This window comes from Puma concolor, chromosome C1 (genome assembly GCF_028749965.1).
Source record: "Puma concolor isolate L17-30 chromosome C1, mPumCon1.1.hap2, whole genome shotgun sequence".
Lineage (NCBI taxonomy): Eukaryota > Metazoa > Chordata > Mammalia > Carnivora > Felidae > Puma > Puma concolor.
In genome coordinates, this window is record NC_141674.1 from 200,818,046 (window position 1) to 200,962,224 (window position 144,179).

General features: G+C 38.1%; 1 protein-coding gene and 1 pseudogene across 3 annotated transcripts; both read right to left on the bottom strand.

Moving 5' to 3' along the window:
* Positions 1-29,625: 29,625 nt before the first annotated feature.
* On the bottom strand, positions 29,626-119,001 carry BARD1 (BRCA1 associated RING domain 1). Of its 3 annotated transcripts, none has more exons than XM_086719556.1 (11): positions 118,715-119,001; positions 107,468-107,524; positions 102,599-102,747; positions 87,959-88,911; positions 80,227-80,307; positions 78,387-78,559; positions 57,020-57,128; positions 49,846-49,978; positions 49,219-49,311; positions 33,122-33,219; positions 29,626-32,048 (listed from the first exon to the last, which is right to left on the bottom strand). In XM_086719556.1, exons 1-11 carry the CDS (start codon positions 118,855-118,857, stop codon positions 31,716-31,718), a joined length of 2,322 nt encoding a protein of 773 aa, XP_086575682.1. In that variant the 5' UTR covers positions 118,858-119,001; the 3' UTR covers positions 29,626-31,715. The 3 variants fall into 3 exon arrangements, with proteins under 3 accessions (XP_086575682.1, XP_086575683.1, XP_086575684.1); XM_086719557.1 differs by lacking the exon at positions 118,715-119,001 and adding an exon at positions 112,369-114,150; XM_086719558.1 differs by lacking the exons at positions 102,599-102,747; positions 118,715-119,001 and adding an exon at positions 112,369-114,150.
* Positions 119,002-143,931: 24,930 nt separating this feature from the next.
* Positions 143,932-144,179, bottom strand: part of LOC112872227 (large ribosomal subunit protein eL33 pseudogene) — a 413-nt pseudogene continuing 165 nt past the window's right edge.

The window sequence follows — 144,179 nt, forward strand, 5'->3', positions numbered from 1 at the left end:
TAACATGCATGTCCTTAACACTACTGGACTGTTCACTTAAAAATGGTTAAGATGGTATGGGGCGCCTGGGTGGCGCAGTCGGTTAAGCGTCCGACTTCAGCCAGGTCACGATCTCGCGGTCCGTGAGTTCGAGCCCCGCGTCAGGCTCTGGGCTGATGGCTCGGAGCCTGGAGCCTGTTTCCGATTCTGTGTCTCCCTCTCTCTCTGCCCCTCCCCCGTTCATGCTCTGTCTCTCTCTGTCCCAAAAATAAATAAAAAACGTTGAAAAAAAAATGGTTAAGATGGTAAATTTTATGTTATGTGCATTTTACCATAATTAAAATATCAAAAAGAAATCTGCTGAAAGAAAAGAGAAAGGAAAAGGAAAAGACAAAGACTCGTGGTGCAAAAGATAAGAAGAAAAAAGAGGGCAAATCTTTTAATGAAGAATCACTATTTGGAAAATAAATAAACTTATTCTTGTGACTTCAAGACAAAGTCAACACCAACTAGTATTAGCTACTGGCTACACATTTTAGCTCAATATAAATATGAATAATTTAACAGTCAGAATTTAAGACACAAAGATACAATGAATTATTGGTACCTGTGGTCCATGATATTAGTTGCTCTGGAATAATTCATTCCTCAGGAACCAATCAGCTGCAAGAAACCAGTTGGTAGCAGTGATGTAGTAGGAAAGAAAGAGCATTAGGGAAAGAGTCAGAAAATCTACATCTAAGTCCATTTTTGTCACTTATTAGCTATGTTACTACCCTAATATACCTTAAAGTTTTTATTTGAAAATCAAGACTTAGAAAGGATTTCCAAGTTAAACAGTATTTAACTCCATTCCACCAGATTCCTTTCAAATAATTAATTGTGGAAAAAGTTGTGTAGATATGCCAGAAACTAGAAAAAATTTGGCAGATATAGCATACCTGGGTCAGAGCAAAGGAAGATTCCAAGATGCTACCCATAGCTCTTACCAGTGAGAGAGCATCTCAAGAGTAAAATGACCCTTGGAATATCACATTATCAACCTAATTATCAATATAACTTAAAGTCAAACCTGAATTCATGGCTGAGTCTAGGGAAGTAATTGAAAACATCACTTGGAATCACTGCAGCACAACAATAGATTAGATGTCCACGATTGTAGTTTGACGGAGAATATGCATTGTCTCCTCTCTACTAAATCTCATTCAAAAGACAGCAAAGGAGAAAAGACCTCTAAGATTAGATGTAGGTCCTCAGCACATGAGCTATTTCAAAATATTTATAGAAGAGAAAAAAATATGGAAAAATGACAAATGAGACAACACTGTGGAAGCTGTAGCCTAGAGTTTAAGCAAAATGGGATTCAATACCACAGAGCACTAATCGAGTCTCCAGACTTAAGACAAAGAGCAGGTAAAGCAAAGGACTGAAGGGAGGGGGTGGGGCAGGAAATAGGGTACTGTAAGTCTGTGTACACTACAGAAAAGTCTATTCCCTTCCCACTCTACCCTCACATCCCCATACTTGCATGTAGAGTATTGGTAACTGACATGAATTTCCCAGGAACAAAAAAGAAAAAGCAAATAAACCATTTCTAAACAGTTGTTTTTAAGACCTTGGAATAATAACTAGGATAGCTAGTGAATATGTTTTAATGTCCTTGAGTGTATCCATTCTGATTCTGAGACTGTGATTGCTCCTTCAATATAGTATTTTATAATACACACACACACACACACACACACACACACACACATCTAGAAAAACAAATCAAAAGCATATTGTTACTAACCTAGCCCATATACATAGAGCTCTCACCCATCAATTCTTCTTTCTAGAATTTGAATATCCAAGGTCAATATCCAGAAGCTGAGAAAAACCTGTAACATTAAAGATAAAAACCAAGACAAATGACCCCGGATAAAAGGGAAGCTATTTTTGTATCTTCAGAGATATTCAAGGGGATATTGCAGGCAGAGAACATGAACAAAATTGGAATGATGATTTTTAAGAGTCTTAGCATTTTTAGTAATAAAAATGCAAAGAGATTTTCACTACAATTTTAAAGGCAAGAATATTCTCTAGGGTTCCAAATTTACTTATTTTCCTCATAATTATTTTAAATATCCTACAACTTCTAGGAATATTCCTAGATCTAGATAAGTTATTGCCATGTTAATTCCAAAAAAATCTAATGCACCCCTTGGGGAGATATCAAGGGAGGAGAAAGAACATAAATTGGTGATATTTAGAAAACAAGAGCACTCAAAAATTAATATGTTTTTGAAATAAATATTTCAATAGATAATTGGAAATAAGGCAAGGAAATCTCCCAGAAGGCAGACTAAAAGATAAAAGTATGAAAATTCTCAGGAGAGAGAGAGAGAGAGAGAGAAAAGAGAAGAGAAGAGGAGGGAAGGAGGAAGGTAGGAGGGTAGGAAGGACAGACGAACCCAGAAGTACAATTATTTGGACTAATAAGCATATCAAAAAGAGGGGGGGAAATATATACAAAATGTATACATTCTGGCTGTTATTTAAAAAAAATACTTATCTGGGGCGCCTGGGTGGCGCAGTCGGTTAAGCGTCCGACTTCAGCCAGGTCACCATCTCGCGGTCTGTGAGTTCGAGCCCCGCGTCGGGCTCTGGGCTGATGGCTCAGAGCCTGGAGCCTGTTTCCGATTCTGTGTCTCCCTCTCTCTCTGCCCCTCCCCCGTTCATGCTCTGTCTCTCTCTGTCCCAAAAATAAATAAATGTTGAAAAAAAAAATTAAAAAAAAAAATACTTATCTGTAAAACCTTATACTAACAGATTCTGATTCAGGATATCAAGGGTCTTATCCCTGCAACTATAATTTTCAAGTGCCTCAGATGATTTTTATTTTAGTGCAATTGAATTACCTTCATTTGAAAGGTTGGGTAGAAGTAAATGCAGAGAAAAGAAGGAAATTTATAAGCCAGAAGAGCTAATGAGTTCTCTTACCAAAAGCATTTCTCCTATCTTCCATTCTTAAAGGCTATAAAGTTGTATCCATGGGGGAACATACATGCTTATGTTTTACCTCAAGCCTGAACAGAAGGTCCAATGCAGACTCTATGCTTTGACTTTCTGGCAAATGTCTCTTTGTAAAAGAACAAGACTTGAGAAATACGTATTGGAGAAGATGCAGAGTTATAAGAAAAGAGTTCCAAGATAATAATGAGAACATCAAAATACTGTGAAGATACTGGTTCTAGTGGAACGACCAGAGGAAGTGGGCCCTCCCAGAACTATACAAGGATGCATCCCTTCCATTAAAGTTAACCCACACCACTGGACCACTGATTGTCCTGCACTTGAAAGATAAAGAGGAATCAGGCCCTACGAAGTTTACAAAACTCTTTTCAAGACCATAAATTCTAGCTTCTTCCATTATGGTATGCTACCACTTCAAACAAACTCATATATATATGTATTTTTTCAGGAAAAGCTACAAATGTGGGGCACCTGGGTGGCTCAGTCAGTTAAGTATCTGGCCCTTGACTTCCACTCAGGTCATGATTTCATGGTTCGTGGGTTCAAGCCCCACACCAAGCTGTGCACTGGTAGTGTGGAGCCTGCTTGGGATTCTCTCTCCCTCTCTCCCTGCCCCTTCTCTGCTCTGTCTCTCTCTCTCAAAATAAATAAACTTTAAAAAAAAAAGAAAACACAAGCTATAAATTCAATACTGAAAAAGTGAAGAAACTATAGGAAGTTACTGTCTACCCATGTAGAAATTCTTTTATAAAAATATTACAATGCTAGGTCTCAGCTTATATTTTTATTGGAAAAAAATTATATATATATTTGGATCAATATTGGCAAACAAATAATATTAATAACAAAAATAAGAGTTTATGCTTTTGAACACTTTATACTAGGCACTGTCCAGGCACTCTACATGTGTCCACTTATTGAAGCTCACAATAACCTGGTGTGTTAGGTTTTAAGAGGCGAAGGGACTTCCTCCTGTTCTCACAGTTGGGATCAGAGGCAGAGTAAGAAGTTCAAGCTAACAGTTTAGCTTCAAAATCCATCTTCTTAACCACTAAACTTAGAAGTCTTAAGCTGACAAGGGCAATATAGAAGATAACATTGTCATAACATGACAATGAGAGATGATAGGGAGGTCAATGGCTGTGGCAAAAAGAACAAAAAAAAATGAAAAGGATAAGTGATAAGAACAACCATCTTAACTTCAAGCATACTGGAACAAAACATGGGGAAAATGGAGATAGAACTGCACAGCAAAATTAGGCAAATTATTTTAGGTATCAATCAGATCAAATAAAGAGCTATATGTAAAGAAGATATCAAACACTTCAAAAATCAACATATTTGAGAGTGGGATCATTTAAATGAGAACATCCTGGTCAGAATTAAAGGAAAAACAAATGAGAGTTTTGAGAAAGTAGAGAACATGTTGTACAGCCTGGATATGGCTGGTATATTCCTAATGCTCACTGTAAAACTACCAAAATGTAGTCGGCATAAGGCCATTCTCTTTGTCTCTTGGGAGGAAGATGTAGTGGAAAGGATATGGGCTTAGACATGGCACAAAAGTGGGTTCAAATCCCTGATATATCATCTATTACTGTAACTTTATTCAAAATTATTTAATTTTTCCAAGTCTCATAAGTAAAATGGAAACAATTTTCCTTACCACGTAGTACTTCAAAAACTTAAAATAACACATAATGGTACCTGGGTGGCTCAGTCAGTTAAGCATCTGGCTGTTGATTTCAGTTCAAGTCATAATGCTGTGGTTCGTGAGTTCAAGCCCTACATCGCTGTCAGCATAGAGCCTCCTTTGGATTCTCTCTCTCCCAATCTCTCTCTCTCTGGCCCTCCCCCACTCATGCTGTCTGTCTCTCTCAAAAATAAAAAAATTAACATTAAAAAATAAAATAACACATAAGAAACATAACAAACCCATTAAATTTCAGTTCTTTTGTACTGAATCTCTTGTTATGCTGAAAGTAGAAGATAGAATAAACATATGACTTCTTCGCTGTCCTATTGCTCCCTCAAGGTGGAAAAGACAAAAACAGCTGTTTCACTGATTACTGAACAGTTGGGAAAATTGGGATCAAATTAGAAGAAATATAGATTATTGTAGGTGGTGAAAAAATGATAAAACCTTGGGAAGATCTATCCATACCATCTTAGAATACATAATATAAAAGGAACACAGATGTAAGATGAATATGAGCAATGGCATGTTCTATTAATTAATTGCAAGTAATGTGTATTTGGAGTATGATCTGCTCCATACAATAAATTATTCTTTTTTTAATTTTTATTTATTTTTGAGACAGAGAGAGAGCATGAATGAGGGAGGGTCAGAGAGAGGGAGACACAGAATCTGAAGCAGGCTCCGAGCTGTCAGCACAGAGCCCAATGTGGGGCTCGAACTCACAGATGGTGAGATCATGACCTCACAGTCAGATGCCCAACTGACTGAGCCACCGGGCGCCCCTCCATACAATAAATTATTAAAATTTTTATTCAGTATTTATTTTCCTGATCCTTATCTCATAATCTGACATCAAGAGTAGACATACTCCTTAAAGAATCTACTCCTGAAATCATTGTTTCACTATATGCTAACTAATTTGGATGTAAACTTTAAAAAATAAAAAATAAAATTAAGTCAGAGAAAGACAAAAATCATATGACTTCACTCATATGAGGACTTTAAGAGAAAAAAACAGATGAACATAAGGGAAGGGAACAAAAATAATATAAAAACAGGGAGGGGGACAAAACAGAAGAGAATCATAAATATGGAGAAAAAATTGAGGGTTGCTGGAGGGGTTGTGGGGAGGGGATGGGCTAAATGGGTAAGGGGCACTAAGGAATCTAGTCCTGAAATCATTGTTTCACTATATGCTAACTAATTTGGATGTAAATTTTAAAAAATAAAAAATAGGGGCGCCTGGGTGGCGCAGTCGGTTAAGCGTCCGACTTCAGCCAGGTCACGATCTCGCGGTCCGTGAGTTCGAGCCCCGCGTCGGGCTCTGGGCTGATGGCTCAGAGCCTGGAGCCTGTTTCCGATTCTGTGTCTCCCTCTCTCTCTGCCCCTCCCCCGTTCATGCTCTGTCTCTCTCTGTCCCAAAAATAAATAAACGTTGAAAAAAATTAAAAAAAAAAAATAAAAAAAATAAAATAAAATAAAATAAAATAAAGAGTAGACATACTCCTAAATAACTAATGGATCAATAAAGAAATCACAAGGGAAATTAGAAAATACTTTTATATTAATAAAAGTGAAAACACAATGTACCAAAATTTTGAAGGATACAACTAAATCAGAGCTTAGAGGGAAAGTTATAGCTCAAACTTTCTATATTAAAAAAAAAAAGGATTTTGAATCAATAATGTAACCTTATACCATAAGAAACTAGAAAAAGGAAAGCAAACTAAACCAAAAGCAAGCAATAAATACTAGAATAGGGTATAAGTGAGAGAATAGAAAAATAAGATAGTAAATCAATAAAACTAAAGGCTGGTTCTTTGAAAAGATCGACAAAAATTGGCAAAACTTTGCTTAGACTAACCAAAAAAAAAAAAAAAAAAAAAAAAAAAGAGAGAGAGAGAGAGAGAAGACTAAAATTATTAAAATCAGAAATGAAAGCGAGAACATTACTACTGAGTTTATAGAAATAAAAAGGATTGAAAAAGAACACTAGGAACAGTTGTACACCAAAAAAAAAAAAAAAAAATGACAACCTAAATGAAATGGACAAATTCCTAGAAAAACACAAATTTAAACTAACTCATGAAGAAAATTTTTAAAAATCTGAACAGACCCAGAGAAGGAAAAAGATTGAATTAATAATAAAAAAAAAACAAAAATAAAAACAAAAAAACCCAAAACAACAACAACACAGGGACACAGAAAAAGCCCAGGGAGAGATGGCTTTACTGATGAATTCTACCATATATTTAAAGGAGGATTAATACCAATCTTTCATCAACACTTCCAAAAAAATAGAAGAGAGAAATTTTTCCAATTCTTTCTATAAGGCCAGGATTACCCTGATACCAAAATCAAACAAAGACATCACAAGAAAATAAAATTTCAGGCCAATATCCTTTATGAAAATAGTCATAAAATTAATCAACACAATATTAGCAAAAAGTATCTGACAATATATAAAAAGGATTATTTACTATGATTAGTGGGATTTATTCCAGAAATGAATGGGTCTTACAATATACTAAAATTTATCAATGTAATACACAATATTAATAGAATAAGAATAAACACATGATCATCTCAATAGAGGGAAAAAAATTGACAAAATCAAAATCCTTTCATTACAAAAACAGAAAACTAGGAATAGAAGGGACTTTCATCAACTTGATAAAGAACATCTATTACCTACCTGTAACTAACATCACACTTAGAGGTGCAAGACCTCTAAGATCAAGATAAGGATGTCCACTCTAGCCACTTCAATTCAACACTGTAATGGAGGCTGTAGCCAGGGCAATTAGGCAATCAATCAATCAATCAATCAATCATATATTATAAAAATGAAAAGCACCCAGATGGAAAGGAATAAGTGAAACTATCTCTATTCCCATATGGAAAGCATCCAGATGGAAAGGATGCTCCCATATGGCATTATCTTGTGTATAGAAAATCATAACAAATCCAGAGAAAAACTACTAAAGCTAATAACTTTGTTCAGTGAGGTTGTAGGATACAAGAGCAATATACAGACATCAGTTGTATTTCTATACATTAACAATAAAAAATCAGAAAATGAAGTTTAGAAAACAATTCCATTTTCTATGGGGCACCTGAGTGGCTCAGTTGGTTAAGCAACTGACTTCGGTTCAGGTCATGATCTTGCAGTTTGTGAGTTTGAGCCCCACATCAGGCTCTGTGCTGACAGCTCAGAGCCTGGAGCCTGCTTCAGATTCTGTCTTTTTAACTGAAATAAGTTAAAGAAGAACTAAATGAAGACATATCCCATGTATGTTTGTGAATTGGAAGACTTAATATTGTTAAGATGGGAATACTTCTCAAATTTATCTGAAGAATTGAAACAATTCTTACCAAAATTTCAGCTGCCTTTTTTTGCATAAATAGACAAGCTGATCCTAAAATTTATGTAGAAATATATGAGACACAAAATAGCTAAAGCAATCCTGAAAAAGAAAAGCTAAGTTGGAGACCTCACCCTGAGAAATTTCAAAACTTACTAGAATTCCACAGTAATTGAGACTGTAGTAGACAGAGACTAGCAAAGGCTAGTCTTTTAGATTAAGGAATAGAATTAAGAGTCCAAAAATAAACCTTTATGTTTATGATCAGTTGTTTTTTTTTTAATTTTCTTTTTTAACATTTATTCTTGAGAGAGAGAAAGAGACAGAGCATAAGCAGGGGAGGGGTAGAGAGACAGGGAGACAGAATCTGAAGCAGGCTCCAGGCTCTGAGCCATCAGCAGGGCTCCAAACCATGAACCAGGAGATCATGACCTGAGCTGAAGTCAGAGGCTTACCCAACTAAGCCACCCAGGCACCCCTATGATCAGTTGATTTTTGACAAGGGTACCAACAAATTTTTGACAAGGGTTCTGGGACCATTTCACACACAAAAGAATGAAGCAGGGAACTTACCTAATACCATACATAAAAATTAACTCAACGGATCAAAGACCTAAATGTAAGAGCAAAAAGTGTAAAACTCTTAAAAGGTAATGTAGGAATAAATCTTCATAACCTTGGATTAGGCAACAGTTTCTTAGACATGATACTACAAACACAAGTGACAGGAGAAAAAATAAATCAGATATCATCAAAATTTAAGGTTTTTTTTTTTTTTTTTCAAAAGATACCAATGATAAAAAGACAATTTACAGAATGGGAGAAAATATTTGCAAATCATATATTTGATAAGGGACTTGTATCTTTAGGTTGTAAAGAATTCTTACAACTCAATAATAAAAAGACAACCCCATTTAAAAATAGGCAGAGGTAATGAACAGATATTTTTCCAAGGGCAATGTACAAATAGCCAATAAGCACATGAAAAAATGTTCAGTATCTTTAGTAATCAGGGAAATGCAAATCAAAGCCCAAATGAGTTGCTACTTTACAGTTCCTAGGATGTCTAGAATCAAAAAGTCAGATAATAATATGTGTTATGGAGAATGTGGAGACTCAGAACCCTCAGATACTGCTGCTAGCAATGTAAAATGGTACAACCTACTTGAGAAACAGTCTATAAGTTCCAAAAATGATTAAACATGGTTCACCATGTGAACCAGCCATTTCTCTCCTATGTATATACCCAAGAGAAATGAAAACATATATCTACACAAAAACTTGTATACAGATATTTTTCACAGCATTATTCATAATAGCACAAATGTGGAAACAACTCAAATATCCATGTGCTGATGGATTGATAAACAAAACACAGATCTGAATAATGGAAATTATTCAGTCATAAAGAAGTGAAGTATCCATAAATGCTACAGTATGGATAAACCTTGAAAGCATTATGCTAAGTGAAAGAAACAAGTCAAAAAGGCCACGTATTGTATAATTCCACATATATGAAACTATTAGAATAGGTAAATCTATAGATACAAAGAGTAGATTAATGTTCCCCAGGGACAGGATGTAGGGCTAAATAGGGAATGCTTGCTAACAACTGTGAAGTTTCTATCTAGGGTTATGAAACTGTTTTGAAATTAGATGGTGGTGATGGTTCCACAACCATGAATATACTAAAACCCAGTGAATCGTACAGTTTAAAAGGGTGACTTCTATGACATACGAATTAATTATGTCTCAATAAATCTGTTATTTAAAAAAAAAAGTAGGCAAAATGAACATAAAAACACAGTTGAAGAAAATAAATTTTCAGGATTATATTGAAATATTTTTATTTAGGAAGTGCATGTGAGGCACTGCCAGCCTTCCAGGACACCCTCTTCCCAGATTCAGTCACAACATGGCAACTGTGTTTGTAAGCAAAATGATGCTGTCTGCCCTGAACCTTCTGCTCCATCAAAATCATTTCCCAGTGAACCACCCAACACCCCTGCCAACCTTCTCCAACCCGTCCCCCCTACCCTCTGCACACTCTCCACTCTCCTTCTAGGACCCCTTCAGCTGCAGCTCTGTTGGTGCAAAGCCCAACATGGCATGGCCACAGTGGCCTTGCTTCTCCCCATCCACCTCCTGCCCAAACTGCAGCTTACCCTGTGGTTCAAGACCAAGGGTGTCATCAAGGAACCCTGCAGGGACTGTTTACTGGGTGAGGAGGCATGGGCACTGGTTCATCTATTGAAAAACAAACCAAAACACAAGCAGAGACAAATGGAATTCCTTTCACTATAAAGTAATGTGCAAAATTGCATCGCTTCTTTGAGGAAAGGTGCCACCTTATAGAAAGAAAAATAAAATTTAAACATTGCCTGAAAAAATTCTATTTACATAAAAATATTGCATAATTTTCTTTGTATCAAACATTGATTATATATTAATTGTATTTTCCTTTTTATTTGATTTTAATTAAATTTACTCATTTTTTGCTTGTGACTCAGTAGTGCTCTGATAATCAATAAACATAAAAGAATCGACTTTCTTTGGTGTAGTCTTTGGAAAATTATGAGTTGGCAAACAACAATCAGAATATTATCTGAGGTCAGCTTTAAAGTTTTCTTAATGTTCCTTGCCTGTAAATGAGCATGCGTGTACACAATGTTTCTTTCACTGAAGTCACCAAACAAGTTCCAGACCCAAAAGGAAACAAAAAAACAAGAATTGTGTTTAGCATCACCCATAGAGAAGCTATTTATCACCATTGACTACATTTTTGTTAAATTTAAATACGAGATGGCAGATTTGCTTAGCAGATAAATCAAGTGGGATTAAGCTTGGCTCCTTATAACAACAATAACAAAAACTAAACAGAAGTAGCTTATACAAGAAGACACAACTATATCTCTCATAAAAGAGACTATGAGGTTGCCAGTCCTGGGCTGATATAGGTTCTCCACAATGATGAAAAAAGACAAGTGTTCATCCAACACTTCTTGTGACTGACCATTGGCATTTAATCACACAGCTAACTACAATGGATACCTGGAAATGTAGTCTTTTAGTTGGGCTAAAAGATTTTATATCTATACTAAGGAAGGAGGGCAGAATGAGTAGTAAGAGGCAACAGCTAGAAATCTCAGCTATTTGTAACAATGATCAAAATTTCTGTTGGTCCAATCAAGTCTAAACAAATAATGAGCATAAACAATGTAAGGTTTTTTGTCTATTTTTATGGGCTGGTGGTAACTATTCTGCAGCCATTTTACACATATTTTCCCCAAAGATGTGTGCCAGATCAAAAAATCACAATGTCCTATGTATACAAATGAACTTTATTTTGAATTCAGAAGCAATGAAGAAGGATGTTAAGAAAAAGCAACTAATCGTCTAAGTAATGGCAGAATCTGAAACAATTTTTAGGATGCCATGATAGTTTCTCACCAGACATGGAGAACTATCTCCCTGTCGTGGATTAAAGATGGCTGTAAATTCTTCAATCTCTCCTTCCATTGAAATGTGGGCTTTATTACCACTCCCCTGGACTTGGGCTGACCCTATGGTATGCTTCCATTCATAGAATACAGCACAAGTGATAATGTGTAGCTTCTGAGGGTAGGCCTCAAGAGATTTTGTTTCAAGAGCAGTTTCTTCCTTCACTGCTTGAAATACTACTCCCCCCCTTTTTTTTTGAAAGGCAGTTGACATATTCTTAGAGGTCTAATCCAAGTCTAAGTGGAGAGCCGTATGGAGAAGAACCAACACACAAAGGGGTGGTGTAGCCAATACTAACTGCCAGTCACATGAGCAACACATATTAAATGAGTCAAATCTACAGACGTCTGCAATCTCAGCTGATACCATGCTGAGCAGAACCAACCAGGTGAATCTAGTCAAACCAGTTTTGTGAAATATGACCCATTTTTTAAGTCACTAAATTTTGTTATATTAATATGTAAATGACACACATACACCCTTCCATGTTAGATAAGTGATAAAAAACGATTTGTCTGACTTAGATTTACAAGTTTTGTTGCCTTTCAAAATAATCATTTTTAAACTTGTTTAAATCATCAAGAAAATTTATCCTCATGAATCTGAAACTATGTCTTCTGAGGGAAACTGAGTGGTTCAGTTGCTTAAACATCTGCTTTCAGCTCAGGTTATGATCTCACAGTTTGAGAGTTCGAGCCACACATTGGGCTCCGTGCTGGCAGTGCAGAGCCTGCTTGGGATTCTTGCTCTCTCCTCTCTCTCTGCCCCTCCCCTGCTTGTGCTTTCTCTCTCTCTCAAAATAAATAAATAAAACCTTTTTTAGAAAATCATAGCTGTTAAAAAAAAAATGAAACTATGTCTTCTCATCTTTAATTCTATAGTGCCTGTATATGACTAACAGTAGAACTTGTCAACAGGTAAATACTTAAGAAACAATGCTTTTGGGGGCATCTGTGTGGCTCAGTCAGTTGAGCGTCCAACATTGGCTCAGGTCATGATCTCATAGCTCATGAGTTTGAACCCCGTGTCAGGCTCTGTGCTGACAGCTCAGAGCCTGAAGCCTGTTTCAGATTCTGTGTCTCCCTCTTTCTCTGTCCCTTTCCTGCTCACAGTCTCTCTCTCTCTCTCTCTCCCCCTCTCTCCCTCTTTCTCAAAAGTAAACATTAAAAAAATTAAAAAAAAAACAATGCTTTTGGACAGATACGTATTTATAACATGAAAAGTAAATGGGGTGTAAAGAGTAAAGACTTTTTGATAAGCAGTGTAAAATTTTCAATGAAGGACTTACTCTTTTGGAAATTATTTTGAGCATTTTAAGAAGAATGCATTTAGAGGTAGAATGTTTTCCTTCAATAAAAAATACCCCCCCCCCCACACACACAACAGGAAGAAAAGAAACACATTCTTGATAATTTATTTTGTTAGTCATATTGATTTAACCTTGGATTTCTTACTACTTTTCAAAACATATTTCCTGAAATGTTATGTAGAATTTTGCAAGTTTACAAGTTCAGAGCCCAATTTCAATTTCACATATTTTTACTACACTCTTAAGAACAAAACTTCAGACTACGGACATTTTTTTAGATCACTTTCATGTGATTATTTTGTGAATTTAATAGTCCATGCCACTTAAAGTCTCCTTTTCTAATTTTTGAAGGAGATACTGAATCTATGCGTGATTGAGAATCCAGTGTAAAGATTAATCTTGATTAGAATTTATGATTCTCCTATGTCATTGAGAGTATGTAATTATGACTAGCTCAAGAAAATATCCTTTATATTCTGTCTTTAAAAATTGAGGTTTAAGGGGTGCCTGGGTGGCTCAGTTGGTTGAGGGTCCGACTTTGGCTCAGGTCATGATCTCACAGTTCATGGGTTTGAGCCCAGTGTCGGGCTCTGTGCTGACAGCTCAGAGCCTAGAGCCTGCTTTGGATTCTGTGTCTCCCTCTCTACTCCTCGCCTGCTCATGCTCTTTCTCTCTCAAAAATAAACATTAATTTTTTTTTAATTTTGAGGCTTAAAAATAAAAATATCTTCATCTAATAATATCTCCTTATTTAAAAATGTAAATAGCCTCTTTTAAGAAATAACTCACTGCCTTAAAATCATATGAAGGAAGCATAATAAATAATCTATTACCAGAACTACATCATAGTTGTATCTTGGTGTACAACAAAGCATTCCATAATTTTAAGAGTATATGGCATTTATTAAAGATTCATTTGATTTATCTGTGATTACATGGCATCTATAAAATATTTCAAATTTAGATAGGTTGTAAATATTCTGATAATAATATGACAATTATTACAAATCTGTCTTGGAACTGGAAAGCTTCTGGAAATGCCATTCTCCTCTAAAATATCAGACCTATTTGATGTCAAAAACCCTCATTTCTCTTGATGGCCAATAACTTTGTCTGCTTTGGTCCAGTACATCTATCAGATGTTTACTCCCTGTGAGAGAATAAGCAAGCCCTGAATTTACAAAGGCTAGTATGTTGTCGAAAGCCTCCTAAATTATAATTCCTTATATCTGCAGAGGATCTAAAAATTTACACATGCATTATTACTTGATATATGAAGCCACCCTGGGATAGTGAAAGATTATTTTTTGACACAGGTCAAAAAAAAAAACAAAAAACAAAAAACAGACTTTGAAAGGCCTTGTCTTGGTTGACAGTAAATGGCCCAGTGGGAACTCAATCCAGAACTTCCGTCTCCTGGTCTAATGCTCTTGCTACTATATTATGCTGCTTCAAACCACACACAATATACTTTAACTTGAGGGATTGATAGCAGAACCTACAACTGCTGACTTAAAGAGGAAAGTGTAAATTTATTTTATGTGGTGTTAGAAATTATAGAATATTGTAAAGGACAGGAACATAAAGTGTGGTTATTGTCAAGAAGAGCCTTTGCAAAAACAGTGCTCAGAAGAACATATATTTACTTCCCATGTGTCTCCTGATTCACATATGCTTAGTGTACTCAGAAAAAAATAAATTTTTTACTACCACCTCCTGTGCAGAACCAATATTGCTACAGAAGGGCAAAACGTGTGCTATTCTCTCTCATGAATCAAAAATATTATTAAATTCTGAGTTCAGAGTCACCACAGGTTGGCACTGATATATAAGCCAAGAGGAATCCTTCTTTGTTAAGGAAAAAATATAATGTTTTCCATGCCATGTTCTTAATATATAAAATAAACATAAATATTTGGCAAAATGTTATATTTGAACCCTGTATCAGAAATACTTAAGTTTGTTCTGATAGAGACAGAAATGCTTGACATCTTCAGTCGTGGATATGAGTGTGCTCTGATATAAGAGTGGCAGTCACCAATCTTATTATCAGGAGGTGGGTGATTTAATTTAATACATCCTTGCCTTTTATGTGGCAGAAATATGTAGCAAAGCCTTAAGAAATTGAGAAACATTGTACTGGCCCAACCATGCCTGGCAGTGATTTGAAATTAGGTAGAGCAGAATCCTTCAAGCCATAGAGTACATCTACATAAATACCAGGAGCTTCTGTACGATTGCATCAGCTCTTATCTGTATAATAGCAAAAACCCAGCAGCTGAAGCCAGCAAACTCATCAATGCCACAGTGAAACTGGCTGTACTCACAAATGCAGAAAACAAATATGCCTATCTTCCAACAAGGGCAATGACAACTCAAGCCTACAACATTAAAGACTTGGTTTTGGATTTTTGGTAAAATCCAGACAGCTCAGCCCTTAAATATTTCTCCAAAAATTTTAATGTACTTTTTTCACTAGATGGGACAAGTCTGCCTCTTTTATGTGTTCTTTCATTACTAAAATATTTTTTACCTAATAAGCAAGAACCTTCTCTGAAATGACCTATGAGAGGATAAAAAAATCAATTTTATCAGATCTGAGGCAAAAGAAATGTATACAGGCCACTGTCCTCTCTCAAATGCCGGCATATTAAAACCACATTACTTTCATATTTTAAAGCAGATGGGGAGACATCATAGTTATCTTTTTCAGCCAGGCCATTTCCCAGCATTATAGGAAATTTGCCATTAGCAGTGAACCTGGACATTATTCTACATGGGTTATATTTCTATCTGTTTCATCCATCTTGCATTGGAACTCTTGAAGATTCTTTTACTACTTAACCTCTCAGAGCCTCTCTCATTTTTAAAATGGGACAAAAATAGTCCTGAGGCAATGAAGGCTGTTGCAAGAATTATTTAGCACATATAAAGCAATGAAAATGGTGCCCAGTCCTGGTAGAGCATGCAGCAAGAAAGCATCCATGGCTACGGTGACCATGTAGTCCTAGCTTTAAGGAGTCTGTAGAAGTCAGATCACAGTTTCTGTAATAAAAGCCAAAGGATTGTTGACTTTCACCAATAACAAAATTAAAATTTGGTAATTTTTTGATAGCTACATTGAGTGAATGTTGAAGTAAAAGCCATATTCTGAGGTGGAGGGTACAGGAAAAGAAAACCAATAATGGATGGGAGGGGGGTGGAGAGTAGTGTTCCATTGACTCAGGTGGATGAACTTCTGATGGCTTCCTAAAAGTAGATAATTCCAAGAATCCTGAGAAACATATTTTCCTCTTGGATGACAAAGCTAGAAAATAACTGCAGAGTAGTGAAGGTCAGAATTTTTGACACTGAATGCCACTGAACAGACAACAAAAGGATCTCAACATGGAGCAAAGCAGATGGTAGTATCAAAGTCAATGGAAGTCTGGCAGAAGCAAAAAAAGAACAAAAAACAAAAAACAGTAAGCAAAGGACAACACGATCAGTCTTCGGTTCAAGATGTAGGACAGAGATGGAAGCAGATAACTTACTATAAGAAAAAACCTATTAAAAATATCTGGTGACAGAATTAGCAAGAAGAAAACACCCAAATATAAAATGGAGAAGAAAAAGGAAAATCTACTAATCAAAGACTCTGAACTCCGGTTCTATAACGTTTTTGCTCAGATGTGATGCAACATTTTAAACAAGACAACTGAAGCAGTGTGCTATTTTTAGAGGTCCTGAAGATCACCTACAAATGGAAATGATTTATAAAGGAACAAAATTTTGGAAAAGTTTCAAAGCAAAAGAAGTTAATGGCTCAGGATCAAGATTCTAATTCACAATTTCTTGACACTCAGCACATGCTAACAATTTTAGTAGGGATAGTCCCATGAAAGACATATTCAACTCTTAAGATTTTTTTTTCTATAGATTCCTTTCCTTCAAAAATTATTGTATATTATTTAAGATATTCCACAGACGTAACTACCTGAATATGGTATTTCTAAAGATTATTTACTACCCATAGTAGGATCACTGGCTTATTGCCCCTAACTTCCATGATGTAGGGACATTTTGAAATTGAATGAATGTATTCTCTTATAGATGAAAAGCCACAAGATGACAGTGAATAAGCTTATCTTACCTGCCAATTCTATCTTTTTAAAGAGGTATAATTGAGGGGCTCCTGGATGGCTCAGTTGGTTAAGCTTTGAGTCCTGATTTTGGCTGAGATCATGATTTCACAGTCGTTGAGATCAAGCCCCGCATTGGACTGTGTGCTGAGTGGTCTTTAAGATTCTCTGCCTCTGCCCCTCCCCAGCTTGGGCTCAGTGCTCATGCTCTCTCCACACACACACACACACACACACACACACACACACAGTTTTAAAAAAGGAGGTTAATTGACATGAAATGCTGTCTTAGTTTTAGGTATACAACATGATTCGATATACACACTGAGAAATGATTACCACAATAAATGTAATTAACATCCACCTTTATATGGTCATATACTTTTTTCTTGTGATGAGAATTTTTAAGATTTACTCTCTGGGCAACTTACAAATATGCACTATGATGTTATTGACTATAGTCACCATGCTGTACATTACAACCCCATGACTCATTTATTTTATAACTGGAAGTTTATATGTCTTCACCCATTTCATATACCCCCAACCCTCCTCCCCTCTGGCAACCACCATTTTGTTCTGTTTATTTGTTTTTAGATTTCATATGTAAGTGAAATCATACAGTATTTGTCTTTCTGGCTTATTTCACTTAGCATAATACCCTCAAGGTCCATCCATGTTGTAGCAAATTGCAAGATGTCATTCTTTCCATATCTTGGCTATCATAAACAATGCTGCAATGAACTTTGGGGTGCATGTATCTTTTCAAAGTGATGTTTTCATTTTCTTCAGATAAATAGCCAGAAGTGGAATTGCTGTATCATATAGTAGTTCCATTTTTAATTTTGAGGAATCCCCATACTGTTTTCCATAGTGGTATACTAATTTGCATTCCTACCAATGATGCACAAGGGTTCCCTTTTCTCCACAATTGTTATTTCTTCTCTTTTTGATAATAGCCATCCTAACAGATGTGAAGTGATATCTCACTGTGGTTTTGATTTGCATTTCCCTGATAATTAGTAATGTTGGCCATCTGTAGGTCTTCTTTGGAAAAATGTCTACTCAGAGCCTCTGCCTTCTTTAAAATATTATTTATTTATTTATTTTGTTGGGGGGGGCACCTGGGTGGCTCAGTCGGTTAAGCGTCTGACTTCAGTTCAGGTCATGATCTCACGGTTCATGGGTTGGAGCCCCACATCGGGCTCTGTGCTGACAGCTCAGAGCCTGGAGCCTGCTTCAGATTCTGTGTCTCCCTCTCTCTCTGCCACTCCTCCACTCGTGTTCTGTCTCTGTGTCTCAAAAATGAATAAATATTAAAAAAATTTTTTTAAATATTTGTTTTTGGTTTTTGCTATTGAGTTGTATGAGTTCTTTATATATTTTGGAGATTAACCCTTCATCAGATATATGAGTTGCAAATATTTTCTCCCATTCAGTAGGTTTCCTTTGCTGTGCAGAAGGCTTTGATGTTGTCCTGCTTGTTTATTTTTGCTTTTGTTGCCTTTGCCTTTAGAGTAATATCCAAAAAAAATCACTGTCAAGGTCAATGTCAAAGAGGTTTTTTTTTGAGGAGTTTTATATTTACAGGTCTTACATTCAAGTCCCTAACCCATTTTGAGTTGATTTCTGTGTATAAGATAGTAGTCTAGTTTTATTCTTCTTTCTGCATGTGGTTGTCTAGTTTTCCCAACATCATTTATTAAAGAGACTGCCATTTCCCCAGTGTACATTCTTGGCTTCTGTCATAAATTAGTAACCATATATGGATGGGTTCATTTCTGGACTCTATTCTTTTCCACTGATCTATGTGTCTGTTTTTATGCCGATACCATACTGTTAGATTACTACAGCTTTCTAGTATCGTTTGAAATCAGAGAGCATGATGCCTTCAGCTTTTTCATTCTCAAGATTGCTTTTGAGTATTTGAGATGCTTCATGGTTCCACCCAAATTTTAGGATTATTTATTGTTTCTGTGAAAAATGCCTTTGGAATTTCAAATGGGATGGCACTAAATCTGTAGATAGCTTTAATTAATATGGATACTTTAACAGTATCAATTCTTCCAATCCATGAGCACAGAATATCTTTCCATTTCTTCAATTTCTTGTGTCTTCTTGTTTCTTTTGTCACTGCTTTATAGTTTACAGTGTATAGGTCTTTCACCTCCTTAGTTAAATTTATTCCTAGGCATTTTATTTTTTGAAATAATTATAAATGAGGTTGTTTTCTTGATTCTTGCATAATGATTTTGTACCTGGAAACTTTACTGAATTTGTTTATCAGTTCTCACACTTTTGGGGGGAGTCTTTAGGGTTTTCTCTATATAAAATCATGTCACCTGCAAACAGTGACAGTTTTATTTTCCAATTTGGATGTCTTTTCTTTCTTTTTGTTGACTAAGCGCTCTGGTTAGGACTTTCAATACTGTGCTGAATAAAAGTGGTGAGAGTGGGCATTCTTGCCTAGTTGCTGATCTGAGAGGAAATGTCTTCAGTTTTTCACCACTGAGTGTGATGTCAGGTGTCGGTTTGTCACACATGGCCTTTATTATGTTGAGGTACATTCTCTGTATACCCCTTTGTTGAATTTTTATCATAAATAAGTGTTGAATTTTGTCAACTTTTTTTACATCTATATAATATTCATCCTTCAGTGTATTAATGTGGTGCATGATCTTGATTGATTTGTGGATGTTGAATCATCCTTGCATCCTTAGAATAAATCTCACTTGATCATGATGTATGAGCCTTGTAATGTATTGTTGAACTCAGTTTGCTAACATTTTGTTAAGACTCTTTGTGCCTTTGTTCATCAGAGATATTGGCCTGTAATTTTCCTTTTGTTGTGTGCTTGTATGGTTTTGGTATAAGGATAATGCTGGTCTTGTAAAATGAGTTGGGGAGTATTCTCTTCTCTTGAATTTTTTGGAAGAATTTGAGGATAGGGATTTAAATCTTTGAATGTTTGGTAGAATTTAACAGTGAAGCTATCTGTTCCTGGACATCTGTTTGTTGGGAGGTTTTTGATTACTGGTTCAATCTCCTTATGGGTAATTGGTCTATTCAGAGTTTATATTTCTTCATGATTCAGTCTTGGAAGATTATGTTTCTAGGAATTCATTTCTTCTAGGTTGTCCAATTTGTTGGTATATAATTGTTGAAAGTAGTCTTTTGTGATCTTTTGTATTTCTGTGGTATCAGTTGTATCTTTTCCTCATTTATTTATTTGAATCCTCTTTTTTTCTTGATGAGTCTAGCTAAAGGTTTATTAATTTTATCTTTTCAAAGAATCAACTCTTAGCTTCATTGATCTATTGTCTTTTTAGTCTCTATTTCATTTATTTCCACTTTGATCTTTGTTATTTCCTTCCTTCAACTAATTTCAGGCTTCCTTTGTTCTTTTTTTAAGTTCCATTAGGTAGAAAGTTATTTATTTATATATTTATTTATTTTTGAGGTAGACTTGCATCCTGTGAACTTTCCTCTTAGAACTGATTTTGTATAGATTCTCAAAAAAAAAAAAACATGAGTATCTGCATCTCATACATTTTGGTATGTTGTATTTCCATTTTCATTTGTCTTAAGGTATTTTTCTGATTTCTCCTTTGATTTCTTCATTGACCCATTGGTTATTCAGTAGCATGTTGTTTAATTTCCACATATGTGTGATGTTTCCAGTTTTCTTCTTCTAATTGATTTCTAGTTTCATACTACTGTGGTCAGATAAATGCTTGATATGATTTCAGTCTTAAATTTATTGAGGATTGTTTTGTGGCCTAACGTAGGATCTATCCTAGAGAATGTTCCACGTGCACTTGAGAGGAGGGTGTGTCCTGCTGCTTCTAGATGGAATGTTCTCTTTGTATCTATTAGATCCATCTAATGTGTCACTTAAGGCAAATGTTTATTTATTGATTTTCTGCCTGTATGACCTATCCATTGATGTAAGTTGGGCATTCAAGTCCCCTATTATTATTGTACTGCTGTCAATTTCTCCCTGTAAGTCTGTTAATATTTGATTTATTTAGGTATTCTTATGTTTGAATACTTATAGTTACAAATGTAATTTCCTCTTGTTGGATTGACCCCTTTATCATTAAGTAATGCCCTTCTTTGTCTTTTATTACAGTCTTTGTTTTAAAGTCCACTTGTCTGACATACGTATAGCTACCCCAGCTCTCTTTTTGTTTCCATTTGTATGCAATACTTTTTTCTATCCCTTTACTTTGTCTGTGTTTCCTTACATCTGATGTGAGTCTTTTATAGGCACATATACACGAGTCTTGTTTTTGTTTGTTTGTTTTTGTTTTTTAATCCATTCAGATATTGTGTCTTTGGATTGGAGAATTTAGACCATTTACATTAAAAGTAATTATTGATAGGGGCACCTGGGTGGCTCATTTGCTTGAGCTTCTGACTTCAGCTCAGGTCATGATCTCGTGGTTAGTGAGTTAGAGCCCCATGTCTCTCTCAAAAATAAATAATTATTAAACAAAATTTTTTTAAGTAATTATTGACAGGTACATACTTATTGGATTTTGTTCATTTTCTGGCTGTTTTATAGTTCCTCCCTTTTCCTTTCTTCTTCTCTTGTGGTTTGATGACTTTCTTTAGTTCTATGCTTAGGTTCCTTTCTCATTATATTTTGTGTATCTGCGATAGGTTTTTGCTTTGTGGTAATCATGAACCTATCTATACAACCGTCTCTTTTTAAGTCAATTGTAACTTAGTTTTTATGAGGGAGCTGCTCAGCTAGTTTTCAGGTCTTTTTCAGAGGGAACTGTCCCACACATAGCTGTAGATTCAGTGTGTTCTTGGGAGGCAGTGTGTTCAGAATCTTGCTAGTCTGCCATCTTGGACCACCCCCTCCACATTCTGGATACTTGCCATTTTTTTTTTTTTAATGTTTATTTATCTTTGGGAGACAGAGAGACAGAGTGCAAGCAGGGGAGGGGCAGAGAGAGAGGGAGACACAGAATCTGAAGCAGGCTCCAGGCTCTGTGCTGATAGCTCAGAGCCTGACGTGGGCTTGAATGCACGAAGCACAGGATCATGACCTGGGTCGAAGTTGGACACTTAGCTGTCTGAGCCACCCAGCCACCCCTGGATACTTGCCAATTCTTAAGAAATTATTATAGTGTAATATAAAAAGACAAAAAACAATTATTCTAAATATTTTAATTTGTCCTTTCTTCTTCCTCAACCATGGTTATAGGAGATTAATACGGTTTCCACTTGATATTCCACCGGCCAAAATGCCCAATTGGTCATCATCAATTGACCTTATCTTTTTGTGTTATCATTGATAGCTCTTTCTCTTATACTTTTTAAAAACTCCCATCACCTCCCCTACATCTAGATGACTTTCTTTTAGAAGATCTCCTAACTTTTAGATAGATCTTTTAGATCTCCTATCAATACTGCTTTTACTTTTAGGTTAGAAGAGTTATAAATCCCAACAGTTCTACCTAAAGAAAAAAGTACCTGGCCAAGAGACATTAGATTGAAAGGCTAAAAAGATTATCCATGGAGTACTGATATTTTGTATATAGAGTACTATGAATAGAATCAGTCGGCTTATCAGGGCAGGAAACGATTCAACCATTTAAAATCATCATTCAAGGGCCCAAATTGCATCCAGAAAAGAAACTGTTTATAAGTTATGTTAGTAAGTTGTCCTAAGCCCCACATGACTAACCTGCCTTTTTTTTTTCATCAAACATTATCTCAAAGGGTCACATTTTACCATTTAAGACAGGAGTATGTCCAATTATTTCCAAATTGCATAAGTAAACCGAAGCATCATTTTGTTAACTTTATGTAAAAGGTAGAGTTATATATAATTATATATAAAACGTTTTCAGAAGAATGAGTACAAATGTGCTTGCAGCTACCTCTGGCTAAAATCCACTGAGTAATCTGACTGACCCCTGGACACAACATATGGTAGGTGAAAATGGCTTCATAGATAACAAAGGTCAAAACCAAGTGCCTGCAGACAGGCATAGACAAGAGATGCTAATTCACTTCTCAAAACCTCACTCTGAAGGAAAACAATTGCCGCATAAGAATTACTTGCCAAACCAAAGTCAAAATCACGAGGGATAACAGAATGAAAACATTTTCAGTCAAAATATGTGCACATTGTATTCTTTCTCATGAAGCTGCTGGAGGATATGCTTCGTCATGATAAATGTGTAAAGCAGTGAACAGGGGCCACCCCACCCCACCCCCCGCCCAATAGAGAAGAGAAGCAAAGGGGTTTTCCAGGACCTGGGAAAGCAGGTAAGTCTCAAGACAAAAGCTTTGCAGTAGATTTCATTGGCAAGCAGTCCAGTCCACACTGAAGAGAGAAGACAGAAGCCTTCACGAGGAATGCTTCTGGGAAGAACTGAAGCTAGTCTGTTACCCAAACAAGTTTTTGTCTCAGAGAAAAGTTATATTGTGAGACTTTTTTCAAAGATGTCAGAAAGTAATTGAAGATGTGGACATAGGTTCAAACCTTTAGACAGACATTTAAAAACTTATAAAATCTGGGGCACCTGGGTGGCTCAGTTGGTTAAGCATCCAACTTCAGCTCAGGTCACGATGTCACGGCTTGTGAATTTGAGCCCCATGTCCAGCTCTGTGCTGACAGCTCAGAGCCTGGAGCCTGCTTCAGATTCTGTGTCTCCCTCTCTCTCTGCCCTCCCCCACTTGCATTCTCTTTCTCAAAAATAAATAAACCTTAAAAATTAAAAAAAAAAAAACTTACAAAAATTTAAGAGAAACAAAAAATATTTATAAAAGGAAATGCAATCACTATAAAAAAAAAAAAAAAAAAAAAAACCCAAAACTTGGAAGATCAGGGAATATGTCTCATAGCCATCATTGTGAAAGTCCAAGAAGAAATTTAAGTTACCTGTTTGGAAAGATTTGGAAAGGAAAGAAGAATCTTGGAGCACAAAAATAAATGAATGAATGAATGAATGAATGAGTTACCATAATAGATCACAGATGTCTAAAATAGATTAATCACAAGAATGCAGTATATACGTACTTACTCATGTAGAAGGTAAATGCCAATATAAACTTCTAAAAGAGTACAAAGTGATTGTTTCTGAGTAGCAACTCAGAAATATAGGAGACTGACGCATTTTAGTCTAAACCTTTTAGTACTACTTCACTTTTTAAACTATGTACACAAATTAATTCCCTATAAAATGGAAAATTTCAAAATAGCAACAATTCATTTAAAAATGTTTTTTACATTAAAAAAGAGAAAATCTTCCTTCTAATGACTACATCTGAATTCATAGAAAACCAGTATGAATATTAAAATGATGCATCTTTTTCAAAAGGTAGATGAAATAAATCTAGAGAACTTCAACTACTCTTTAAATTATCTTGAGATTAAACTTGCTAACTTAGCAAATTAAACACTGATAGCAAAAAACTCATTTCCTATTCATGGCTTCAGCAAGCTGCATTTCCTATTTCTGACTTGTCTTCCTAATTAAAGGAAAAAATAATTTAAAAAAATCCCTCTAATAAAATATGGATAAAATGTCATTCTCCTCTGCAAAAGACAAGACATATCACTCAAGGGGAATCAAAAAATGCTTAGTGAATATCATGGCAAATATTAAGTCATCTGATCCTAAGAACGAGTCCTCAGTACCCTTTAAAAAAATACTTGATTATGTCCAGAACAAGCACTGGTTGTTTCTTCTGCCAAGTAGGTGAGGTAGACTTTTAGAAGTATGTCCTGGGGCGCCTGGATGACTCAGTCAGTTAAGCTTCCGACTTCTGCCCAGGTCGTGATCTCACGGTTAGTGAGTTTGAGCCCCGCCTCGGGCTCTGTGCTGACAGCTCCGAGCCTGGAGCCTGCTTCAGATTCTGTGTCTCCCTCTCTCTCTCTGCCTCTCCCCTGCTCACGCTCTGTCTCTCTCTCTCAAAAATAAACATTGGGGCGCCTGGGTGGCTCAGTCAGTTGAGCATCAGACTTCAGCTCAGGTCATGATCTTGCAGTTCGTGAGTTCAAGCCTGCCATAGGGCTCTGTGCTGACAGCTCAGAACCTGGAGCCCCTTTGGGATTCTGTGTCTCCCTCTCTCTCTGCCCCTCCCCTGCTCGTGCTCGCTCGTGCTTGCTCTCTCTCTCTCTCTCTCTCTCTCTCTCTCTCTCTCAAAAGTAAAAACCATAAACAAACATTAAAGAAAAAAAAAGTAGAAGTATATCCTGACATAGACATGCCCATTGGTGTGCAGGACTCCACGAAGGCGTTTCTCCTGCATAGGTCTCAGGGTCCTGCTTCCCCAAGAGCAATGCCTGTGCAATCTTTACTTTCTACTTTACTCCTTTACTTGTTTGGCTCTCCTGCTAGAGCATAAGCCCCTTAAGGGTTGTAGCCATGTCTTATTCATCTTAGTTGTTCGAAGTGAACAGAGCCTGATATCCAGTAGCTTCCCAATAAATATCCAATGAATCAATGTACACATTAGTGAGTAGACCAGTATCAGACTCTTTTTCAACCTCTTTTGAAAATTTAAAGCCAGATGTATATTTTTTCAAAAAAAGAGAAAACTCCTGTGCAAAATGCCTGTGAATCTTTGCATAGCCCTTTAAATAAGAGGATACTTACTGAAAGTCAACTGCCTACTCTTCATGCTTCTGTCACATAGCTGCAAAAGAAAGGTTAGTAGAAGAAAACCTTCAGACTTGGTTTACTTTTAAGAATGTATTAATCCCCGGGGCGTCTGGGTGGCGCAGTCGATTAAGCTTCCGACTTCAGCCAGGTCACGATCTCGCGGTCCGTGGGTTCGAGCCCCGCGTCGGGCTCTGGGCTGATGGCTCAGAGCCTGGAGCCTGTTTCCGATTCTGTGTCTCCCTCTCTCTCTGCCCCTCGCCCGTTCATGCTCTCTCTGTCCCAAAAATAAATAAACGTTGAAAAAAAAATTTTTAAGAATGTATTAATTCCCTTTTAAAATAAATTAAATATCACCCTTGCTAACCATTACCTCCACCACCCAGAAAAATAATCCCAACTTACCACCAGCTGTCAGAACATCAGCACTCACAGGAAAAGAAGTCATTATTACGATGGGAACAGTAGCGATGGTGAGGCATATGCATCGCTGTATTCTCCATCAAAGTCCACATACCTCAATTTCAGAAATGCTTGTCTTAGGGAATCAGACACATTACATACAAAATGTATGGTCATGTTTGGACACACACACACACACACACACACACACACACACACACACACACACACGTTTTGCATTGCACTAGGTGCCTGAATCAGAAATACAATTTTGAAAGGAATTTTCCAACAATAAGTGGTGCCAGGCAATGACTTGCAGCTGTGGTAAATGATGGCATTAAAAATCACCTAGAAAGCTTTTTCAAATATATTTCTCCTTCCTACTCTTTCCTTATCTTGGAGTATTTTGTTTTTGTTTTTGTTTTAACCCCTTTAACTCCCAACTAAGAGGACATGCCCTGCCAGTTGAGAACCATTTCTGTACCGAGCCACAATTACTGACTGCAATATGTCCCTATACTTTTGGCATGCTGTGGGGAAAGTAATAAACACATGAAGATCACTTCAATTTTTAAGGCATGGTTCAGTTTAGTGATGGCGAAAACGTCCTCTGATAAACCAACTTCACCAATTGGTTGTGGCTGCCTGAAACACAAGCTAAAAAAGATTTTAAGACTCTTTTTGTTCTCAAAACAGATGTAGTAATTAATAATGTTTGCTGAGGTAAAAGTGGGGGCTGCAGCCCATTTGGGGTAGATGCCATCTCGCTTTCTGGATGTCCAGACCAGCCCAATAAGCTCACTTAAGTACAAGATGACAGGCTCCTATAATAGCAAACACTTCAATTTACTTAAAGCAATGTAGCTTGGGAGGTGGTTTGGCACAATAAAGGGAACACGTACACTTAATCTGGGCCCTGCCAATGAAAGGTTCTTGAGTTCCCCAGGCCTGTTTCCTCATCTTAACACAGGCAAGGTGATCTCTGAGGTCTCTACCGAAAGGCCTAAGATTCCTCTTTTTTTTTTTCCCCTTCCTTTTTCTGTTTTTTTTTTTTTTTGTTTTTTTTTTTTTTTAGGTTTTTAACATTTACTCATTTTTGAGAGAGAGAGAGAGAGAGAGAGAGATAGACACAGAATCTAAAGCAGGCTTCAGGCTCTGAGCTGTCAGCACAGAGCCTGATGTGGCGCTCCAACCCACGAACCGCGAGATCATGACCTGAGCCGGAGTCAGACGCTCAACCAACTGAGCCACCCAGGCACCCCTTCTGGTTAGTTTCTAAACCGTAAGAGTGGGAGTGTTTTGAACCTTATGTGTAAAGTCTCAGCAATTCATGAAAATCATAGCAATCAATTAAGGCTCATTTTCTAATTTTTGTATTTTAAGTGTAACTACAGGTCTTAATTTAATTGTGTAGGGTGCGCACTGCATTTTTTAGAGATAGTAACGACAGGTGGTAACTTAGCTTGACATTGTAAAGAAAACCTCCTCCTTCCCCCAGGACCTATGTTTATCACAACAATGTTTATACAGACTTACCTATAACTGAAATAACCCAAATATACAAGAGCAGGGATTTAAATTATCATCATCCTGTTGATAGGCTACAACTATTGGAAATTACATACAAGAATATTTCATCATGTGGAAAAATATGGGAAGTCAAAGTATATTCAGGGTTTTATTCCTTAGTTATAAAAGCTGTGTGCACTTGAATAGGGGAAAAAAAAAGGTAAGAATGGTAATAGCGATTTTTCTGGGTTGTAGATTAACTTAGTATGTCCAAAACCCAAGTAAATGAATAAAGGGGTGTGCATCTCAAGTGTGGAGACCCAAGCAATCCTGGTACCCAAAATAGATGCATCCATGCGATGAAAGCTAAATCAAGTGTTCGCGGAATGGGCAGGATAGGCCACACAGATGGGGACACTTCAGAGATGGGGAGAGAGGTCAGAGGTGAGAAATTAGACAGGCCAGGTCCTCATTGTTAAGACTAACCCCAGCAACGTGAAGACAGGACAGCAAACAGTAGAGCAGAGGCTGGGGACAAGAGGCAGGACTACTCAGGACTGAGATGAGCCTTGCTACCCAATGCCACCTTTTAATGAGCTGCTTTTAGAGCGGTCTCTGATGTTATTGCTCACCAAGGTTTCAGGAGGTTGATCCTGTGAGTGCCACAAACAAGGTGCTCAATGCTTTTTCCATCTTTACGTCTACGTGAGATGGGGAGCATTTTTCCCACTTCATAAACACAGACACAGGTTAGCTAAACTAGTAAAGGGATGATACACAAATCCAGGTCTAACAGACTTCAAAGCCTGCACAGGAGTCATGCCCTCTCACCCCCCCCCCTCCCCCCCCAGTATCTTTAATCCAATCTCCAAGCCTGACAGTAGGCTTACTGACCTTCTGGAAGTGGCCTGAACAGGCATATGGGAGCACTGAGGGCCAAAGGATTCCTCCTTGGGTCTGGAGAGTTAGTCATCAACCTTCTAAGCCAGGTCACAGAACAGTCTGGTGCCTTCCCCACTTCTCCCACAATGCCATCCTAATTAACAAGTTCCAGTTATCAAAAGGTGCAGTATGTGCCTTAGAAAGGCACACAAATAATCAGCAATCCTTAATTCATAAGACAGTATACAACTAAGTAGCCAAACATAATATGTGTTAGCTGACTGAAAAAAAATTATAATTGCTTAGTTTTTACTTATTGGGTGATTTGATGACAAAATCATACGTCAAGTTCACAATTTGTAGGGCAGTCCATCTTCAAACAAAAAAGTGGCTTACAGTCTTAAATATTATTTCCTGTCATTTTAATGTGTTCTGGTTATAGAAGAGAATATACATCTGTGACTGTGATGAGGTCCACGAACTTTCAAATCACAATGGACACTGTTTTTGCCCCAACCCAAGGAGATAATTACAGGTAATGTGCAACGTGACTGCCCCTCCCTGAATCTTCTTAGTCCCACAGGAACATCAAACCTCCCAAAACATACAGAGGTCACCTAATCACCAAATTCACAAAGCAGTCTCTAAAAAAGTCAAGACAGGTAGAATAAATGGTAAATCTTATCTACAAAATTGAAGTATCTAACTCATGGGTGAATCACCAAAACCCTCACACATTCTTTATCCCCATTTTGCTCATAATTCTAATATACTTCCCACCTGGTTTTCATTCCTTAGCAAGTCAAAAGAAAAAAAAAGTTAGATAGGGTAAAGTATTAACGGGAACAGATAAGTAGTGACAAAGTAGCGGCTGCCAAGGGGGAAAAAAACTACAAAACGCAGGCAGAACTAGAAAGCAGCCATGTGTAATACTGTGGCCAAGCCACCTACCCTCTGGCTTTAACGGAACCATGAAGGAATCATCCTGTAATAACTGATGCCCTTAATGAGGATTCCAACTATCAAGGTTACATTGTATTCAGACAAATTTATGTAGGGTAATAAAGTGCCTAATATACTTTAGAAATATTTCTATCCAAAATTAATTGCAATGCATTAATGTCCCAAAAGATAAGCTTTTGTTAGCACAGGTCTTGCTAACCTGTGCTGTTCTTCAATGGTGCAGAATGAGCTACTTCTATAGAAGATACAGAGACACAGAAACACAAGTAACTTTAATGATTTGTAGTAAATAAAAAAGAAGCTGGAATCTATGATCAAAAAATGCAAACAGTTACAAGTATCTATACGGAAATCACAAGATTTAACAGCTTAACATCAACCAACTGCTGTCAAAATATATTTAAAGAAACCAAAGAAAAACTACAAAACAACTGCTTAATAGTGGTAGACATAGTAGAACGAAGGGAGAGGGAGGATAAACCCAGAAAATGACTGAAGGAGAGTGAGCGGCAACCATCAAAGTTGTTTCACAAACAGGGATTCGAACCAGAGGAACACACACAAACCTGTCTGGGAAATGTGACCAATGAGGCAATAGAAAGTGACTAAAAGTCAGTTATAAGTCAAAAATGACAACCCAGAGAGTCTTAAATTATGTAATCCAGACATTATCTAACCCCTCAGATTTGTTTGGTGCTATGGTGTTCATCATTCTCCATTAGGATGAAATGTGGGACAAACACATTACTGGTTGGAGAGCTTTTTCAGAGCCGATTCATCCTTGAAGGTCAGGGTCCATAGTTTATCACTGCATTTACATAGTGTATTTCTTGATATGGAAAAGTAACATGTCAAAAGAGGAATTACAGTAAAACTTATTTTTAAATAATCCACAGAATCTCAAACTTACAAATAAATGAACTTTAATAGGTTTATTAACTTCACACTCTCAGTATTCTCATCCAGGACTTAAACTGTTCTCTAGTCCACCAGGGACCAAACCTGGCCGGACCCACAGTGTCTCCCTTCCTATGTCTTTAATATTAGCACTAGATTCAATTTCTAGGGAGACTTACTCAAGAATTCTACTTCTTAAAGAATATTTTTAAATGATCTCATTTACCTTGTCGATTCATTCACAAATGAGAACACTTCAATCAGAGCAACCTCCCCCAGGCCTCCCGTTCTCAGGTGGTGTCCTGTCCACTCTTCTCATCAAACCTTATCTGTCTTGGTATTAGAAGTAAGTCCTTCCCACTCCTACCCTTAGACTTACTGTTAGAGCCTTATGTATCACATGGACAAAAATCTGTTCTAAATCAAGTAATCCCCAACTTCTGCCTCCACAGCAATCTAAAGTGGGGAAAAAAAAAAAAAAACTTTACAAAAAAAGAAATTAAGACCTTCAAAAACAATTATTTTAGCATATACAGCAAGGTCTACCAGAGAAAGACTGGTTCCTAATTTGTTAATATTTGATTGACAATTTGCTAGTCTAGTAAGACCTTCTAAGCAATATTGATACTAAAATGTGTTAAAGAAAATGCTCTAAGTGTGTATATGTATTTATAAGTGTATATATACATACATATACTCTAAGTGTATCTATACATACATATACTGTAGAGAAACACAGTTACAAAGTGATAGCTAACAATAAGCAAGTATATACAATAAAAATATGTACCATAAGCCCGATGTTTTCACCACCAAAGAATAATGTTATGGTTTAAGTCACGATTTCTTGATGAATAGATAAAAAGGGATAAAAATGTAGGAACTGACATCCACGTACATTATAAGAAACTAAACACATCGTAAGATGACGACAATTGTAGACAGAAGAATTTAACACCTGTGGTGGTACATTCAGACCAGGTACTCTACTCTCATTACAATAAAGCCAGAATCAATTATTTGACAATATTCCTTGTTCACCAAAGGATGGGAAGTATTTTTGCTGGTGGCAGCAAGTGTGGATTTTTTTTTCATCAAAGAACATTAAAAGGCTGAGATGATAATGATACTACTTGTATATTTAACCCATAGTTCTGAAACTCTCTCCTTAATCTTTAATAGCTGATAATCTGAATAAAAAGACATGATGAATCAAAACATACACCAGTTTTAAAAAGAAACATCCTTCAAAGCAATCTCAGCATCTAAATGGCAAACACAGAATGAATTCCTAATCTGGCATAAGTTTTTTTTCTTTTTTAATTCAAGGAAAAAATGTGCATGAATGAGTCTACCTATTTGTAAACATGTATATGATGAAAACAGTGCAATGGCTGGTTCTCACACTGTGTAAGTTCAATTTGAAACATTAATCCGGTGCGATATTTAGCTGTCAAGAGGGAGCAACTCAAAGGACATCACACAATCTATAAACCAGCTGGAAGGAGCCATCCAGACTTTGCCCTGCCGCACCCTCTCTGGGCGATGGTTAGACAGATCCTCATAGATGATATACTGCGTGCAGAAGCGCTGATCAGAGTCAGCTTTCGCATGGTACGCGACAGTATTGATGGTCTGAGTCACGTCGCTGTCCGGCTTGGGCTTTCTACTGAGAACATGGCCTCCAGCTGCAGTGACAAGCTTAACAAGGTTGTCCTTTGGATGGTGTTTGAAGGCTCCCCCAAAATAGAAGTAGCAGCCATCAAACAGCTTTGGCAACTGAAATAACAAGAAAAAACTTGTTAAAAGCAGATGAAAACATTTAAAAACACTGCATAGGAATGAGGAAAATAAAGATAAATAGTCATGAGCAGTTAAGAAGCTGCTTCAAAGAAGTGCTGGGATAAGCTGCATTTCAAGTACACTATTGGGTCAGGAAAAAGACTTCACTTTATAGATTTCCTATTTATGATTTCTTCCTTGAGTCACCATCTCAGGTAGTTTCCCCCCTTCAGATTTTAGGTGTGCTTCGCATATGCGTGTGGGAATGAGTGTGTGCGGGTATGTATTTTAAAAAGCAAACAAACACTGCTCATCACACTTCTTTTAACAGAATGTTATTCATATTTGGTGGGACTTAAAGCCTCAAGAATTCCTAGGGTATCTGAAATGTGCTTCAGGGATCCTGGGCTACATTTAATAAAATTATAGGAGTAACATCATTTCTCTGGATCTTTATCCAGTTCTGCCCATCCTTACTCAAGTCTCTATATGTTACCAACCTCAGGTCTCCAGGACAGTCCTGGTGGGAGGGTGGCCTCCAGGGTTCCAGATACATATTCCTTGGGGTAGAGTATGTTATGATGCCATGGCTAGGGATCCAATTAGCTATGAAACACATTTCTTTGTGTTCTATTGAATAAAGAAGTTTCACAGTTGCCTTCTGCGAAAATTCTTCTTCGTCATTTCTAATATATATATGTACACAGGATAATGGAATAGCATCCATTAAACCTGCAGCATGTGGCAATAAAGACATATGGGAACTCAATCCAAGCAGCAGCCATAAGTCTCCTTTCAAGTGACTTTCTGCATCTGAGACTTCTCCCCAGATTCTGAAAGGTTTATGGGAATGTTCAAGATGCCAACAATCCATTAACAGTATGAAATTATCACCTTCTGGATTTTACTGCTCATTGTGATCATCTCTCAGAATCAAGTGCTTGAAATAAGCACAATTAAAATTTTAATCAGTCACCTGTACTTGTTGAAAGAGCAAGAGAAGTTTTTCCTGATGGTGATGATATAAAGTTATAATAAGAACAATGAAAGTAGTAACAAAAGAAAAATACCAGCTGTTCTTTGTTGAGCCTGCTTCGCTGTGGTCCTTCAGGAATCTCATACTTTTCCTCCTGTTCACATGCTTTTCTTTGTAGACATGCTTTCACCCCTAACAAAAAAAAAAAAAAAAAAAAAAGGATAAAAGGAAAATAATATCAAGTGAGTATTTGTTTCTTACTGAAACAATTTACCTAGATGACTTTTCTTCTCCATCACTGTTTTAAGTATTGTTCTGAAACAGAAACAGACACCTTATTTATGTTAAAACAAAATATGATTAAAAATGTTTTCCACATAAAGAAAATATAAAAAAATCTTTCCTTCAGAGGACTGAACAATGAAGTAGTACTGAACACTAATTTTAGTTTCTTTTCTGAGAAACCTAAATCAATACGCTGTTCACAGCAATTATACAAATCTAAATTTTTATTTATACCAATTACCAAAATGAAGGTGAATAAAAAGTCCTTCATGTAGTGCAACCCACAATGGTTTGAACCTGAGTGCCTACCAGCAGCACCTCTCATTTCCAGTTCTAGGTCTACCCTCCTGTTAGATTCTTCAGTGGGTCCATACACCTAGTTCAGCTGGCCACCCAGTAGGGACACTATAGTGCTTGTGCCAGAGCCTGGGACAGGTCTGGGATTTGACAGGTACACAATTGAAGTCTCCAGTCCACGGACGACTTGGAGAATATGCCAAATGCTTTAGAGATGTTTCAATAGAGATGATCCAAGATGCTGCTTTAATATATAAAAGTCGGAAGATTTTAACAACCGAATTCTCCATCTCTCCAAAAGCAGAGCTCTGTCAAGAGACTGAACTTTTTTCTTAACCTGGGACTATTAATAACGTATATTCAAATTCAACATTCAACTCTGGGATATCTATAATTCCCTATCATGTGATTATTAATTTGTTAGTTTTGCTTATGCTTTGGTGTGCCTTCTCCCAATGTTTTTAATACAAAATTCATATTTAGCCAAGTTTGTTATGATGAATTTCTGAATCTTACTATTCTCACTAACTTATCATAAATATAATGGTTCTATAAAAACTGTTGGGTTTCTGCATTGCATAAAAATTGCATTTTAAAAATACTGTAATTTTTAATAATTGCCCACTGAGTAAAAAACTATCTTTCTAATGGAGCTAATATTAAAATATGTACTGTCTATTGAAAAGGAGTCTCAAAAATTTTGACTAGGTCAAAGTATCATACCAGAGACACTGCCAGTGTGCTTACATCATATACTGTTTCTATATTAAAAACCAACCTAAAAAACATTAGCAATCTAAATCGTGGACTTACCTTAAACTCATTATTTTACATGTGAATATTTTTTTTTACTTCTTATGTCTTCAGCATGAGCCACCCCCCCGCTTCCTAAACCTCCTTTCCTATAGCTCTGCAGAACATTCCTATCAGTATCTTTAGATAAACATGCCAGCATATAAAGTCAAGGACTGAATACTCCCATGGTAACTACTGTAACAAGTGAATGGCAAATGTCTAACTACAAGGATAAATAAATGGGCTGTGCCTATGCCGGCTGCTTACCCATTTTGCAAATTTATTTGGTTGATTATTTAAACTGTCAAAAAAGCCTTATTTATTACACTGGTATCTTTTGATCCTGGCACCGTGCTGGCATTAGTATCAATCAGCAGACACAAGAATGTCACAAACTGCCCAGGGCAGTCACAAACAGGGCAGCATGGCCGTTTCAGTGCTTCTGTAGTAGGAAGGTGCCCCAAATCATAAAACTTACAGCTTTATAGCAGATGCTCAGTACAGTTCTATAGGGTAAGACAGGAAAATCCATTGCTCTAATTAGTGAGTTGAATTAAGAATACATTCCTCTGATGTTCTCTTATTCTAAGCAACAATCTGCCAACTCTCTGTGCCACTTATATCAAGTTAAAGAAGAAAATAAAGCATTTTCCCCCTGAAAATTAAAGAATAGTGTCCAGGTCTTTAATAACATGTTTGAATGATGACCAAGTATTGTTAATTGCTGTCACAGCACAGAAAACATCAATTTTTGAAAGTCAGGAGTGACATCTAGTCCAAGGGTTGCAACTCGAGTGTCTCCGAGGGCCCTCAGATTAGGTAAATGTGTGAGGAACATCATGTTAAGTGGTAGGAAGCTGGGGAGACTGCAACCACTAGGAAATGTACAGGAAACTTGAAACTTGAATGGCTACATGGGACAGAGCTGGTCCACATAAGTCGTATCTGCTCTGGTCCTCAGGCTGCCAATTTGAAACTCTTGATGCTTTTGTCTAATCGACCTCTTCATTTCAGATAGAGACTGAAGTCTTAAGAGATTTAAGCAGTTTTCTCAGTGACACAATGGAGATGAGAACTCTGATATCTTCCAATTCCTAGAGCAGTTTTTTTAATCTTTTTTCTTCAAGCTTTACTCTTTGTTTAAAAAAAAAAAAAAAAAAAAAATGAAGCATCTAAGGAAATGCCAGGCATTTTCTACACAGATTTAAGGTATTGTACCTCTCTTACAATAAATCATATAACCACTTAATAGATGACTAAGTAGGAGGATCCATTTTTTTAAGAGATTAGCAAAAAGTATAACAAATGGCAAAAAGTGCTGACTATCCTGGGGGAGGGGGTATGGGGCGAACAATGCATTTGGCTTTGTTTTCAGTGAATCAATGATTTTACTTAATCTGATGCCTAAATTGCTACTCTTCTCGACATTTACAAAAATTACAAATTCGTATCAATTTTCTAGTGAACCTCTTTTGAGGTAAACCAAGATTTACTAAAAAAAAAAAAAAAAAAAAAAACTTTCAGCAATTTAAAGTGAGACATTAACATCATCAATGAAATGGAAGAATCTACCAGGCAAAATATGACCTAATTAACAAGTCAAAACAATGGATGGTATTTACAAATTTTTATTTATTCAATAAAAAGTTAAGCAAACTGCAGCAAAAATTCTTAAACCCATCTTCTGTGTTAAACAAAGTATCAGAACTTTCATAACATCCACTGACATAAAATCATCCAAAATACAATATATACTGTAATGCTTATTCTCTCTATATGTATGTCAAAATTTAAAAATAGACCACTTTCTGGGGCACATGGGTGGCTCAGTCGGTTGAGCGTCTGACTCTTGATTTCCGCTCTGGTCATGATCTCGCAGTTTGTGGGTTCTAGCCCTGTGTTGGTCTCTGTGCCGATATCGAGAAGCCTGCTTGGGATTCTCTCTCTCTCACTCTCTCTGCCCCTTCCCTGCTTGCTATCTATCTCAAAAATAATAAACATTTAAAAAATTTTAAAAATAGGCCACTTTCCTCCAATTAAAAGATAGTTCTTAAAATTTAACCAAAAAAATGTTTTATGTTTATACCATGTACTTGGCAAAGTCGTCATTATTCCATCATCCGTCACTAAAATAGTTCAGCAGAAAGAACTTATCCTTTATCCTCTCTTTTGAAGAAATAAGCAGCATATACAAGACCACTTATTAGCTTTCTCAGCTAATAATTTCCAAACTGAAATAACTAGGTGAATAAGCTATGTTATTTATGTAAACACAGATTTCTACATATGCCGGAATGATAGATACTTTATAATGTGTCCAGCCACTATCCTTACAAAAAGTTTAGATCCTTTCTTCCTTTTCACATGTTCATTGTTTTGGGATTTTGACTGAAACTACCATTTTCAGAAATATAGGAATGAAGTACCGGTTTTATTAAAACTCAGAAATTCTTTTAGCCCAGATATATTCCTGATCATGTCTACCATTTCAGGTAAGCTTTCCTTTGGCCCTGATCTTATTACTTTTTTATATATGGGAAAGCAGCCCAATTCCCCAAGTGCTGCTTAACTCAAAGTCATTAACTCAGTCATTAAGGTAGCTCTGGCTACCTTAGTAAAGCCTGGAATCTTTGCATAGTAATGCAGCCTATGGATTCTGGGCTACAATGGCTTTAAGAGAAGCTTGTACTATACAGAAAAATATTCCTTCATTCTAAATCTCTAGTAACCACTCTTAACCTCCTACATCTCGTAACATCACATATATCAATGAATGTGTATTTTCACAAACTGCTGATGATGTTTGTGAATCTATACTAAGCTTAATCAGCTTTATCTTAATCTAGTTTTAGAAGGGGGAAAAAATCTAGTTTTACATCATGGAAATGGGAAGGAGTAGGAAAAAAGGGGTCCTTGAAACCACAGCTATACACAAATGATTACAGAATACAATGAAGACGGAATAAAGCTTTGACATGGAGATCTGTTAAATGTCCAGAGGGGGAAACTACCCCTCCATGAAGGGCTATAGAATCTGCTCTTTTTCTTCAAAACCTAGAGCAGTAAATAAACCCTTATTTTAAAGAACTGCTATTTTTCTGGAGCTATCCATAGCTGAAATAGCACTGAAAATTTCAGAATTAAAGATCACTCTCAGCCAACATGTAATGTCCTAAAAAAATAAACAAATAAAATACAGAATCAAACATCATTCTATGTCAAAATTAAGTCCTAATAAATATGTCATTATATCCAAAGTGGACACTTATAGAACTCAAAATATTAGTAAAATAAATATTGAAGAATTTACCCTCTGACTCTATTAAAAATGAATATCCAAATTGTACAAACAAAATAATTTATTTTTCAAATGCTTTTCAATTGGGCTTTTTAAGCAAAGAGCCTATGATATCACTAAACTTTAGAAAAAAGGAAATCATCACAGGAAACCTTACACAACTGTGACAAAAAAATGGAAAAACAACTTATGCTCTCCCTGCAATTTCTGAAAACCTGGGTGGCCAGTACAAGAAGAAATAAGTCCCATATTACAAAATGCCACAGAAAAGAGTGGAAGGACAATGAAATGAAGGCTGAAAATATAAAATAAAAGCTCAGTGTTCCACTCAGGCCATCATCAACATCTAGACTTGGGATATCACAGGAAACACTACAGCAGATCATTAGGTTTTGTAATTCTATATAAATACGAGTTAACAACTGGCTATTTCTGGCTACTTTTTAGGCCAGTATTCTAACTACAAACATATTTATATATAAAAACAGATTTCTTCATGGGGTAGTATGCTGAATTTATTTATTTTACTTAATGTATATTGAGAAGCAGGTCAAATTCTATCTTAAAAATGTATTATAGGCTGTATCATAAAATCTTCTTAGGCAAAATATGGGTATCAATTCTAAAACCCTGTATTATTCATAATATCAAAATAATTCCCTTTTTAGAGTTGTGGTTAAAGATCAAACTCAGTCTAATATCCAAAATCTCTTCTTAATAAAATAATTTAAAAATTCATACTTGGTATTCTTTTTTAGTCATATATTTAAAGTTTATGTATGTAGGAATTTCCTCTTTGATTGGCAGGACAATCACCATAACAAAATGTCCTTGGTAGTCTAGAGAACAGGTGTAAAAGATCTGGCATGTTAGACTACAGAAATATACACACAGGTTCTAATTTCCCTGATAAACACTGAAGCTCTTACCTATACAATTAATCTTTGGAAAGTTGAAAAAGAAGATATACTTTCTAATTGTTATTCAAATTTGAGAAGCTAAATTTCTTCCAGAGAGCATGGATTTCACCCAACCGACACACATTGTTTTCAAAAGTGTTACAAATAGGACTCTGCCTATTAATCCACCAGTTTTCTTTTGATTGTTCCTTTGCCTGTATGCTTTCACACATTTATCTAGGGTTAAAAGTGAAGATATAATTGTTTTATGCTTTTTTAAAATGTAAACAATCCTTTTTTATAATACTTCAAATGTAACCATTATCATATAATAACATGATTTTTTTTTCAGAAACTATCTTTAAACTTTTCTTAATTCTTTCATATTTATTCCCCCTATGTCCTGCTATTAGAAATAACAATGAAAATGTTATTTTCCATATTTCTTCCGTATTTCTGGCTTAGGACAAATTCTCAGAAGTGGGGCAATTAGATCAAAAGATGTTATTTTTTTTTTTTTTAATGTTTATTTATTTTTGAGAGACAGAGAGACAGAGCATGAATGAGGGAGGGGCAGACAGGGAGAGGAGGACACAAAAACCGAAGCAGGCTCCAGGCTCCGAGCTGTCAGCACAGAGAGCCCGGTGCGGGGCTCGAACTCACGAGCTGTGAGGTCATGACCTGAGCCGAAGTCAAAGGCTTACCTAACTGGACCACACAGGTGCCCCAAAAGATGTTACTTCTTAAAAAAAATAATCCTCAGAGCCTTTTTGGTGAAGGATTTCTGTAAGCATGAAGTTGCCTATCAATCTTAGTTGATAGAATGCTTTGGTATATTTACTTTTTGGTAATTAGCAAAGTTTAAATAGAACTGAACAGATTCCATTTTATTGAAGTGAATAAAATTTGAAGAAACATTGTAATGGAAAAGTGTGAGTCTGTTAACCTGACTACGAGGTTATATGATGGTATAACGATTGTCTTTGAGGCTCCATCGTCCTCAACTAAAACAAAACAAAAGCAAAAACAAAGTACCCTATGTGGTGCCTCCTCACCTCACAGACGCCAGCCCAATGTAAAATGTTGGGCACGTTCCCCGAGCAATGCCCTCTGGTGCTAAGGAATTTCAAACCTTCTCCAGCAGCAACTGTATTTAAACTGAGATGAGAGTGGGCAAGAGAGAGAGATTACTAAAGAAAAGAGGACAGCCATCTGCTCTCCTCTTCACACTGAGATGAGAAATGAAGAGGCAAAAGAATTTTTTTTTTTAAAGGTTAGGCTGGAGGAAATTTTGAAAGCAAGGTACTACAAGGACAGGTCAGTGAAAGATGTTTCCCCCTTTTGAAGGCTAGGTTACATCTTTAGCATGCAGTTCCACCTTACTCACAGTCTAGAAGGACAATAAAAATTACGTATTCATGCATCGTCTGTTTTTTTCATTCTAGACATGTTTTAACAACCTTTGTACAATGATGGTTCTATGTTGCCTGTGAGGAACTGGCACCAGACCAGGGCTTAAGCCCTAAAATTTAATCTTAAGGAACTTTTCCTATCTCTATTTCCCATTTCTATGAAATAAAAACTACAAAACAGATGGCTGGTACAATAGTATCACTATGGCTTAATCTCAGAATCTTTGTTGGTATATGCATTAACTACGACACTGTAATATACTCTCACATATCACATGGAAAAAATAAGAGATGGACCAAGTAAGACAAAACATGGTTAAACAGAAAATATCCAATAATTAAATTTAGCAGTAATTCTTTAGTGTTCGTTTGTTTAAATTTGTTTAATTTGTTAAATGAGTCAGAGAAAAGTTTAGATAAAATTTCCTCTTGACTCTTGGGTAGTTCAGTTGTTAAGCATCTGACTTCGGCTCAGGTCATGATCTCATGGTTCATGAGTTCGAGTCTCACATTGGGAGAGCTCAAGCCCTGTTTTGGATAAGCTTGAGGCCTGCTTTAGGTGTACATGAGCCCTACTTCAGGTGAGCCCTGCTTGCTTTTTTCTTTCTCTTTCTCTTCTCTCCCTCCCGCCCTTGTGTCACTTTCCCTCAAAAAAAAAAAAAAAAAAAAACAAAAAAATCCCACTTGAATCTTCTTGGTTTATGGAAAATGCCATAAAAAGATAATAGTGACATTTCTGCATAGTTAAGCCAATAAAGATTTTGTCTACCAGCAAGCTAATGGGCATCTTCAAACACAAGACCTAGTTTTAATAAGTCATAAATCTTTACAATTAATTTTGAAAGCTTTGGTCCACCTCATCTTTCTTCAATGTGGATGTTTTCAGACAGTTTTGAATAGATTTGAACATTTTTAAAAATCAAACTGACGCGTCTGACACTAAGATCAATGTAGTGAGAAATAAAGACTAGAAGAGAAGGTATTTGCAGTTTCTTGCCTTCTGTTGATACACCCAGTGACTATTTACAGTAACTGTCTTAAAATCTGACCCTATTTCTCTTTGGATTCTGTGTTAGAAAGTACAAGCATATGAACTTCAATAAGAGATCCCATGCATCCCTTATCCTACAGAAGCACTGACACTGGAGTGTTATTCACGACTGAGAATCACCAAATAGCACACTATTGAGTCAGTTTGAGTCCATGGTGATTCTATAAAAATGACATGGCTAAGCCATTAAACTGACAAAACTTCCATTTCTTAAAGGCAGATTTTATGGAAACCAATCACGTAGCCTATATATTTAACCAGATGCAAGTTGAACATAGTCACAAGAACTAGACTTAACCGGCAATGCCTTAACATTCAAAATTTCACACGACTTCTTCATTGTTAAGACCTTATTATTATGAAAACCCACTCCTTCTGATAACCACTGGCAAAATTTCTGCAGCAGGTTCAGTAAAACAGCATCTACCATCATGGAACCATTTTAAATCAATGTTTTAAAATGACTGAAGCCCAATAAAACTTGCCACAGATTTGAAAGGTAAAAAGAGTTTCAAAAATAAGAGTAAAGCAGAAATTTTTTTTCTATGTACGTAATAACCCAGTCCAATTGCTTATTATACTTCTTAAATTGGCCATGACCAGGAGAGACTAAAGGAGAGACTAGTAACAGTTAGGGACAAGAACAGATGAGTGGCAGTGTTAGTCGTAGCCTCATCTGGGTCTGACCCCTGGGTGGACACGGGCATCGCAAGGAAAGTGGCGGCTGCCTTTAAAAAGGACATGAATTAGGGAGAGGGAAGATGGCGGCGTAGGAGGACGCTGGGCTCACCGCGCGTCCTGCTGATCACTTAGATTCCACCTACACCTGCCTAAATAACCCAGAAAACCACCAGAGGATTAGCAGAACGGAGTCGCCGGAGCCAAGCGCAGACGAGAGGCCCACGGAAGAGGGTAGGAAAGGCGGCGAGGCGGTGCGCGCTCCACGGACTGGCGGGAGGGAGCCGGGGCTGAGGGGCGGCTCGCCGGCCAAGCAGAGCCCCCGAGTCTGGCTTGCAAAAAGCGGAGGGGCCTGACGGACTGTGTTCCGACAGCAAACGCGACTTAGCGGCTGGGAGGTCATAAGTTAACAGCTCTGCTCAGAAAGCGGTAAGGCTGGAGGACAAAGGGAAGGAGAGCTGCTGAGCCCCCGGACGACAGAGCTCAGTTTGGTGGGGAACAAAGGCGCTCGCCAGCGCCATCTCCCCCGCCCATCCCCCAGCCAAAATCCCAAAGAGAACCAGTTCCTGCCAGGGAACTTGCTGGCTCCGCGCAAACACCCAACTCTGCGCTTCTGCGGAGCCAAACCTCCGGCAGCGGATCTGACTCCCTCCTGCTGCCACAGGGCCCCTCCTGAAGAGGACCACCTAAGGAGAAGCAAGCTAAGCCTGCCCCTCCTGCCCCTGTGCACCTTGCCTACCCACCCCAGCTAAGACGCCAGATCCCCAGCATCACAAGCCTGGCAGTGTGCAAGTAGCCCAGACAGGCCACCCCACCCCACAGTGAATCCTGCCCCTAGGAGAGGGGAAGAGAAGGCACGCACCAGTCTGACTGTGGCCCCAGCGGTGGGCTGGGGGCAGACATCAGGTCTGACTGCGGCTCCGCCCACCAACTCCAGTTATACACCACAGCACAGGGGAAGTGCCCTGCAGGTCCTCACCATGCCAGGGACTATCCAAAATGACCAAGCGGAAGAATTCCCCTCAGAAGAATCTCCAGGAAATAACAACAGCTAATGAGCTGATCAAAAAGGATTTAAATAATATAACAGAAAGTGAATTTAGAATAATAGTCATAAAATTAATCGCTGGGCTTGAAAACAGTATAGCGGACAGCAGAGAATCTCTTGCTACAGAGATCAAGGGACTAAGGAACAGTCACGAGGAGCTGAAAAACGCTTTAAACGAAATGCATAACAAAATGGAAACCACCACGGCTCAGATTGAAGAGGCAGAGGAGAGAATAGGTGAACTAGAAGATAAAGTTATGGAAAAAGAAGAAGCTGAGAAAAGGAGAGATAAAAAAATCCAGGAGTATGAGGGGAAAATTAGAGAACTAAGTGATACACTAAAAAGAAATAATATACGCATAATTGGTATCCCAGAGGAGGAAGAGAGAGGGAAAGGTGCTGAAGGGGTACTTGAAGAAATAATAGCTGAGAACTTCCCTGAACTGGGGAAGGAAAAAGGCATTGAAATCCAAGAGGCACAGAGAACTCCCTTCAGACGTAACTTGAATCGATCTTCTGCACAACATATCACAGTGAAACTGGCAAAATACAAGGATAAAGAGAAAATTCTGAAAGCAGCAAGGGGTAAACGTGCCCTCACATATAAAGGGAGACCTATAAGACTCGTGACTGATCTCTCTTTTGAAACTTGGCAGGCCAGAAAGAATTGGCACGAGATTTTCAGTGTGCTAGACAGAAAAAATATGCAGCCGAGAATCCTTTATCCAGCAAGTCTGTCATTTAGAATAGAAGGAGAGATAAAGGTCTTCCCAAACAAACAAAAACTGAAGGAATTTGTCACCACTAAACCAGCCCTACAAGAGATCCTAAGGGGGACCCTGTGAGACAAAGTACCAGAGACATCACTACATGCATAAAACATACAGACATCACAATGACTCTAAACCCATACCTTTCTATAATAACACTGAATGTAAATGGATTAAATGCGCCAACCAAAAGACATAGGGTATCAGAATGGATAAAAAAACAAGACCCATCTATTTGCTGTCTACAAGAGACTCATTTTAGACCTGAGGACACCTTTAGATTGAGAGTGAGGGGATGGAGATCTATTTATCATGCTACTGGAAGCCAAAAGAAAGCTGGAGTAGCCATCCTTATATCAGACAAACTAGACTTTCAATTAAAGGCTGTAACAAGAGATGAAGAAGGACATTATATAATAGTGACAGGGTCTATCCATCAGGAAGAGCTAACAATTATAAATGTCTATGCGCCGAATACCGGAGCGCCCAAATATATAAAACAATTACTCATAAACATAAGCAACCTTATTGATAAGAATGTGGTCATTGCAGGGGACTTTAACACCCCACTTACAGAAATGGATAGATCATCTAGACACACGGTCAATAAAGAAACAAGGGCCCTGAATGAGACATTGGATCAGATGGACTTGACAGATATATTTAGAACTCTGCATCCCAAAGCAACAGAATATACTTTCTTCTCGAGTGCACATGGAACATTCTCCAAGATAGATCATATACTGGGTCACAAAACAGCCCTTCATAAGTTTACAAGAATTGAAATCATACCATGCATACTTTCAGACCACAATGCTATGAAGCTTGAAATCAACCACAGAAAAAAGTCTGGAAAACCTCCAAAAGCATGGAGGTTAAAGAACACCCTACTAACGAATGAGTGGGTCAACCAGGCAATTAGAGAAGAAATTAAAAAATATATGGAAACAAACGAAAATGAAAATACAACAATCCAAACGCTTTGGGACACAGCAAAGGCAGTCCTGAGAGGAAAATACATTGCAATCCAGGCCTATCTCAAGAAACAAGAAAAATCCCAAATACAAAATCTAACAGCACACCTAAAGGAAATAGAAGCAGAACAGCAAAGGCAGCCTAAACCCAGCAGAAGAAGAGAAATCATAAAGATCAGAGCAGAAATAAACAATATAGAATCTAAAAAAACTGTAGAGCAGATCAACGAAACCAAGAGTTGGTTTTTTGAAAAAATAAACAAAATTGACAAACCTCTAGCCAGGCTTCTCAAAAAGAAAAGGGAGATGACCCAAATAGATAAAATCATGAATGAAAATGGAATTATTACAACCAATCCCTCAGAGATACAAACAATCATCAGGGAATACTATGAAAAATTATATGCCAACAAATTGGACAACCTGGAAGAAATGGACAAATTCCTGAACACCCACACTCTTCCAAAACTCAATCAGGAGGAAATAGAAAGCTTGAACAGACCCATCACCAGCGAAGAAATTGAATCGGTTATCAAAAATCTCCCAACAAATAAGAGTCCAGGACCAGATGGCTTCCCAGGGGAGTTCTACCAGACGTTTAAAGCAGAGATAATACCTATCCTTCTCAAGCTGTTCCAAGAAATAGAAAGGGAAGGAAAACTTCCAGACTCATTCTATGAAGCCAGTATTACTTTGATTCCTAAACCAGACAGAGACCCAGTAAAAAAAGAGAACTACAGGCCAATATCCCTGATGAATATGGATGCAAAAATTCTCAATAAGATACTAGCAAATCGAATTCAACAGCATATAAAAAGAATTATTCACCATGATCAAGTGGGATTCATTCCTGGGATGCAGGGCTGGTTCAACATTCGCAAATCAATCAACGTGATACATCACATTAACAAAAAAAAAGAGAAAAACCATATGATCCTGTCAATCGATGCAGAAAAGGCCTTTGACAAAATCCAGCACCCTTTCTTAATAAAAACTCTTGAGAAAGTCGGGATAGAAGGAACATACTTAAAGATCATAAAAGCCATTTATGAAAAGCCCACAGCTAACATCATCCTCAACGGGGAAAAACTGAGAGCTTTTTCCCTGAGATCAGGAACACGACAGGGATGCCCACTCTCACCGCTGTTGTTTAACATAGTGCTGGAAGTTCTAGCAACAGCAATCAGACAACAAAAGGAAATCAAAGGCGTCAAAATTGGCAAAGATGAAGTCAAGCTTTCGCTCTTTGCAGATGACATGATATTATACATGGAAAATCCGATCGACTCCACCAAAAGTCTGCTAGAACTGATCCATGAATTCAGCAAAGTTGCAGGATACAAAATCAATGTACAGAAATCAGTTGCATTCTTATACACTAACAATGAAGCAACAGAAAGACAAATAAAGAAACTGATCCCATTCACAATTGCACCAAGAAGCATAAAATACCTAGGAATAAATCTAACCAAAGATGTAAAGGATCTGTATGCTGAAAACTATAGAAAGCTTATGAAGGTAATTGAAGAAGATTTAAAGAAATGGAAAGACATTCCCTGCTCATGGATTGGAAGAATAAATATTATCAAAATGTCAATACTACCCAAAGCTATCTACACATTCAATGCAATCCCAATCAAAATTGCACCAGCATTCTTCTCGAAACTAGAACAAGCAATCCTAAAATTCATATGGAACCACAAAAGGCTCCGAATAGCCAAAGTAATTTTGAAGAAGAAGACCAAAGCAGGAGGCATCACAATCCCAGACTTTAGCCTCTACTACAAAGCTGTCATCATCAAGACAGCATGGTATTGGCAGAAAAACAGACACATAGACCAATGGAATAGAATAGAAACCCCAGAACTAGACCCACAAACATATGGCCAACTCATCTTTGACAAAGCAGGAAAGAACATCCAATGGAAAAAAGACAGTCTCTTTAACAAATGGTGCTGGCAGAACTGGACAGCAACATGCAGAAGGTTGAAACTAGACCACTTTCTCACACCATCCACAAAAATAAACTCAAAATGGATAAAGGACCTGAATGTGAGACAGGAAACCATCAAAACCTTAGAGGAGAAAGCAGGAAAAGACCTCTCTGACCTCAGCCGTAGCAATCTCTTACTTGACACATCCCCAAAGGCAAGGGAATTAAAAGCAAAAGTGAATTACTGGGACCTTATGAAGATAAAAAGCTTCTGCACAGCAAAGGAAACAACCAACAAAACTAAAAGGCAACCAACGGAATGGGAAAAGATATTTGCAAATGACATATCGGACAAAGGGCTAGTATCCAAAATCTATAAAGAGCTCACCAAACTCCACACCCGAAAAGCAAATAATCCAGTGAAGAAATGGGCAGAAAACATGAATAGACACTTCTCTAAAGAAGACATCCGGATGGCCAAAAGGCACATGAAAAGATGTTCAGCGTCGCTCCTTATCAGGGAAATACAAATCAAAACCACACTCAGATATCACCTCACGCCAGTCAGAGTGGCCAAAATGAACAAATCAGGAGACTATAGATGCTGGAGAGGATGTGGAGAAACGGGAACCCTCTTGCACTGTTGGTGGGAATGCAAATTGGTGCAGCCGCTCTGGAAAGCAGTGTGGAGGTTCCTCAGAAAATTAAAAATAGACCTACCCTATGACCCAGCAATAGCACTGCTAGGAATTTATCCAAGGGACACAGGAGTACTGATGCATAGGGGCACTTGTACCCCAATGTTCATAGCAGCACTCTCAACAATAGCCAAATTATGGAAAGAGCCTAAATGTCCATCAACTGATGAATGGATAAAGAAATTGTGGTTTATATACACAATGGAGTACTACGTGGCAATGAGAAAAAATGAAATATGGCCTTTTGTAGCAACGTGGATGGAACTGGAGAGTGTGATGCTAAGTGAAATAAGCCATACAGAGAAAGACAGATACCATATGGTTTCACTCTTATGTGGATCCTGAGAAACTTAAGAGAAACCCATGGGGGAGGGGAACAAAAAAAAAAAAAAAAAAAGAGGTTAGAGTGGGAGAGAGCCAAAGCATAAGAGACTGTTGAGAACTGAGAACAAACTAAGGGTTGATGGGGGGTGGGAGGGAGGAGAGGGTGGGTGATGGGTATTGAGGAGGGCACCTTTTGGGATGAGCACTGGGTGTTGTATGGAAACCAATTTGACAATAAATTTCATATATAAAAAAAAAAAATAAATAAAAAGGACATGAATACCAACTGCTAAAGGGAAACTGTTCTACAAACCAAATTAATTTCAAACTGAGATTAAATTAATAACACAATTAAGATCTTGGTAAATCAAGCATTTCTATCATAAAACCTTCAAAGCACAAAGCCATAACATAAAGTTTCTTAAAGCTAATTCTAATCCATCATTTGCTTCCTACAAAGAAAGTTTCATTTAAAATACTATTCTTTTTTTAACTTTTTAACCTGAAATAATTACAGATTCATAGGAGGATGCAGAGATGTCCGTGCGCCCTTCCTCCAGTGTCCAATGTTAACACCCCACACACTACAGAAGAATCTGACACTGATACAACCTATAGGGCTTATTCTGATTTCATAGTTATACACGCACTCAGCTACATGTGTGCACACGGGTGTGTGCAGATCTATACAATTTAATCACATGTGTAGCCCTGTGTGATGTACCCACCACTGGGGTCCAGACGCTCAGCTGCATCATCACAAGACTCCCTGGGCAACCTCTTTACAGCCATTACTCTTTTCTAAAAAATTAGTTAACAGAAAAGGTATACACATTGTCCTACTTCAGCCATCATATCAAAAGTAGATACTTTAGCTACTGAAGAATAGGAAGTAACTCCATATGAGCTTTCTTTTTGTCTGAAGTCCTAAGTGAATCCAAGGTCAGGAAAAGCAAACAAGTGAGAGCAGGGGAGGTAGAAGGCAGCTCTGCAGGTGGTGGTGCTGGACCAACCAGAAGCAGGTAAGAGTTTGGATAATGGCTGGTGCAATCGCCCCAAATCAGGGAGTACAAGGCAGTCTAACTCCTAACAGCTTCCTAGAATATACTGGATCATTAAGAAAGCATGCACAGTTTTTAGAAATCATAAGGCAAAAGCAACAAATTATTTCATGTCATGGTAGTATATTTAAAATGTGTTTTAAGTTACATATATTGTTGGATTGCTGGAAGCTTAAAACCCATTTACTCTTTATTAAAATAGTTCCTATTGTGAAAAAGAAGACTTTAAAAAAGACTAAAAAATTCTGTGGACACTCACCAAGAACATCTAAACAATACCACCAACATAGGAAGCTTTTTCAAACTGCAGCGACTAACCGGAGGTAAGAAAAATTAGCGTTAAGTTCCTTAAATAAGTATTGGCAATAGTACACCATAAAAAATGAAATTAATTGGGGTGCCCGGGTAGCTCAGTCAGTTGAGCATCCGACTTCAGCTCAGGTCATGATCTCACAGCTCGTGAGTTCGAGCCCCACATCAGGCTCTGTGCTGACAGCTCAGAGCCTGAAGCCTGCTTCTGCTTCTTTGTCTCCCTCTCTCTGCCCCTAACCCACTCACATTCTGTCTCAGTCTCTCTCAAAAATAAATAAACATTAAAAAAAAAAATTTTTTTTAATGAAATTAATCTACTCAATTCATTTTGTAGTTCTCCCAAATCTAATACTTACATTCAAATTTTAAGATCCAACATCCATTGAGAATCCCAAGCATACATTTTAGGGTACTTTGAACTGTATCTCCAGGAACAATGACATGAGTTACTAGAATACAAAAAAAGAAGTAACAGAAACAAATATATACCAAAAAAAATCTTCAATGATTATAACTAGTCTGTGCTTCATAATCTGAATTTTCTTCAAAAGCAACCATTTGTATACTTAGATATAAGACTTTTTAAACTAAGTATCACTCTCCATCCTGGCCAACAGCATGAAAAACCAGATCATAAACCAGGTATCTTAAAGCCACATTAACATATGTTTTTCTTTTATTTTCAAATTGTAACTAAAGAATTAAAGTATTACATTGCACACAATTTATTTGTCATTAGCAAACACATAAGTTTGCCCTTCTGACACACTGTTCTGTCCTAAAATATGTGCAAAGCTTTAAACTTTACATTTCCTGACTAAATTAGGTCTATAAAAACATTTTAGATTATAAGATTCAAAGTATACTGCCATTCCCCAATGATTAAAACATATAATTGATGAGGGGAATTCTACAAATAAAATAGGATTGACTATTTAAAATTTTTTTCAGACAAAAATAAGTAAGTATATAAAAATCCTCACCTGTACTGTCGAATTCAGCACATTTTTTAGCCTTAAGAATCACTGCAAGCTCACTGAGCATTTTTTGCTGTTCTGAAGAAAGCCCACTGCCTATAAGCACGAGAGGTCCATCCCTACGCTGACCAGTGTTTGTCTATTAATGAAAGGGGAGATACCACAGTGTTAAAATCATTTAAAAACTAAAGAAACTTATTAACTTTCACTTGATAGAAGCTTGAATCTCAGTATTTATCTTCCTCTATCTAGTTATTCCCCATAATTTCCATCGAATTGTGGCTCAGAACCTAATGCTCAATGCATTCGAATAGTTAATTCATAGTCCTTCCTCCCTACCTCACCCCAGAATAAAATGCTAAATAGTAATGTAAACGCAGGGCATCTTGTTTCCTTGATTCTAAACTGGATCTCTCTAGAATTTTATAACTTCATTCTGTCACCAGTAAGCCTTTCTTAAAAAAAATTATTTATAATCTCTGCACCCAACGTGAGGCTCGAACTCACGACCCTGAGATCAAGAGTTGCATATTCTACCGACTAAGCCAGTGAGGAGTTCCACCTTCTTAAGTAACCCAAAACACCCACTTAAAATTATTAATTCCCTATCTCCCCTCCACTAACTTATTCTACTGAAGTTAAACTTGGTTTGGTCTTTTTTTTTTTTTTTTTTAATTTTGAGAGAGTGTGTGCAAGCAGGGGAGGGGCAGAGAGAGGGGTACAGAGAATCCAAAGCAGGCTCTGCACTGCAAGCATGAAGCCTGATGCGAGGCACAAACTCACAAACCATGAGATCATGACCTGGGCTGAAACCAAAAGTCAGGGGCTTAACCGACTAAGCCACCCAAGGCACCTCTGTTCTTTTCATTTTAAACTGAGATTATGTAAAAAAATCAAAGAACACTAGAGGCGCCTGGGTGGTTCAGTCAGTTAAGCGCCCGACTTCGGCTCAGGTCATGATCTCGCTGTTTGTGAGTTCGAGTCCCACGTCAGGCTCTGTATTGACAGCTCAGAGCCTGGAGTCTGCTTCAGAGTCTGTGTCTCTCCATCTCTCGGCCCCTCGCCTCCTCATGCTCTGTGTCTCCCTGTCTCTCAATAATAATTAATGTTAAAAAAAATAAAAAAATAAATCAAAGAACACTAAAGCGTCTAACACTGAGCTCAAAAACAGAAAACAAATTCTTTTTTTTTTTTTAATTTTTTTTAATGTTTATTTCTGAGAGAGAGAGAGAGAGACAGAGGATGAGTGGGGGAGGGGCAGACAGAGCGGGGGACACAATCCGAAGCAGGCTCCAGGCTCCAAGCTGTCAGCACAGAGCCCGCCGCGGGGCTCAAACTCACAGACCACGAGATCATGACCTGAGCCGAAGTTGGACGCTCAACCGACTGAGCCACCCAGGTGTCCCAAGAAAACAAATTCTTAACATCAAAACAGTTACCTATCAAAACCAAGACAATTAAAACAGACAAGAAAATACAGAAGTTAGACCAGATCCACCAACAGTAATAACTCAATGCAGCTATGAAAAAGAATTGCTCTAACAAAGACCAATATTTTCAGTTGTACAGAAAGAAGTAGAACTTCCAGGAGACAAAAACAACAAGTATAAAGAGAAAACACCAATGGATAGCATTAAGTGAAAGATTCAAAGAAACAATGAGCTAATGCCTTCAACAGCAGCCAAGAGAATTTAACAAATGGAATTGGAATGAGAGTCAGCCAAAAGCTACCTGATAAAAGACAAGCAATGTCCCGGCAAAGAAGAAAACAAAAAGTAAATCAGCACTATTGTGTTAAAGAATAAAAAGCCAAACACAGTACTGTAATTTTCAAATACGAGACAGAAGGTCCTCCGACGTGTGTGACTTTGTATGCATGGGATTTTGGGGTTCTCAAAAGCTCTGAAGAACAAAGTGAAACAGTAAGGTCTGATCACCAGTGCAGTTCAACAACTAGATTAGAGAAAGTTAGTGTTTAAATATTCACATATCAATGTAGTGATAATTCACAGTCTGATGCCCTACCATATAACACTAAGTTGTTAGCTACATCTATAAACAGATCGCTTCCAATCATTCATTCGCTCAAAATATATTCAATGAAATTCTGCCATGTATTAAGTAAGTACATACACAACATTTTAAAAAAATTTCTATGAAAGGTTTTTCTAATGGCGATATTCAGCACTTGAGTATTGAAACTTGAAAACTATTTGAAAACTGAAAGTTGATGTCCAGTTTCCTGGGGCGCCTGGGTGGCTCAGTCAGCTGGGCATCCAACTTCAGCTCAGTTCATGATCTCATGGTCTGTGGGTTCGAGCCCCGCGTTGGGATCTGTGCTGACAGCTTGGAGCCTAGAGCCTGCTTCGGATTCTGTGTCTCCCTCTCACTCTGCCCCGCCCCCCCCCCGACTCGCACTCTGTCCTCTCTCTCAAAATAAATAAACATTTTTTTTTAAATTAAAGAAAAAAAAAAAAGTTCCGTTTCCTAAGTGCACCTGGGTGGCTCAGTTGGTTAAATGTCTCACTCTTGATTTCTGCTCAGGTCATGATCTCATATTCATGAGACTGAGTCCCACATTGCTGAGCATGTAGGCTGCTTAAGAGTCTCTCTCCCTCTTGCTCTGCTTCTCCCGGACTCGCATACACATGCTCGCTCTCTCTCTTTCTCAAAAAAATGTTGTTTCCTGAATTATTCATCTGAGGTTCAAGTTGCAAAGGTCTGACTGGACATGCTATACACATCACACACATATTGACATCACATTTCTGTATATGTTATCTTTCCTATTCACTAAGTTATAAGGTGCTTTAACCATGTCTAACCTAAACACTGTAAACATTCCCTAAGATGAAAATAGTGCAGTGCACTTGATGGATCATTCAATTACTAAATAATAGTAAAAAATAGTGATTGAATAATTCAGTTATACAAATATGTGCCATAAAAATAGCTCCAAAAGGAACACATTACTTTCCAGTTTATGTAACTCCACTTCAGCTAAGTGAGTTCTCTGTACAAAATACAAGAGTGAAAAGATATCAATTCTATGTATATAGCATATGATACTATCTCCATCAGCCCAAGAAGAGCACCAAAGTGGGTCAAGCATTTTCCTATCATCGTTTGTAAGTCTGAACAAAAAATAGAAACCGACACTAATTTCTCATAGTTAAGGAATACTATTAACAACAACAACAACAACAACAACAACAACATAAAGCAAACAGCCACCAAAGCCACACATCTGTTGGGGGCAGGAGGTGCGGGTGAGGAGGCACGTGGTTTGAATAAGCAGAGGTTATTCACCATGAGGTTCAAAAGATGTTCAGAACACATCCAAGGGTTCAATACCCTGATTTTATAGATATTAGTTGCTATGTACATGGCATTAAACTCTTATGAAAATTTTTCTTAAATTCTTAATTAATGTTTATAAAAAATAGGGTTTGAAATTATGAAAAGAAAAAGGATAAAAATGCTACTCAAAAGGATCATGGGCAGAGAAGTAACAAAATGAATACAGCAACAGCCTTTTAAGTCACTAGAGATAGCTTCTCAGATTTCAAACAATGCCTTCCAACAACCATGTAACAAAAATTCTAGATTGGAAGTAAAGACACTCAAACCCCACAAACTTATCACCCAATTCCTTCCACATGATGCTTTTCCTGAAGCAGCTCTCAGGACTTGGAAATCACGAATCTGAAGGAATTCAGACTCAGCTACTAAGTACTTGTCCTGGTTTTAGGAGCAAGCATGTATCAGGGAGGGCCCTCCAGTACTCTCTCATGCATTTAACATACATTTATTGAGCACCTACTATTTGCCAGACACTGTTCTCAGTACTGGGGTTGCTACATTAACAAAAGAGGCAAGTCCTTGACCTCATGCAGGTTATAGTCTAACTGGAAGGGAGGGTGGAAACCCAATAAAATAAAAATGTATTTTGTCAAATGATCAGTGGTAAGGGAAAATAAAGCAGGGTTGGGAGGATACGAAGCCCTGGGAGGCTGCTACTTGAGAAACAGTAGTACAGAACCCTCTCGGATAGGACGACGCCTGAGTGGGATTTAAAGGGAGTGATGCAGAGTGCCACATCTATGTCCAGTTCCCTACAATTGTCCCTGTCAGAGAAAACAGCTGGTGCTGAGGACTTGAAATGGGAGCATGTTGGTGGATTCTAGAAACAGTGAGGCAGTGCAACGTGGCGGAAAAATGATGAGTGAAAGGGGGTCTGGCAGCAGCTGAGGGAAGACAGATTCCAGAAGGACACAACCCTTTCACCTTAGGACTTACCATATAACCATTATCTTTTCCTTCACCAGAAATCTACCATGAAGATAGTAATAATGATACTGTGAGGCCATGTCCATCAGACATGCAGAAGGTACAGGCTTCTTACACTTTATAAAAACACAGCAGTAACTGGGTAGAACTGAGGGGGGGTAAACAACTTCCTCTTCTCTGAGGACATCGCCATGTTCACACTCCAAGACCACCATAAAGGTATCTTTGTTTTTGACACATTTGATGTAATTCTTCTCCAGCTTTTCATGAAAGGAACATTGGCAAATGACAACTCAGTTATGCTACGTTCTGCCAGTAGAGTTCAAGTCCAAATGAATAAATACATGCCAATTTACACTGTTAAGTATGGTGGAACTGAATGAGTACTGACCTAAGATTTAAGAAATTCAAGTTCTCACTGATCCATTCAAAAAAACCCTACTTTCTTTCTTCTGTTTTTTTTAATGGCTCGGTAACCATGAGCAAATCATACTAGGTTTCAGCTTTCTTCTTTGTAAACTAGTAAATTTCTATTAGTAAAGTAGAAAGATTTCTACTTTCTCCTGCAGTTCATTATGAAAACCACCTTGGTGCACACTTGCAGGGCTGATGTCCAGGAGAAGGCAAGAGATAAACAGTTGTCAGAGCACAAAGGTAACCAGCCTGCGACAGCAGCTATGACCACATCTTTGACCTGAACTCATCCCTTTCTCTCTTCTTCCCCTATCTGAGCAGCTGAGTGCACCCACCACACCCCTCTCTTGAAAAACCCTCTTCTTCTCTCCCTGCCCACATCACACCACCATTTCCCATCAGAGTTCTGTTTATCACACAGCCTCCTAACCAGGTTTTGGTCTTGGCCCACTCTCGGCTGTCCTCTGCGGTCCCAATACACTGAAAATGCACAAGAGTGCCCTGTTGCATAGTAATGTCTAAACTCCTCCTGGGGGGAGCCAAAGCCTTTTACATTCTGATCTCAACTCCACTCTTGACCTCTGGTTCTTCTCTGATAATATACCTTGTGCTCCTCTCACACTAACTAGTTTCTCAGATTTCAAAGATTCTTTATGCTTCCTTGTCTATGAGTCTGTTTCCTCAGATTTGGACTGCCATCCCCACTTTGTATACCTGACTGCAGTGCGGCAATGCTCACTTCCTCCACGCTAACAGAATCCCATTTTTCCAGATATCCACTCTTCAAGAACCTTCCCTGCCTTCAACCATGAAGTATGTCAACACGAACTGCGTGACCAGTTCTGACCAGTAAGACATAAGGGGAAGTCCAGTGGAAGATTCTAGGAAGGGTTTTAGTCCTTCTTTTAATGGTGGACACAGTCACATGTGCAGTTGTGGCTATCACCCTATAATCACTGGAGGGAGACTGGTGAGGACAAAGCCACCAAGCTGAGGATGGCAAAGCAGAAAGACAAAGAATTTGGGTCTCTAGCGCAGCCATTTAATTGCTGAACTCACCAAAGAAAGCTATTCTAAATTGGGATTACCTTTATATAAAAGAATATACTGCTGTTAGGCATTTGAGTAAATGTTTTGTTATCTGCAGCCAACAGCATTCTATTAGATACCTTGCTAAAACTTTTACCTTTAAAAGTTTACAAGCTTTCTTGTTACCTTCTCTGTGAAGCTCTTCTGATCCCTTCTGGAATCAGCTTCTTCCTGCTCTGTGGATCTCCTGTACATTTTTATGGCTTCTATTATAAATTTATTACAGTATGTAATGAACTTTTTTATACCTATATTTACCATTAAACTGTAAATTCCTATGGAATAAGCATTCTTTTCACTTTCTCTAGCTTGTAGCTCTTTCCTGAACTACAGACTCACGTGCCTGTTCAAGATCTCCATTTGCTGCCTTAGAGACATAAAATTGGTCAAGAGAATTATTGATTTCCTTCCCCTGCAGCAGGAAACGGCCCCCACCATCTACTACCCCTTTGCTAGTCATATTAATTCTACTCTTTATCCACACTTCACATATAATCCATCAGAAAGTATGGTACCATTAACTCAAAAATAGACACTCAACTTCATACTTCTCGTAATTTCCACTATTACCTTAATCCAGGAGGTCATGATAGCTCATCCTGTCACAATGAAACAGTCCTCAGTGATCTCCCTGCCTCCACTCTTGCCCCACCTCAGTCTCTTTATTACAAAGCAGCCAGAGTGAACTTCCTAAAACATAAATCAAATCATTTCATTCCCTTGCTTTAAATCCTTTCAGCGGTTTCCAGTACTCTTAGACACTGACTAGTCACCTTCTCTCTAACCTTTAAATATGCCACACTCATCCACTAAGGGACCCTATACACTTGCTTGGAACACCTGTCCTCCAGATGTTCACCTGGATACCTCCTCCTCCTCATTCAAGTTTCAAATCAAACATCAGTTCTCTAAAGGCCCTCCAATGACTCCAGCTAATGCAGTGCCTTTTCTGGAGCCCTCAAGCTCCACTCAATTATACTCTACAAAATCTTCAAACCACACAATTTAAGTTCCTGAAATTATTTCATTTACATTAGTTTACATATTTACAGAGTGTCTCTGTAAGAGACATCTGTCTTACAGACATCTCTGTCTTACAGACATCTCTATTAGAATGTGAGTTCCTTGAGAATAAGAGTTCTATCTGTCACACTGATTGCAGTATGAATGCTCCCTAAAATATATATGGGAGTCAATAAATATTTGTTGATGGATTTATTCTGATTATAATAGTCTTTGAACTCATAGTAGCTAATACAAAGAAAATGTTCAATAATTTTTTTGGTGATTGAAAGCAACTTGCTAACTGGAAATTGATGTATTATGTTCCTTTCATAATCAATTTCAATAAAAGACCTAAATTTCCCAAAGCCTAATCCATACTTACTACTGAGCAATGGCGAGTTGATGATGATTCATTCTCCTCTGGTAGCAGCAATAGTGACTTCATATTTTCACCCTCTGCATAATCCACAGGCCGCAAACCAAATATGTTCCTGGTAAAATAAGTGCAGATGGGTTTAAGTAAATAGAATGTGTGACTTGATATTTAACTAAATGGATGCACCAGGGGATGAATTTTTTCAACTTCCTTAATAATACACAACTTTTATACTAAAATAAATGACTCAGAATTCATACAAAGCATAAGAATCAAGTATCACAAGCTGTTGAATTCAATGGAAAAAAACATGTGAAATTTCAATTTGACATCACACCATTCTAGGGAGTATTTTTAATTGGATATATTGTTACTTACACATGAATTTTTTCACAACTCTGTATTCTTCTGTATTCATATTCACATTTTTAATATAGCTTTATAATCATTAATCACCAAGGGTAGGATGCTTTCAAATGCAAATAAAAATAATTCACCATACTTATTATAGTCTCTGTATTCTATGTCAACAAATACAGAAATTAGATAAATACACAGGACAAGCATTCAGATCCACTAGAAAGAAAACCGTGCCACATGACAAACAAATGAATAAAGTAGTGGACAGGGCACTTTTAAAATTAATTTTAATATGTATGTACATTATATAGTAATCACAGCCATCAAGAGAACCAACTGTGGTTTAGGGAATAAGTTGATGCAGACTTCTCAGCATGTGTTAATTCATAAGTCACTGAATATTACACTGGAAGGGAATTCAGAGACCTGTAGAAATCTGTTATTTCATAGATAAGAAAACAAAAAGGTTCCAATGACTTAACTAAGGTTGTGTTTTTCCTTGTTTATTCCAATAATATTCAATACTGCCCATCATTCATTTTTTAATTATAAGTAAATTGGTAAAACTGTACAACTTTTGTCTACTATTCCACTTCCTTACACATGGTTTCAAAATAATTTTAATATATTGTATTATGGTAAAAAGTTTTCTAAAATGATAGAGTTAAGATGGCGGAGAAGTAGAGGGGACCCTGGGCTTTCCTTGTCCCTCAAACACAGCTGCTTTGAAGTCAGAGTACTTGGAACACCCCGGAAACTGATCTGCAGAGTGGCAGAAGGACCTTCACAGCTGTAGGGAGACAGCTTGGCAAGTACGAGGTACATGGATGTGAATCAGCAGAGAGAAAAACAGCTTAGCTGTGGAAGAAAAGGGAACCTTTCCATGAAGAGACAGAACAGAGAGGTGTTGAGATAGTGCAGCATCGAGACAGCACAAGAAGAAAACCTCCCTGGACCATGGACGGGGGAAGAAGAAGTACCGAGGTCTCAGTTCTTTTTTGCAAACAGCTTATGGAGCTCAAACTCTGAGGTTGTGGAAGTGCACAACTGTCTTTGGAGCAGAACTGTGGAGCATGCTCCTGGAGAGAAGGGACGAGGTACTTGAGTGCATAGTGTCGTGTAGTGATCTTTGGGATACACTGGGAGGGAACAGTCCCCTTCCTGGAGTACTTTTGGAAGGGGGTTTACTGCCTCCCTAAGGACAAAAGACCTTGCAGGTGCCAGCCAAGGGCCTTTCTTCAGCAGAGAGGCTCTGCTCTGGAGGAGGAAGAGAGTGAGTCTGAGTGATGCCAGGTCCTTTAAGACTTTGGGTTTTGAATCCCAGCTGTGCGCCAAAGAAAAAACACAGCAGAGTTATGATGCAGGGCAATCTGACTGCCCTAGCTATTCTGGGAGGAAACAATCAACAAAACTAAAAGGCAACCGACGGAATGGAAGAAGATATTTGCTAATGACATATCAGATAAAGGGTTAGTATCCAAAATCTATAAAGAACTTATCAAATTCAACACTCAAAAAACAAATAATCCAGTGAAGAAATGGGCAGATGACACGAACAGACATTTTTCCAAAGAAGACATTCGATGACTAACAAACACATGTAAAGATGCTCAACATCACTCATCATCAGAGAAATACAAATTAAAACCACAATGAGATACCATCTCACACCTATCAGAATGGCTAAAATAACTCAGGAAACAGATGTTGGCAAGGGTGTGGAGAAAGGGGAACCCTCTTGCACTGCTGGTGGGAAAGCAAACTGGTGCAGCAGCTCTAGAAAACAGTATGGAGGTTCCTCAAAAAATTAAAAATAGAACTATCCTATGGCCCAGCAATTGCACTAGTAGGTATTTATCCAAAGGATACAAAAATGCTGATTTTAACGGGCACATGCACCCCAATGTTTACAGACAGCAGCGCTATCAATAGCCAAATTATGGAAAGAGCCCAAATGTTCACTGACTGATAAATGGATAAAGAAGATGTGGAATATATATACAATGGAATACTACTCAGTGATCAAAAAGAATTAAATCTTGGGGTGCCAGGGTGGCTCAGTCAGTTAAGTGTCTGACTTTGGCTCAGGTCATGATCTCATGGTTCATGAGTTCAAGCCCCACATCAGGCTCTGTCTGGGCTGATGGCTCAGAGCCTGAAATCTGCTTCAGATTCTGTCTGTCCCTCTCTCTCTGCTCCTCCCTCACTAATGTGCTGCCTCTCTCTCTCTCTCAAAAATAAATTAAAAAAAAAAAACAAAAAACATTAAAAAAAAGAATGAAATTTTGCCATTTGCAACAACATGGATCGAACTAGAGTATATTATGCTATGCAAAGTAAGTCAGTCAGAGAAAGGTAAATATACGATTTCATTCATATGTGGAATTTAAGAAACATAACAGATGAACATAGGGGAAGGGAAGGAAAATCAAGATAAAAACGGAAAGGGAGGCAAACCATACAAAACTTAAATACAGAGAACAAATTGAGGGGAGGTGGGTGGGGGGGATGGGCTAAATGGGTGATTGGCATTAAGGAGGGCACTTGTTGGGATGAGCACTGGGTGGTATATGGAAGTGATGAATCACTGGGCTCTATTCCTGAAACCCATAAACACTGCATGTTAACTCACTTGAATTTAAAATAAATAAATTTTTAAAAATAAATTAAAAAAAAAGTAATATGCCAACATAAAGAAAAAAGTTTTCTTTTTTAAAAAAAAATTTAATATTTATTTATTTTTGAGAGACAGAGAGAGACAGAGCACAAGTGGGAGAGGGGCAAAGAGAGAGACACACACAGAATCCGAAGCAGGCTCCAGGCTCTGAGCTGTCAGCACAGAGCCCGACACAGGGCTTGAACCCACGAACTGTGAGATCATGACCTGAGCCGAAGCTGGACACCCAACTGACTGGGCCACCCGGGAGCCCCCCAGAAAAGTGTCCTAAAATGAGCATTTCTTTTATAAGACTTCATAGTTTTTAAGATTATGGTATGTCCATGTAATGGCCGTTAAAGTGAGCCATGAAAATGCAATGTGTTCAACTAGATATAAAATGGCGAACATGGTACAATACCATCTTTTAAAATTGCTCTGAATGTATAGAGAAAGATCTGGAAGGAAACAGAGTGGAAGAAAGAGGGAGGAGGAAGCTGTCAACTCAGATGCTGCATGAAGGGCACATAAATGAGGGACAAAAGTACCAATTTGGAGACAAGGTCATTAATGACCATGGGGAAAGATGTTTTGATGGCATAGCAGGAAAAGAAAGCTAGTGATCAAGAAAAGAAATGAACCACAGCAAACATTTCTCTAATCACTGTTACTTATCACTATCAGGTTCAGTCACTCTTTCTTTTTGGATTAGCACTGGTAAATATCGATAAATTTGTACTCTCAGATTTCCCTTTAGGCCTAGGTTCAATAACTTGTAACCTTCCTCTGACAACAGTCTTTCTCTACAAGAACTGTATTGTGTTTTGGCTCTCTGATTTACAACAAAGTGACAAGTCATTGTGCTACATTTGGGGTCTTTCCAAATTCCCATACACTTAGAGCAAACAATCTCAGTTTATTTCAAAAGGCAACTAACTTCATCCACTATACTTGATACTTCTCAGTTTCATTCTCTTAAAATACTGTGCTCACATACCAAATAAACAATCTCCTCACACATATATTCTGTAAGTATGACAATCAAAAAACAGAAATCTGAGATAATGAATCCATATTCTGGGTCTTAAACCACCAAGTGCAAAAATGAATAAACAACAAAAAACCATGTCACACTATAGGCCATCAAAAAAATCACTGTACACAAAAAGACTTTTTTAACAAAACAACTGAAAATTTCACACTTCACAGACATAAAAGGTAGGAGCCCAATCAAGTGTACTTTAATAAGTAGTAACTATAGCATAGTTGTTTTTACACAGGTATGAATAAAAGTCCATTACGACAACATAGAATAATATTAATGAAAGTACTTCTCAAAGCACCACCATCAGCTTGTGGGCTTCAAACAAAAAGTAACCAGTAAAACAATTGTCTGCACAAGTAAGATGCTTGTACTGAAGTTTTCCTTCATAAAATGACAGGCAGGATTCTAATTTACATTTAGAGTCCTTACTACACAAAGCTTACTATCTCATGTGGTCTTTAAACATGCACTTGGATTATGGACAGCTTCTGCTTATACACAGTTCACTAAACCCTGAGCCCTCCTGTATTGCTAATGAACTGGAGAATGGCACATACAAATGCTACAGATTGAAAGATAATCAGTTAAGCCTCAGTCCTGCATCACAGGAGACAGAGCCTATTAAATCCTGTCATGTGTCTCCTTTGTTGTGGACTACTGAAATCTGAAATTAGAGACAAGTTTTTATACGGCACCTTCAAAAAACCAGAGTAAGAGGAGACAGCATATCACATGGGTGATATGGGTACAAGAAAGTCACACCTTTTTCCCCATAATGATATATTTGAATGGACTAACATTTTCTTTACAGACTTAGTGTAAAAAAAATCAGTTTAAAATGTACATAATTGCGGGGCACCTAGGTGGCTCAGTTGGTTAAGCATCCATCCAACTCTTGGTTTCAGCTCAGGCAGTGATCTCATGGTTTGGGAGATCAAGCCCTAAGTTGGGCTATGTGCTGACAGCGCAGAGCCTGCTTGGGATTCTCTCTCTCCCTGTTTCTCTCTTCCCCTACTGTGCTCCCGCTATCTCAAAAAAGAACAAACATTAAAGAAAATAAATAAATAAATAAATAAATAAATAAATAAATAAATAAATAAAATTTGAAAAAAGGTAATACTTGAAGAAAAGTGACATGTCACATGTACAGGAGACTATCACTGTGACTGATTATTAATTGAAGACAGAATAACTCTCCTCACTAGGATTCTTTTTGATCACTAAGACTGATGAGAAGTAAGTTCTTACTAAAGAGTTGAACTGCTGTGTTTAACTATTCAGCTTCACCCCAAAGGCAACAGTTCAGGTCACAGCATTAACCCTTTCATGTCCTTTCTGTCCAAGAATATGGTGGAAAATGCCCACGACTATTCCCAAGAGAAGTCTCACCACTTTTAAAAGGGGAGAAGGAGAGATGGGCAAATTCTAGACTTCCATTTGCATACACAGATCATTCAGTCCCAGATACTCATGCAAAAAGGCATTTTTACTAATACTAAACCTATCACGCATGACAGGCTACCAAGACAGTCCATGAATGAAATCCTTTATGAATCCTATAAAATTGCAAACACATAGATTTTAATTTTTCAAGTCACTTGGCTTGCTGTGAAGCAGGAAACAGCACAGAAATTCAAAAGAGCAACATTTATTTTTTAAGCTGTAAAACATAAATTATCTGTTATAGGAGATTAATTTTTTAAAAAATTAACTAGGGCAATGGGACAATTAATAGGTCCAATGGTCCATATAATATTTTCTAGTTACAAATTCTACACGCTTGCAAGGGAAACTATGCTAATGGCAGACCATGTGCCAAATCCTAAACTTTATATATCTCTTAAAAAAAAAAAAAAAATGCTATTCTCCATACAGTCAAAATAGTTCTGATGGGATGTAAGAGCTTTGTTTCAGGTTCACATTGGATGCACTGAAGGCAATAGGGAAGATAGATAGCCACTGAAGTTTTGACCAGTCACCAATATAAATATTCACAGACAAAGAAGAGGCATAGAAGATATGAAACTTTTTATCTGAGGTTAAAACAGAAGTAATTTTCCCTCTTGGGTAATGGACTCTTATTTTAGTACATAAGAGGTAATTTCTCATGCAAAACATAAGTAAAATCAGAGTTAAATGAATTAATATTATATTTAAATGTAAAATGTATTTTTAAAAGTGGCAAAGTTCACATAGCAAAAGGCCAAAGCAAATAAGAAAGTATTGTAAGTAAATTGTGATTTAAAAAACAGTAAGGTATTAGAATAACATTAAGTCTAAACGAAAGATAAAGTTTGAAGTAGATATATATGACCTTCTAGTATACACATATTCCCTCCATTATCATAAAGACTTAGGGCTCCAAAACCTTACGGTAGGAAGTTCACAGCTGAGGATCACAGCTTCATGAGAAAATACAGGACTAGAAGACTTCACTGGTGAACTTTTAAAAGTCCCTGGATTTTTTAAATTAAACAATGAAGACTGTAGATAAAGAATATCAATGATAGTACTATACGTAGTTAATTCCTAGTTACCAAGTCTTACCTTATAAGGTTTCAAGATTTCTTCCACCAGTATTCAACAAATTGCTTTTAAATTCATTTAGCTTTGTGATAAACCATATTCCATTCTTTCTTTTCTCATACCTGGCCTTCCATAAATATTCAATTCCTAATTATATTTCTGAGTTGTTGACTCTTTCCACCGCCTGGGCTATAAAAAGACTTATTTTCACACGTTATAAGCAATACTAAAAAAAAATGGTTCTTGAGCCTTCTCTCCAAAATTTTAAGTTACATGGTCTTTTTGGTTAATTTTTTTTTAATGTTTGTTTATTTTTGATAGAGACAGTGTGAGTAGGGGAGGGGCAGAAAGAGAGGGAGACACAGAAGCTGAAGCAGGCTCCAGGCTCTGAGCTATCAGCACAGAGCCCAACACAGGGCTCGAACTCGCAAACTGTGAGATCATGACCTAAGCCGAAGTCAGATGCTTAACTGACTGAGCCACCCAGGCATGCCAAGTCACATGGTCTTAGCACCATTTATGACAACTTAATAGCAGAACATCTCCGAATACAGAACTTTCTAACATGGATCCCTTAGTCCTCATATACAAGCTTTGCTACATTCCAAAGACATCCAAAAATACCCTTAGTCTAAGGCTGGATTTTGTCTCAGGTTTTCTTCTCCCTCCCAAGACTAAATTATAAAAATCTTTACTCTTCTCTACAAGTTTGCTTTACACCCAATTGAAATAATTCAAGTTAAATTCCTACAGTAGCAGAAAAGGTATAAAATCAATCAAAATATATCAAATGTCGAGTAAAAAGAATCTACGTTTGGTGTCAAGGACATAAGTCGTTGCTTTCAATAGGAACTATATTAACCACCAATTCCTTGTGTCTATACTACAGTGCAAATCAGTGGACCCAAGGCTGGCTTACATGCCTCCTTAGCTTAAAGGGCCCTGAAGTACGTGGAAATAAAGATAGTATTTTTTAACATTCAGTACTCAAGAACGATCACGGCATTTGACTAAATCATATAAAGGCAGATCCAAACCTTTATGGGTTTGCGATACTCTGCTATACATATAAGAAATATAATAAATACAGTATTTCCTCACAGACCCTGTCTCACTGGTATGCCCTATGCAAAGCAACAGTAAGATGATCTTCATGGGCATCCTCCTAAAAATCACAGTCTCAGATAAAACTGAAAAATAAGTAAACTTTATTTTTATAGCATACAGGGAATATTTAAAGATAAATTTAAAGGGCATCTGGGTGACTCAGTTGTTAAGCATCTGACTCTTGATTTTGGCTCAGGTCATGATCTTGCCATTTGTGGGTTCAAGCCACATGTCAGGCTCCTTGCTTACAGTGCAGAGCCTGCTTAGGATTCTCTCTCTCTCCCTCTACCTCTGCCCCTCTCCTACTGGCACTCTCTCTCTCTCTCTCTCTCTCAAAATAAATAAACATTAAAAAAATAAAATATACGGGGCGCCTGGGTGGCGCAGTCGGTTAAGCATCCGACTTCAGCCAGGTCACGATCTCGCGGTCCGTGAGTTCGAGCCCCGCGTCAGGCTCTGGGCTGATGGCTCAGAGCCTGGAGCCTGTTTCCCATTCTGTGTCTCCCTCTCTCTCTGCCCCTCCCCCGTTCATGCTCTGTCTCCCTCTATCCCAAAAATAAATAAACGTTGAAAAAAAAAAAATAAAAAATATAAAAATATATGTAAAGATAAAGTAATGAGACAACAAAAAGTCCATCTTCACTCTAGTTCCTGTATTCTACTATCAATACGTTACTATTTCAGAGTGGCAACTACTAGTAACAAAACTGGAGAGATTTTCAAATATTATATACTATACAAATTATCAAAATAGATAATGATGTGCCAAATGGAGGGAGAGCTTATTTCTGTAAGATACTGCACGCGTGTTCCAGAGACCAGAGAAGGCAGAAAGCATCCTTGAGTATCTTTCTAGGAAGTGGAAGAGAAGAGGCTGGTAAAACGGAGGAGTAAGAGGACCCTAAGATCACCCTGCCCCACGGATACAACTAGATAACACTCGTATCAGTGTAAATAACCCAGAAAACAACCCAAAGCTTGGCAGAACCCCACAATGAGAGAGAAGAGTAGAGGTCACACTGAAGAAGGTAGGAAGGGCATACAAGTGGTAGGAAGCTAATTGGACCACAGCCTCCCTGGGAGGGAGGGAGCCACAGGCACAGAGAAGGACTATCATGGGAGCCTACACAGGTAAGACAAATCCCCAAAACATTTGGCTTTGAAAGTGAAAGAAGCTTCACAGTTCTTACAACCAGCAGGACTTAAAGCCTGAAATTTGAATACTCTCCCTCTGGGAGAGCCCAGAGGGCATTAGGAAGTAGAATTCAGGCCTTAAAGAAAGCTCAACATACAGCGTGGGGAGATGCAGCAGCATCTTGCAGCAGCAGTTTGGAAACACCTGGGGGATACGGGAGAGTTATTTACTCATCTCAGAGCAAGGGGTAGGTTTTGCAGGGAGACTACACCGAGAACATTTCCCTCCCCCGTTGCCAGGCATGAACACACAGCCACCTGTGGGCAACAGTGCAGCGCCAACATTTATTAACTTGTCTATAGCAAGCCCCGCTCCCGCCAGTCAAGCCGGCCTCAGTTCCAGCGCTGTGGGTCCCCTCCCCCAGAAGACCCGTGCTAGCCTTGCTAATACCACATCTCCCTACCTGCAGACTTCACAGGGCCTTGGTCGTGGTAGTGGTAGAGGGCCCTCATGGAATATCACGCATCCTGTTGAAACTGTGCCCCCCACCCTTGCCAGGGACCCAACACTGCCCACAACTGGCAAAGAGAACCACTGCAGATGACTAGATTGAAGGAAAAAGCAGTCAGGACACAATAGCCGGGCTCACGCAACACATACAGGAGACACCCATGAAGTGCCATGTTCTGGTGAACAGGGGACACTGCACTGCAAGACACTACAGGACCTCTTCTTCATAAGGCCATCACTTCACAAGGCAGGAGACTTGGCTGACTTTCCTAACACACAGAAACAGACACAGAGAAGGACACCTGGGTGGTTCAGATGGTTAAGCATCCAACTTTGGCTCAGGTCATGATCTCACAGTTCATGGGTTCGAGCCCAATGCTTTGGATTCTGTCTCTCTCTCTCTCTGTCCTTTCCCCACTCACACTCTGTCTCTGTCTCCCTCTCTCAAAAATAAACAAACATTAAAAAAAAAAAAAAAAAGAAAGAAAGAAAGAAACAGACAAAATGATGAAACAGAGGAATATGTCTCAAATGAAAGAACAGGACAAAATCACAGCAAGAGAGCTCAATAAAATGGAGATAAAAAAAAATGCCTAATAAAGAATTTAAAGTAATGATAATAAAGACATTCACTGGACTTGAGGAAAAGGTGGAGGACATCAGTGAGACCCTTAAAAAGAGCCAGAGATGAAGAATAAAATAAATGAAATTAAAATTAAAAATAAAGTACACAGAATAAATAGTAAGCTACAGGAAGCAGAAAAATGAATTAGTGACTGAGAGTACAGAGTAATGGAAAGTAATCAAGTGACCAGGGGCGAGAAAAAAAATTATACAAATTGAAAACAGACTAAAAGAACTCAGGGACTCCATCAAGTGTAATATAATGCAAATACTAGAGAGACCCCAGAAGAAGAAAAAAAGAGAAAAAATGAGGCAGAAAATTTAATTGAAGAAATAACTGCTAAAAACTTTCCTAATCTGGGGAAGTAAAAAAGATATCTAGATCCAGGAGGCACAGAGATTCCTACAACAAAATCAAGCCAGGAAGGTCCACACCAAGGTACGTAGTAACTAAAACAGCAAAAAGTAATGATAAAGACAGAATTTGAAAAGCAGCAAGAGAAAAGAAGATAGTTACACATAAGAAACTCCATACAACTATCAGCGGATTTTTCAGCAGAAACTTTGCAGGTCAGAAGGGAATGGCATGATATATGCACAGTGCTGAAAGGAAAAATCTGCAGCCAAGAATACTTTACACAGCAAGGCTATTATTCAGAATAGGAGGGGGGGAAAAAAGTTTCCTAGACAAATAAAAGCTAAAGGAATACATAACCATTAAGCCAGCCCTGCAAGAAACATTAAATGGAACTAAGTGGGAAGAAAAGACCATAAGTAAGGGTAAGAAAAGTAGGAAGCACAAAAGCAGTAAAAATAAGCAGGTCTATAAAAGTCAAGGGATTCACAAAATAAAAGGATGTAAAGTATGACACCATATACCTAAAACATGGGGCAAGATAAGTAGAGAATAGATTCAGACTTAAACGACTATCAATTTAATATAGACTGCTATATGCAGAAGACATTATATACAAAACTAATGGTAACCACAAATCAAAAACCAGTGACAGGCAAAAAATAAAAACAAAGGTGTCCAAATATATCACTAAAGAAAGACAGAAAACTGTGAGAAGAGAGCAAGAAAAGATCAGAGAATTATAAAAACAACAGCAAAATAAGTAACAAAATGGCAATAATACATACCTAGCTATAATTACTTCGAAAGCAAATGGACTAAACATTCAAATCAAAAGACACAGGATGACAATGATGGCAAGGCTAAAGAAACAAGAGCCATCCATATGCTGACTACAAGAGATTCATTTCAGACCTAAAGACACATGCAGATAGAAAGTGAGAGAATGAAGAAACACTTATCATGCAAATGGATGTCAACAGAAAGCCTAGGTAGCAATACTTACATAAAACAAAACAGACTTTAAAACAAAGACTGTAACACAAGACAAAGAACACTATATAATTAGTAAGAGGACAATCCAACAAGAAGACAGAACAAATATAGGGGCACCTGGGTGGTTCAGTCGGTTGTGCGTCCGACTTTGGCTCAGGTTATGATCTCACAGTTCGTGGGTTCAAGCCCGCATCAGGCTCTGTGCTGACCACCTGCTCAGAGCCTGGAGCCTGCTTCAGATTTTGTGTCTCCCTCTCTCTCTGCCCCTCCCCTGCTCATGCTTTGTCTCACTCTGTATCTCAAAAATAAATAAATGTAAAGAAAAAAAAATTTTTTTTAAAAGATAGAATATAAATATTTACGCATTCAACATGGGAGTACATAAAACAGTTAATAACAAACATAAAGGAAACAATCAATAGTGATACAATAGTAGGGGACTTTAATACCCCATTTACATAAATTGACCCATATCAAAAGAGAAAATCAACAAGAAAACAGGGGCCTTGAATGACATACTGGTCAGATGGATTTAACACATATATTCAAAATATTCCATCCAAAAACAGCAGAATACACATTTCTTGCAAGTGCACACAGAACATTGTCCCAAATAGATCACACAGGTCACAATACAAGTCTCAACAAATTAAAAAAGATCAAAGTCATACCATACATCTTTTCAGACAGTAACACAATGAAACTAAAAATCAACCACAAGAAAAAATCTGGAAAGAGCACAAATATAAGAAGATTAAATAACATGCTACTAAACAATGACTGGGAATCAAAGAAGAAAGCAAAGAAGAAAGCAAAAAATGCATGGAGACAAACGACAATGAAAACACAATGGTCTGAGGACCTGGGTGGCTCAGTCAGTTGAGCATCTGACTTCAACTCAGGTCATAATCTCACAGTTAAATCTGAGTCCCACAATGGGCTCACTGCTGTCAGCACAGAGCCTCCTTCAGATCCTCTGTCCCCCTCTCTCCCTTTCTGTCCCTCCCTCACTTGGGCTCTTCCAAAAATAAGTAAACATTTAAAAAAAAAAACAAAACACAAAGGTCCAAAATCTTTGGAATGCATCAAAAGGGGTTCTAAGAGGGAAGATTATAACAATACATGCCTACCTCAAGAAAAAAGAAAAATCTCAAATAAACAACTTAATCTTATACCTAAGGAGCTAGAAAAAGAAAAACAAATAAAACCCCAAACGAGAAATCATAAAGACGAGAGCAGAAAGAAATGATACAGAAACTAAAAATGAATACGTAAATGAACAAGCAAATCAATGAAACCAAAAGATGGCTCTTTGAAAAGATCAACAAAGTTGGTAAGCCTCTAGCCAGACTCATCAAAAAACAAAAGACAGAACTCAAAGAAAAAAAAAATCACAAATGAAAGAGGATAAATAGCAATCAACACCACAGAAATACAAAGGACTGTAAGAGAATATTATGAAACAAACTGGACAAACTGGAAGTCATGGATAAGTTCCTAGAAACATGTAACATACCAAAACTGAAGCAGGAGGAAATACAAAACCTGAATAGACCAATTACCAACAATGAGGTTGAATGAGTAATCAAAAAAACTCCCACCAAACAAAAGTCCATGACTAGACAGATTCACAGATGAACTCTACCAAACATTTAAAAGAGTTAATACCTATTATTTTCAAAGTTCTCCAAAACATAAAAGAGAAAGAAAAACTTCCATTTTCATTCTATGAGGCCAGCATTACCATGATAGCAAAACCACATAAAGACATCAAGAGAAATACAGGCCAGTATCTCTTAAGAACACTAACAAAGTATCAGCAAACTGAATCCAACAATACATTAAAAAAAAATCAATTCCTACAATCAAGGAGGATTTATTCCTGGGATGCAAGGGTAGTTCAATGTTCACAAGTAAATCAATTTGATACATCATATCAAAACAAAAAAGATAAAAAACATATGATCATTTCAATAGATGCAGAAAAAGCATGTGAAAAAGTACAACATCCATTCATGATAAAAATCCTCAACAAAGTAGGTTTCAAGGAAACATACTTCAACATAATAAAAGCTTTACATGAAAAACACAGCTAACATTATACTTAATGGGGAAGAACAGAGCTTTCCCCTAAAGTCAGGAACAAGTCAAGGATGTCCAATCTCTCCATGTTCAACATAGCACCAGAAGCCCTAGCCACAGCAATCAGACAACAAAAAGAAATAAAAGGCATGCAAATTGGTAACTTTCACTATTTGCAGATGACATGATACCATATAAAGAAAACCCAAAAGACTCAACCAAAAAACTACTAGAATTGAAAAATGAATTCAGTAAGGTCAGAGGATATAAAATCAATGTGCACAAATCTACTGCACATCTATAACACTAATAATTAAACAGCATAAAGTGAAATTAAGACAACAATCCCATTCACAACTGCACCAAAAATAGTAAGATACCTAGGAATAAACCTCACCAAGAGGTGAAAGACACGTACTTTGAAAAGTATAAAATACTGACGAAAGAAATTGAAGACAACACGAATGGAAAATAAGAAGGCATTCCATGCTCACTGATTGGAAGAACAAATAATGTTAAAATGTCTGTACTAGCTACCCCAAGCAATCTACAGATTTTTAAAAAAATTTTTTTTTAATTTATTTATTTTTAAGAGAGAAAGAGCATGAATAGGGGAGGGGCAGAGAGAGAGGGAGACACAGAATTTGAAGCAGGCTCCAGGTTCTGAGCTGTCAGTACAGAGCCTGACGCTGGGCTCAAACCCACAAGTGGTGAGATCATGACCTGAGCCGAAATTGACACTCAACTGACTGAGCCACCCAGGAGGCCCAGCAATCTACAGATTTAATGCAACCCCTATCAAAATACCAACAGCATTTTTCACAAAACTAGAATGAACAATCCTAAAATTTGTATGAAATCATAGAAGACTCAAAGAGCCAAAGCAACTTTGAAAAGGAAAACAAAGCTGGAGGCATCACAATTTCGGACTTCAAGTATATTGCAAAGCTATAGTCATCAAAATATGGTACTGGCAAAAAAAAAGCCACATAAATCACTGGAACAGAATATAAACCTCAGAAATAAACCCACAATTATATGGTCAATTAATCTTTGACAAAGCAGGGAAGAATATCCAGTGAAAAGAGACAATCTTTTCAACAAATGGTGTTGAGAAAACTAGACAGCAACATGCAAAAGAATGAAACTGGACCACTTTCTCACATCACACACAAAAAATAATCTCAAAATAGATAAAGGTCTAAATATGAGACCTGAAACCATAAAAATCCTCTAAGAGAGCACAGGCAGTACTGTGTCAGACATCAGCCATAGCAACATCTTTCTAGATCTCCTGAGGCAAGGGAAACAAAAGAAAAATAAACTATTGTGACTACACCAAAATAAAAAGCTTCTGCATATTGAAAGAAACAACCAACAAAACTAAAAGACAACCTACAGAATGGGAGAAGATATTTGCAAAGGACATAGCAATAAAAGGTTAGTATCCAAAATATATAAAGAACTTCTACAACTCAACACCAAAAACCACCCACAAATAATCCAATTAAAGGGGCGCCTGGGTGGCTCAGTCGGTTAGGCGTCCGACTTCAGCTCAGGTCACGATCTCGCGGTCCGTGAGTTTGAGCCCCGCGTCAGGCTCTGGGCTGATGGCTCAGAGCCTGGAGCCTGCTTCCGATTCTGTGTCTCCCTCTCTCTCTGCCCCTCCCCCATTCATGCTCTGTCTCTCTCTGTCTCAAAAATAAATAAAACATTAAAAAAAAATTTAAAAAAAATAATCCAATTAAAAATGGGCAGAAGACATGCACAGACATTTCTGCAAAGAAGACATCCAGATGGCAAACATACATATGAAAGATGTTCGACATCACTAATCATCAGGGAAATGGAAATCAAAACCACAATGAGCTATCACTCCTGTCAGAATGGCTAAAATCAACAACACAAGACACACACATGTTGAGGAGGATGTGGAGAAAAAGGAACCCTCTTGCATTGATGGTAGAAATGCAAACTGGTGCAGCCCCTGTGGAAAACAGCATGGAGGTTCCTCAAAAAATTAAAAATAGAAGGGCTCCTGAGTGGCTCAGTCAGTTAAGTATCTGACTTCAGCTCAGGTCATGATCTCATGGGCCATGAGTTCAAGCCCCATGTCAGGCTCTGTGCTGACAGCTCAGAGCCTGGCGCCTGCTTCAGATTCTGTGTCTCCCTAGCTCTCTGCCCCTCCCCTGGTCAAGCTCTGGTGTCTCCCTCTCTCTCTCAAAAACAAACATTAAAAAAAATTATTTTAATTAAAAGTAGAATTACCCTATGATCCACTAATTGCACTACTGGGTATTTATCCAAAGAATACAAAAACATCAAGTTGAAGGGATACATACACCCCGATGTTTATTGCAGCATTATTTACAATAGCCAAACTATGGAAAGCAGTCCAAAGGTCCATCATTTGATGAATGAATAATGATGCAGTATATGTATGTGTACACACACACGTACGTACACACACACACACACACACACACACACACACACACACACACACAGTGGAGTATTATTCAGCCATAAAAAAGAATATAATTTTGCCATTTGCAACAACATGGATGGATCTAGAGAGTAAATGCTATGTGAAACAAGCCAAAGAAAGACAAATAACAAATTATTTCACTCACATATAAAATTTAAGAAACAAAACAAATGAACAAAGGAAGAAAAAAAGGGGAAGAGACACAAAACAAAAATCGACTCTCAACTGTAGAGAACAAACAGACGATTACTGGAGGGGATGTGTGGAGATGGGTGAAATAGGTGAAAAGGATTAAGAGTACACTTACCTTGATGAGCACTGAGTAATGTATGGAATTGCTAAATCATTATATTGTACACCTGATACTAATAACAGTATGTTAACCATACTGAATTAAAAATTTTTAAATAAATTTTTAAAAAGAAACTATGAATATAATTTTAATATAAAAATCTGTGGGCAAAAAAAATAAAAATAAAAAAACAGATAATTTCAACTTATAACTAGAAATGCAAAAATACTAAATAAAATCCTAGCAAACTGATGTAAAGTATTTGCTTAAAGAATAGCACAGTATATTTAAGTTTATCACAGAAATACAACATGGTTTAATATTTTAAAATGTAGGGGTGCCTAGGTGGCTCAGTCAGTTAAGAATCTGACTTCGGCTCAGGTCATGATCTCATGGTTCCTGAGTTCAAGTCCCGCATCAGGCTCTGCGCTGACAGTGAGGAGCCCGCTTGGGATTCTTTCTCCTCTCTCTGCATCTCCCCAACTCATGCTGGCATTCTCCCTCTCTCTCTCTCTCTCTCTCTCTCAATAAAATAAAACTTAAAAAGATATTTTAAAATGTATTAATGATACCAACAGGCAAAAGGTCTAAGATCACCTCCTTATAAGCTAAAAATCATTTAATAAGGTATAGTCTTCTTAAAAAATAGCAAAATAAATAGAATCTTTATTTTTTAATATTGATTTTAATACTAACTGTAAACCTAGAGTCAATATTTTTGAAAAATGAGAATAAAACAAGTATGCCAACTATCACCATTATTTTATAATATTGTTCCAGAAACACTGGCAAATGCAATAAGAAGTTAGAATTGATAAATGATAATCAGATCCTTAGAATTAGGTGTTGGCTAGATATAAGAGAAATGTACTAAAATCAACAGCTTCCCTATACATCAGGAATGACAAGTTGTATTTATTAACAGAGCATCCAGTTAACCAGAGCAACAAAAGAATCAAATGCCTAGAAAAATCTAATAGTTAAGTGCATGCATAAATGCAGATACATATAAAATAGATGAAAAACTTTACTAAGATGTGTAACAGAAGGCTCAAATAAATGGAAACACTGTTTCTCAATGAAAAATCAAATTCCACTATAATCCACACCTTTACCCAATTTTAATCACAACCCTAGTAAGATATTTCTTAACTTATCAGACTTCACTTGAAGGAAGACGCTGATGAAAAGAGTGAATTCTCTCCCTCCCCCCCCCCACCCCCAACATTGCTCACTGTCACTACCTCAGCTCAGACTCACCTCTCCAGGTTATTGGACACACACCTCTTCACTGAGGTCCTGGCCCATGTGCAGGAAGAACTTTCCAAAGTAACATTTGAACTCTGTGGCACACTATGCCTCTGTCTGCCTCTGCCACCTTCTCCAGCCTCTTATCATTGTCCCTTTAATACCAGTCTTACTGTCACTAATCGAAGCTCCTAGAACTGAATAGACAAGCAGTCTTGGCTGTACACCCACCATCTCTTTCTGAAAAGCCCATCCCCCTATTCTTCAAAATTCAGTAGAAGTGCTCCTTCCCCTAAAAAGTCTTTCATGATTTCCTCTAGTCTCACTTACAGTCCCTACTCTAGATTTTCACACAATCTTGTGCACTGGCCTATGAAGGCATGTGTCACATGGTTCTGTAATCAGTTTACTCCACTAGAACAGAAGGAGCAAATAACCAACTGGGGGATGAGGAAGTAAAGGAGCAGGGCAAGAGTAGGAGAAAACCTAACAGGATGTCACTGAAGAACCAGGAAATGAAGGCATCTAAGTAAAACAGACTACTTGAACCTTGAGGGAATGAAGAAGACTGCCAAAATGTTACGGAGCTGACGACTGCCATTTAGAAACACAGATGAAGCAGAAAGACCCTACCCACCTACAACTTCGAGCAAAGAACTAAGCCATAAAAAGCAAAGGACAAACAACAGCCTTTGCCCTTTCCAGTTCCAAACCTTCTTCCTAGTCCTGGTTATTGAGAGAAAAGTTCCATTCCGTGCAAAAGAGATACAAGCAAACTGATGGTTGGGGAGTGGGACACACAGGCTGCCAGTTATGGAACGAGCAAGTCACGGGAACATGGGAAACAGCACAGGGAATACAGTCAGTGGCACTGCAGTAGCACTATATGGTGACAGATGGCAGCTAGACTTGTGGCGAGCGTAGTTTAATATGCAAACTAGTTGAATCCGTATGTTGTACACCCGAAACTAAAGTAACGTGGTATGTCAACTATTCCTCAAAAAAAAAAAAAAAAAAAAAAAAAGAGTAAAAGAGATATAATAAGCAGAGAAAATAAAAGCAATATACTTGTGAGTGATGAATCACTGAATTGCACTCCTGAAACCAATATTGCACAGTATGTTAATTAACTAAAATTTAAATTAAAAAAAACAACAGAAAGTATTATGCTTGCCAACTCAGATTCCAGAGTCTGAGATATTAACGGCTTATAAGGTGGCATTAAGGAGCCATCTTACCAGACAAGAACTTCAGCAGAAAGGGGGAAAAAAAAAAAAAGAGTAGTACTAAGAAGCCCATACAGTTCCCATGCCCCTCCCCATGCTCCTCTTAAATGGAGGAAGTCAAGGAATGAATTTCATCTATAGTCACTTGTCAGTACTTAATTCAAAAAGACAATATATAGAACTCTGGCAGAAAAACAGATCTTAAAAACACCAAGGCTACAGGAATTACCTTGGAAAGCCATGAACCCACAAAAGGTAACATGCTATGGATTATGGATGCCCAGTGGACAAGAGACTAACAATTCTACCCAGGGAGCACGTAGGAAACCAGTTCTACCACCCTAGCAAAGGTGCAGCTTATGGAAACATGGCTTTAGACTTTCACTCCACACTTATAGTGAATTAGGGAGCAGAGGGAAGCAATTCCTGCTGTCATCTCATAGGACCCTTTTTCAAAAGAGAGGAAAAAATATACCATCTTTTCATGCATTCAAATACTTACTAACTTGCACCACAAATGAATGTCTGGAAGTTTTGAAAAACAGTAAGAGGTGCCAATGAAGGGTTTTAAGCTAGTAAGTGATTTGGCCAGACTTGTGTTATTTATTTATTTATTTATTTATTTTTTTGAAGTTCTTGGGTTGCAGTAATGGGGAATGAACAAAAGAAAAGCCATCTGAAAAGAAGGAGACCAGTTAGGAAACGGGTGAAGTCAATTAGGTGAACAACCACTACTAGGAAATAAAACAGCGAAAAACACAGCAAATACTTAAGGATGATGACCACCAACCAGTCTGGAAAAAAAGGAATAACAATATTTAGAAACAGCTATCACACTCTTAAACCCTAGATTCAATCTACTGCTGCATTCTCTCCATGGTTCCCTAACCGTCCTCTACCTAATGTTATTCCCAGCCTTTCCCCAAATAAATCCTTCTTCCCCACTATCCTAACTATATCAACCAGCTGTCCAATTCAGTGGCCACTTGGCACATGTGGCTATTCAATTAAAATAAAATACATTTCCAAATTTAGTTCCTCAGTAGCAACAGCCACATTTTAAGTCTTCAACAGCAGCAGATGGCTAGTGGCTACTGAGTGCTCAGCACAGATATACAGCATTTCCATCAATACAGAAAGATCTACTGGATGGTGCTGGGCTACAGATATACCTAAATCTGCCACTTCGCTAGGTAAGCCTATTTAAAAACAACGTATTTATCTGAGGGGCACCTGTGAAGGCAGACTAGGCTCACTGTCTCATGCCCACACCTTGTATATTAATAAGCTTCACAGTATAGTGAAGAATCATGGTGTACAAACCACAAGACAGGCCCTGTGTTTTGGCTCATTAATCCTCACTATACTCTGAAAAAAACAGAAAAGCAGCAGGCATCACCCATGTTTTATAGGTGAGGACACCAAGGCACAGAAATTAACCTGCCTGAGGCTATAAAGTCAATAATGGAGTCACAAATAAAAGCTGAATTCCCTAACGCCCTGACCAGTGCTCCATTCATTAAAGTAGTCATGGCTGATTTAAGAACCCACGGATGGAAACTATTCAGTTTCACCTGACCCAAGTAACCATTTGCTTTATCAAATGGCTGGCTATCCCCCCAGGAGGGTCATATCTGTTAGGTCCATGTGTGTATATACATATATATATATATATACATACATATATATGTAATGTGTGTGTGTGTGCGCGCGCGCACGCGCGCACGCACGCGCACACACACTCACAAACCGGAAAAGTAAAAATACATAAAAATATGTATCCCTTGAGTTGCCCCAACTATCTCATCACATGTGATAGACACAAAGGATATTAGACACACTTACCAAAACTAACAGCACCAAGATATGGTACATTCCTGCATTATTTATTAATTTGTTTTTCAATTATGCTATAAAAAAATTACAACCTAGAAGTTCTGCATTTTGTAATTCTTATTTGCCTCTGTAACCACAGTAAGCCTGATTTTCAGGTGCTCTTTCTAAACCTATTGAAGCAACGGGGACATGAAGAGGCAATTCTTCTATTTCCATTTCAACTACCTCATTAACTGAAAAGAATAAAATAATATATAGGGAGACATGAACCAAGTTATAGATTAAAGATATAAAATCCACATATGGCAATTGCTTGTGACACTGTTGACGATAGCGATTTTAAAATGCAGCCGCCAGCATTCACTAATGAATGCATCTCTGTGCCCTGACATTGCAAAACAATTTACCCACAGCTTCATTTGAATGATGTGAAAAATCTAAGAAATAACTCAATAGCACTTTCCCAACATCAAAATTCTTACATATTTTAACTAAATATGCAGGAAAATCATAAAAAAATAGAATATTTAAAACAAATTCTGAAATACTGGGAAGCATACAAAACAGTTATTTCTGTGCTTCTAATTCTTTTGTTATTAATAAGTATGACTCAATCTACAGACTCTAAGTAAGTGAATTTGTCCAAAATTAACTTGGCAATTGTTTCTGAATTAAAGGAGCAAATCTCCCTCAAATATGTCAGTATCACAAAGGAAAAGAGCATGAGTGCTGATTTTAAATACAGAATATAATGGTCATGTCTAACCTCAGTTGTGAAAGACAAGAAAGACAGCCACCAACTTCGGTATTCAAGTCCTTGCTTCCTCACAGCCTTCACTCAAGAACACAAGTCAACTAAAAACCAGGTTTTAAGTTGAACAACTTACACGGCATTCCTGGAGGCTCCATAAGAAAGTAAGAGCTTGACTATATCCATGTGCCCATTCTTGGCAGCGTCATGAAGTGGTGAATCATTCTGATACCCAGCGGAGTTCACCAACGCCTTGTGCTGTAGCAACAATTCCACCACCTTCAGGTGCCCATGGTTGCAGGCTTCGTGCTAATTAAATAAGAAGTGAAAAAAGTGATGAGGAAGAATAATGCATCATATCATAATAAAATTGCACTTTAGAAAAATAAATGTGAACTTCAGTCAGTAAATTGGTCTAACCTAAATATTCATACAGACCATAAGTGTCGGCCCGGAGTAAAAGCCCTATTACCAATCTTAGTGATGACATACATGATGATCAAGATGTATGCAATTCATGGAAAAAGATGGTATTTATTTGAGCCTTCAGTCAACTGCTCATTTTTTAAGAAGAAAATGTAGCTATAAACCAACTCTAGCTCCTCAACTGTTCCACAGTAAAAAATTAAAAACAAGAAACTTAGAAAGTATTTAACTAGATCATGCATAAAAGGTGAAATTCTCCAAGGCTGAATAGAATCTACTAAATCAGGTACCTAGCCATACCCTAAGTGGTGCACCCGCATGTATACATAACCACCCCACAAAGTGAGTATCCTAGAGACAGTATATACAAGACAAGACTATTTGCTGAAGCTACAGATTACTGTATGGCTGGTGTCGATGATAACACAAATAACATAGAGTAAAAAGAGCTTACTGATGTTAACAGGGCATTCATTCAAGGCATTCAAAGATGCCTCGTGTGCAAATCTTTCCTTATGTCTAATGAACTGTTAAAAATGCCACTATACTATATTCTAATAAACCACTGACATACTGTGCTTTTTAAGAACATCTATTCAATTCATAATGGGCAATACCCCACCAAATATCTGTAGGTCTATTTCCAGGAGAAAATAACACAAATTAGACATCAGGTGCTCGAATAAATCACTCACCAATCTTTTTTACAACTTGCCTTACTGGCTTTAAAAAAAAAAAAAAAAAAAAAAAATTGACCTTTCTTTGAAAAGGTTAACTAGCCTGCAGAGTCAAAAACAACAAAGTGACTCTGATCCAGACTAAACCCTCCCAGCTTAAAAATTTGGCAAGGAGAAGTCATTCTCTACAACTTTAAACCTTTTTTACACCTGGCTTAATAAGACTCTCTCAATTTTATGATAAATTTCCAGCTTACAGGGTAAGGGCTTCTACCTCCTCTGTTGACACTTCTATAGCTGTCTTCAAATTGCATGCAATTAGCTCACACAGCACTTGTTCCTATGTATTTGTGCTATTCGTTTTCCAGACTATACTCCACATTGCAGTTTTAGTAATAATAAGCAGATTTTTAAAAATGTTCACTGTAAGCAAAGATTTCTACTGCCTCTATATATTTGCGATTCGGTAGGGTATAAATGAGGCTACAATAGATCTTCAGTAAGAATCACTGCCTTATGATATAATCCTATACCCAGTCCCTCTGACCTCTCTTTGTTCCAAGAAATCTGGTTCCAATAATTTGGAATGTGGCAGAATGAGGCCTGATGTCGGCTCCAATAGTTACGTCCATGTTATTAGCTACATTCAGCAATGTGGTGTAACTGGATTCCTAAATCTAAAGGTAGTCAGTGAAAAGGCAGCCAATTTCTTCCCTGTCACAATTGAAAAGCTAGATGAAAAGTAATCATTTTCTCTTGCTTAGTGAAATGTATGTTCTTCAGATTAAAAAGAGAGTGAGTGTATAGACAACTGCATACAGTATAATAACTATAAGACATAAAACGAGAATGAAAAAACAAATAGAAAACTACCAATGGTGTCCATCCAGCATGGTCTTTAACATTTGGGTCACTTCCATTTTGTAAGAGGTATTCCACAGAAGGTAGGTCGCCCTAATAGAATGAAAAAATAAAAAGAAATTAAAAATCATCAATAAAAAAAGAAGATATTGAGATTTGAGTTCTGTTTTATTTTTAAAATTTTGTCTTCTTAAAGATAGAATCAAATTTAAATCTCTTCTCTAATGCCTACTGCTCATGAGTAATAAATAATAAGTCATGTATAGATGAACTGTTCTAAGGTACCAAGAAGTCATGAAGTCATATGGTCCATCCTTGAATATCAAGTTCAAAATCTCTAAGATTAGCAACCCTTATCAAAAGTCATTTCAAAATACCAAATAAAGGGCACTAACCAAAAATCAACGGATGATAATGAAGTATTTAAACTCATCACTTCATTTGTGAAAAACATCCTTTTTGAGCATGCATTAAAATGATTTCCAAGTACTGTTTAAAACAAAATCAAGGTCAAGAAGGCCACTCAGTTGAAACTTCCAAATTGTTTTTTTATCGACAGTTACTCCATTTATCCTTAATACATTAATTTAGTTTATATTCGCCTTATTTGCTATAAGATATTTTTCTAGGTAAAAGCAAGGCTATTTTCTCCAAATATTACTGACAGAGTTTACTCTGAAAAAGGCTGAATAAATAAATTACATATGGCAAATGGGGCACCTGGGTGGCTCAGTCGGTTAAGTGTCCAAGTCTTGGTTTCCGCTCAGGTCATGATCTCGCAAGCCCCGCATCAGGCTCTGCGCTGACAGGGAGGAGCCTGCTCAGGATTCTCTCTCTCCCCCCCTCTCTCTGCCCCTCTCCTTTTTGTGCTCTCTCTCGAAATAAACTTAAAAAATTTTTTTTTTTTAAATTACATATAGCAAAAGTTACCTATGACACATAGGTGTTCAACTGGTTTTGTGAAGAGCTTCTTTAGGGAGAAGGAAATCTCTCCTCTCTCACCCCCATCCTCAATATTCTAAAATGAGTTTTTCCCCTATTGGTTTGATTATATGTAGAAGTCACTAAGTCTCCTAAAAACAGTAACATTTGCTTTCATTTGATTGTTTTGGGCTGCTGCCTCTCAAGCACAACAAATCTTAAGATGGTAGCTTACTTAGTTTTCTAAAAAATAAAAATAAAAATAAATAATCCATTTGCTTGGGCACCTTGGTGGCTCAGTTAAGCATTATGACTTGATCCAGCCAGGCTCAGGTCATGATCCCAGGGTTGTGGGATAGAGTCCCATGTTGAGTTCTGCACCGACAGCACAGAGCCTGCCTGGGATTTTTTCTCACCTTCTCTCTCTCTGCTCCTCCCACCACACATGCTCTCTCTCTCTCTCTCTCAAAATAAACTAAGAAAAAATCCATTTGCAACATATTTTTTAAGTTCCTAAATTACCAAAATGACCCTAAATATTTAATGGATCTAAAAAATAAACATTATATATGTTTCAAATCAATTGTCCCAGTTCCAGTAAAAACATATTTTCCCACAGTTTCTTAGGGGTGCAAATTCTATATTAGTAGTACAAATTACCATTTATTTAGCAACCTTTGCTCTATATTTAAGTCCATTCCCAATGAAACTAGGAATGTCTGTCAAGATACTTGAATTTTTTTAAACAATCCCATGATTATTGGGGCAGATGAACTGCCAGAACCACACATACTTCCAACCTTCAACATGAAAGTATCCACACACAAAACTACACAAAAAGCCTTCTGAAAGATTTCCCCATTCTAATTCTACATAGTAATCACAAAAACATATTAACCTAACAAAGCTCATAAATATAAATACAACTGTGGAATGAAAAGTCACATGAGAACACTCACATAGAAACAGAGACATTTAGAAACTAAAAGCAGATTCTCTTGGAAAGATGCTACCCAGTGGTATTTTTCTTTCTTTTAACCTTGTCAAACTATCAAAGGGTCTTCTATTACAAAGCACCCCTAGACTTCCCCGGAACATATAGCCCATTTGCAAACTGCTTGTTTTTCATACTCAATATGCTTTCTCTTCCCTAGTACTTAAAAGTTTGTCACATTTTCATTGTTCTACTTTATGTAAATTTAATGTCATGCACATAAATAAAATTATGAAAATTAGAGTTCACAGTAACGGAGTAAGCTTGAACCAATATGGAGTTTCTGGGAAATAAATGAACTTTTGCTTCTAATTTCTTTAAATTACTTTCTTCACTAAAAAAATATTCTGAGTAATAAGCACTCACTTTCAGACTCTCCACAACTTAAAAGAGTAACTGAGAGTTTCTTAAACCACAGCAAGAAAAAAAAAAAAAATCATCCAAGGAAAGTATTTACCAAGGCTTACAAGAAATTTTAAATGGATTTGGTATTTTCAAGTAATACCTTAAAGGCTGAAAACAAACGGAACGTGTGTGCCACAATGAATTTTCTAATTGCTAACCTTTCATTCAAAAACAGATTCTTCACACATCCATTCATATTACAGCAATATAAATTAACTTTCCAACACACACACATTTTTTTTCCTTATTAAAAAGGTTAGCTCTTCTAAAATACAATTAAGAATAAATATCTTGATAAAAAAGGTACAGGGCATTACAATGACGATGACTTATCCCAAATGGTTAAGCTTTTCCACATATATGAACTAATCAGTTACCTAGAACTTTTCCTTTGGCAAGTAGATATTGTTTAAATTTTTTTTTTTTTTTGTCATCCAGAATGAAGCTCTAAAATATATTAAACATTTCCCTAGCTTTTCAAGAGTTTACTGAATAAAATAACTTCACAGAAGCTTCTGACAACCTAGTCTGTGTAATGTTAAGCTACTGGTATTAAGGAGATTCAGTATTATAAAGGTGGTGGTTGACAGAGGGAAAAATGGATACTGCCTCCAAGAGATGTTCTAGAAATTACAATCTTGAAAATATCATAGATGCCAGTTTGCTCGGGAGTCCTCTGCAACTTTCTCAGGAAGCTGGTATGAAGGACGAGCAGTAAACGGGGTTCACACAATGTGACTGCCTTAAAATACGATGAATGACAAAGTCAGACCCTGAAGGAGACTCTTCACAAGGGATGTTCTTTCCACCCAGGAGATCCTCATCACCTTTGCTATGTTAAGTGTATCATGCCTTATAAGTTGCCTGAAAATATGATTCGTTCTGTCTGCATCAAAAATATATCATGACATGCCAACGTGAAGCCTTCTATATCATGATACATTCAATGCTGTGGCATGAATTATGAGCAATCATTACCATTTGAAGAATCTGTGCTAGAAATCTGAGGCTAATTCCAGCAACCACAAATCCTACATGATAAAATAACAAATCAAAATTTTCTTTATGTCTAGAGAAATATCAAATACTAAGTTTTCAAAAATTAAATCAGAAGAATAAATGAGTGTTTATCTTAGTTTCTACCTAGGCACAGTAACACTTTCTCATAAAATCTCATATTTATAACAAAATGTTCTCAGTAGCATTTTAACCATAGGTGACATCCACATTCAAATAGAAACACGGGCAATAAAAAGAGCCAACTGAATCTCAAATTTGTTCTGGTTCATGAGAATACACACAATATCCCAGACATCATATTAATGAATATTCTGCTTGAAATTCTGCAGTATAATAAAATGAAAGTATAAATAAGGAATTCAAGAAGAATCCTGTAGGGTCTGTAGGGTTTGTATTCATACAGGGCTGAATGTCCAAAAAGTAGAATGGGTCACCTGTAAATCCAGGATCCTGAAGGAAAAAAGGATTTGAGAACTGACAGTACAAACAGTATCTGCCGGTGACATAGTAGTGGTCTAACATCCAGCAGCCTGAATTTAGGCAGTCTGGATATTTACCAAGACCCTTCTATTGCCAGGTATGGAGGTTATCAGGGTAAATAAGGTAAGGGATGCTCTACATTAACCCAGAAGTCGACTTCTAGGAATTTATCCGAAAAATACACCTGGTCACATATGAAACAAAGATTCCTTGCCACAGCACTGTTTATAAAAGCAAAAGAATGGAAACAAACAGACATCCATTAGTAAGGACTAGTCAAATAATAAAAATGTACAGAAGGCAATGCTACTATAAAAACATACAGAAAGCTGTGTACCAATATGGAATAGACTTGCTTATATTTACATAAAGAAATTCACAAAGGGCACACTAGCAAGGTGGTTAAGCAAAAAGGGCTTGTCAGTAATAGTGCAGCTAGGGGCAGAAACAGGAGTGAGGTTTTCTACTATAAATACTTTTATTCGTATTTTTGAAACCTGCAGTTATTACTCATTTTGAAATTAAATTTTAAATGAAGAATATATTCTGGATAACCACAGAAAGCTAAATGAATATAAATGCAAACAAAATAATGTCACCATAGAGGAGAAACTAACTCTAGGAATCCTGAGGAAGACTTATTAAGAAGGTAGGATGTAAACTGGATTTTTAGGGTTACATACAAAGAGCCAGGAAGGAAAAGGGAAGCATGTAGAGGAAAGAATATAAATCAGAGAAAAGAACACGTGCAAAGTATTGGTAGCATTAATGAACATACTGAATAGTTCATAAGGCTAAATAAAGTTCAGTGTGACAGGAGAATGGGGTTCAGATCATGACTGAGTGGAAAATTTGCTCATTTATTCATCAAATTCATCTGCTATGTTCTAGGCAATGTTCTAGATCCTGGAGATCTAACAGTGAAGAAACAGAATTCTTGCTCTCATTCTAAAGAGAGAAGCAAGAAACTAAGAGATCTATAATAATAATGTCAGGAAATAGAGGGACCCAGGTGGTTCAGTCAGTTAAGTGTCCAATTCTTGATTTTGGCTCAAGTCATGATCCCAGGTCAAGGGACTGAGCCCCACACAGAGTGGAGCCTATCTGGGATTCTGTCTCTCTCCCCCTGCCCCTCTCCCTTACTTGCACTCAAAAAATATAATAAATCTTAAAAAAATAAAACATATGGGGTGCCTGGGTGGCTTGGTCGGTTGAGTGTCCGACTTCGGCTCAGGTCATGATCTCGCGTCAGGCTCTGTGCTGACAGCTCAGAGCCTGGAGCCTGTTTCAGATTCTGTGTCTCCCTCTCTCTGTGACCCTCCCCCGTTCATGCTCTGTCTCTCTCTGTCTCAAAAATAAATAAAAACGTTAAAAATAAATAAATAAATAAATAAATAAATAAATAAATAAATAAATAAACAAATAAAACATGTCAGGAAATAACTGAAAGAAAACAAAACAAGCAGGACTGCTTGGTTAGGTAAGCGAGAAAGTCTCTCTGAAGACGTGGCATTTGAGCAGACGCCTGAAGGAGGATCATACAGGGTTGTGTAGACCATAGGAAGGACTGTGGATTTTATTTTCAGTGGGCTAGGCTTGGCTGCCTGAAAGGTCATCAAATCTACATTCTGTTCAGCAGCAGTAACTTTTATTTCCCTGTTTCTTGTTCCATTTTTAGTATTTTAACTTCAGAGCCACCTCAAATCTTTTTCTAAAGTAGGTGGACACAAAAAATAAAATAGCAGATCACAATATTTGGTTTTCTACTACACATTTGCAGCCGCAAATGAGAAAATTAGAGCAGAAAATGAAATGAATACTACTTATAAAAAGACAAATATACTGACAAATCAACTGTTTTTTCGCACGTATTTGTTCTATGAAAATCAACCTGGGTGGGGGTTTACATTCAACTCATAACATATTTTTAAAAGAGAGCACTCTTATTAAACAGTGATTTAAAAAAAAAACAATAGAAATCAATTACCTTGTCTTAAATGTACTGTATCAGAATCTGCCAACTAATGACAATAACAGTATTTGATAAGTGCAAAAGAATCAAATGGGTAACTTTAATGCTGGCAAGAAGACTCTTCCTAGGTAAACTAGTTATACGACAAAACTTGTATGAAGCAATCTTCACTGGAGAAAATTCACAAGACGCATCTTATTTTTCCTGTCTTAAGATTCTTTGTCTTTTTTCCACTGCTGAGGCCAAGGGTAGGCAAACTATGGCCTGTAGACCAGATGCATGATTTTGTATGTCAACTTTTATTGGTTTATATATTGTCTATGGCTGCTTCTGAACTATGGGCAGACATAAATAGTTGTAGAGACTACATGGCCTGGGAAGCTAAAAATATTTGCCCCTTTAAGAAACAGTTTGTCAAACCATGGCCTAGGTCTTAGAGATCTTCATTAGTAAAGATATGGTTAAAAGAAAAATTCTCTACCCATGTAAATGGAATCCTGCCTGGTAGTCTGAAAATAATTCCCAGAAAGGAAAATGTAGAAACTAAAGCAGCCTACATTCTTATATATTAGTCAGAAATGAAAACATCATTATTATGCTAGCTACTTGTGTCTATGAAGCATTTATAGCAATATAAAGTTAAGATTATAATAGCTTATTCGCATATCTATTATTTACATAACAAATAGGACAAAAATATAGTCTGGTTTTTCAAATCAATGCTTTGCAAAAAAAAATAAATAAATATAACAGGGACCAACTGAAAATTCAAGTTGTTCAAAGGATATGTGTGCAGAAACCGGCATGTAGTCATGTTGCAGTTTCCCTCCTCACTGGTATCAGATATAGAGTACTCTATATTCATCATTTATTGGAAGATAAAGCAAGGAAAAAAATAAAATTAAAGCCCTAACAGTTGGGGAAGCTCGTTTTTGTGCTTTTCCCTTTCTCCATACAAAAATACAGGAATGTCTGGACTCAATGTCTATTCCATATTCTTCCCAGATGTTGCCTGATGCTCATCAGCCTTATATGCGGGGGCCTCCAATGGGTTCCTTCCAGATCTTCCAAAGATCTCTATCTGTGCAAAACACCCAAGGATCTCCTGGTGAACTTATTAAAAGATCATAAAAGCTATCTTAATTTAGTACTAAGCTCACCTGTATTTGATTCGTATAACACTTGCATGAAATCACAAAGTCTGTAAAGCTGTGGTGCTAACTGCTCCCCTCTACGTGCAGTTCTTGAGTCAGTTCCAAAGGTTAACCCTTGCACGTATACCTCATGCCTGACAAATGGGCTAGTTTCCAAAAAAACTAACACTGCCATAGCCCTAGGGTTGAGGCAGTAAATAAAGAGAGGTAACTTTAATGAACACACTATTAAAAGAAATGTCTGGCTGTGGGATACAGACACGTTCCTTCAGGGTCAACCACGGGAGCCATTTTTGATAATCAAATTTCCAGGTCATTGGAAAAATGTACAGACCACATCTTTCAACCTTGCAAATTCTGGAAGTGCCCACTACAAGTGTCAAACATACAGAAGTCTGTCATCTCCCACACTGTCCCTAGCTCTTTGGCTGGGTAACAATGTGTTGCCAGCAGTAACTTGGCCCCTGTCTATATTCCTAAAGCATATAGGAATATAGAAACTGGTGAGAACTGAACAAAATCATTATGGAATAGAGAAATGAAAGCCCTTGGCAAAGGAGAAGCTGAAATACTGAAATACTGGTTTTCTCTTATAAGATTATGTTCCTCAGGCCCAGGGGCCACTGCTCTGAGGTAGGGACACAGTCCCTACGAATTCTGCTTCTCTGGTTCAAAGGAGGTATCACATGAGCAGGTTAATTATCCTAGTAATCTCATGTCACTGTTCACAGGCTCCACAGAAATTGTTTCTTATAGTCGGTCTCATTCTAAAATTGTATTTCACAGCAAGCATCCTACCTTAATTGAAGCAATATGAAGCAAAGTCTCTCCTCTATGATTTCTTTTCACAGCTGTAAGGCTACCGGGAGACAGCTTCATTGCTGAAGGGCTGAACATCATCCGTCTGTAACTTGGACTATTCAGTGTAGAAGGTGGTGTACCTGGTGAAAGGCTCATGGATTCGTCTGATATATTACTGTTTTTCCTCCTTAATGTGTCACCAACTTTACGTTTGCTTGGAGGTGGTGAAGAGCAGCCAGGCAGTGGTTTGTTTTCTGAAAGCAGCATTTGCTGCCCACTCGTGCCAGGAATGCTGCTTCTGCATCTCTTAGAAATGGGACTGGACCGTCTGCTGCGACGTCCAGGTCGCCCATTATGACCTGATGGCAAGGGCTGCTTAGATGTAAGATGATTCACACAAGCATTCTTCTCGGGAGTCGCGTCTTCATTCCTGCTCTCTGTTTCTGGAGACTCTATTTGCTCAGCCAATGGTAAGGAGACTTCAGTTAAGCTTCTAGAACACTCCGATTCGGTTACAGAGTCACTTGCTAGTAAGTCTATGTCACCATTTGTCTGAGGACTAGCGATAACAGATGGCTGGCTACAGAAAGACACCAGCTTTTCCTTAAATTCCTCTTTGGAGTCAGGTTCACCATCTTCTTTTTCTGCCTCGAAATTCCATTCTTGGTTGATTTCAGCTAAAGTTTTCTTTTTCTGTTTTTTGCTGGACCTCGTGGAAGCCTTTTTAGCCCTCTCAGGAACACTTGTTGGAGGACTTGTAGAGACAAATTTGTACACTGAGGCCTGCTGAGCGTTCCCATCATCTATCACTTGAGGCTGGGTTTGCACTGAAACTTTAGTCACAACATATCTGACCTTCTTACTTCGAGGACTAAACCACATTTTTATTGAATTCTTCTTATTTTCTGCATCATTGAATACATTTTGCCTAGATGTGTCTTCTTTCAAATCTGATAGAAAAAAGGAAAAGAAATCTGTTACACAAACTTAATCTCCCCCATCTTGAGCTCCCAAAGGATTTTGTTCATAGTTCTCCTAAGGTGTATCACACTTCATTTGTGTACCTTTCCCTTGTCCTAGGCTATGAACTCCTTGAGAGGAGATATTCACTCATTCAACAAATATTTACAGAATCCTACTTTAATTCCAGACAACATTCTAGGGACTGGAGATACAGCAGAGAACAAAATATGGAACTTCTATTCCACTGAGGATGGGCAGAACATACAAGTAAATTAGTAGAACATACAGCATGCTCGTGACAATAAGAGCCAATGAGAAAAGATATGCCAGATAGATAGACAGACAGGCAGGCAGGCAGATATGGGATTTAATAAGCAGTAGTAAAAAAAATTAACACTTGTTCATTGAGACTTCTGAAAACCAATCAATAACCAACAATTCATTACAACAATAATTCACTACATCAACAAACTAAAGGAAAACCATGTGATTTTGTGAACAGATACAGAAAAAAATGACAAAATCTAACATTCATTTATGACTTTATAAAAAGACCAACTAACAAGGGATAAAAAGGAACTTCTTCAACCTGATGAAGGGCAAAAATACACACAGCTAATATCATGCTAAATGGTAAAATACTGCAACTACCATTTTGTTCCCATTGTCAAGAACAAGGCAAAGATGTCTGTTCTCACCACTCCTAGTCAAATATACTGAAATTCCTAGATAGCACCCCAAGGAACAGATATAAAAGGCACACCAATATAAAACCATCTATTTATAATTAACCTGAATCACTACATAGAATATCTCAAGGAAAAATTTTTTAAAAAAATTAATGAAACTAACAGGTAACTTTAACTTAACAAAGCCTCAGAATACAAGGTCAATATACCAAGTTCAACTTCAACTATGTTTCTATATGATATATAACAAAAAAATGCAGAATAAATTAAAAAACATTAGTACCATTTATAAAAGTACCAAAAAAAGCCCATAAAATACTTAACATAAATCTCACAAAATACATACAAGTTCTGAAAATTATAAAATATTTATGAAAGAAATCCATACAAATGGAAAGACATTCCATGCTCATGAATAATAAGACTCAATCTTGAGACATTGATTCTCCCCAATAGAACTACAGACTGTAATATAATCCAATAAAAATCTTAGTTGTTTTTTTTTTTGTAAAAATAGACAAGCTGATTCTAAAATTTAAATAAGAAAGCAAAGGAGCTATAATATGGAAAGGCACAAGACCTAGAATAGCCAAATCAATAATGAAGAAAAACAAAATTGGAGGACTCACACAACATGACTTCAACTTATTTCAAACAAAATGAATCTAGGGGATTGAAGATAGTCACAACTCTTTAGGTGTCATCTCATATAATCTCGAGCTATGTAAACAAGAAACTAATGCGAATGAATGAACTACGTACTGAAATATACGCTTGAGCAAAAGAAGCCAGATACAAAACAATACATAAAACCAGCTGAAACTAATATGATGTGTTAAGTCAAAATACTGACTATCCCATAACTATGGGGAAAGGAGTTAGTGACTAAAAAGGGGCAACAAGAGGCTTCTAGAATAGTGTTTATTCTTCTAGGATACTTGTATTGTTTATTGGGTGAGTTCAGTTTGTGAAAATTCATTAAGCTATACAGTTACAATATAGGTACTATAAGAATTTCTTCAACTTTTTACTAATAATCAGAAATTAGGGGCATCTGGGTGGCTCAGTCGGTTGAACACCCAAACCCTTTATTTCAGCTCAGGTCATGACTTCACGGTAAATGAGTTTGAGCCCTGCATGAGTTGAGCCCTGCAAGCCCTGCTTGGGATTCTCTCTCTCCTCTCTCTGCCCTTCCTCAGCTTGCACTCTCTTTCTCTCTTTCAAAATAAATAAACTTAAAAATAAATAAAAATAATTTTAAAAAGAAAAAATAAATAATCAGAAATTAAAACACAAAGAATCAGTAGACTTTAAAAAAGAAAAGAATCACTGTCCCCAAGTAGATAAGGTGCCACAATTTGTGGGTGAGTACCCGTACAAACACTTTGCTGCGTTAGCTAAGGTCACCAAGGAAGGCCTCTCTGTAAAACTCACTTTTGAGTTGAGACCTCATGACAAATTACAAAAGGGAAGCAGTCACATAAATATCTAGGAAAGTGGTTCCCAAGTAGAAGGTAGAACAAGTGCCAAGGTCTTAAGGTAGAAATGAGTTTAGCATATTCAATGGATAAAAAGCAACGTGGCTAGAGCTTAGCATATAAAGAGCTCAGCATACAAAGCATATAAAGAGCTCAGCCACAAGTATTACTTCTGGTATTCCTCATTCCATCAATCTCTGAAGTGGGAGGGCTTGAGACTTCTTCACCTGCAATCACCTCCTTGGTAATCTTATATATATACATACACACACACACACACACACACACACACACACACACACACACACACATATATGTGAAAGATATATATATGTGAACAGATATATCTGTTTATATATATATGCATGTGAACAGATATACATATATATGTTTATATACATATATATATCTGTGAACATATATATATGTGATTATATATATATATATATATATATACACACACACACACATATCTGCTTATATACAGGGACAACTTCAAATGTGTATGTGCCCCCCAGATCTCTCCCCTCAACTTCAGACTAATATTCAACTGCCTACCCAACAACTCTTAACATGCACGTCTACTCCTAATAAGTATCTCACACAGAACATGACCAAAACTGAGTTCCTGATCCACATCTTCCCAAACCTGCTCCTCTTATAGCTGTCCCCATTTCAGTAAATGGTGTATCATCAATCCAGTAGCCTAGGGCAAAAACCTTAGAATCAAACTTGCCTCTCCTATCTCTTTCATGCCCTATATGCAAAATGCAAGTTCTATAGCTCCAACTGCAAAATACATCGAAAATCTGACTACTTCTTACTGCCTCCATTCCTGCCAGCATGGTATAGGACACCATCATCATGCACTAGATTAGTAATAATAACCTCCTAAATCATCTCCCTGATTCTGTACTTGCTTCCTCCCCCATACGTCTATTCTCAACAGAGCAGTCAGCGATCCCTTTATAACTCGTCAAATTATGTCACTAAAACCCTCCAGACTTCCGCTCTGGCTCTGAAAAAAAGCCAAAATCTTAGTAGCCACCTAACAGGCCAGAAACAACCTGATCTTCCACTACCTTCCTGATCTCCTGTTCTCTCCTTACTTGCCATTCCAGCCACTGGACCTCCTCGCTGCTCTTCAAACCAATAAAATGTTTTATGTAAGTCAGATGGCATGAGTGCATCTGTGTTTTACAAAATCAGTCTTGAGTGGAGCGAGAGAAAAGAGATTGGAAGAAGGCAATCGTTAAGAGGCCAGAATAGGAGTGTAAGTAGAAGGTAACAAGACTGGAGAGGTGGTAGGAGGGAAAAAAAGAAATCTTTGAAAAGTATTTAGGAGATAAAATTTATAAAATTTGGTGATGAAGTGAATACAAGAAGGTGGCAGTGACAAGGATGAGTCACGTGCTTCTGGCTTACACCACTGAAGGCAACTAGAGAAGAAACGCTGATGGGGGGAAGGGGGGAACACGAGCTGCCAGGGGTTCTGAGTGTCCTGCATGCGTCTGCAGGGTGTGCCAAGAAGGCAAGGCCCTGGCTGCTCTGTACCCAGACACTTCTCAGGACTGTGTTTGCAGCGCGCATATCTGAGGGACTGGGCAGTGTCTCCCAGCAGGAAAAAAAAAGCAAGCCCATTTGGGCTTACCACAAAAAGTCAATTCCCTAAGCTTAGAGTTCATGTCCTGTATCGCAACCCACTCTGTATATGCAGGAATCCACAATGGACCTTTTGCCAATTACAATCAAAGTTGCAAAACTGCCAAATAAAACATCAGCAAATCAAATCCAGGAATTTCAAAGGCAATATGGTAAAATACTTGCAAATTTTAAATGTATACACCCTTTCACAAAGCAATTTGGCCTCTAGTCATCTATCTTACCAAATATAGAAAATATCCATGCAGGTACCTGCAAACATAAATGTGTAAGAATGTTAACTGCAGAAATATTCCTAATAGCCTAAATCAGGGGGGGAAATCAGTGTTCATCAATCGGCAATGAATTAACTATGGATCATTTACACTACAAGATCTTATGTGGCCACTTCAAGACACTTGTTAAGTGTAGCACAATCTCATTTATGTTCTAAAAATTCTATTGCATTTATGTCCAAATATCTTCACAAATTCGTGGAACTAGAAAACTAAACAATGAAAACAGCACCTCTGTAAAAGAAAGCAATTTCTACTTTTCAGTTGAGGTAAAATGGTGGAGGAGGACTTTCACACTTTACACTTTTATATAGCTTAATCTGTTGTAAAAAGAATGCTCTCTTATAATTTCTTATATAAATTGAACAGAAAACAAAACTTGTTTAAGGTCATACACCTAGTTGCTGAAAGGGCTGGCATTTGAACATTAAAACTTTTCACCAAGTATCACTACATGCGATATTGTAATTTAAAGTAATAAAATATATTCGGTCTTCATCTACAGTTCTTGGTACAAAGGTCCAAAAACCTTTGTAATTTCCCAAGAGAACCTATAGGGGCATCTTTTGTTATAAATATTCAGTTACGTTTCCAGTTTCTAAAATAGTATGAGTGATAAAGAGAAAATGGGTGTCTTTTCTTCGTAACTGCTTCTTTCAACCACACCTAAGCTTACATTAATGAGGTGACTTCTTGGAGTCCCTCTAAGGATACAGGCTGGTTGCCAGGGGAACCAATCAAGATGAGAAAGTTAAAGCTTTCAGTCCCACCCCCAACCTTCAAGAGGAGAGAGGAGCTGCAAGTTGAACTAATCACTAGAAGCCAATGATTTAATCAATTATGCCCAAAAGGAAGGGTTTAGGAAGCTTCCAAGTTGATGAACATATGGAGGTCTTGGGAGAGCAGCACACCCAGAGAGGGCAATAAAGCTTCACACCCCTTCCCACACTCCTTGCCCTATGAATCTCCTCTATTTGGCTGTTCCTGAGTTAGTTACATCCACTTATAGGGAACAGTAATCTAGTTAAGTAAAACATTTTCCTGAGTTCTGTGAGTCACTCTAGCAAATTAATCAAACTCAAGGAGGTCCTGGGAACCTCCAAGATACAGCCAGGTAGCATCTGAAGGGCGGTGGGGGGCAGACTTGTGGGACTGAGCTCTTAACCTGTGTTGGCTCTTAATGCTATCTCCGGACAGGCAGTGTCAGAACAGAGTGAAACTGTAGGACACCCAGCCAGTGTCACAGAACAACTTAATGTATGGAAAACCCACACATCTAGTGAAGTAGAGGAGGCACACAGGAAAAGTGAGCTTTTCTTTCCTCTCTATATATTATCATCTCTATATGTATTGTATTTTTTTAGACCTACCAATCTTGCCCATTAACAGATGAGTAAGAAATAGTCAGTGAATGAGTTGTATAGTGATCTACTTTCGGATTCTGTCAGTGATCCTCCTTCAAGTTGTCTTATTTAGTTTTTGCCTTTCAGCCCATTTGTTTTTCTTTAAAAAAATATTCCCAGGGCACCCGGGTGGCTCAGTTGGTTAAGCCTCCAACTCTTGGTTTCAGCTCAGGTCATGATCTCACAGGTTTGCAAGATCAAGCCCCACATTGGGCTCTAAGCTGACAGCAAGAAGCCTGCTTGGGATTCTCTCTCCCTCTCTCTCTGCCCCTCCCCAATTTGTGTTCCCCTTTTCTCTCAAAAATAAAAAAATGTTTAAAAATATATATATATGCCCTCAAAATTCTTTCCTCCCACCCCACACAGGGGTGGTAAAACCAACCCAGGTCAGCCCAGCACAGTGGTGAGCACAATCAGTGGTGCTCGAAAAATACTGGCGAATAAATTATTTGATATCTGCTCTTAAATCGTGAGAAGCATTTATATAAGAGAGGTTACGTTTTAAAGGCTAGAAGAAAACTTGAGAGTCACTCAATTCTCTCACTTAAAGAATTAAAGCTAAAAAGAGAGGAGAGGCAGGGAGGTCACCCAATCCAGCTTTCCTCTCCACAGGAACTGGATTACCAAGATGCTGTTTCAGGTACAGGAAAGAACCCAGGAAAGGCAGGGAAACTGGAAAAACTACCACCACCACCTGACAAGGTTAACAATGCCTAACAAATAATTTCCTACTGCCTGAACTCATTCTCCAAATTGACAGAATTAGTAATCTCCTTTGACCAACAAAGGTACTTGGAGTATGTTTTATTTGTCCTAAGAAAGAAAGAAAAGAAAGAAAAGCAAGAAAAGAAAGAAAGAGCAAGCTATCATATTAATGTTTTTTTTTCCTGAGAAGTCACTCCTCATTCAAGATGAAGAGAACTGTTTATTTATAAGACTTTTCTTCCATTACAGACTCTAAAGCAAAATTTTAACAAACTTCATTCTAACACTATGCTACTTTAAAAAGAAACCCAGTGGTATCTTTTTCCTAAGAACTGGTAACATCTGCTATGTAGGAAATAAATGTGTCTGATGCTACTAAGGTGTTATATAAAATTGCCAAGTGTGCTTATTCCTGAAAAGTTTGAATACTTAAGAGATACAACATAATTTTAGTTTCATTTTTCTTATTTGTTTCTGGGAATAGATTTCTTCTCAACATTCTCATGCCTTAAAATATTAACAAGAGAAGGGGCGCCTGGGTGGCGCAGTCGGTTAGGCGTCCGACTTCAGCCAGGTCACGATCTCGCGGTCCGGGAGTTCGAGCCGCGCATTGGGCTCTGGGCTGGTGGCTCAGAGCCTGGAGCCTGTTTCCGGTTCTGTGTCTCCCTCTCTCTCTCTGCCCCTCCCCCGTTCATGCTCTGTCTCTCTCTGTCCCAAAAATAAATAAACGTTGAAAAAAAAAAATTAAAAAAAAAAATATTAACAAGAGGAAAGGAAATTATGAAAAGTTATTTTTAAATTCCTTTTAGGTATTTTTTATTCACACAGAACATTTTTTTATTTTATCATTTAAAATTATTAATACACCAGAGGATGAGTAAACTAAAATCTCCAATCTCTTTAGTTCAAAACTGATTTTTCTATTCGTCTTTCACCTCCTATTTCGTGAGCATAAAGCTCCTATGTTTATAAATAGATCCGTAAAAACAGCACTTTAAACAGGTAAGAAAAATGAAAAATAGATTTTAAAAAACAATTCGTATTTAGCTCTGTAGAAATTTCATAGACACGATCTCTAGCGAAGGAATTCAGTCAAACTCCATTCTATTCCAAAGAAGCCATCCCTTCCTCCTGGTGCAAATGGTAGCATTATACTGGCCAGAGAGTAAGCCAACAAACCCAGCTGAAGCCAGGAGTGTGTAGCTGAGTAACATCAGACTCTCTGGCATCCTTCTTACATCCTAGCTGAACATCACTTGGTCCACAAAGTGTTATTATATTAGGATCTTGGAAATAAAAACAATCAAGATGAGGTATCTTGGAAATAAAAACAATCAGAGTGAGGTATCCATTCACACAGAAGACTTAATGTCTAATTTCTAACAAGGTCTTTCCTCTGCAGTGATTGGTAGATTTCAAAAACAAGTCATTTCTGATATAATTTCACATCTAGAGGAAAGGTCAACACGAAATGTTACCAGTGTTACTTTTTAAGAATCTAGATTACAAAGACTTAACGGTTAATCCTCTGGTAGTCTGTAAAAACTTGTATTTGATTTTCCAAAATTTCTTTTAAAGATAGATGATGACATTTTCAATTAAAAACAAGTCAAATGCTAGGACCCTCGGGTGGCTCAGTCGGTTAAGTGTCCAACTCTTGGTTTCAGCTCAGGTCATGATCTCAAGGTTCATGAGTTCAAGCCCTGCATGGGCTCTGTGCTGACAGTACGGAGTTTGCTTGGGTTTCTGTCTCCCTCCCTCTCTCTGCCCCTCCCCCACAGGCACACTGTCTCTCTGGGTGTCAAAATAAATACATTAAAATTTTTTTAAAATCCTTAATGCTTACAAAATTTACAAAATGTAGAATTTCAGGGTGCCTGGTTGGCTTGGTCAGTGGAGTGTGCGACTATTGATCTTGAGATTGTCGGTCAGAGCCCCATGTTGGGTATAGAGATTACTTAAAAATAAAATCTTTACAAAACAAACAAAACACAATTTCATACTCAGATCTATATATCCCTTAAATTACAAAGAAGTGAATGAAAAGAGCATATATTCATGTAATTTATACATACACAATAATCTCACTAATCATCCAGTAGCAATAAATACTCTCAGGAAGATTTCATTTTGACCTTTTTTCTAGACTTGCAATTGTATCAGAAATGACTTGTTTTTGAAATTATGCATCTTGTCCTAACTAAGCAAGGACCACAGCAGCAAACATGATTGTAAATTCTGCATTTTACACAGCATTTCTAAGTTTAACCTGTAAAAAGCAAAACCCCCACCTTGCTGGAACATAAATCACAATATTAACAGCTACAACAATTTTTATGAGTGAATGCTTCTAAGCATTATAAACTGTCATATTCATTTCATGAAGAAAAATATTGGTCCTTCCTCCACATAGTAAATTTCTTAATGATGACATTTTTAAAAATTCTATCCCCGAATATAAATATTTCTGAGGACACCACAAGATATCGAGGAACAGAGATGCACATGTTGCTAAGAAGCAGCTTTGCCAAGTTTTTTCTTAAAATTTAATAATAAACTATAGAAAAAAGAGGCAATTAGAAAATGTGATTTAGCTATCATTAATCTACATCAAAGGATTATAATGATGTACATTGTGTGCCTTTAAAATTATTCTCTATTATAGGTTTCACAACAGAAGTTGAGAAATCTCTTTGACAAACTAGTCCCTTATTAAAAATCAAAGGAAAGTACTTTGCTACCATCTGTGCAACATTAACGCCTTCAACCGCAAGAATGATTATTTTGTAAGTTAAGAAGTATTCAGTTCTATTTTAAAAAACAACAGCAACACAACTATTCAAATGTTCATCTTCATCTATTATAAGAAAGTCATAACATATATGAAATACTATGTAATTCACTATAGAAAGACAAGCATCTCTTTGGAAGCCAGAAAACAGAAAAGGAAATTGTGATCCCATGAAAGCATAATCAAAACTTTTTTTTTTTTTTTCAGACGTCACCACCAACACCAACAAATGCTTCACAGAGCCTGACCAGCACCTGCAAGGTCTGATTTAATATGATGGGAAGCAATATAAAATACAAACTTTTAAATTTAACTCCATTAGTAGAAAACAGATTATATTATAAAGAATAAGGTAAAATTATCCATAAATGGTTTTCAGAAAAATTTGTGACAATCTTTTCTCTTGAAAGTACACTGAACTGAGGAAAACCTGTTCAAGTATTTAGAAGCTCATTTTAAAAAGCATTACTATAAATCAGGCTTCTTTATCTCTAGTATATCATATACCATGTCCATGATTTGACAAGTTCGTCCTAATTACCCACCTTAATTACAGTAATTATATATTTCATAGTAAATGCAACTAACAAGGTTCTTTTGAAAGATAAATTGTGAACTACAGGGCTTAAAAAAAATAGAGATGTAGATATCTGACCATCCCACTTAATTCATCATCGTCAACACCCATTTAACAGAACTAGATGATTTTCAAGCTACACCTTGGGATCACTTAATCTAACACCCTTATTTTATGAGATCTGTTTCCAATTTCCTCGTTATAAAGAGGATAAACCAGGATGCCTGGATGGCTCGGCGGGTTAAGCATCCAATTCTTGGTTTTGGCTCGGGTCATGATCTCATGGTTTGGGGCATCAAGCCCTGTGTTGGGCTCTGCACTGACAGCATGGGCCTACTTGGGATTCTCTCTCTCTCTCCCTCTCTCTCTCTCTCTCTCTCTCTCTGCCCCTCCCCGCCCCACACACCTGTGTTCTCTCTCCCCAAATAAATAAACACACATTAAAAAAAAAAGAGGATATGGGGCGCCTGGGTGGCGCAGTCGGTTAAGCGTCCGACTTCAGCCAGGTCACGATCTCGCGGTCTGTGAGTTCGAGCCCCGCGTCAGGCTCTGGGCGGATGGCTCAGAGCCTGGAGCCTGTTTTCGATTCTGTGTCTCCCTCTCTCTCTGCCCCTCCCCCGTTCATGCTCTGTCTCTCTCTGTCCCAAAAATAAATAAACGTTGAAAAAAAAAAAAAAATTAAAAAAAAAAAAAAAAAGAGGATAAAACATAATTTGTCCCCAACTGTTAGTTCCGTCTACCTAGTAACCTAGTACACCTTCTACCACTTTAATTTTAGAGGTACTTGGCTACGTAAACTAACATAAGGTACTACATAAAATATCGAATACACTATAAAGAAACAGAGAAATACCCTCAAAAAAACTCCAATGCCCTTTGAGGCTAGTTTGTTTTGGCAGAACCTCAGGAGGAAAAGTTAATGCGATGCCACTAATCAGCAGAATAAGCTTGGCACCATGTAAATTATAGCTCTGGACAGAGATTCATATTTCAATATGTTTACACTCTAGATTTACCATCTTCTGTAAAAGGAGAAAAGGAAGATGTTACCATTATAAAATGAATTGTTGAAATCAAAACCTGAGAATTTGTTTTAAAATTGTTTTGGGGATGCCTGGGTGGCTGAGTCAGTTAAGCGTCCAAATTCGGCTCGGGTCATGATCTCATGGTTCATGAGTTCAAGCCCTACGCAGGGCTCTCTGATGTCAGCCCAGAGCCCACATCGGATCCTGTTCTCCTCCCTCTCTCTCTCTCTCTCTCCCTCTCTCTCTGCCCCTCCCCCGCTCATGTGCACTCATGCACACGCTCTCTCTCTCAAAAATAAATACACATTAAAAAAATTTTTTTAAATAAAATAGCTTTAATTAAGTTTAGTCTCTGGGGTATGAATTAACCCTTACCACTGCCAATTTGTCTCCAATTCAACAAGTATAATGAACACCTATACACCTAACCAAAGCATTGTGCTAAATGTACAGTGTAAGTAAGTAAACAAACTCACACTGTGACCTTCCTGCATAACCTAAGTCCTCAATTTCCTCACCTACAGAATAAGTGATTTAGGATGACCTTCCTGCTCCTAAAATTTTGATTGTATGTTATCCAAATTGTGAAATTTCAATTCATGCTAAAATAAGTAATGATAAAGCCAGCACTGCTGAAGTCTGTTACTTCAAGTAGTTACTACTCACTATAATAAGGAAAATGAACACAAAACGCCTTTCGAAAAATGAATCACCATAATCCTCTCCTCAAACTCCCAATCTATTTTTACATGACAAAGACAACATTCTAAAAGGCCTCTGGCCCCATGCAAAAACTTATTCTAAACCTGATAATTTTTATAAGTATCCTTAGCAGTGATTAAATATGGAGACATTTCATACATGGTCCACAAAATATGAAAACCATACTAAAGACTCAACCATCATTAATGACAGTAGATTTTCTGGAGAAGTCCCCTACCTTATTCTTCTTTGCACCCCAAGGCACTATACCCGTACCCCACTATGCTATAATTCACTACCCATCAAGAGTTACTCTGCTCCCTTTTTATTAGCATTAAAAAGGTCACATTACACATTACATTGTTATGGGTTAAACTGTGTTCCTCATAAAATTCATCTATCCAAGTCCTACTCCCAGTACCTCAGGATGTGGCCTCAGGAAACAGGGTCATTACAGATATAATTAGTAAAAACTAGTAGAGTGGGACTCTATAGTGCAAAAAGACTGGTGTCTTTATAAATATGGGGAAATTTAACATAAACACGCATGCAGGGAGAACACCATGTAACATGAAGACTGATATCTACAAACCAAGCAGAGAGGTCCTCCTCTCACAGACCTCCCTCACAGATATCCTTCCCTCACAGACATCCTTCCCTCACAGACTATGACGGCACTAACTATACCAACACCTCAATCTAGAACTCCTAGACTCCAGAACTGTGAGATCATAAATTTGTATTATTTAAGCCATACAGTTTGTGGTGTTTTGTTACAGCAGCCTGAGCAAGCTAATATATTACTACACAGAAACTGGAGAAGAATCACATCAAACCATCACGACAGACAGAATTCTCAGAATAGCACCTCAGATGTCAATGCATGGCCAATGTTCCTAAGAGACCACACATCTTGAAGATCTGACAAAAGCCACTTTCAGGCAGACATGAACATTTTTCATATTGTACACTTAAATCAAGAGTTTAAGGGCACCTGGAAGACTCAGTCTGTAGAGAATACAACTCTTGATCTCAGGGTTGTAAGTTTGAGCCCCACAGTGGGTGTAGAGATTACTTAAAAATTAGAAAATCTTAAAAAAAAAAAGATTTTAATCCTCCCCCTCAACTCCCTCCAGATGCATGAACTCTCTTTAATCAATGGTATCTGGGGGGGGGGGGGGGGGGAGGGAGGGGGATACCATACACTAATCATTTTAATTAGAAAATTAAACACTATCAGCCCTACCTCTGAGTAAGAAGGAAAAAAATACAGATGATAATAATGAAGTTTCTTCATTATGCTCTTAAAGAGATTTATAATGCAGTATTATTTTTTCAAAAAGGTAAATACTTTTTGAAATGTATATGAGTATATAATTACATCTGAAAACATGTAAAACTTTATCACATAGCATATTATATCCTAAAAGAATAGAGTCTAATACAATGATGAGATGAAGAAAACTTTTCATAGGTAGACTATGATTTAAATTCTTCTTAAAAATATGGACCTAGTCAATAAGACAAAGTATTTGCCTTGTTTCTTTAATTTGTCTAATCAACTTCACCTTTAGTAGCTGACAATAACACAGCTTGTCAGAAATCTAAGATCAGAAGATTTAGAAATGGAAATTCAACCATTTTATGCGAGCATTATCAATCATTCACAGCATCCTGCCAATCAAGAAAAGGTTATCCTATAAACATAAGCTAAAATGACATGATCTGATCAATAAAAAGACAATTCCAGTATCTAATTATGAAGATTCAAAACCTTTTACTTTCTTTCCACAGCTAATTAGTTCTCAGCAGAAAGCACAATGGGAAGATATATAGTTAATACACAGAGTCTAAGAACAATTTGAAAAACATTAACCCCCATTTAAATAGAAAAGAAAATGAATATTAGATTTTTGCTCTTTCAAAATGTGCTCATCTAATTAATTCAGTCTAGAAAAGCGATGCACAGAAGGTTGTATTCTATCTTGTAAAAGTGTATTTAAGTGAATTTAAGGACAAAATCACTTTTCCATGTATATTATTCAGAAATTATTATAACTGTAAAAAGCAGGCAATGTAGGTGGTGCAAAGTGTCTGGGCTGACAATCAGAAGAAATGGGCTCTATTTCTCATTTCCAGTACTAACTACACATGTGATGTTAGGTGAGATCATTTAACCTCTTTGGACCCTGCTTTCTCTAAGTGATCTCTAAGTTATCTGTCACTTCTCAAAATAATTGCAAACGCTGTCAATCTTCAAATCTGAAATATGCCATCAGAATTCCTGACAGATCTTTACATACTTTCTGCGATCAATATGAATTCATCATCAGATATTTCATGAAGAGAGAGAGTGATCTTTCTCACCTGATAGCTTATTGTCATGCAGCAAATTCCGGAGCTTACTACAAAGCTGGATCATGCTGTCCAACTGTCTATTTATCTTCACATCTTGTATCCAGGCTGGGGTGTAACACACTGGACATCCGGTTCCAATGCAGTCACTTACACAATTACTTTAAAAATGTTAAAATATATATATATATATACATATCAATGCATTCAGCAGAATTTTAATTCCAAAAGATAAACAGTTTGAACAGAAGTAAATAAACGTTGTCTTAACAAGCAATGGGCAATCATATAATATTTGTTACAATGATGTTTTTGAAAGAGTATGATACACACATACAAATCTGTACCTAAAGTCGCTTAGGCCATTTGATGTGAAGAGATTTTACTTAGACATTACTCTGCAAATCTTTTTCATGCAAATAAATCTATAGCTTCTAAGGGGTAAGAGTACAGAAAGGGACATAAAGAAACATATTTAGTACCAAATGCATAACAGCCATGCATTTCAACCTTTTCTATCCTAAATCTTAACACTATGTTTCATGGAAAATTACTACAAAGAGACTGGAAAAGGTAATTTTTGTTTTGTGTGCAGACAAGTGTCTAAAGGTTTTAAAGTAGTTTCTGAGAAAAGATACTTGATTCTTTCAGACATTTTTATAACCTGTAGACTCAAATCATCTCAGGTTATCTGTCTAGGAGTTAAAGTCTCACAGCTAGGGGGATTTTCTTAACTTTAGGGGTTACAAACCCTTTGCAAATCTCAAGATATACATAAGCTCTTGTAGAAAAAAAGGGGGGGGGGTCACAATCCCCCTCCAAAGCTTATCTGTGGATTCAGAAATAAGAAACCTAACAATCCACTCTTCCCTTAGCCTCACCAAAGGAGCTCCAACAAGACTGGGTAACCTAACTGATAAAAACCACATCTCTCCCAAATACCACATTCCTTTTCATGTGACCCACTCATTTGTAGGCACAGAGGATTCTTATGAGATCCTTCCAGAAAAAGCCTGTGGTTAGTTCTATTATTTGTATCTTCGATTCTGGCATGATTTCTGATGCAAAGTAACTCAATAAATGTTATAAAACAAATCTGTAATCCATACCTGGGCTAAGAAAAAGTTTCCAGATGAATGTCAAATTTCTTTAGCAAAGAAAGGGACTTCTTTGAGTTTCTTTGCTTGTACTTAAGAACCCTTAGCTTAAAACTCCAACAGAGAAAATAGGGAAACTGACTGTACAGGGGACTGAAATCATCAATTGTTATGTAATACTTAAGTATTTGAGGAACACGATTGACAAGAGTCACAATCCACTCATCAGGAAATCATTACCTTATTTTCAGATAAAGAAAATGAGATCCAATTAGGTGAGACACTTACCCAGCACCACACCAGTACTCAGTCTATTTTACACATTCTATAATGTTCATCTTATAAATGTTCTCAAATTATTTTGTAAACATTAATCTCGAATTCTGGGGAAAGATATTATTTCTCAATAGATCTGTATAACTCAGTAAGCCAGTATTTTCCAAATGACCGACAGATGTGGTCAGGAAATCATGCTGGGTGAAAGATCCATTCACAGCACAGGATAAGTCAATGAAATTTATTGGAACAGAATACAAAAAGTTCACTGGTATCCTTTTAAAGTCCACACTGTAACAAATCTAAAGAAACTAGCACTTGCTAAGTAATGGTGTCGTATCAAAGAAGAATATCCATAACTATCTAAAAAGTCTATTTAAAAATCCTTCTTTTTTCCAACTATGCATATGTATAATACAAGATCTTCCTCACTCACATACTGCAATCAAAACATTAGATCACAACAGAATGATTACATAAGTAGATACGAGAATCTACAGTCTTCTATTCATCAAAGCAATGAAGAGATTTGCACAAATATAACACAGTGTCACTCTCACTAGTTTTTCTTTGGTTTATAAAATGGTTATTTTTCCTTAAAACAGTGTGACTTATGTTACTACGTAATGTGTTTATTACTGTTATTTTTAAGTGAATGGTATTTTTTAAATGTCTCAGTTTTACATGGTAAATACACACATACAAACAAAACTGCTTTGGGATCCTCAATTTTTAAAGGTGTAAAATGATCCAAAGCCAAAAAGTCTGCATATGTCTGCCATATGTTTTAAATGATTTCTACCTTAGAGAATACATGGACTACTTTTATCAGGGATTGACACGAAAGTACCTTGGAACTACCATAACACTGTCAATGACATAAAAATCTGTGCCCCTCCAACCAGCACCCCTCCACTTCAATGCTTCAACTAGACTGGTATATATCAAACCATCTTTTAAAACTGCATGGTATTTACGGGGTGCCTGGGTGGCTCAGTCGGTTAAGTGTCTAACTTCGACTCAGGTCACGATCTCACGGTGTGTGAGTTTGAGTCCCATGTTGGGCTCTGTGCTAACATCTCAGAGCCTAGAGCCTGCTTCAGATTCTTTGTTTCCCTCTCTCTCTGGTCCTCCCTCCCTCCCTCCGTCTCTCTCTCTCTCTCAAAAGTAAATAAACATTAAAAAACTGCATGGTATTTACAACATTGCTTAGCAGTTTTACACAGCTGCAAATCTGCAAAGAATATAGTTACCCAATTCTTGGCATCACATAATCAAAATTTGTCACCGATCCATTACATACAGCGAGTACATCAGCTGACACAAAATAAATCTGCTTACTACCAAGTAAGGACAGGAAGTGGGCATATTTCATAAGGGCATCATGGGAGGTCTTTTGGAGGTGGTGACATCTGAGTTGAAATGTAACTGGTGATGGGGCGCCTGGGTGGCGCAGTCGGTTAAGCGTCCGACTTCAGCCAGGTCACGATCTCGTGGTCCGTGAGTTCGAGCCCCGCATCAGGCTCTGGGCTGATGGCTCAGAGCCTGGAGCCTGTTTCCGATTCTGTGTCTCCCTCTCTCTCTGCCCCTCCCCTGTTCATGCTCTGTCTCTCTCTGTCCCAAAAATAAATAAAAACGTTGAAAAAAAAATTAAAAAAAAAAAATGTAACTGATGAAAAGTTAGCCTCACAAAAATTTGGCAGTACATTCCAGAAGGAGGAAATAGCAAGTGCAAAAGTTCTGAGGCGGGAATGACTTTGGTGTGTTTAATGAACTAAAAGGAGAAGGTAGCTAGACAGGGTGAGCTAGAAGGAAGTGTGGCTGGAGAGACAGGCAGGAATTGGGTCCTGTACAGGTCTTCCAGACCTTATAGTGAAGAGTAAGGATTTTATTCTAAGTGTAAAAGAAGCCACTAGAGGACTTTAAGGAGGGTAAGGATATGGATGTGATTTACATTTCTAAAAGATCACTATTAAGAATGTAGAAAATGAGGAAGGGGAGCAGTTAAGAACTTATTATACTAGTCTGAGGAGAGATAATACAATGGTGGCTTGGATCAAATAAACAGTAGTAAATACAGAGAAGAGTGGGAAAATTCAAGATACAAGGCGCATTGTGAGGTGGAGGTGACAGAACTTAATGATGTGACAAGGAAGAAAAGAGCAGTTGGGTATTACTTGTGGTTTCTGCCTTGAGCAGCTCTGTAGTCGGCAGTCCGCTTTATTGCCATGAAGATCTCTGACGTGGGCACAGGGGAGAGGAGGATGACTGACGCACGTGCCCTGCCCATGTGAAGTCCTTGTCATCATCCAAACGGAGAGTGGATGGGCAACATGTACTATTCCCTATCCCAGCCTCCAGCTGGATATGCCCCATATATCAAATCCATGTTTCCAGAAGGAAAACTGGGACCCCAAGCAGAGTCACTTCCCACACATCAGCCCACAGCAGTCACACAGTAAATTATTTTCTTGTGTGCTTAAACTTCATGCCGAAGTCGTTCATGCCAGATAGTCATGCGTCATTACTGAAGTCATTAAAAAACTGATGCAAAGGAGGCCACATGGACCCTGTCTCAGAGACAATTAAACGAAGACATTCAGTCCTTTAATTGATTTCTCCAGAATAAGAAATAGAATGAGATGAAAATCTAATATTCTAATCTATATGCCAGGGCTTTCATACTATAACATGGACATAATTCCATAGTAACTATTATGGCTTGAACTGTGTCCCCCAAAAAGATGTTGAAGTCCTAACCCCCAGTACCTAATCTTATTTGGAAAAAGGGTCTTTCTCGAGATCAAATTAACATGAGATTATCGAGGTGAGCCTTACTCCAGGAAAGCTGCCATTCTTACAAAAAGGGCAGGTTTGGACACAGAGACAAATATGCACACTAAAGAGAAGGCTGTGTGAACATGAAGGTCAAAATCAGTGACAGACCTACAATCCAAGGAAGGACAAAGACTGCCAGAAGACAAAGGTTCTCCACCACCAGAAGGTAGGACAGAATCATGGGACAGGATTTTCCTCACAGCCCTCAGAAACAACCACCCTGCTGACACCTTGCTGTTGGACTTGTAGCCTCCACAGCTGTGAGACAATACATTTCTGTCATTCCAAACCACTCAGTCTTTGGTACTTTGTTACAGAAGCCCCAGAAAATTAATCCAGAGCAAGATTTTCACAATCTGCAAGGTCTAGACTCCAAAGTAACCAGAAGGGGGAAAAAAAAAGAGCTGTATTTCAATTACATAACAGATTTTTCTCCCCAGGCTACTTGCTAAGCTATGCAACTCTGAACAAGTCACCCCCTTTGAGCTTTGATGCTCTTATTTGTAAAGTAAGACAGTTTTATGCATCAAAATGAGACAATGTACAGTAAGTTATTTGTAGCCTATGAGAGTTACACAAACATAACACACAACATATTACTAATATGGTTACAGGAGGATGACCTAGTAAAAAATATAGTTACACTATGGATCAAGTCATAATTACTTACCTACAGAAGATGTGCTCACATCCCCCTAAACACACAGGCTCCCTCAGAATATTAGTGCTGTTTGAAGAAAGGAAGACAATCAAGACTTAGGTCATTGTGAGATAAACACTTATTACCCAACATTTCATAAATCCAAGGGCCGACACTACTGTATTTCTCTTTCCAAAGCAGAAGATTAGGATATATTTATTTGAAAGGCTGTTACTCCCTGATTAAATATTGTATCATCACACATCTGCTGAATTCAAATAGCTACTAGCAAACTCAGTACAAACTGTAACATTTTTTATAATGCATGTAGTGGGAATTCAGAAAGAAAGAACTTTGTGTAAGTATCCCTACACCTTTATAGAGGATGGCAAAACTGACCACTGACTGCTTCTTTCAATTACTAAGATACATCTTCGCTTAATGATTCAAAGTATAGACCATAAATTTCAAAATAAGGCCTAAAAGGCAGAATGACCATATAACATATTGTCCAAATGAGAACATTTCTGGGAGTGACAGGGCATGACAACTAAACAGGACACTGGGATAGCAGGTGTAAACCAGAACTGACCCAGGAAAATCAGAACATCTGACCACCTTGACCATAAGCATTCATGGTTTCCCATAGGAATGCACTGGTTTCTGGCTATTGTTAAGAGGCAATTTATTTTACATAGATGCCTTGTCAAAAATACAGCCATTCTTTCAGTTCACAATTAACTGACTGTTTTGTTCGTTAAGCAACTGCAAACAGGAATCATCAGGTTGACATTCTACGGACTGAATGAGAGTCACGGCATTGGGGAAAGAGAGAGAGAAACACAATTACTGTGCATCAAAATACCTGCTACATTTGATAATCCTCAGAAAGTAACAGTACGTACTTATTAATAAACACATCAAGTCATTGTATTCAGAGAGCGTAATGCAGCAAGAGCAAACAGGAGAAAATAAAGCTTTTGAAGGATGAATATTTTTTGTGCTTGGTTTATTACACTAACCTTAGGACCTTTAGGTATTTACAGCATTATTATCCAATTACCTCTGTATATGTACCACATATCAATAAAAACAGTTTTCCACATTTCTTGAAAGATCAAAAGTATCAAATAGCACATTTAATAGATGTGAACATTAAAGTGAAATTGAGCTTTCAGAAAGAACGCTAAAAACAGAGTACACACCTATAATGTTATCCTCAAGATACCAAAAATGGTGCTCACTGACATTATAAAACCCATTGCTTTTTAAAAACTCAAAATGTCTGAGTTTTCTATCCCACCACACAGATCACAGTGTAAAAATATGACTTGTGAAGTGCCAGGCACTTTTGTGACTCTGGCAATGACGATGATCTCTGCTACAATGCTCACGCTCCTCCTATAATTTCTGCTCACTATTTCACCCACCAAATCTAATCTGATCTCTCCTATTCAAGTGTGTTGAATTCTACTTCATCACAAGTTTGGCTCTAAGATCTCAGAAGTGATGTATCTCACTTCCTCCTATCATTATATATATACTCCCTATATTTTTTTTATTCCACCACTCTGACCAAACCTCCACCTTCAGTTGCTCTCTGCCTCCAGACAAGGCCATTCAGTTCATTAGCTCCTTGGATTCCCAGGCCACAATTACTACTTCACGGACATCTCCACCACCACCCTATTTGCACTGACCTTTTAGACACTCACAGATGCCAGTAATACCAGATAGGCCCCACAGTCCACTCCTTCCTTGCCTACTCTCAGGGGATGAATAACAATGATAAAAGACAGATATATACACGTGTCTCTATAAATTCAGTTGGTACTTTCTTCACCTTTGTATAACAAATGCTTGAACAGATGGCTATTCAAAACAATCTCCATGCTCCTAAATCCCATTAACCTGACTGTGAGCGTTTCACCACCTGGGCCTATTCCTTCCTCTTCACCCATAACCCTGTCCCTCCCTCTGGGCTCAGGGGGAAAGATGTCCTGCAGTCATTCTTCCTTCTTAAAATGTGCTGCTCTCCCTGTCCCTAGATCCAGTATCTTCCCTGTCTCCTAAAGTAGTCGATTCTCATCATTATACTCCGCAAAATTTCTTCTTCTATCTGCAACTAAACACGCACAGGTACTCTCTCCTCCACCCTATAAAGTAGCCCTTTCTTCAGCTCCTGCCTCACTCTACCTTCAGCCCCAGCTCTTCCCCTCTCTGTGGATGTAAAGTCCTCAGAAAGTGCTCTACGTGGTTCTCTCCATCTCCTTATCTCCCTAGCTTGAACTCCCAACTCTGCTGAAACTGTTCCCTAAAGCATTTTTAGGCCTCGTTCTCCCTGACTTCTCTGTGAGGCAACATTGATCTCACATTCTTTCCTGAAACCTTTCCTTCTGTTGAGTTTTAATTTTCTTATAGCACATTTATCCGCCTATTCCAGCATTCCGTTAGCTGCTTCTTTTCCTGTCTCTCAATTGTAGGCTTATCCCCAGGATGCAGTTCACAGTCTTCTGGCTTTCTATGGCAGTACTCGACTCAATGCCTTGATTCTATTTCTAAACTTAAATTTCCTTTTTACGATAACTCTGAACCCTTTATCTCTGGTTCTGACCCTTCACCCTAGCAATGAGATGCTATAGTGTGATTAGCAATGATTCCAGTATCTATGAATAATTGATAAATTATACTAATTCTAATTAGTGAGCTAGAATATATTTTTTGGTGCTGTTAGCAGATGAGGAAGGACACTGGAAGACTGACAGAGAAGTACGTGCATGTGCAGAAAAGTATGTACGCATGCATAGTGGAAGGAGCAGTGAGAGGGGTGTTACACCCAAGACTGGGAGAGGGAGGTGTGGTGTCAAGTTCAAAAAATTGTTAATGAAGAGCTCACAGAGCAGATAAAGAGTGGCACTGATCTCTGTCAAAGCCAGGCTTTCAGACAATGGCTAGAGCTTAGAGGAGAAGATACTCTGCAATAAAACAATTTCTATTACAACCAGACAATAAGTATCAAAATTTTAAATGCATCCACTTTTAATTCAACTATTCCTGTGTCAGGAATTTATCCTTCAGAGATACTCAGGTGCTTGCAAAACTGAAACTCTAATATACCAAAGATGTCTGTCTAGACAGGATAATAAAGAGATTCCAGAGATTAAGGAATAAAACGTCATATATATATGTCTGTATACACACACACACATACATATACACATATACATACATACACATATATACATATACACATATATATACATATATGCATATAAATATTTTTTGTTTTAAGGATCCAGAACAGCATATGACATCCCAAGGGTGACAAGGGATACCCAGCCTTCAAAATAATGATTGAAAATTATTTTGTCCTTCAAATTTTATACCCAGTCATCTCCCACAGTAGAAAGTGAATAGATAATATAAGAAAACTGATCATTTAGTGCAGGAAGTTAGAAAGTTAATAAATAATGTCTAAAATGGAAAAAATCAAGAGGTAGCAATAGAAACCTATTATTTGGAAATGTAGATGTAAACCATGAAGAACTAAGAGATGAAAGAGGTTGTATCTGGAGTACAGATGAAGCAAATGAATATTTTTATTATGTCTCTGACTTAATGACTTTGTTGATTATAGTCATGCATAATTTTATTTTTTTAAGATTTTTTTTAAGTACTCTCTACACCCAACATGGAGCTTGAACTCACAACCCTGAGATCAAGAGTTGCAGGCTCCACTGACTGAGCCAGCCAGGCACCCTGTTCACAAATAATTTCAACTAAAACTTTGTAAAGGCCATGGACAAGGATATTCACTCCAGCACAGCTTATTAAAGCCAAAGACCAGAAACAATCTAAATTTTAACCAACAAGAAAACGGTTAAATAAATCATGATACATCTCCCGGATGTATAGTATCTTCTCATCTGAGGCTTACAATGCTTATACAAACACAGAGAACCTCTTAAAGGACACATAATAAATTGATCATAGTGGGTTCTTAAAGAAAAGGATTCAGGCCCACCTGTCATTCCCTTAAATATTTAATCACCATATACCTTAATATTTTAATGCATGTATTATTTCAGTTTTTAAAAACTTAATATTAGAAAGTTTTTCACAATCCAGTTAACTCCAAAGCAAGCAACATTTTCTTGCACTGCTCCTCCACAAAAAAAAAAACCTCTGCTCTCAGCAGGCCAGTGTCTGTAACATTTCTCAAATAATACCCAAGATCCAAAACCAGACTGCTCAGGCTGTTCTCCCATCCTAGAATACACTTCCTCCTCACAACTCCCAAAACTATTCAAGCCGAACACATTATCCAAATATTATACAGGATGATATAATAAAAATGACACTAAACAAAGCACAGAAATTCTTGAATTTTAGTTTCCATACCATCACTCATGCAAAATCTGTACCTTGCACCATACATGTAAAGAACACAAGGTTGACTGCAATACAATCTATATTAAGGAGCTTATAATCTAACTAGGTAATCTGATAAGCAAAGTTAGTGTATGATTTAAGAGAATTACAAAATGTTCTCAAGTTCCAGAGAGATGGCATCTAGTTGGAGCCCTGGAAATCAATGCTGAAAGCTAAATTATTTTGTATTTTATCTGCTTGATTCCTTATTTTTCCCCCTGGTCTCCAAATAGATTCTAGCCCTACAAACAAGAGATCTTGACTTTCATTTTTTCTGAGCTCCCCACCACTACCTCCCTAGCATGGTGCTATACGAACAGCAGAATTTCGATAAATCCTCAGTGAATGAAGCAAATGGAAGAGTACATGCAAAAATGAATTTATATTAAGAATTCTATTTTATCTTTACCCTATTCTTTGTTTGATATACATATATATTAGAAAGAAAAAAGTCCAGAAGAATAAGAAAAGACATTTGCATGGTAACAGGATTTTTGTACCCTGAAAATTCAGCTACTCTACTTTTTCCAATCTGCAGTCATACTTCTGTTACTTCACATGTAGTTGATTTGGAAAGATCAGCACAGTCAGAGGATTATAACTTGGGGAAGAACTAAGTAGGGAGAACAAACCATTTTTTTTTTTTTTAAAAAGGGCCTATTGATATAAAAATTTCTTTGCAAAGAAGAAAAGGAAATTCAGTTGAGATTACAATACTGAGGCAGACCTATTTCTTAACAGAATGGCTCCCTAAGCTTACTGAGATAAACTGCTACTTAACGTTAGGCAAGATAGCTACCACAATGCTCTTACATTTTAGAAAATCGCCAAGTTATTTTTAAGTGTGGACCAACACATTTAACACCAAAATGCACAGGCTCTTCAGGCCAATTAAACAATCTGTTGTATTTGTCTTCAGAATAAACAAAATTGTTAACAAGGGATATGCATAATGACACAAAGCCATCTTATTCTGTGTATTTTGTATGCCAGATTCAAGTAAATCACATGGGAAAAAATTTTTTTTTAATCATGTCTAATTACTTAGTGTTGATAAATATTGAATAAATCAAGGAGCCAATATCCCAAAAAGCCAAATGGGTAATAGACTCCTGTCTATTAATGACTGATTATAATGGGATCTATTGTTATGAGACAGATGCGCACAGAGAATATTATGCATACCTGCCTCAAATACTTCTGGTTATTCTGTCCTCTATTTCTTTTCTTCCAAAGCAAAACAGTATCTAAGTAACTGTCCTTAAAGCTTTACCTCTTCCACCTAATGCTCAAATGTTGATTTTAAGGCTTTTTATATTCTCTTCCCTGCTCACTTCCAGAAGTGTGCTTTCAAACCATCCCCTAATGCAGATGACTGTCAAGAGTGCACTCCCAGCCTAAAATCTCTCCTCAAAGTCCCAGGCTCATATTAACAAGAACTTCACTTGTAAGACCATCCCCAATGCTATGGGGAACAGGTGCTCAATGTCTCTGGTAAGTTTCTCTGGCAGACACAAGCACTATAGAACACCAGGTATGTGGAGGCCTATAATGGGTCTGTGTAACTCATGGTTCTACCTTTACCTCCCAGGGCGAAAGACCTTGGCTTCTACATCTGCTCAAGACCCTAGTCATTGTTTACTATGGGTAACTAACCCCAGGAACCTACAGAGGATTCTAGGTGAGTCAAGTGAAATTAACCAGGCCCTTTATGGTATTTCCACTTGCAAAGACTCCTTAAATGTGATCCTCACTTAACCTAAATTCTTCCATGCACTAATTTAACAAACACTAAGAAACCATGAATTCAGCACTGTGGCCACAAATGTGAACCTGTCTTTATGAAATGTGTATCAAAGAATCAAAATACCACATAAGTAAATACATTCTACATTTAGAAGAGATATAGGATACATGCTGAACACCAATGATCTGTGCCCTTTTCTGGATGTATGTTAAAAGTCAATAGAAAGTTTTAAACAATAATTTGTCTCCAAAGGAAACTCATAATTATGGAATCTGCAGAACTAGAGGGAGTCTTAGAAAGCCCTTTGTCCATTTTCCTCATTTTATAGATGAGGACATCAGAGTGACAGGAAAGTTACACAAATTGCTCTACTTAGGAATTATGTGAACCAATTGAATAGTCAGTTGTTAGGCTACCAATTACTCTCTGCCCATCTGACTCACTTCCCCTTTATTCTACAGTACCTTTTAGCATATTGTGATTAGCATACTCCACCAGTCTCCATCTACGAAACTCTTTCCAAGGCCCAATTCAAAAGCCATGAAGCTTTCCTCCACTGGCACCATCCAAGTACACTTCTCTACATCTCCTTGGCCTACCCTGAACTCTGTGTGCATTTTACCCCTTATAGTTAAGCGTGTGCTCCTTAAAGGTAAAAAATGTCTCACCATGTCACCACTAATGTGGTCCATCAGTGATCATTTATGGTCCTAAAGAAGAACCAGCATCAGAGCAAGCTAAAGGAGTGATCATCCCACTTAAGGATCACTGGCCTATTAAAGTGCTTCTGAGCAAAGCTAATGAAGACAAAAGCTTAATGCTGGGGTCAGGAAATCTATCCTTTATTTTACAAACATCCATATAGCACATAGAACATAATAGGCACTGCTCTAAGAATCTTATAAATATTAACTCATTTAATTCTGGTAACCTCATAAGATAGAAACTACTACTAATTCATTTTCACAAATGAGAAAAGGAAGCATACAAGATAAACTAATTTACCCAAAAATCACTGAAGCAGGATTTCAAGCCAGGGTTCAAAATTAATGTTCTTAATCACTAAGCGATGCTATAAGAGAAAATAATCTTGATCGCCTTTAAAATGACAAAAAAATAATTTAGAAAAATAAAATCATCTATGCCAAAAATCACAAGATTGCTTTTTTACTCTTTACTAAAAGTTGATTTAAAAAGTGCTAGAACTCCAGGGGCGCCTGAGTGGCTCGGTCGGTTGAGCGTCCAACTTCAGCTCAGGTCATGACCTCATGGTCTGTGGGTTCGAGCCCCGTGTTGGGCTCTGTGCTGACAGCTCAGAGCCTGTAGCCTGCTTCGGATTCTGTGTCTCCCTCTCTCTCTGCCCCTCCCCCACTCTCACTTTGTCTCACTCTGTCTCTCAAAAATAAATAAATGTAAAAAATTTTTTTTTTAAAATGCTATAACTCCAAATTACACTATAGTAGAGGTCAATCTGCACACACCCAAAAATGTCAAGAGGTACCTAATTTTAACTCACAAAATAGTGTCATATGACACTTGGGGTTTACATTGCAGCCCTTATTATTTTTTCCTACTTCCTTTAGGAACACATTATTACTATGCTTTCTGTCAGCCTCTCAAATGATACGGTCTTCCTGTCTCATTTTTCCAAATCTTTAAATAGCTTCTATCTGGTTGTGGGGCTTGGACCTAACACAAATGTCACATCTGGCCTCTTGAAAAAATTTCATCAGCTTCACCTTGGAGTCCTACTTATGTTAAAGGTCAAGAAAGGATGCCCTGTAATGTAGCCAATCCACCCTCACCCACAAGCAATGCTTCCCGTAAAACAGATGCAATATGCTGTATAAGACAGGTGACACCTGGGAACACAATATAGATGACAGCTGCAAGCTGAATGTGAGGGTAATCGGGGTAATCACTAGTCCACTGGGTAGAACTTTGAAACTCTGTAAAAGGGCATACTGACACACAATTTCAAGTAACAGGACACTGCCAGGAATGGTAGGTAGCAAAGCAAGAAGCAGACCATCCTGAGTTGTTCTTTGAAGCAATGGCGTCAGGCAGCTACAGGGAAAGACGCAGGTGGGGAAAAAGGGGTTATCTTCCCCGGGTAAGAAGAAACGGGCCACGCTTTATACACTGTAGACAGTGCCAAGACATACAGAGACACCAACAGGAATGCAAAATCACTTCTAAATATTAAATCCCGTGTCATATAAAATTTTACACTGAGGATTTTTAAACTTAAGACATTCTACCTATTAAAACAGTTCAGCAAACTATAGCTTATGCACCAAATCAAGTCAGTAGACTGTTTCTGTACAGCCTTGAGCTAAGAATGCTTTTTATGTTGTTAAGGGTTGTAAAAGACAAAAAATAGTAAGAACACAGATGGTGGTCAGCATCAGTTATTATATGACTCTTTACAGAAGAAGTTTGCCAAGCCCTGGTGAAAATCTGCAAAGACACCATTGAGATTTAGTTGTTATTCCATCAGTGGTTCATATATTAACTTTTTAAGAAAATTCACTAGACTTCAGTATTATTCTCCAGCCAACAGGATAAGTTGTAATAAAAGTCTGGACCTAGTTACTGATGTCTACTTTCAGTCCTCTGGCTCTTATTGTCTGCTCACTTTTGTTAGAAACTAGAAAAATACTTGGCAGGGATAAAAACTGAAACTGGCAGGATGCATGGATGGCTCAGTTGGTTAAACGTCTGACTTCAGTTCAGGTCACGATCTCACGGTTCGTGGGTTCCAGCCCCGCATCGGACTCTGTGCTGACAGACAGGAGCTTGGAGCCTGAAGCCTGCTTTGGATTCTGTGTCTCGCTCACTCTCTGCCCCTGCCAGCTCACACTCTGTCTCTCTCTTAAAAACAAACAAACATTACGGGGCACCTGGGTGGCGCAGTCGGGTAAGCATCCGGACTCTTGGTCTCCACTCAGGTCATGGTCTCACAGTTTGAGTTCAAGCCCTGCATCTGGCTCCGCACTGATGTTGCAGAGCCTGCTTGGGATTCTCTACTTCTCTTTGACCCTCCCCCACCTGTGCTCTCTTTCTCAAAATAAATAAAATTTAAAAAAATAAAACATTTAAAAACAATTTAAAAATAAATAAAAATAAACGTTAAAAAAATTTTTTTAAGTGAAATTGGCTGTATTATAGTTCAGGACAACCTACGGATTATTCTTCTTTTTGTAAAGCACCTATTTTGCCTTCACCAAACCATTCAGCAAGCAGGCTATGCTTTTTTTGTATTTTTATAAGACACCTATTACTTATCACTTATTCTATAACAACCACCATACTAAACACTTTACACATATAATTTCATTTAGTTTCCCCCCTCCCACAGAATGTTAGCTTCCTAAAGACTGAGGTTTTTGCCTGCTCTGTTCACTAACGAATCCCCAACGCCAAAACAGCACTTTGCAGGTGTTCAATAATATCTTTTATTAGTAATGAATCCCCATAGGTGGATAAGCAGAGCACAATTATCACTCAGATGGGGAAACTGAGGCACAGAAATTAAATTATTTGAGACATGGTATGCCTGGATGGCTCAGTCGGTTAAGCGTCAGACTCTTGATTTCAGCTCAGGTCATGATCAAAGGGTTGTTGGGAGCAAGCCCCGCCATAGAGCTCTGTGCTGACAGCACAAGCCTGCTTGGGATTCTCTGTCCCTCTCTCTCTCTCTCTGCCCTTCTCCCCACCTCATGCATTCTCTCTCTCTCTCAAAATAAATTTAAGAAAAAAAAAAATTTAATAAATAAATAAATGACTTGGGCCATGTCAAAGCTGGAACCTGAACTCAGGCATCCTGACTCTACACTCTAAGTGAAGCACTATGATGTTGCCTTAGTGCCTTCCATACAGAAATGTCCCATCTGAATGTCTAACTTTTGTTTAACTACTAAGGTGTTATTATAATTGCTAATATTATAGCAACTAGCAGAGCTAGTTTTAAATTTCTTATTCTCAGATGGAGGACCCGTGTTATTAAAAAACACACACAACTCAAAATGTCTCCATGTATTCTAGCAAAAGTGCCGCTTTTCTAAGGAGCGCGGTGATTTTTTAAGTTTTTGTAAAACCAAATATAAGTGCAAAACTCGGTGACAGTTAAGTCCTCATTTTTAAAGAAACAGCTGCGGTAACTTGTGCTTTATGTAAGTTCTGCGGGTTGGAAATCGGGGGGTGGCGGGGGGGGGGGGTCAAAACAAAGTCCAAAAAAGAAATAGGCCAGCTACAAGCAGAGAGAAAACCTGAGTTATATCCATGCAGAAATATAGAGCTGTGCACACAGCAGGTGCTCAATCAATGCTCTTGGAAGAAATGATAAGGGTGACAAGCCCTTCTTGGTTTGTATACTAGGAAGAGCTACAGGAAAAGCATGGAGTACCAGTCATGAACATGATGTCTTCAGATATAATGAAAACCTTGAAGTGAGAGCGCTCCCATGGTGCAACAGCATGAAGGAAAATAAGAAGCAAAAAATGATAATAAATAGCATCTCTAAGAGCCGGAACCCCAAGCCATACAGCCTTTTGACTAAACCAAGGAAATGAGAAACATCACACTGCCATCTTCAATCTACCTCCAGCAAGGGTCCCCCAAACTCTCCTCTCCCAAGAAAGAGCTGCTACGGAGTAAGGGTCAAAGGGTCAGCTCAGCAATGAGTGACAGCTGCTTGAAGCTTAGCGGGCCCCTTCAAACTTGCGCAGCCCTGGGCAGGAGGGATCCCAAGCCCAGTAAAAAGTCCCGATGCCTTAGCCCCACCCCAGCCCTACAGATTCAAAGTGTGGAGGCGGGGCCTGAAATCTGCATTTTTTTTAACCACACCTCCAGACGAGTCTTCGGCCCGCTAAAGTTCGACAACTACCACCTTAGTCGGGTTTGACGAAGAAGACAAGCAAGCAGCGCGGAAAGGAAGGGGATGGGAGGGAGGGGACAACTAACACCAGATCCCTGGGCAAGTACAAAGTCTGCTCGCCGACCCGACTGCGGGGCAGGAATGGAAGGAGAGAACCGGGGGTTTGAAAAGATCCCCTCCCCCCGCCCTCGCGGCAACTCGCCCGAGGGTCCATCTTTACCAACGCGAGCAGCGCAGCAGCTTCTCCAACCGGTCGAACGCGGCGCGGCTGTGGGCCCAGGCCCCGCGCCCCTCCGGCTCCATGGCGGGCGCGGGACGAAGCTCGTTCCCGGACCGGACCCTCGGCTGCCGGTTCCCCGGCATCGCCCCGCCTTCGCCGGAAGGGCTCTTCCCAGAGCTGGAGACGCGGCGGGCTCGGCGGGCTCGGGCAACGACCGAGACGCGACCAACCTCCGATCCGACCCCAGCCCGAACGGTCACAGTTTCTGTGCCGGCCGGGTCGCTGGGAGGGCGGGGCCCTGGGAGGCGGAGCCCCGGAAACGCGCCAAAAGTCCCGCGCGCGGGGCCGGAGGGGTGGGGCTTGCAGTTGGCGGGAAAGGGGACGGGTCCAGGCAACCCGGAGGGAAGAAGACGTGAAAAAGCGAGTCCTTGACTTTTCTGAGCCGTGGGTTTTAGGGACCTCAAAGCGAGGAACTTTTAGTAGAGACTAATCTCTAAGGAGTGCTGTTTTCACTACCATAGAACTTGGAAAAGTTTTGGTCCTGACACTGAATGTGCCACCTTCTTCACTCCTAACAAAGTTAACTTTCTCCTTCCCCTCCCCCTTCCAGGTTTTTTTGTTTTGTTAAAGATATGATGAGGGAGCTTGGGGAAAGCTAAAGGCAAAATACTGGCTGGCCACCACCCACCCCCGGCGCAGGTGGAAAACATGATAATCCTCAGACACTTCCTGGCTACCCAGAACAAAGGAAAAGGGTTTATGTGCTTGCGTGGTAATGTGGGAAACTAAGGCAAATGAAAAATTAAATTCTTTTACTGCCCATTGACAAGTCTTTAAACCAGCAGTGACCTCCCTCTATGAGCTCAGCTGCTTCAAGGATGACACTTTGGGGGGCAAAAGAGAACATTAACACTGTCCCAAACTCCAGGATCCTGTAAGTCAACTTCCTTTATATCAGCTACCCCAAGATATATGCTGGCAATCATACTCCAAGTTTGTGCCCCGCCCCCCCATGTATAGCTAAAGGGTCTCATGGCTGAAGTTTTATTAAATGGTAATAAATAGTGTTTCCCTAGCAACAGCTAGCCCCTCAAGGTCCTGGAAACCTTGTTTCCAAAATTCCTTAAAGACTTACTCTATCCCTGACCCCCTCCCAACCTGAGGATATATAATGAGCTACCTGTCAGGACCCCAGTGCAGCTCTTCCTGCCCATGGGTCTTGTCCCCATGCTTTAATAAAATCACATTTTTGCACCAAAGACATCTTCAAGAATTCTTACTTGGCTGTCGGCTTCGAACCACCCCACCATCACCCCAAAACTTCATCAGATCTGCACAGTGATCTTTCATTGCTCACCATATTTTATGGATAACACATACTGAGCACCTTCACCCTCTCCATCCAATCTGCTGCCAAATCATTGCATTTTTCCCTCTGACTTATTCTCAAATCTACCCACTTCTCTGTCTTCACTCCACCACAGGCCCCTTGTCTCATTTTTTACTTAGATTGTTGCTGTAGCCTTATGGCTGATATCCCTGTGTCCACCCAAGTCCCCTCCAATCCTTAGGCTACACTGTAGCCATCTAAAACATTGCCAAATAACCACTTGGTTAGTGGAAACAGAATAGGCAAAACTAAGGAAGATCTTAGAGGGTGTTTTAACTGACCTATAATAGCATATTAAACTAACCAAATATTTTCTTAAACTCACAGGCAGTCAAGAAATTGATTTTGATTATTAACCCTGTTAAGCCATTGTTTACTCTTTGCAGAGCCTCAGAGAAATCAAACTCTAGAAAAGTTAAAACATTAAATACACTTAGAGATGCTATGGTATATAATGGAGTAAATTGGGGATTTCAGGAGCCAGACATCCCTACTTCTAATCCCACTTCCTCTTCTAAATAATTGTGTGATTTAAATCAAGTCTTAAGTCCTCTGAACATTAGTTTCCCTATCTGTAAAGTGGGAATATTTATTTTGTAGATCTGGAGGATTATTATATGAGATAAATGTAAAATCACCTACATCATAAGTGCTCAATATATGGTAGGTAATATGAAGATGATTACATATATAACCAGTACTTTTTTTTTTTAAATGTTTACTTATTTTTGAGGGAGAGAGAGGGAGACATACATAACCAGTACTGTTAATGGTTTACTTACCACAGAATAACACTGAATATTTTTATCAGATGCTTTTGTAATTAGGACATAATGTAACTGAGCAGAGTAAATGCAAATTTCACACTTTGGACCAAACAGTTGTTACTGAACTATCTGTACAGTGCTGTTAAATGAGTTGTGGTGCAGGGGCAGCGAGGTTTTCCTGCTGTTAGTTTCCTCTTCTTTCCCCATTGCCCCATCACCTCTCACTACATCTCATGAAATTCTCAGCAGCTGGTTGATGGCAGCCATAGTAAACGCATCAAGAGAATAAGCAAGGTTACTCTCTCATCTGCAGCTTCCCCTTCCATTGCCTTCCTCTGGTGCTGCTGTGTCATTATTTTTAAGACACAGAGACAGAGTGCAAGCAGAGGAGGGGCAGGCGCAGAATCCAAAGCAGGCTCCAGGATTTGAGCTGTCATCACAGAGCCCGATGTGGGGCTTGAACTCACAGACTGCAAGATCCTGACCTGAACTGAAGTAGGCCGCTTAACCGACTGAGCTGCCCAGGTGCTCCCCCCAAAATTTTTTTTTAAAGAGAGAGCACACAAGCAGAAAAGAGGGGCAGAGGGAGAGAGGAGAGAATCCTAAGCAGGCTCCACACTCAGCACAGAGCCTGACTCAGGGCTCAATCCCAGAATGCTGGGATCATGACCTGAGCCAAAATTAAGACTCAGACGCTCAACCAACTGAGCTACCCAGGCACCCCACTTTACCTTTCCTTTTACATTTTTTTTTAATGTTTATTTATTTTTGAGACAGAGAGAGACAGAATGGGAGGGGGTCAGAGAGAGAGGGAGACACAGGATCGGAAGCAGGCTCCCGACGCTTCAGCTGTCAGCACAGAGCCCCACGTGGGGCTCAAACTCATAGACCATGAGATCATGACCTGAGCCGAAGTCAGATGCTTAAGCGACTGAGCCACCCAGGCGCCCCCTACCTTTCCTTTTTAATTCCAGTATAATTAGCACAGTGTTATATTAGTTCCAGATGTGCAATATAGTGATTCAACAATTCTACATATTATTCAATGCTCATCACAATTAGTGTACTCTTAATCTCATTCATTTATTTCACACACCCACCTCCCCTCTGGTAACCACCAGTTCTCTATTAATAAGACTATTTCTCAGTTTCTCTCTTTTTTTCTGTGTTCATTTGTTCTGTTTCTTAAATTCTGCATATGACTAAAATCATATGCTGTTTATCTTTCTCTGACTTACTTATTCCACTTAGCATCATACCCTCTAGATTGATCCATGCTGTTGCAAATGGCAAGATTTCATTCTTTTTTTATGGCTGAGTAGTATTATACTGTGTGTGTGTGTGTGTGTGTGTGTGTGTGTGTGTGTAGATAGAGATAGACACGTAGATAGATAGATGATAGATCAATCTTCTTTATACATTCATCTCTGGATGGACACTTGGCTATTTTGGCAACTGCAAATAATGCAGCAATAAACATAGGTGTACATATATCTTTTCTAATTAGTGTTTTGGTACTCTTTGGGTTAAATATCCTGTAGTGGACTTACTGGAAAACTTCATACTGTATTCCACAGTGACTGCACCAGTTTGCATTCCCACCAACAGTGCATGAGAATTCCTTTTTCTCCACATCCTTACCAACACTTATGCTTTCTTCTATTTTTGATTTTAGCTATTCTGACAGGTGTGAGATGGTATGGGATATGTGTTTTTTAGTCAACCTTTCCTCCCAGGCTTAGATCCTGAATTTTAAAAGCTAGTCCTTTAGGAGTGCCTGGGTGGCTCAGTCGATTAAGTGTCTGACTTCAGCTCAGGTCATGATCTTGCGGTTTGTGAATTCGAGCCCCTCATCGGGCAGTGTGCTGATAGCTCAGAGCCTGGAGCCTGCTTCTGATTCTGTGTCTCCCTCTCACTTTGCCCCTCCCCTGCTCACGTTCTGTCTCTTAATAATAAATAAACGTTAAAAAAATTTTTAAACATAAAAAATAAAAGCCAGTCCTTTCTCCCATGTGCATTTATGTGTACAAAAGATGGGCCAATCCAGGATGAGGTACACCAAGAATGCCTAAGATCCTGTAACTCTGCTTCCAGAGAAAAACTTCCCAGGAAAATCCATTCCATCTATGGGGTCTTGGTAAAGCCTTAGCTTAGTGTATTAGCAATATCCTGTCTCCAGTTTAAAAGGGACTAAAATGTCTTAATTCCCTTTTTGTGTCCCTGCAAGGACCTCCCGAGTACATCAGAGTTTAGGTTCGTTGCTCCATTTTGCTCCTAGTCTGTTCTCTTCCAGCTAAGCAGTACCTTAGACTCTTCCAAAATTATTCAGCCCACCCAGTGTAACATTTGGGTCCTACGGGCATTGTGAGGCAGACAAATTGGTTTGCTTTAGCCTGTTTATATATCCTTCTCTCTTCATGCCCTTCCTAACTGCATTGATTACCATCTGTAGTGCTGTTTATACTCCAAAGGCATCTCGGTCTGGTCTCTTTCCTGATCTTCAGGCTCAATATAACAGTTTGTTGAAAACAAACTGTCTAAATGCTAATTTCTTTCTTCTGTTGTGTTGTGAAGGATTTCACATAGTAAATCTCCCTCCTATGCACTTGGATAAACATATTTAACAAGCAAAATGGGACAGACATAATGCCAAGGCTCTCCTCCCGTGGAATGCGAAGCTACCTCACAAATTCAACATGTACCCAAATTCTTCTCTGACTTTTAATTATGGTGTCACACGGTGGAATCAACTGCTTTGACTCTTTTGAGTGCATTGTCTTTTTCAGATATAAATTTGGTTTGCAAGGACCTCTATGAAACCTAGACCCTCCCCCCTGTCCCTGCAAAAAATGCAGTTTGAGAACAATCGATAAGGAACACTTGAATGGAACAAACCTCCACAGCATCCAGGAGTGTGGTCTGTGCTCTCTACATTTGACTCACCTGGCCTTCCTGCGTGAAAATGCTCTTAACCTAAGTTAAAGTCATAAGCTCTGTGATATTTTTTCTGGAATCCAATGTGGCATAATGATTAAGTGCATAGAGCTCTGGAGTGAAGCAAAACTGGGTTATAAACCAAGTCCTGTCATTTCCTACGACTGTACCCAGGGGCCCGTAGTGTTAACCTATTTTGGAACTTAGTTTCATCTCTTGTAAATTTAGGATTGACATCTCCCAACCTCACACTGGTAGGGTTGTGGTGAGAAAGGAATTACAAATTGTGAAAATGTTCTAAACCAGTAGTGTAGCTCAACCAATGGAAATCCCTTCATGATGGACTGGACTAAGCTTTAATAATACATCAAAGCTTAATTCACAATAGGCATTGAATACATTTTCCCAATTATAGGAATAGTTCTGGCATTGTTGAGCTGCACTAAGCCAGTTATACTTGCTTTAAAATCCTCTTAAGAGGGGTGCCTGGGTGGCTCAGTCGGTGAAGCGTCCAGCTTCGGCTCAGGTCTTGATCTTGCGGTTCGTGGGTTCAAGCCCCGCATCTGGTTCTGTGCTGTCAGCTCAGAGACTGGAGCCTGCTTTCGGATTCTGTGTCTACCTCTCTCTCTGCCCCTCCCCTGCTCATGCTCGCTCTCCCTCTCTATCTCTCTCTCTCTCAAAAATAAATAAACAATTAAAAAATTTAAATTCTCTTAAGAAAGAGTGCATATTCTGAGTAAGAAGGAGCCACTTATTTCATGACTGTTGGATCAGAGATGCTTGCTGGAGTAATTGCTTTGCAAATATGACTCAATAACTCTGAAAGGAAGCTTGAATTTTGTTTAATGATCCTAATCTCTTTCAGTATCATCTCAAATGAAGTGTCCACTGGATTTCTAACACCATCCATGGAATGATGTTAGTACTAGATAATAAAAAAATCTTTATAGTGTTTGTTCTATTAAGTTGGAAATTGTTTACAACATTTTGTTCATCCTCTAAGAGCAAAACATCCTCAGCAATTAAAAACAGTAACTTTGTTCTGTGTGCTATAGATACAGAACACACTTTTTGTTCTGTATGTGGCCAAACAAAAAACAAAAGTGTGTGGCCAAACAAAAAAGTGTGGCCAAAACTAATCAGGACCCACCACTCACACATGCCATCATGACCAATGTGGATCTCTTCTTGATTGGCACAATTGTGCATATGATCGAGTTATTGGCTGCAATGGATTATACCGAGTTTTCTGACATGCTGCCGTCTCAGACTTGCACTTAAGGACAGAGTCTGAACGTCACATAGACCTTGACATTTACTGAAAAATTACCCAAGTCTCTAGAAGCATCTAGATATTCTGAGATGGTGTTTGAAAGAGTGTTAACTCCATTCTTGTGGGCATCTGCCAAATTTCTGTCACAGGCTCAAAAGTAGTCTAAGGACATAGTTACATTAATGTGTCCCTATAGCAGTGGTTTTAAAGGTTTTGGTATCTTCTGTATTTCCTGACCATTTATCAAATTTAGCCTGACACAGATATTTCACTGGTCATTGTTTTTTGTTCAATAGACTTCAGAGTTCAGCCCATTCCACTGCCTTTTATTGCTTGCTATTTTTAAGGAGACACCTCAGTAGAAACCCCCTTTTTCTGTACAGTGTAATTACTGAAGCACATAAAGTGGTTATAGCAGGAATTTATCACTTTCAGGTGGAAATACTCCCAGCCAAATAAAAGATAGAGTAGGAATGCCAGAAGCAATTTATAACAGGCTCACTGACATTTTGTGTTGAGAAGCTCTACCACTGAATAAGCATCAAGTCATAAATCTCTGTAAACGTGATTAAAGCAAGCAAGTTATTCTTCGAGGGGACAAGATAATAAAAAAAAAGCTGCGATGCAAAGCAGGAAAATTCTGTTGACAAAAATCACCAAAAACAGCTGTCAGTAAAATTTACAAACAGCTTGTTTTAAATTCTGTTGAATTCCAGCAGCTGTTTGTTTGCACATAAAATGTTCATTTAGGAAATGAGCATTGGCCTTAGTTTGGGTTCCATTGTGTTTCAAAATTTTGTAATCAGCTTAATCAACATCCATACAATAATTTAAATTTCTTTCAATGGACAAGTAAGAGGTAACTAGTATGTTTAAGTATGCCTCGTATACAGTATGTGTTCAATAAAAAGAAGAATAAATGAGTGAATGACTATATACTATTATCCCTGAAAGCAATGGTCATTACAAAGTTTTATTTTTTTCCATCTATATATACTGCTTTAGAAATTATGCCTTGTTCATACTGGATTCGCTTTACTAGTATTGGTAATAACCCTTAATAGCCCTTCAGCAATACATTCTAGAGTTTTAGAAAGCTGAATTAAAATTTAGTTACTGTTGTAAAGTCACTCTCTGTGAGAGATAGTTCATTAAATCTCTCCTCATATTTTTGCAAATCCCTTCATTTAGTTACTTTTCTCACTATAGCAAAAGATAGATTAGATATTTTTTCATCTGTGAAGTAAGGATAATAGAAAATATTTTATTGCTGTTGTATGAATACAATAAGCTAATACACTTAGTAAAGTCCTTAGAACATAGTAAATTCTTAATAAATGCTGGCACTTATTACTGTACAAAAGCCTCAATGTTTGGGGTGCCTGGGTGGCTCAGTCAGTTGAGTGTCGGTTTCTTGATTTCAGGCTCAGGTCATGACCCCAGAGTCGTGGGATCAAGCCCAGCATCCGGAGCCTTACTGGGAAGGGAGCCTGCTTGGGATTCATTCTCAATCTCTCTCTCTCTCTCTCTCTCTCTCTCTCTCTCTCACTCTGCCCCTCTCCCCTGCTTGCCTACTCTCTCTCCAAAATCAAAGCAAAAGAAAAAACTCCAGGTTCAAGAATGATATAATGATGAGAGTTTTATTCTTAGGTAATAAGAGACATAATATCATCCTGTGTACTCAACTAGACAGGAATCCAGTGTGTTTCAAATTTTAAAAATGTCTGTGCCCCTCACTCCCCCGAAATCTATCTATCTATCTATCTATCTATCTATCTATGTACCTACCTATCTATACATCTACCTATGCCATTTTTAGGTATCAATTTGGAAGCTTGGGAAGTTGAGTCAAACCAAAAAGCATTACCTTTAAAATAACTATAACAATACTTTTCATTCTTAACCCAGAATTACACAATGATAATCTTAACCTTTCCTGGAATCACTCAAAATATTAAAAATACATTGCATTTATATTAAATTTCCAAAAAAGAGTCTATAGCCCTAACATCACCCAACAGTGTTGACATCATTATCTCTCCATTTGACAAAGGAACAAATGGGCTTCATATTGTTAGTAACTATCCCAAGGGCATACATCTTATAACTGAAAGGGCAAGGAAATAGACCCAAGTCTACCTAACTCTAAAGTTCAACTTTTAAGCACCTACATAAACCTAGGTTTAATTAAGGTCAACTTTGAAGGATGTTAAGTCCAAATCAGTTGAAATACCGGAGGACATATTGATTTTCAGCACCATTATTCATTGAAAGGCTACAGAAGAAGCTTAAACTTATAGTTTCTCCCCTCAGAGAATTGACTGTCTAGTTACAGACAAGACTAATGTGAGAAACAATACAAATAATATGAGACAGATCATAATTGTGTTCAATTATGTGGTGTACATAGAAGTATCGCAAAAGGTCAGGGGAGAGAATGCTTAAAATTGCTTAATGAAGATTTGAGTGATCATAGCTACGTTTGTGGGAGAGGTGAAAGTAGGAGATAAGTCTCGGAAGATGAGAGGTTTGAAGTAGTAGGAGGGAGGAGAAAGATTATTTCTGATGGGAAAAATCGCGTGAACACAGACACAAATGACAGGGAACATCGGCACCGGTTTGACTGGAGCAAAGATATTAGAGTGAGGCGTATGAAATGACTGTTTTTCTAGGTCAAAAATGGTTGGATAACAGTGATTCCATCTGGCTCAACCTAATACATATTAGACAGTAGTGATTATAGATACTACCTAGCTGAATGCAATAAAGAACTCCTAGAATTTGGGGAGTCATCAGTGAAAAGTCACCTTCTTGAGAGGAAAGCTAGCAGGAAACAACAAATAATGGTTGAGATTATCATCTGCTCATTTATGTACCTTAAGAGAGATTTGGAAATCTGTTGCTTAGATATTCAAAGAAAAGCCCCAGTGCAATCAAAGCAAGCAGAGTAAAATTAAAGGACTAAAGCATTTTTTTTTAAACTTGACTTTTCAGAGCACTTTGAGCCTGAGAATAAAAATTAAGTCACATTATGAATAATAGCCTATATTTATATAGTTTGCCATCTATGAGTGGCGTGTGATAGCTGGCTTGTATTGGCCTGCAAGAGCCAATATTAACCCTGCAGAAATTTTATTAGCTGCTTGTTAAACATAGCCACTATTAAAAACCATATTGTGGGGGTGTCTGAGTGGTTCAGTCAGTTGAGCGTTAGACTCTTGATTTCAGCTCACGTTATGATTTCATGGTCACAAGATTGAGCCCCAAGTTAGGTTCCATGCTAAGCATGAAGCCTGCTTGGTATTCTCTCCCTCCCTTTCCCTCTGAACCTCCCCTGCTTGTGCTCTCATGCCTTGCTCTCATGCACCTACTCTGTCTCTCTCTCTCTCTCTCTCTCTCTCTCTCTCTCTCTCAAAAACAAACAAATAAATAATCAACCATGTTGTGTAAGCTTAGAATTAAATATATTATTTCTTAAAGCAAAGGTAGTAAATATTAAAAACTCATCACCTCCTAAGTACTTTACCACCTTTCTTTTATTATCTATCCTCTTGATGTGATTGACATTTTTTCATCTCTACGGTGGAAATGCTATAGTATATAGCAGTGCGTTTTTGCATATTTCTTGCTGACTCCATGTTCCTTGGTAGTTTGAAATCAATCATGGTGAGAATTTTTACAAGTATTTACACCATGGATATTGGCCAATGCTACAAATTAGGGTTTGATATATTGTTTTGCTTGGTTTTTTATACTTAGGTGAAGAAGATGCGAATAATGCAGATTACTATGTCAAGTCCATAGCTTTTATATTGTGAAGAAGCACAAAAAATTTGATTCTTCCAATATTCAAAACTTATTCAGCAAACAATTCACCCACATCATTGGCAAACAAGTTACTTTTGTCTAACTCATGAATTTAACACCTGTATCAACTAACATATGTGTCAGACCTATACTCAAAAGCCAGCTGTTCAACATATACCAGCACATCAATGCATCTACGCATCTACCAGACATCAGACCTGGAGTCTCTTCTGCCTGCTCCCCTGTGGAAGTCTACAGGCTGTGATTGACATTTACTCACAAACCCAGTGCCATTGGCTACAATATGGCATCCAGGCTCTGATTCTGAGCCCCACAGTGACCTCTGCTGCCTCACTCAGAAGCCTGGCATACTCTGAAGTCTTAAGATCTTCACGCCTTTGAGCTGCACAACACTTCCAAGTCCCAAACTCACTCTAGCTGCTGCCTTTGGAACGCACTCCATGTCAACACTGCTCTACTCAAATCGAATTCCTATTCCCCTATTTTTCTGTACTTACTCTGAACTAATTGGTGCTGACTTGTGCCCTAAGTATCTCAGAATTATTGTATGAAATTGGCTCTTTTTGTTCTGCTGTGCTTTTTACAATTCACATCACAAGTCCATGAGAAGCTTGTCTGAGGAACACTTGTGACCCTACTTCACTTCCTTTATGTTTTTCTAGCAGGTATCATTAGCTAACACATTATATATTTAACTTACTTATCTAATTTGTTATCTGTATTTCCTTATGGAATGCATGCTCCAAGGGATTTTTGTCTATTTTTTGCTCTGTCCCCAGCATCCAGAACAGCACCAGGGCCATACTAAGTATTCACATGAATGAATGAATGAGTGAATGAACGAATGAATGAGGACAAAATGTCAGACTTGTGTTGTAGTCGGTACCAGATTGACCCTTTGATGGGGGGACATTATTTCTGGACCAAACTTGCTCTACTTTCTCTGAACTTAAAATAAGGTAGTTTGTTTTTCTTTCCCCCCTAGAGATCTCTAAATCAATTGTGCCTCACAAGCTCTCTATTCCTAAATTCTTCTTTGTTGTGGGTGCTATTTAGATTCCCCTCCCCCCACCAACCCCCAACCATACCCAAAGTGGTGACTAGAACATTATAATATAACAGAGCTGTTTGAAGGAAAATAAAACCTTTGAGTATGTAAAATCAAAATGTAAAAATGCATTTTCAGACCAGATTTCATCTGAAAGAGTTTGAGAAAATTCTTGATGAGATGTTTGGCTGAGAGGGGTATTAGCAAAAGCCAGAGCAGCAATGGACAATGTTTAAACTACTTTCCATGGGACAAGGAGAGAGACGTTAGATTTGGGGCCTGGAAAGGAGGAAGGGAGAACAAAAGGAGAAGAGACAGGGAGAGGAGCCAACAACATTGTCGTGAGATTGGACTTACAAGAAAATGCAGCCAGTGAAAAGTCTCAGGAGTTGGGTGGTTGAGAACCTTTAAGAACAACTCTTTAACTCTGGACTGCTTTTAGCTGGATGTAGGACTTTTATGGAAACAAACCTGGTCTGTGGATTTATGGGGACTGGCTCCCTCGAACATGTCACATAAGCTCTGTAACTGAATGTAAAGAAGAAGATATTTCTTGTCTGAACAGGTAGGTGTCTCTTGTCTGAACATGTAGTGAAGTACATGTACACGCTGTTTTTTATATATCAGAGCCAGAGCACATCATTATGTGGACAAAAAAAAGTGTATGGCAGTGGGGGGTTAGCAAACTCAGATCTTTAAATGATTAGAAATGTATGCATTATTAGCAAAGATGGTAAGAGCTCAGATTTGTGAAAGTCTGGTTTGAAATCTCATCTTTTGTTGTTCCTCTGTAGGGCTAAGTAAGAAAGTCTTCTGGGTTTTTTATTTGTTTTGTTTTGTTGTGTTTTGTTACATGAGCTACTTCCTGCCCCCCAAGGGGAAATATTTTGCTACCAGAACAGGATGGGCAAAAGCCTTGGGGCTAGAAGGGCTAGAAGGTATTTCAGGTTTCTATCATCTCAAAAGTGTCCAAATAACCCAGGAAATGCAGGCTTTTCCTTCCAGAGCAAGAAATGACAGTCCTTGTGGGTAAAATATATTGCCTGAAATTTTTTCTGATCATATTATCTTCTCAATAGAGTTCTATTTTCACACTCAGTGACTTGATGTCAAAGATTTTCACATCTTTCAGCCTTATTGCTTTGGGTGAATGTGGATGCTGTGATAGCAGTAATTATCAAAACTGAGAAAGAACAGAAAAAGAAAAAATACCCTTTGTTTCCCAGTTATTTTTATTGGCTAAGAGTATTTAAACCTAAAGGAAGAAATATATTTTTAATGTACACAGAGTTTTGAAAGAATTCATAAGCATCTATTGGGAGCCGGGGAGCAGGAAGGAGAAAACAAGAGGGAAGGGATAACTACTAATGAATAGACAAACAAAATCAAAAACAAAAAGGGCAGTGTCCTTGGAACTAGAAGGCATATGTTCATGCCCTGGCCTTCCATTTACTACATTTTTTTAAACCTTACTGAAGCCATTTAATGCACCCTTCCAATTATTGTCATGCATCAAGTGGTTCTTGAGAGCTTATCGTATGCCAGTCCCTATCTTAGGTGCTGGAAATAAAGGGGTGAATAAGACCAACCTGACCCTGTCCTCATAGAGTTTACAATCTGTGCTTCTCTTTTATAGACTCTAAAATGAGGAAATAATAATTGCCTTCTCTTCATGTTGCCATGAGGATCAAATGAGAAGAGTTTATGTAAAAGCAGTTTGTAACCCATCCATGTGAGAGCTTATTATTATACTTCTCTTGGTCCAAACTCAAATTAACAGGTACTTAGCCAACCCCACATTTGTTAACATTAAAACAAAATCATTAACTTCAATTGTCAGTGCACAATTGCCTCTGTAGAAGAAAATACCTTCTTTAAAAAAAACCTATCAAGGTTTTGTCCAACTCCTAATTACAATCGTAGACAATGCAGCTTGCTTTGAAAGTTTTCCTCTATATTTCATTTCCAAGTAGTAAATTTCCTTTCTTGAATCATAGGGTGCCAGAATAAACAGTTGAAACATTGGGTGAGAATCACAAAATCTCACTTACTCTTGTTCCTGAATCTGAACCACAGACTAAAACAACAACAAAAACAAAACACAAACAAACAAAAAACTCATTTGAATAGAGATATTCTCAGACTTCAGGTTATTTTTTATTATGCAACAGTACAACACAGGAATAAATGCATTCCTAAAGATAATTTTTAAAAAACTTTATCCGTTTGGGGGGGTCGGGGGAGCACACACATGCACACAGCAGGGGAGGGGCAGAGAGGAGAAGGAGAATCCCAGTCAGGCTCTGCATCATCAGCGCAGAACCCAGGAACCATGAGATCATGACCCTACCGAGATCAAGAGTCAGACGCTCAACCAGCTGCGCCACCCAGGCACCCCTAAAGATAATTTTTAAAATACTGAATTAACATGGTGCCTGGGTGGCTCAGGCAGTTAAGTGTCCAACTTTGACTCAGGTCATGATCTCGCGGTGTGTGGGTTCAAGCCCTGCATGGGGCTCTGTGCTGACAGCTCAGAGCCTGGAGCCTGCTTTGGATTCTGTGTCTCTCCTTCTATCTGCCCCTCCCCTGTTCATTCTCTCACTTCTCTCAAAAGTAAATAAAAAAAAAAAATTTTTAATTTTTACATACTGAATTAACTAATCTGTTCACTCAGAGAATACATTTAACATCAAACCAAACACAACCACAGCCCTATATCTCCTCTTATTCTCATTTAAATCCTCTATCTCTTTCAATAAAATTCAAGCACTAACACACAGATCAAGCAATCTTGACATGCAATCTTGACTCAGCTTTGCTAAGTGTTTTATAATTATTCAAAAATCATAAGTATTACTTGAAATATTTCTTGTATTTCAAGTATTGTTTGTTCATAAGCATACCCATTTTGAAGTCGTGGTAATACCAACTTAAAACAGTATTTGATCCATTGGTTTCCTAAATAAAGTTGCCATTAAGTTTTGAAAACAAAGGATACCCATATAGACCTCATAAGACAATAAAATAGAAAAATACATCATCTTCTCTTCCTTAAACTGAAATATGTTTACAGTCTTTGTCAATAAATCAGGATGTATATGCGTTTCTCTGTTGTGCTGTACTTAAATTTACAACCAAGTAAGCGTAGAACAAACCTCTATACATTACAACTAAGATCCAATGTCTATGAATATAACAGCACATACATTAAATAAATTATTGTCGTAAGATAGAAGCTTAAACTGACTCACTCTTAAATTCATAAGGTAAAAGAGTTACAGATTCTAGAAAGAGAGGAAAGAGTTTTTTCAGCAGTAAATTATTGCAGACAATTGGACATTGGGAAGTGCAAACAAGTTGGGCCATGCAAGCATGAAGAATAAACAGATCACTAAATTTGGTTTATGCGGTGTTTAAACACAGGCAATGCAGTTTTTGCCTTTATAAGGCAAATGTATTTTAAAATCAATTTGTAATGTGACAGAAAGCCAGTAAAATAGTTTCAGTAGTGGTGTGATATACTGTGATAGTTTAGTTCTATGCAAACATGAATCAAGACCTCCATATCCTGTCAAAACAACAAAGAACCTGACCTTGCTAAGGGAATAATATGAATTCCAAACAATGCACTCCTTAAAGGAAAAACTTAAGGTGAAAAATGGCACCATGCTTCTTGGAAGAGAAGCACAATCATATTCCAAGTAGATGTGACTACAGCCTCTGTATTTTAAAGTACCTTAACATGTTCTCTCCTTCTCCATGTACTACTTAGTACAAACGGTTTGTATATCACACTGCCAAGAAGAAATCTTGAATCAAAATATAATAAATTATTTTGCAAGGTTTGGTATGTTTTCTTTCTTTCTTTCTTTCTTTCTTTCTTTCTTTCTTTCTTTGTAATACAGTGAAAGTTAAAAATGTTCATGTTTGTGAAAATCAGTATTTTAATTCACTGGAATAGAAGTGCAGGAAGAACAACTTTAAAATTGTGAATTTGTTTTTATTTTCATTTTTTTTTTAGTTTTATTTACTTACTTATTTTGAGGGAAAGAGAGCATGAGTGCAAGCTGGGAAGGGACAGAGAGACTGGGAGAGGGAGAGAGAATTCCAAATAGGTTCCGTGCCATCAGTGTGGAGCCCGATGCAGGGCTAGAACCCACTGACCGTGAGACCATGACCTGAGCCGAAACCAAGACTTGGACACTTAACTGACTGAGCCACCTAGGCACCCTGTGAATTTGTTTTTTAAATACTAAGCCTTGGGGCACCTGGGTGGCTCAATCGGTTGAGCATCCAACTTCAGCTCAGGTCATGATCTCATAAGTCCTGAGTTTGAGCCCCATGTCTCTGTGCTGCCAGCTCAGAGCCTGGAGCCTGCTTCAGATTCTGTGTCTCCCTCTCTCTCTGCCCCTGTCCTGCTCACACTCTGTCTCTCTCTCTCTCTCTCTCTCAAACATAAAGATTAAAAAAACAATAATAAAAATTAAAAAATAGAATAGTAAGCCTTTTTGTATTGCTTCCCAACATGACTTTAGAGGGGTAACAGCTCCTTACTATAATATATTACTCATACTCTGTGTAAATGAAATGAAGAGGGGCGCCTGGGTGGCGCAGTTGGTTAAGCGTCCGACTTCAGCCAGGTCATGATCTCGCGGTCCGTGAGTTCGAGCCCCGCGTCAGGCTCTGGGCTGATGGCTCAGAACCTGGAGCCTGTTTCCGATTCTGTGTCTCCCTCTCTCTGCCCCTCCCCCATTCATGCTCTGTCTCTCTCTGTCCCAAAAATAAATAAACGTTGAAAAAAAATTTTTTCTTAAATGAAATGAAGAATATCATGAAATAATTTATAAAATTTATAATAATCAATGAACCACAATTTATCTAATACCTATTTAAGTGAAATATAATAAAATCTTGTATAAAGCATGTTCTTGCAAAGAAAAACCATTTCACATTTAATTTTTTAAGTTCATTTATTTTGAGAGAGAGAGAGAGAAAACTAGTCGGGGAGGGGCAGAGAGAAGGAGAGACTGAATCCCAAGCTGTCAGTGCAGAGCCCGAAGCTGGGTCCTAACTCACAAACTGTGAGATCTTGATCTGAGCCGAGATCATTGCAAATATGGATAGCCTCTTCAGATTCTAACTCAACCTATAACACACACCTAATACTTCTATTGTGCACCTATTCTAGAACTAGGGGTGACCCAAAGATCCAGAAATAATTACCTGAGATTCATTAGAATGCACCAGCAGGGAAAGTACCAATATTTCTTATTTCTCACTGGTATGGATGTTCTTGGCTGAATTATAATGAGCAAGACAGTTCAGTCATATTTCCTTTTCAATTACTGAAGCAGGGAAGAAACTGAAATTTTATTCTGGTGATGGCATTATCTGATAGTTGGAATTAACAAAAAGAATACATTACATAGGAAGAGATCCAGTTTCAAATCCAGAATAAAACACTGCAGAACAGTAATACCAGAACAACCTCCTGAGATGTTACATCTTGCCTGTCCCATGTGGTAGAGCCTGATTTCCATGTGGAAAAAAAAAAAATTATTTATTTTTGGGCCATAAAAGTATTTGGGAAGATCTCGAAAACATACCTGTTTACTAGGTAATAAAGAAAGCAATTTAAAAACATGATCCCTAATTTCCAGAACATTCAAGGGAAAGCACTGAGGAAAAGAGGGATAGGCACCTTAGGGAACACCTATATTTAGGAATCTAAGTGAATAAGGTGGAAACAGGGAGGAAAAGACTGCAAATTCTAATTGATCACATTCTGCTTTTTAAAAGACTTTCTCCTCCAGGGGTGCCTGGGTAGCTCAGTCAGTTAAGCATCCAGTTCTCGGTTTTGGCTCAGGTCATAATCTCACGGTTTTGTGAGCTTGAGCCCCACATCAGGCTCTGTACTGACAGTGTGGAGCCTGCTTGGGATTCTCTCTCTCTCTCTCTCTCTCTTCCTCTCTCTTCCTCTCTCTCTCTCTCTCTCTCTCTCTCTCCCCCTCTCTCTCTACCCCTCCCCTGCTCGTGCTGTCTCTCTCTCAAAATAAATAAATAAAAAAAAATTTTTTTTTAAAGACTCTCCTCCAGCACTGAGAGGTTAAGGCCTGAGGACCTAGAAAGTTCACAGAATTAGTATATCTGCCCCCAAAAGATGATGACATTCCAGAACAAGTATCATTACCTCTATTACATTCTTTTTCAGATTACTGAGATTTGAAATGACCCAGCTTATTCCTTTTTGTTTCTGCTCAAAAGGTTCTCATGATCTGACATTATTTGGTAGGAGGAAAAATCCACTGAAGGTGGATCCTCTTAACCCAGGAGGCCAAAATTTCATAACACACACTCCAGAAGGAGAATGAAAAAGAGAGAGAGAGAGAGAGAAGGAAAAGGAAGAAGAGAAGGAAAAGGAGAAAGTCAAAGAGATTCATTGCTTTGGGGTGTAACATTACAAACAAATGTTTTCGAGAGTAAGACCTGATATCTTCAACCCACATTTTCCCTCAGGTCCCTCTAAATTGTATTATGTTCAAAGAATTCTCTTTTGAAGCTTTGACTTTGTCATCACTCCCCCTGTTGTTGCCTCCTCTGGTAGTTGAATGGTTTAACTGGCATTTCCCTGTTGTTTTAGACATTCTCCATCTTCACTTTCTGCAACTTCATGAAAGTTCGAATCTTGGGGGATATTTGCATTTTCACTTTGCTTTGCATTACATTTTACATCATACTGTCCAGATACTGATGCTTTAAGTCATGGGGAATATAAAGGCTAATGTTAGAGGTGCCTGGTTGGCTCGGTCGGTTAATAGTCCAACTTCAGCTCAGATTATGATTTTGGGCTCGTCGAGGCCCACGTTGGGCTCTGTGTGACAGCTCAGAGCCTGGAGCCTGCTTCAGATTCTGTGTCTCCTTCTCTCTTTGGCCCTCCCCCTCTCCCTTTCCCTCTCTCTCTCTTTCTCCTCTCTCCCTCTCATATATAAATAAATTAAAAATGTTTTTAATTTAAAAAAGTAAAAATAAATTAAGGCTAATGTTAGGCATCGAGGATTCTGTATTATTTGAGGGGGGACTAATTTTAGAAATGGCCAGTTTTGTATTACGTGTTTGTAAATATTTTGTATTTTGCTTTCCTATAGGATCTAATATAAATGCAGGAATTTGATCATGAAAGCTCAGACGAAAGACCTCTCTGACCTCTGAGTAATCAAGAATGGCCTGTCTTTCCAAACATCCCATAGATGACTAAACTTTGGTACAAAGGAAATATAACCATTGAGAAATGTGTTTTATTTCACCTTCTGAAATCTTGTTGTGTTATCCTTCAGCCATAATAATATATTTGGGAAATATACGCCTAGTCTTTAGCAAGACAACTGTTCATCTTAAAATTTAACTTAGAAAAAATCTGGGTGCCTGACTGGCTGTGTCAGTAGAGCATGTGACTCTTGATCTTGGGGTCAAGAGTTCGAGCCCACAGGTGCAGAGATTACTTTAAAAAAATTAACTTAAAAGAAAAAGCAAAAATAATAATTGCTTACTCATTGTCTAAGTATGACTGGTGAGCTATTATTAATAATGAAAGGGGCTCCTGGGTGACTCTGTTGGTTAAATGTCTGACTCTTGATTTTGGCTCAGGACATGGTCTCACAGTTGGTGAGATCGAGCCCTGCTTCAGGCTCTGGGCTATCCATGGAGCCTGCTTGGGATTCTCTGACTCTCTCTTGATACCTCTCTCTCTCGAAAATAAATAAATAAACTTAAAAAAAATGAAAGATTCTCTACTTTAATTGGTTTTCACTATGGCATTTTAAGTTGGTAAAAATTTTTAGTCAGTTTGTTAGGTTTGACTCTAATTTTGTTGTTTGTATATGTAGGAAAATAGCTATACATTATGACAGTTTGAAATGTAATTATAATCTTATGATACAATGCATATTCACAGTCAGAAAAATATAACATTGGTATGAGACTTGTTACTAGGAAATGAAGCTATCTCTACCAATTTGTATTTCTAGAAATTTCCTATATAAAGGCAGGTATTGATTCATGTAGAAAGCTTCTCTGGAAAAAAATACAGTTTCTCTGGATTCATTTGAATTTTCAAATCAGGTTAACACAATTAAGATGATAATATAAATCAAACTTAAGTCTATTCAATGGTTTTCAAAAAATCATTAATAATAAATAATTTGACAAAATTCCATTCTTATTTTTAAATCTCCACATTCTATTTTTACTACTGGTATGGGAGGGAGAAAAATCATAATGTATCATAAAATTCATTTGTTTGGCTTTGCAAAAAAGATTTGCTTTTTGAAGAAGCATCTTTGCTGTCCGTATTGTTTTGCCTTTGGTTGTATTAGAAGCCAAGTCAGTGTCCAAGAGGCAATCAGTAAATGAAAAGTTATAGATAGAGATGCACCACCTTTATGCCATCTTTAATGCTTTTCTATTCCAGTAATTTGGTCCATATTGTGCTCCTTTTGAAACATCCATTTTAATCATTTCTTTATTTAGAATTCTGTGAACCTTCCCATCGCTGTAAACAGTAAGGGCCAGTTCTGAAAACAGACTTGTTGACTTCACTTTTCCCTTACTGTTGGCTGCAAACATGCTGTAGCAATTGTGAGAAGTGGCCAACCAATTTTCCTAGGATAGTGGCCATAAGATTTTTTTAGATCTTGGTCTACAGCAGAGACAAAAAACTCTATGTCTCATACACATTACTCCTCTCATTTTTCAATTAATGAGTAACAAAGAAGTGTCATCATGTAAGGTTGGGTCAGGGAAATCCTATAAACAACAATGCTGTCTTAAGATGATTCTCAATTATTGTTAGTCTTGTTTTGAAGTAAATTTTTCTTTTCTTTAAAGTTTATTGATTTATTTTTGAGAGAGAGGGTGAGAATGATAAGGGGAGGGGCAGAGAGAGAGGGAGAGAGAAAATCCCAAGCAGGCTCTGCACTGTCAGCATGGAGACTGATACAGGGCTCAAACTCAGGAACCGTATGATCATGACCTGAGCCAAAGCTGGACACTTAACTGACTGAGCCACCCAGACTCCCCGAATTAAAATTTTCAATAAATCCAGTTACATAGCAATTTTAGTTCATACAATCAAAATTTAGTAAGTTCCTAGGAACTTAGTAGTATGTAAAAATTACCAAATGATTTAAAATTTCCCAAAGAGGTTTTAAAAGTTATACATTTCTGCAAAAAGTGCATGAAAAAAAAAATTATACAAAGGTTGGACTATGGTAACTGCTGTATTTTTCCTCCAAACAATCTCTGCGGAAACTGCAAACATCATCTGTCATCTTACCTCTCTGAAGCTTTCAAACTCATGACAATATAAATGACAGACATCAAATTATGGTAGAAAAACCCTGAATTGTGAGTCTGGTTGCCAGAGTTTTAAATAGGGCTCCCACTCACAAGCGAAGTCACAATACTCGTAAATTTAAATTTCAATTGAATCCCCTCATCTGCTTGCTGCAACTTAACTTGTCTGCTTAAGGCAGACAAATTGCTGCTTGGTCTTGCATATGTGATTCTCTCACTTTGACTCCTTCTACGTTTATTTCCACCCCCTTTCTTCCAAACAGAAGAACCTTTTCTCATGCAAGAAATCAGTAAAGATAGAAGAACTCATGGGCAGGTTTCTCAAATTCCCCTTTATACTAAGCATTTAGCAATCCTTTTAGCTTTGTGTACAGCTGTGACTGATAATGAAAATGACTTAATGAGTTTGAATAGTCTCCCTTGAATGTACCATATCTCCTCAATTATAGCTATGTAGTTACTGTCATTATTCCATAGTTCATAGAATCCTGGAATCTGTTCTCCTTTTACTAAAGAAATTATGCAGTTAAACTTGCAATTAGGGTGCCCTTTGAGGAACTGCCTACCATGCCCAGAGCCTCTTTTTGAGAGGAGCTTCTGTAGGAAGTGCCTTATGCATCCCTGGACCTGTAGATGCTTCTCCCATAACTGACTGACAAGGGCTGGGGAACCTGCCATGAAAGCTCTGTCCAAAGGAGATGACCCGTAAGAAGCTTCAGCGTTGACCAATTGGATCCTTTCCTTGGGGGAAGTCAACACTCAAGCTGGAAAGAGCTGAATCACCATGAAGATGGACAAGTAGACCAGAAAGATACTGTGTGCTGAAAAATGTGATTGTCTGAAACAATAAACTGATACATGACACCTGCACGGATCACTGGAATGGCCATCTAATATCTGAATGCCATCATGCTATTCCATGCTTGTGTCTATACTTCATTCGCATTTTATGTACCAAGCAAAGGCCAACTAAAGTAAATACCAGCTTCTCAGTAATGGAACTTGAGAACAGTGTTGGGAATATCGAGTGATCCCACAACATACTGAACTCAAGAAAAGCCTTTGCCCAGCAATCAGTCCCACCATACTTGGGTTGTGAGGAGATTGTGGTAGGCTAAATACTGGCCCCCAAAGACAGGCAGGTCCACATCCCTGGCACCCGTGAAAGTTGCTCTACAGAGCAAAAGAGACTCTGCAGATGTGATTAAAGTAAGGATTTTGAGACCGGGAGATTATCTGGATTACCTAAATGCAGTCACAAGTGTCCTGAGAGGGAGACAGATGAAAAGATGGTACATGATGAAGCAAAGAGAGATTTGAAAATGTAACATTGCCAACCATGAAGATGGGGGAAGGGGCTACGAGCCAAGAAATGCATCTCTAGAAACTGGAAAAGGCAAGGACATAGATTCTCCCCTAGAGCCTCCTGAGGGAGTGTGGCCCTGCCAACACCTTTCTTTCAGCCCAGCAAAACTGATTTTGGACTCTTGACTCCAAGAACTGACTGTAAGAGAGTAAGTAGGAGTTGTTTTATGTCACCAAGTGTGCCACAACTTGAGCAGTAAGAAACTAGCATCAAGGTGTGTGTGCATATTCCATTTCTGAATGTAGTAAACAGGAGACACACTAAAGATTTTTTTTTCTTTTCCTCATCAATAACTAGATTCACATACCAATTTAATGTAAAATTCAACAAATTGAGAATTAGGCATTGTTCCTGGCCAAATTGTGGTTAAGTATGACATCTGATTATCTTCAACTAACAAGTAATGTCTTGAAATTATTATTATTTTTTTTTTTTAATTTTTTTTCCAACGTTTTTTATTTATTTTTGGGACAGAGAGAGACAGAGCATGAACGGGGGAGGGGCAGAGAGAGAGGGAGACACAGAATCGGAAACAGGCTCCAGGCTCTGAGCCATCAGCCCAGAGCCTGACGCGGGGCTCGAACTCACGGACCGCGAGATCGTGACCTGGCTGAAGTCGGACGCTCAACCGACTGCGCCACCCAGGCGCCCCTTGAAATTATTAATACTAATGTGAATTGGCATGCTCTGTATTAGTATTATTGAAGTCAAAAAAATGTATACATAGGAGCGCCTGGGTGGCTCAGTCAGTTAAGCATGAGACATCATGATCTCACGGATTGTGGGTTCGAGCCCCGCATCTGGCTCTGCGCTGGCAGCTCAGAGCCTGGAGCCTGCTTCAGATTCTGTGTCTCCTCCTCTGCTCCTCCCCCACTTGCACGCAACCTCTCTCTCTCTCTCTCTCTCTCTCTCTCTCTCAAAAATAAACATTAAAAAAAATTAAAAAATGTATACATAAATATAAAATCTGACTGAGACCATATCTTTGAAATCTTTTCATTATTTAGTTTTACCAAAATAGTAGCACAAATCACATTAAGTTGATGTTTTAATTTAAATTAGTTTTATACTGATTTATATTTAACTTGAAATTTTGTTCATTTTCTTTTTCATTAAAGTTTATTTATTTTGAGAGAGAGAGAGGGAGAGAGAGCGAGAGAGTACACGTGTGTGCAAGTGGGGGAGGGGCAGAGAGAGAGGGAAAGAGAGAATCCCAAGCAGGCTCCATGCTGTCAGTGCAGAGCCCTACGTGGGGCTTGATCTCACGAACCATGAAATCATGACCTGAACCAAAATCAAGAGTCAGATGCTTCACCAACTGAGCCACCCAGGTGCCCCAAAATTTTTTTAATTTCTATCTATATATTTATTTAAATTTATAGGAGCTGTTAACCTGAGGAGGGTAGGTTTATTCTCCTCTCCTCCTTATCTTTGTATGTGTTTAAGTCAACATCAGACTCTGAAACATTTTTTTTCAAGCTACTATTTTAATGTTTATTTATTTTTGAGAGAGAGTGTGAGCAGGGGAGGGGCAAAGAGAGAGGGAGACAGGATCTGAAGCAGGCTCTGTGCTAACAGCAGAAAGCCCTATGTGGGGCTTGAAATCACGAACTATGAGATCCTGAGATCATGACCTGAGCCAAAGTCAGATGCTTAACTGACTGAGCCACCCAGGTGCCCCAGTTAAGCTACTATTTTTTTTTAAGTGTTTTTATTTATTTTTGAGAGAGAGACAGAGCACAAGGGGGGAGGGGCAGAGAGAGAGGGAGAGACAGAATCAGAAGCAGGCTCCAGGCTCTGAGCTGTCAGCACAGAGCCAGATGTGGGGTTTGAACTCATGAACTGTGAGATCATGACCTGAGCTGAAGTCGGGTGTGTAACCAACTGAGCTACCTAGGTGCCCCAAGCTTCTATTTTAAAAGCTACTAGAGTGAGAAACATTATTCAAAACTTTGTGAAGCTTACTAGTAGGCAATGGCTTTCTATTCCCTCATACCATTAAAAGGTAAACTGAGGGGTGCCTGGGTGACTCGGTTGAGTGTCCAACTTTGGCTCAGGTCATGATCTCACGGTTTGTGGGTTGGAGCCCCGTGTTGGGCTCTGTGCTGACAGCTCAGAGCCTGGGCCTGCTTTGGATTCTCTCTCTCTCTCTCTGCCCCTCCCCCACTAGTGCTCTGTGTCTCAAAACTAAATAAATGTAAAAAATTAAAAAAAAATTTTTTTTAAAGGTAAACTGAGGCAGGGGTGCCCAGTTGGCTCAGTTGGTTAAGCAGCCAACTCTTGATTTCGGCTCAGGTCATGATCTCATGGTTTGTGAGATGGAGCCTTGTGTGAAAACTGGGATTTTCTTTCCCTCTCTCTCTGTTCCTCCTCGGCTCACACACATAATCTCTCTCTGTCTCTCTCTGTCTCTCTGTCTCTCTCTCTCTCTCTCTCTCTCTCTGTGTGTGTCTCTCAAAATAAAGAAACTTTGGGGCACCTGGGTGGCTCAGTCAGGTAAGCATCCAACTTTAGCCTCGGTCATGATTTCACCCTTCCTAAGTACAAGCCCCATGTTGGGCTCTGCGCTGACAGCTCAGAGCCTGGACCCTGTTTCAGATTCTGTGTCTCCCTCTCTCTGCCCCTCCCCCACTCGCTCTGCCTCTCTCTAAATAAATAAATAAATAAACACTCTCAAAAATAAATAAACACTATAAATAAATAAATAAATAAACCAACTTTTTAAAAAGGGAAACTGAGGCATATTAAAATTTCAAGAGTTTGAGCAAAGAGCTTCCTTCCAACCAAGCAGTGCCAAGCTGGAAGTGGTTGGAGCCCTCCACCACCAGGAACCAAGAAGACTCATATAAGAAGGCGTGGAAGCAAAGAAAGGGAACTATTTGATGGGCTAAAACTCAAAGACTAGTTGGCTGCTTGTGACTGGTTATTCTTAGTGTTTTAATTTCATAACCTCAAGGCATTTATAGGCTTATATTTCGGTTTGCTTACGTAGACAATCCTGGCATCAGAGCCACTCAGTCTAATGGCCTCCCTGCTTAATTAATTTAACAATACTTTCCCAATAAACTTCCAGAAATAGAATATGTCTCTTGAAGCCTAAGATATGTCATAATGCCCCTACGTATGTACACCTTATCATTAAAGGTATTTCCTGATATTTTGGGATGTAATGAGACAAATGCAGTCTTTATACCAAATTCACCAGTTGGGTGAGTGAAACATAGTTGTTGTTTTCTGGTTTTTTGTTTTTTTTACAAGAGAACAAATCTACACCTTTATTTATTTACTTTTCTGTTAGTTTAAATCATTGAGGGGCACAACATCACACGGATTCTGTGGCCAGTGGCTTCGGAATATGGCACGAACCATGCCACTGTTTCCATGAGCACGAGTTACTTTTCCCCAGATCTCTCCAATTTTATTCGGTTTGCCACCAGGAGTCACTGTGTTACTCTTTGCTTTGTACACATAAGCACATCTCTTGCCTAGATAGAATTCAGTTTCATCT

Bases quoted from the DNA above. Each gene is read 5' to 3' on its own strand.
- BARD1 (XM_086719556.1), bottom strand. From the start codon at position 118,857: ATGCCGGGGAACCGGCAGCCGAGGGTCCGGTCCGGGAACGAGCTTCGT. The intron at 102,748-107,467 runs GTAAGTAATTAT...ACATTTTTAAAG, and splicing joins TGTGAGCACATCTTCTGTAG to TAATTGTGTAAGTGACTGCA. The intron at 78,560-80,226 runs GTAGTTTTCTAT...TTATTTAATTAG, and splicing joins ATGCTGGATGGACACCATTG to CACGAAGCCTGCAACCATGG.